The sequence below is a fragment of the Brassica rapa genome, chromosome A01, assembly GCF_000309985.2.
Source record: "Brassica rapa cultivar Chiifu-401-42 chromosome A01, CAAS_Brap_v3.01, whole genome shotgun sequence".
In the NCBI taxonomy this organism is placed as follows: domain Eukaryota; kingdom Viridiplantae; phylum Streptophyta; class Magnoliopsida; order Brassicales; family Brassicaceae; genus Brassica; species Brassica rapa.
Genome location: NC_024795.2, coordinates 16,962,529 through 17,106,707, shown reverse-complemented (window position 1 = coordinate 17,106,707; position 144,179 = coordinate 16,962,529). Strand labels below are relative to the sequence as shown.

General features: G+C 40.5%; 2 protein-coding genes and 4 long non-coding RNA genes across 7 annotated transcripts in view; 4 read left to right on the top strand and 2 right to left on the bottom strand.

The window, feature by feature from the left end:
* The window catches only part of LOC103844269, a 13,608-nt gene extending 2,603 nt beyond the window's left edge, over positions 1-11,005 (top strand). The window contains exons 2-4 of one of the 2 annotated variants that reach the window (XR_004451011.1): positions 2,646-4,169; positions 4,249-9,667; positions 9,825-11,005. This is a non-coding gene — a long non-coding RNA (uncharacterized LOC103844269). Of the gene's footprint in view, positions 1-2,645; positions 9,668-9,824 lie in introns of both variants that reach the window. The other variant, XR_001958524.2, reaches the window with a different exon arrangement.
* A 2,411-nt stretch (positions 11,006-13,416) lies between these two features.
* LOC103844957 lies at positions 13,417-14,336 on the top strand. Its single transcript, XM_009121790.1, has 2 exons — positions 13,417-13,584; positions 13,695-14,336. Exons 1-2 carry the CDS (start codon positions 13,417-13,419, stop codon positions 14,334-14,336), a joined length of 810 nt encoding a protein of 269 aa, XP_009120038.1.
* Positions 14,337-45,850: 31,514 nt separating this feature from the next.
* On the top strand, positions 45,851-47,635 carry LOC103844285 (non-specific lipid transfer protein GPI-anchored 2). The gene is made up of 3 exons (XM_009121085.3): positions 45,851-46,265; positions 47,089-47,163; positions 47,346-47,635. The coding sequence occupies exons 1-3, from the start codon at positions 45,902-45,904 to the stop codon at positions 47,477-47,479; spliced, it is 573 nt and encodes a 190-aa protein (XP_009119333.1). The 5' UTR covers positions 45,851-45,901; the 3' UTR covers positions 47,480-47,635.
* Positions 47,445-77,822, bottom strand: LOC117133422. The gene is made up of 2 exons (XR_004457210.1): positions 72,367-77,822; positions 47,445-68,808 (listed from the first exon to the last, which is right to left on the bottom strand). It is a non-coding gene; the product is annotated as an uncharacterized LOC117133422 (long non-coding RNA).
* Positions 77,823-80,263: 2,441 nt separating this feature from the next.
* LOC117133407 lies at positions 80,264-95,205 on the top strand. Its single transcript, XR_004457186.1, has 2 exons — positions 80,264-91,838; positions 91,954-95,205. It is a non-coding gene; the product is annotated as an uncharacterized LOC117133407 (long non-coding RNA).
* Positions 95,206-138,835: 43,630 nt separating this feature from the next.
* LOC117133409 overlaps positions 138,836-144,179 on the bottom strand; it is a 10,178-nt gene continuing 4,834 nt past the window's right edge. The window contains exons 1-3 of the long non-coding RNA XR_004457189.1: positions 142,814-144,179; positions 142,044-142,046; positions 138,836-141,223 (exon numbers count right to left, since the gene is read on the bottom strand). The exon at positions 142,814-144,179 is cut by the window's right edge and continues 4,834 nt beyond it. This is a non-coding gene — a long non-coding RNA (uncharacterized LOC117133409). The remainder of the gene's footprint in view (positions 141,224-142,043; positions 142,047-142,813) is intronic.

Genomic DNA, 144,179 nt, shown 5'->3' with positions numbered 1-144,179 from the left:
ATTCTACCAGAATCCACCACCATAGACTCACGAAAGCAAGATTGAAGCAATGTTTGGCAGAATTCTCGAAGGACAACAACAAATCACTGTGGATTTCAATGGGAAGATAGATTCAGCCTACAACAGTCTGAACACAAGGATTCAGACCTTAGGGACTCAGGTGAGGAAGCTGGAAATGCAAGCGGTTCAGACTAGAGACACTGTAAAGAGGCAAGAAGCCTTGGCTAGAGAGGTAGGAGTTGAGAAAGCAAAACACCACGTATCACTCTGGAGAAGAGGCAAGAAGCCTTGGCAAGTTGTGAAGCATGAGAAGCTTGGAGAAGGACAGTTCAAAGATGAAAGCTCCATGAGTTTCGTCGGATCACATTGGTGTCGACTGATGTCAATGAATACACATCGATCGACAGACCATGACGAAGATCGATCCACGGATCACTCTGGACATCGATCGACGTCATCTGCTAAATCGACTGCGGAGTGTAGTGCAGTTCAAATCATGACTCATGATGAATCCGAAGAAAAACATCCTCACCCACCCTCCCCTTTCTACATCAAAATCAATAGACCCCATGAGCCAGCCGTCGACCGACAGAGAGAGACCGATATCGATCGACCCCTCCCCTCACCTTCCATCGATCGACGGGCATCTCTCACCTACCGAGTGCGGTTACCATATATTGATAGTAACCAAACCACCACCTAAACCTTTAGAAAACCCACCAGAACCTACAACCAACCCTTCAAACACTACACCAGAGCCTATGCAAGTTGATGAGGCAACTGAAGGAAGAAGGTTAAGGAAAAGGAATGAGAAAATTCCTAAGAACCTTAAGAGGGAAGCTAATGAGAAGGAGATGGATGGTTTCACTAAGAGAGTCCTCAGAATCCCAGTGGAGAAACCTTTTGAGGAAGTATATTTCACACACCGGTTGTGGATGTTCTTCAGAGAGACTAAGGATAGTGAGGAGGACATTAGGAGAATGTTTCATCATGTCAGGGAAATGATGAAACTAAGGATCACATTAAAGAAGAAGAATGATCCTGCAAAGTTTGCAATACCATGTGTGGTGAAGGGTATTGAATTTTCCCATGCACTTTGTGACACAAGAGCATCAGTCAGCATACTACCTAAGGTTATGGTAGACCAGCTGGGTCTGAAAATAGAGCCCTCATCAGAATCTTTCACCTTCGTGGTCCTTTCAAAAAGAAGCTCAGGAGGCATCATAACAGACCTTGAGGTACAGATTGGTAATGCTCTTGTCCCAGTAGATTTTCATGTCCTGGACATCAAGCTTAACTGGAACTCTTCACTTCTGCTTGTAAGAGCTTTCCTAGCTACAGTAGGAGCTGTATGTGACATGAACACCAACATATTGTGTCTGACATTGATAGATCCAGACGTCCACTATGACCCAGTTCGAGATGTGAGACAACAGGTCAACCTCGTGGAGCTTGGACACAATATTGGCTACATTGCAGCATGCAATTGTGGAGCAGAGTACAAAACAGAGTACTCAGAATCGATCGATACTCACACTGCATCATCGATCGATTCCAATAAGTCACCGACGACTGATGAACGGTATCCCACGTCGCTCGACAGGAAGCAACCGGTAGACCATTTCACATTACCAGATTAGTGTTATCCAGAGTTTGCCTTTCAACAACCCAACAAGAGAGGACAAGATGACTATTCCATAGGCAGTTGGGCAGAAAGTGGATTCCATGAAAGTTTTGCAGTAGAGATTGTAATTCTTTCATCCAATGAGGATCCTATTGAGGAGTATGATGAGGATTATTGGAAGGAAAGAGCTAGAGAGATTGCTATGTAGGATGACAGATATTCATACCATTCCTTCAATAACACGTCTCCACCATCGATCGACAGAGTCTACTCAGCATCGGTCGATACCCACCCTCATCCAGCAAAACAATCTTATTCATCGATCGATACTATACCTGGTACATCGATTGATATTAAAGCCGCCGCCTTTGAAAAGGAAAAAGGGAATATTCCAATTCCAATTAGGTTTACCAATACCTATATAAGGAGTTTTGCCCCCCCCCCCCCCCCCATATTACTTCCCACGATACCGAAGCAAAAAAGATGAACGCTCCCACAAACCTATAAGAACGAACATCCAGGAGGAGCATTCAATCCAGAAACCCTAATTCAACAAACAAAAGTTTACCCTCGATCGATACTCCAGTATCAATATCGATCGATTCTCATTCTAAAGATGAATATGAGTACTGATTACGATTTTCTAACTCCTGATGAATTTGGCATTTTCAGGGACTCGGATGGCCAAGCAAGAGCTATGGATGGAAGAATTCTACAAGTATCCAGAGAGGACATAGCAGATATCCTTCAGTTGGCCAATGGACTAGACAACTTGTTTATGCAGCAACACAGCATTCCAGACAACATTCCAGCTGTTCCAGACGAATTTCCAAGGGCCAACACAACAGAAATTGGTTCACACCAATCATGCAGACCAGTTGGCCAAGCATCAATCGATATGGTTGCTCCTACATCGCTCGACAGGGTAACACCAACGTCGCTCGATATGGCACCTTCACCATCGATCGACAGACGTTACGAATGTAGACATCGCGCTTATGACATCTATGGAGCCAGAAAGTTCAGATGGGAACAGAAGGACGAATATGGTGTGTACAGAGATGAGTCTGGATATGCAAGGAGCATAACTGGTGAGATGATCCATGTTACCAATGACAACATCAGAAAAATTCTGGAGAGAGCATCCTTATTTGAAGATAGTCACATATGTCTTCCAGAACATGCCACTTCTCTCCCAACTAAAAGACTGGCACCAGCGATCTACACCAAAGATGAGATTAATGAGATGGTGATTGGTATTTGTGGAGCTCAGGAAAAGCTAGGAGATGAACTCAAGACATCGGTAGATGACACCTATCGGCCTTTGGACAGAGATAACAATAAGCTTTTCAGAAGTATGGCAGATATGAGGACAGAGATTGAGAATATGCAACACAGACTTGAGAAAGAAGCTACGACATCACCATTGATCGACGCCAACAAAGCAACATCGACCGACGTCAAGCCACAGACATCCCAAATCCCTGCAGAGCCGGAACGTTTGGCATAGAAGAAGGATGAATGGGAGATCGCATATATCAACACGAGGATTAACGACGTATACAACCCTCTCAACAACAATGTGGACTGGTTAAGTACGAGAATTGATCTGCTACAACAAGATTTGGACATCATTCGCAAGAAGGATCCACAACTAGCCACATCGATCAATATCTGCACCGTCACATCGATCGACAGCAAGTTCGCAGCCATGGAAGATAGGTTAAAATCCTATGAGGATATGCACGACCGTTTCACCTCACCTATCATGCGATACTTGGACACCTTGTCTACACATATGATGAATGTCCAGAGGGACATTGGTAAGCTTAATGATCAACATGATTTTCAGGAAGAATGTTCGACATCGATCGATAGGTTCCGCAGGACATCGCTCGACGGCAAGAAACCTACAGAACATCTTCACTACACAACAGCATAAGTTGATCAGATCACATCAAAGCTTTACACAACTATAGACACCATGGAGAAACTATTTGAGAAGCGGTGTGATGACATCTACTTTCCATTCGATATCAGACTCAGTGGACTGGATAGCCAAGCAGAATGGTTCCAGAAGGAAGTCAAATCCATTCTGAGGCAACTCGCATCTGAACACCAGATATCAGCATCGACAGAGCACGCTCCAAATCGATCGACAGTACTACACCAGCAACGATCGATAGACAACTGGTCGCATCGATCGATAACACGTCTACACTAAACGACGAGCAGCTGATACAAAACAAAATGGATTCAATGCATGAGGAACTGAACGAGCTATCAGCATACGCCTACGGCAAGATAGGATGGCATCAGTTCAGCATTGAGGACATCCTAGAAAGGCTACAAAACATCTCAAATGCAATACAGAAGATAAATGAGAGATGGACCAGAAATGATGAGGCCACAAGAAGTTTCATTGCAGCTTGGTCCAGAATGTGCAGAGATGAGGTGGATGCTTGCTTCCCAACAAGTAGCTGTCTTTCCACCAACTAGTCACATAATTCCACAGTCAAGCTAAATGACTATAACAAAGCGCTGAGTGTGAGGCAACCCATTATTTGGTAATTTTAATTGGTTTTCTTAGTTACTAGTATTTATTTTCGTTTTCATTCTTTCAGATTTATCGCAAGACCCAACTAGGATGATTACCAACGTATCGACCGTGGAAGAGACGGCGACATCGATCGACCTACAATCACATACGACGATCTATGCAAACCGATGCGCATCGATCGATTCCCACTCCGGTCATGTCTATTTTCCTAACTTGTTACATTGAGTACTTATGATTTATTTTCCACCATAACTCCGACTGTGTTACACTGGGACAATGTAATTTAAGTCTGGGGGGGGGGGAGGTTTACTGATATAATTTATTCTGATTCTTATAAAAGTATTTTAATAAAATTATGCTTAGCTATGTTAAAGGGACTATGATCTTATTATTGATTTATACTTGAATGTCTAACCACTCTTTAGCACCATTCTAGATTTACTGATTGCAGATAGTACTAAAGATGCTAAAGTAGATCAACCTATCAACTATACACACTTGCCTTGATTGTTTGAAGAAACCAAAGCTGACCTCCAACACTAAACCTGACATAATCGCTTGTCTTGGGGCTTGGTATACATGGGATCGATTCTTCAGACAAGTCTGGAAGGTAACGCCTTGTGTAGATTCATTTATCACATTTTCTCTCTCTATTTCGACCCTAGAGTAGTTAGTATTATCTAAAAAAAATCCAAAATTTATTACTTTATTAGGACTTAGGATCTAGTTAGGAGGAGTCTGAACAGGACTTGGTGGCTAAAACCATTAAGGCTTGATTCATAAAGTTTCTAACAAAAAGAATTCAAAGGGGACTTGGAGGCGGCAATCTTCAAGGCTCGCTTCACAACAAATTCTTGGATATAGGTGAAAAAGAAGTGAACAAGGCTTGGTGGCAACCACCATTAAGTCTTGATTCATGGAAGCCTGTTCAATCTTGGTCACTGATCCTGCAATGGAAGCATACTTTGACTCAAGAGAGAAATTAGAGAGAGAGAAATTAGGAACTAACTTTTACCTGCAGTTCCAGATACTTGTCTGAAAATCCTTGCATCTTGGGAGGAGATATCACTGAAATTACCCTAAGGAGTGGTGGCTTAAAAATTCTCTGAAAAGAACTCTCTTGCCTCCTAACACTTAGGCAAGTATATAACTATTACGTTAAAAACTCGTCAGGGGTAATCTTGTAATTAGAGTAAGCCTTGGGTTTAAAGTCTGCTGGAACCAAGTCGCGCGTTCCCCGTCTCGACATCGATCGATGGTAAAGGGTGTACATCGATCGATTTCTTCTTCTTCGTATTGACCTCTAATGGTCAGCTCGGATGAAATCTCTTTTAAGCTCCTAAATACTCCATAATCATCACTTTACTCCAAGATACTTCTGAACCTGAAAACATACCCAATAGGATAGAATATATAGTATATAGATAGTAAAACACTTATATACCATGGATGAAAATAGGTCAAATCCATGGTATATCAACTCTCCAGACTTACCCTTTTGCTTGTCCTCAAGCAAAACAAATAGGCAGTCTCTCTGAAAGAGGTTTGAAAACAGCAGGGACTTAAAGATTTAAAACATAGAAGTTATCACCTCTACAATTTCGCAAACCACATCTAAAAAGTCCTAATCATAAAAGCACATTCTGCAATATCCTAGCTTAGCAACCAATTTCAACTAGTCTACAACTCAGCAAATCCTGTCTGACATTCCCCTCTTCCAACCTCATTTCTTTAGCATACATATAAAAGTGCATGCTTTACCTTTGGAGTATCGATCACTCGACCACGCCTATAGAGTATCCATGTCAATGTTTTATCTCAACCTCGACTACTATGACATATATCTGGTCATATGAAGGACTGATGGCGTTATAAGTTTCCATACCTTATTTGAAGATGTCCTCAATTTGCATCAAGATCCATCGTACTTCAAATAACTCAGGATATTCTAATTTCATCTTCTCCTCTGTTTCCTAGGTTCTTTCCATAGACCCGTTGCATTCCCAACGTATCAAGACCATCTTGATTACTTTCTTACGGGTTTGCGTTTCCATCATATCCAAGTTTTGGACAGGTGGAGCCTCTAAGGTAAGGTGTAGGTTCAAATCATGAGGTATTGTGGTAACGGTTACATCATGCTCTGCCAAACACTTTTTAACTTGGGACACATTTAATACATTTTGAAATGCTTTCATGGTTACCAGAATGTCAAGCTTGTATGTACCTCAGATCTAACTTACCCCTCTTAGAAATTCTCGCCCAACCCCAAAAAGTTATTGTTGTTAGGTAGACCCTATCTCTCACCTCGAACTCAAGTTCTTTTTGACGTTGGCCCGCATACCTCTTCTCCATATCATGGGCTTCCCTAATTCACTCGACACTCTTTACAGATGAACCTAGTTTCTATTGGAGGTCAAACTTCAATTATGGGGGTGTACGCGTTAACCACGGCTGACTCATATAGACCATGGTATGCTGATATCGCAAATTAACTCGCTGCTGAAGTAGAGCACGATGACTTCAAAAGATTCATCAAAAAAAATCATACGAGAAATACGAAGATATTATTGGGATGAACCGTACTTGAAAAATCACTGCTCATATGGAATATACAGGCGCAACATCGCTGAATTAAAGGTTCCTGGTGTTTTGTTTCACTATCATAGTTCTGACTATGCTGGAAATTCGCCACATTCAAGAAAATGTCTAAAGTTCTACAAGCAGCTTTCTTGTGGCCTACAATGTTTCAGGATGCTCAATAAATCTCAGTATAATGCTTGCCAGAGGAAAGGAAAAATCAGCAAGAGACATGATATGCAGAATAATTACATACTCAAAGTGGAAGCTTTCAACTGCGGGATATTTATTTCATGGGCCCTTTCCCCTCTTTTTATGGGAACAAGTACATCCTTGTTGCTGGCAATTACGTATCCAAGTGGGTAGAAGCAATAGTAAGTAAGAGAAAAAATGTCATTGTTGTTTTAAAGCTGTTCAAAACCATCATCTTCCCAAATTTGGAATACCTAGAATTGTCATAAGTGATGGAGGAACTCACGTCATCAACAAAGTTGTGGGAACCAAAATTCGCACAGTTGATTTCCGTTTAAATAAGGAAAGTTAGGAAAGCCCTAATTTCTCAGAGATCCCGGATATCTGCTAAACCACATGCCCAACAATCAGTACACGTAAGTAAAGACGTAAACGAAATAATAAATCGTATAAAAGAGCAAAAGGAGTTTTATTCCGAATTCGCGTATGAGCGTTACAACAAGGTAGAAGCCTCGACTATGAGAGCTGTTGGCGAGATTCCAAGTTCTAACAACCTAATTGAGTCGCAGCTCAAAATAACGAAAACGGAAAATTGCCTAAATTGCTCTAAGTGCTAAGTATGCTCTGAAAAAGTTTTTCCTTGTGGCTCTCGCCTAGGACTCCTTATATACTCCTTTCAAGGTTGGTTTGTGCTTCCCTCTTTTACCCTTAAGCCGTCATAACCCGAAAATTGAGATATTCCATTTTTCTCGATCTTCATGATTATCCGCGGCAACTTAACATTTATCTGCGGAAATTTGAAATTTATCCTTTCTTGCGGACAAAGTATACACCGCCATAGTATCTATGGGCTTTTCCTTAAAAAATCGTAAGTGAGTTTCTAATCGTCTTTTAGACCCCCTTGGGCCATCTTTCGACTCAGAACGTTTATTACGATTTTTATCAATAATAACAAACTTTCCGCAATTTTTATCGTTAAGTTTAAGTGATAACTCCAATCGATTGGTGTGGGAAATGATATGGCTGCGGTACTCAAGAACTAGCATTGCAGAACTGACGAGAATGCAACGTTTTGGGTCGTACCCGTTGATCGATGTCTGAAACAGTTCGGTCGCTACATAGTGACCGGGTCCGGGATGGATCGGTTCCTACGTAGCGACCGAACGAATGGCTTGGTCGGTCACAATGTAGCAACCGATCCGCAACAAGTCGGTCGCTACGTAACGGCCGACCGAGCCTCTTGTTCGGTCGCTACGTAGCGACCGACCAAGCCATTCGTTCGCTCGCTACGTAGCGACCGACCAAGCCATTCATTCGGTCGCTACGTAGTGACCGATCCATCACGGAACCGGTCGCTACGTAGGGACCAACCGAGTGGCTGGGTCGGTCGCTACATAGCGACTGACTCGTGCGCGGGTCTGTCGCTACGTAGCGACCGGCTTGTTCGCGGGTCGGTCATTACGTGGCGACCTTGTTTGCGTCCTTTTCCGATGTTTCATGAACATGTTCTTTAGTTTCGATGAATGAACCAAGATTAATGCAATGTTTCACCGCCAGACTTTTCGTAAAAGTAATCTTTTCGAAGAATACTTTCGTAAAAAAACATTCATGTTAATGGATATTTGGATGTTAACTTCGTCGTGTCTGTTTTTGACCCCAACATAAGTGGTTGAGAAACTGTTAAGAATGTATGGAGTTCACAATCGAGTGGCCACTCTTTATCACCTTAAAACCATTGGACAAGGAGAAGTGTCCAACTGTCATATCAATGAGATCTTAAAGACTGAAGGGAGAACTAGGGAAAACTGGTCTATGAAGTTGGATGATGCTCTTTGGGTCTACGATACTGCTTCAAAAATCACTAGGGACTACACCATTTAATCATTTTTACGGGTAAGCATGTCACCTCCTAGTGGAGTTAGAACACAAGGTAACATGGGCTATGAAAATGATTTTTTTTTTATACATCAAGCCTGCTGCGGAAAAGAGATTGACATAGCTGAATGAATTAGATGAGATAAGGCATCATGCCTATGAAAACACAAAATTGTACAAGCAAAGAACTAAGGCCTATCATGACAAGAATATCATCTCGAGGCACTTCAAACCCAATGATCAAGTACTTCTGTATAACTCCTATTTAAAATTATTTTTTGGAAATTTGTGTTCTCGTTGGTCATGTCCCTTTACCATCAAGGAAGTCAGACCATACAGAGCCATTGTTCTATTTAACTCCAGAGACGAGGATTTCACTATAAAATGGACAAAGGATAAAAGCACTACTGGGAGATTCAAGACAGCAACATTGTGCCTCTCGAAACAACTACACATGGTTGATCATGCATGTCCGTCAAGAAAATGACATTAAACAAGCGCTTGATGGGAGAAAATCTACTTGTAAGTATGTACACTATTAAGTTTTTAATCTTGTTCTATTTGATTTTCTAACTATTTGTTCGAATTTGAGAAATAATTTTATAAAATCGAATAGCGTTGATCGATGCTACTCTAGTGTCATTCAATGTTGGTATCGCAAGACACGGACTCTTTAAAAAGCCTAGTCCTTTAATTATTTTCTAAAAACTCCTCTTCCTAAAAACTTAAAAGGGCGATTTCTCCCTCAATCTCAAGTCGATTTTGATGATTTCAAACCACAACCCCCTCAATTTTCAGTCATCTACTTGTTTAGTTCACTCATTCATCAGATCTACAAGGTATGTTCTCAAAATCTCATGATTTTTGAAGGATTTAACTTGGTTAGAAAATCTTAGGGGAAGCTTTGATCGAATTGCTTTGCACGATTTAGGGTGTTGAAATAGTTAAGATGGTAGCATTGTTCGACGCCATTGATAATCAAAATCGTTTGAGCAGGATGAGTTTTGATCTTGCGACTGATGAATCGAGAAAACTGTGCGGCATCGAGAGATACCCTGGTGACATCATTTGACGCTCCTTATTCCAAGACGAAAGTTACTGACTTTTTGTGAGAGCTCATATGAACATGGGTGAGACGTCTAGATCAGCAGCACTGACACCACCTGTCACCACCTGTAGTCTTTTCCAAGGGGTGGGACGCTGTGGCATTGATCAAAAGGCTTGGACTGAGAACCATGGCGACTAAATTCTATGATATATACCCTGATCTGGTGAGACAGTTCATGGCTTCTGTGTGGGTTTACTATAAGAATCTGAACTGTAAGAGAGTGTACGAGTGTTCCATCACTTTTTGCATCCAGGATATATGGTACACGTTGTCTATCCCCGACTTGTGTGACATCTAACGTTTTCCAGACCGTCATGCTGTTGGCATCACCATACTGGACTCATTCCATTGTCACTATAAACTCTGGAGTTTAACTGGGATAGGAGACTATACGCCCAGCGGGACTAATTTGACAAACATTCACCATCTCACCTTGCGTTTCTTCGTGAAAGTGATCAACAACACCATTTGCTGCAAGATGGAGCACAACAAGGTGAGAGTTCACAAATTGTTTATGTTGTATCTTGCCATCAATCCTCTCATTCAGAATCAAATATAACAACCGTAGTTTTTTTACATGATAAACTTGGAAGCCCTTTTTGCTGAGTACTTGGTTTCATTAAAGACAAAGCCTTTTACCGGAGCAGGTGCAAGGAAGATGTTTGTTGGGAGTCTTCTTACTCCCATCTTCACGCACCTTGGAATTTCAACAGTAGGATACACTGTTAACTACAAAGAGGGAGCGCTAGATGATATTGGGGATGATGCCAGCCACACACCAGAGAATGCTCCTAGAGAATTTGCATGAGCCAGCCACGCACCGGAGCACGCTCCCCATCACCAGCTGCTGAAGAATCCGGGGATGATGCAGAGGAGTCATATGAGCAGGATTAAGAGGAGTAGTCCAATTTTTTTTCTTTCCTTATGTACTTTTTATGTTTTTATCAAATCAGTTGAACTTCATCTATTTTTACTTCTACTCTTTAGGATGATTAAAATTTGGTATTATCTATGATTATGTTGCTATTTATTTAAGTTATAGTGATTTTCAAAGAAGTTCTTTGAAATATTCATGTTTGAAAACATTGGGAAAAGAGAAAACGTTCTAACTTAAGAGCATCGATCGATGCCATGTTAGCGTCATTCGACGTTGGTTGGTGATATACCTTGGATTTGACCCATTTTTATTCATGGAATATAAATATTTTACTATATATATATCTATGTTTTCTACTCTTCTAGGTATATTTTCAGGTTCAGGTGCATTTCGGAGTAAAGCTATGACTTTGGAGCATTTTCGAGCTTAAAGGACATTTCACCCGAGCTGACCACTTAGAGGTCGACGAGAGGAAGAATAATCGATCGATGCGCATCAGTGCTGACGATCGATATCAGGAAATGCCTCGACAGATGAAGAGTAATATCGATCGATGTACACAAGTACCATCGATCGATGTCGAGACACCCGACGCGACATTTTGGATTCAGAAGACTTAAAAACCAAGGCCAAGCAAAATTACCAAAATGCCCTGACGAGTTTTTAACCTAGTAGAATATATACTGCCTAAGTGTTTTGACGGCAAAAAACACGGAGCTTTTTCTAGATCTAGTTTTGTTACAAGTTTCATTTGGGAGAGAAGATCACTTGTGATTGGAACTCCTTGTTTCTATTTCTTTTCATCTATTCTATGAGTTTCTATTTCTCTATTGATATGAATTGCTTTGCTATGTCTGAGTAGTTCAACTGTTAGATCCAGGGTTCAGATAGGTTTGTGGGATTAGCCTTAAACTATAGATCTGCCTTGTTGTGATATTCATGATAGATTTATATTCATTGCTTGTTTTAGCCTTGCTAACTAGAACTTGATCATAGGATTGCATATTCAAGCACCCTTGTTATCCCATCCTGACATCTATCTATCATATTAGGATTGCTAGAGAGGGCTAACCGCCAATTTAGAATCTTAGTAGGGCATTTCATACTCGCGCATAGGTCTGGCTAGAACCCGTCGATCGATGTCCTCAACTGACAATCGATCGACGTTGGCAAAGGTGTATCGGTCGACGTCTTAATAGACTATCGATCGACACTCTCTCGTGTCTGCATACTAATCGGTGAGACACGAGATCTAGTCTGTTAACCAGTGGTACATGCGACAGCTGATCACTGAGTTAAGCGAATGAGCTCTAATATATCATGCATGCAACAGTTAGGCGTCTATAGGTATTATAATCTCCAACACCTAAATAGTGGCCCTGCATCTAATATCATTTCCAACCAAATTACATTTATTATTTACTCGCTTGTTTCTATTGATATTTCATTTAAACATTTACAACCTTTAAAATTAATAAACACTAGATTTAATTGTTCCCTAGCTCCTTGTGGATTTGATCCCTAAGTACTACATCTGAACCTCTTTTGATGAGAGTAACACTTCTTAGGGTAATTTGAGTGGTATCAGTCAGAAATATGAGGTACAAGTTTTTTTTTCACTTTCCGGCCATCTCCGATTTATTTCCATCACCAATCTTTGACTGTATAACACCAGCGACGTGTTGTTTATGTCTAGGGGAGGCAGTTACTGACATTTTGTTTTGCTTTTAGTGTCACTGAGTCGTTTTATTGAGTTAAAACCTAGCCAGTTGGGGATGAGGAACGTTTTCCGGGAACAATACCACCTAACCACTCTCTAGCACCATTATGAGTTGCTGATTTGCAGGTGATATTGAATGGAACGTCAAAGGGATCAACATGCCTCTAACATCCACACTTGCTAAGAATGTCTGAAGAAGCCGAAGCTGACCTCAAACATCCAAGAAGGACCAGAAGCCAATCTGCGCGGGAAAGCTCTCCGTTCTATAAACTAATGATGGAAGAGGAGGAAATCCTCTATTGGAACGAACAAGAAGACCTGGCTGAAAAGCAAACCGAGATCACTCGCAGTAAACGCCGACAAGCTCGGAAATATGCTGACGAGACGTTGGATATCCATGATCTTCGTGACTACATCACCAAAACTGCGGCAGAAGTAAGAGCTGTGAAATCTCAGATCAATCACGCTACCAGTGCTGCCCCCGAGATCGACAGACTGCTGGAGGGTCTCGGAAGACGCCCTTCACCGCTCGCATCTCCGATATGAGGGTATCTGATCCGCGAAAATCAAAGTACCAAAGTATGATGGTACGACTGATCCAAAAGCACACGTTCAGGCTTTCCACATCATGACGGGAAGGGCCAGACTGAAGGACGGTGAAAAAGACGCCGGCTATTGCCGTCTTTTTGTCGAGAATCTGGAGGACCGGCGCTCGAATGGTTCGCACGCCTTAAGCAAAACTCTATCGGGAGTGTTCCACAGCTTGCATCAGAATTTCTCAAGCAATACTCTATGTTCATAGATAGAGAAACTTCTGATGTGGAGTCTATCCCAGAGGGAACACGAACCCCTCCGCGAGTTCATCAGCCGTTTTAAGCTGGTGATGTCCAGGGTCAGCGGAATAAGCGACAAAGTGGCCATTGACGCGCTCAGAAAGACGCTCTTGTACAAGTTGAAATTCAGAAAGTTGATAACCCTCGACAAACTGTGGACAATCCAGGATGCCCTCCATAAGGCGACGAACTACATCATAATCAAAGAGGAAACGAAAGTCTTATCACTAAAACATAAGTTGACGAGACTGTCCTCGAAAGATGTAGACCCAAAAACAAAGAAGAAAAACTCTCGTAATGACAAGTTACGTCCATCACGAGGGGGAAGGGGGTGGACAATTATGCGATCAGTTCGGACCAAGGCCAAACCACGGGTAATACATGGACTTCCAATCAAGAATATGACAAAAACACTTTCTGCGAGTTCCACCAATCCCGGAGACACGCCACGACTAACTGCGAAGTCTTGGGAGTGAGGCTGGCCGCGAAACTACTAGCTGGAGAGCTCTCAAAAATAACCAGCGTGAAAGATCTCATCCTCGAGACTGATCGCCCCCTGAAGACTTACAGAAATCCGCCTGCGGAGAAGTCCCCTCAAAGAAACAAATCGGGGGATAAACTTGGAAGAAGGCCGGACGACAAAGGAAACGACAACAATCATCGCAGAGTAAACATAATTATCGGAGGATCGCAGTACTGCAACGATATGATTTCGGCCATCAAGGCATACCAACGGAAGGCCGAATCAAGTGCAAACTGGCGTACGTGGTCCCCTCCCCGAGATGGTCAAAGCAGCTCAATAACCTTTAAGAAGGACAAAGCCAGCGAGATCGATCAACCTCATTGGGATCCACTCGTCATAGATCTGGTCATTCGAGATCTGGAAGTCGGGAGAGTCCTCATTGACACGGGAAGCACAGTCAATTTTATCTTCCGCGACACTCTCAATCGGATGAACATCGAACTCTGAGAAGTAACCCCAACGGGATAGTTCACTTCCTCGTCGTCACCAGCGAACTCGGTCCTTTAGGGTATCGGGAGAAACCGAGACGGAATCCCAGAATCCCTGGATCCTCCCGTCGATCGGGGGAATGAGTGTCTCAGCATGGGCATGGTTGTTCATGCCATCTTTCATGAACCTCATCTCCTTCTCGAAAACGTAGTCTTCCGCCTGTGTCTTCCAAAGACTCCCGACTGAACCGCGGCACTCATGGTAATCACCCACCAAAATATAAGCATCCTTGAGGTTCCCATACTCAACATGGAACTGAGAAGCACGACTCTTCATCACCTCGACGATTTCCCTCTTGCCATTCCGTCCCGCCTTACGAACGGCCCTCGCGTGATCACGAGCAAGTTTCGCGTCTCACTCCAACATCTCGCCTTGCATACGAGCAAGATCCCTCTCTGCCTGCAAAACAAATTAACACGTTTTCGGCGGGAAAAGGAATATATAAAATAATCGGCAAAAATTCTTGAAAACCAACCCCGTTGATGATACGAGATCCTTCCGCAACAACTTTCGACCTTCCCGATTTGTCCACAGGCGGGGGAGGATTGAAACCCAAGGGTAGACCGGCAAAAAAATCATCAAAGTACGGGATAGTGATCTCGCTCGTGCCGCTTCCATCGTCGTAAGAAAGGTCCGGGTCCCATCCTGGGAGCATAGAATCATCCACTGAAAACTCTATGTCACCAAGGTCGATATCTTTCTCCTTCGAAGAGTTCAACCCCGTCTTAACCGTGGGAGCAGCGTTGGGACCTTGGGCATCCGGCTCGGATTCACTTCCTGTTTCCACGCCCGAAGCAAGACCGGGATGCGCAAGCCTCAATGCCTTTCGAACTCTCTTCAGCGTAAAGGAAGTTAAGAAAAACGGACCGTTCCTGAGAAGATCCCTCACTGCGATCATATCTTCAGGAAACGGAGCAAGCGGATTGATGAAGGGACGATCGTTTGGCAGCCTCCGGAGCAATGGGATGCAACTCTCTTCGACAGACGCAGCGTCTATACGAACGAAGAAGAAAAATCTCTTCCACGAGTTGAAGTTGGAAAGAAACCCCTTGACCACATACATGAAGTTCTGAGGGACCAGTCGATACTTTTCCGTATTCCGAACGATCTGCAACCTGAAAAGTGCTTCAAAGTGGTCGACGGTAAGGGAGAGACCGTGCTCGTAGCTCAAGATAAAAACCCCAACGAGGTGCTGGATACTACGGGGTTCAGTTGACTTATCGACACCTCAAAACGATCCAACATGCGGACGATGATATCGGGAATCGGGAAACACAAGCGGCAGCGCACTAGGAATGCTTCGTAACAAGTAAAGTAACCCTCTGGGGGACTACTAGCGCATTCTACTTCACGATGAACCCGGAATTCCATCGTATCCAGAATTTGGTAGAACAACCGCACGGTCCAAAGAAATTCGCTAGTGCTCCTACTCGGTGCACCTTCTTCGACCAAACGATGGTTCATAACCGGGAACGACTTTTCGTTGGGAGGTGTGATCAAACCATACCTCGCAACCCACCATGCCTCGTTCTCGGCCGGATCTACTGAATGAGGCACGAATTTGATCTTCGGCACAAGGAGCTCTTCGCGAACGTTTGCGGACGAGGGTCCTTTCTTCGAAATCTTTTTCTTACTCAACATTTCGTATTTTTAAATTGAAACAAGAAGAAAAGGATGGAGAGAAAAGATAAATTCTTTCAGGAAAACTCCTTATAAGAATAAGCAAGTGAAAAGATTATGAAGAAGTTACCTCCCTTCTTATAGGCATGAGAAACTAATATTTACCTGCGGACTTTCGGGCATGAACTTCACCCAAATATGCCAATCTCGTCAGAACTCACCATACCGCACGCTAGAATCGTATCGGGAATCCACGATTCTAACGGGCTGGGGGCTAACTGTTAGGGTCGAAAACGGTTACGACGAAGTGAATATCCAAACCTCCGCAAAATAGAAGTATGAGTGTCTTTCCGCGACAAATTGTGCTTGGTGAAAAGAATGTCACGACATGTGATCTCGAGATAAAACCTTGTTCAAATCCCGGTTGGGTCAAACACAAGCTGTCCCAAGGTAACGGAAACGTATCTAAACCAGCCATGGATAAGTTCGAATGTGATGATCGGAACACGGACAAGCCAAGCTCAGTCACTACACAACTACCACACATGCACACTGCCCGGTCTTACGTAGCGACCGAGCGTATGTCCTGCTTGGTCGCTATGTAGCGACCGAGCGCGCATCCCGCTCGGTCTCTACATAGCGACCGAGCTTTTCCGAAATGTCGATACAATGCGAATCCATGCATTCTCGTCTACCCTTTAATGCTATCACCCGAAGAACGTAGCAAACCCATTTCATGTTTCTCGTCATTTGAAGTCATCAATCGAACTTTACGATAAAATCCGCTAAAAGTTTGTTTTTATCAAAGAAGTCATAATAAACGTTTCGAGTTAAAAGACGGCCCAAGTAGACCTGAGACATGACTCGAAGCCCACTTACGATTTCTTAACCAAAAGCCCGTAAACCGTAGGACGGTTTATGCTTGGTTCGCAAGGAAAGATAAATGTCAAGTTTCCGAGGATAAATACAAAGTTTTGGAAGATAATTACGAAGATCGGAAAAAATAGAATATCTCCATTTTTAGACTATGATGTTGGATCGACGAAGTTAACGTCCAAATCTCCGCAATATATAAGTATGACTCTCCGCAACATAGCTTTTCGAGATAAAGTTTCATCTCGAACTTCATTTAGATCAAACATAAGCCAATGGAAACATACCCAAACCAATTACAGATAAGTTTGAGTATGACAATCGGAACACGGACAAACCAAGCTCGTTCATTGCACAACTACCGCACATGCACGCTGTCCGGTCGCTACGTAGCGACCAAGCTCTTCCGAAATGTCGATACGACACCAGTCCATGCATTCTCGTCTATCCTTCGATGCTATCTCCCGAAGACCGTAGCTAACTCAGCTCATATTTTCCGCCATTTTAAATCATCGATCAACCTTTACGGTTAAAACCGTGGAAAGTTCGTTCTTTATCGAAAGAAGTCGTAGTAAACGCTTCGAGTTGGAAGACGGCCTAAAGGGACCTAAAACACGAATCGAGGCCCATCCTACGATTTCTTAACCAAAAGCCCGTAAACCGTAGCACGGTTTACGCTAGGCACGCAAGGAAGGATAAATGTCAAGTTTCCGCGGATAAATACAAAATTTTGAGGATAAATACGAAGATCGGAAAAAAATGGAATATCTCTATTTTATGCTATGACGGCTTAAGGGCAGAAAAGTAAAAGCGTAAACCGACCTTGGAGCGAGTATATATGGAATATCTCTATTCGGAATAAGATTGCTTGACGTGTGGTATTAGCTACGTAGCGACCGAGCTATGTAATCGATTTGTTGCGTTTCCTTTTTCCGCGATTAACCTAGGGGTTTTTCAGCGGTTTTTTGGGAGAAAAAATTTTACTTTTCCGAAATGTTTTCGGAAATTGTGTTTTGGTAAAACCCTTATGCATTGAGATTTATGTTGTTCGGTAATGTCCAGAAAGAGAAATCGCGAGCTCGTTTCATTGCACTTCCTGTTGGCGAAAAATTGCGGCTAGGTTTTTTCGATTTTCTTTTAGGCACTGTGGCGTTTGCGTAAGCGTTGGCCATAGGTGCTGGGGTTGTCTTTCGTATCTCCAGACATTGTTTTGATCAAGCGTTTTGCGGCCATGAGTTAGAGTAATCCGTACCCCCCCCCTCCTTCTAGCGCCAAACTGTGGGAACCGAAATTTGCACTGTCGATTTCCGTTTAAATAAGGAAACTAGGAAAACCCTAATTTCCCAGAGGTCCCGGATCTCTGCGAGAGCCAGCGACAAGTGATCGAATATATGTGGAAATCATGAAAAGATAACAAACGAGTTTAGAGAAAACAGTAGATCTTATTTCGAGTCCGCGTAAGAGCGTTGCGATCATTACAAGGGATCATAAAAGCTTTGGCTGCAAAGGCTGTCAGCGAGTTACTTAGTTCTAGCAGCCTAAAAGCTCAAACCTAGTTGAGTCGCAGCTCGATAACAAAAGACGAAAAAGATATATAAAAGGTTTTTGATTGATTTCGGACTGAACCTTGTTAAAGGCTGCCTACGTACCCCTTTCGAGGATCAAGCCGAACGTAGTTCAATTGATAGAGCTGGACAAGAGATCGAACTGCATGGGCGAGTTCGTCTAGTAATTGAGTGCCAGTTATAGAAACCGAACTTGTCGAGAATAAAGCCTAAAGTTTCTAAGTGTAGAGAATTCCGAGTCTAAAAAACTCTCTCCCCATGCTCCTCGCCTAGGACTCCTTATATACTAGCTCCAAGGTCGGTTTACGCTTTTACTCTTCTGCCCTTAAGCCGTCATAGCGTAAAAATGGAGATATTCCATTTTTCCCGATTTTCACAATTATCTTCAAAACTTCCGTATTTATCCGCGGAAACTTGACATTTATCCTTCCTTGTGGACCAAGCGTAAACCGGGCTGTGGTTTACGGGCCTTTGGTTAAGAAATCGCAGGATGGGCCTCGAGTCGTGTTTTAGGTCCCTTTGGGGCGTCTTCCGACTCGAAGAATTTACTACGATTTCTTTTGACAAAGAAAGAACTTTCCGCGGTTTCTAATCCGTGAAGTTTGATCGATGATTTAGAATAGCGGAAAACATAGACTGAGCTCGCTACGGTCTTTGGGAGATAGCATTTGAAGGTTTGACGAGAATGCATGGACTGGTGTCATACCGATGTTCGGAAGAGCTCGGTCGCTACGCAGCGACCGAACTTTGGCTCCAGCCCGATAGCTACGTAGCAACCGAGCGAGACGGACGCTCGGTCGCTACGTAGCGACCGAGCTAGGCTCAGGCTCGGTCGCTACGTAGCGACCGAGCGAGACGGACGCTCGGTTTCTAAGTAGCGACCGAGCTTGGCTCGGGCTCAGTCGCTACGTAGCGACCGAGCTTGGCTCAGGCTCGGTCGCTACGTAGCGACCGAGCGAGACGGACGCTCGGTTTCTAAGTAGCGACCGAGCTTGGCTCGGGCTCAGTCGCTACGTAGCGAACGAGCGAGACGTAGCGACCGAGCGAGACGGATGCTCGGTCGCTACGTAGCGACCGAGCTTGGATCGGGCTCGGTCGCTACGTAGTGACCGAGCTTGGCTCGAGCTCGATCGCTATGTAGCGACCGAGCTGTGTGCATGCATGGTCGCCGCGTATCGATCGAGTTTGGCTTGTCCGCGGTCTGATTTCCATACTCGAGCTTGTCCGCGGCCTATTTGGATACATGTCCGTTGCCTTTGGACAATCGGTATTTAGTGGTTCGATTGAGATTTGGACGAGATTTTTACGGCAAGGCTCTTCGTAAAGATATCTTTACGAAGATAACTTTTCGTAAAAATGTTTATGCTGATTTTTACGGACTTTCAGACATTGATTCCGTCGTGACCGATTTTGACCCCAACATCACTGCGATCCGCTCGTCATAGATCTCGTCATACGAGACCTGGAAGTCGGAAGGGCACTCATTGACACGGGAAGCACGGTCAATGTAATCTTCCGCGACACTCTCAATCGAATGAGCATCAAACTCGGGGAAGTAATTCTGACCCCAAAACCACTCACCGGGGGGGGGGGGGGGGGGGTGGGGGAGTGGGTGTGTATACTCGTATACTCCCACATAGGAAAAAATGCACCGTTGTAACCGAGTTTAAAAACTTTTACTATAATTGCTCCTTTTTATTAAAACGCTTACGCTTCAGTTAACGCAAAAAGTTTCAGGACACGCCTAGAAACGTTAAGACTCTTATCAGCGGCCTCATCTGGCCCAAAATCACAAAACGATCATCCTTCAACACTTAAGATACACGTATAGTCCTCGAAACGACTGCGAGACGTCGCAAAGTCTTAATTTGAGATAATACGAACAAATTGTCCGAACACGACCACCAAAACCTTACACCCCGTTCGTCGATTGGCCCCGACGAACACGCCAGCCGTCTTAAACAAATGCAACTCGATCACTCTTTTAATCTTCAAACGTCTAACGCAAGGACGAAAGCGCGCTACAACAAAAATCCGAAATTTTGGTTTAGCACTTCCAGTTGGCTTAAAAATTGTCTCTGAGAAGATGCTCGATTCGTACCATACAAGTTGTATAAGCCGAGAACCTATCGCGGACTTTAAATTGGTACGAATCAGGAAGAAATCGCAACAGAAAAAAAGATAGCCGGCTAGTCACCGCACAAACCATAAACCGAAAGTAAACCTAGGTCTTTCCCTAAACCGATCGCATTGGTCTCAAACATCTCAAGACATGATATCTAAATGATATGAGATCTTAAATCATGTCTCTCCGTTCACATCTCAACGTTCCCGAAAATCGTAAGAATCAGTAATTTTCTACGAAAAGTCACGAACGAACCGACAAATTGAACGTCTCATCATAATTAAATATGAGACGACAACTCATATTCACTTCGAACCTACTCAGGAAAATTCGAAATAAAACATCCATCATATATATAAAACCGTGCAATGCGGCAGGGATTCAAAGCCACCAACGGACAGTCCCGTTAAACAATAAAACGGCCAAAACAGGCCCATACAATCTCTCGAAATAAAGGCCACATTCGGCCACAAACATAGAATGTTGGGGTCAAAATCGGTCACGACGGAATCAATGTCTGAAAGTCCGTAAAAATCGGCATGAAAGTTTTTACGAAAAGTAATCTTCGTAAAGAAATCTTTACGAAGAATCGCGCGGTAAAATCGTTTTCAAATCTCGATTGAATCAAATACCGGTTGACCCAAGGGAACAGACACGTATCTAAAACCAGCCACGGACGAGCTCGAGTATGGCAAAGGGACCACAGACAAGCCAAGCACGATCGCTACGCAGCGACCAAGCATGCACAATGCTCAGTCCCTACGTAGCGACCGAGCTCGAGCCAAGCTTGGTCGCTACGTATCGACCGAACGAGCGACCGAGCGTCCGTCCCGCTCGGTCGCTAGTGACCGAGCTCTTCCAAAACGTCGATACAACACCAGTCCATGCATTCTCGTCTATCCTTCGATACTATCTCCCGAAGACCGTAGCAAACTCAGTTCATGTTTTCCGCCATTCGAAGTCATCAATCAAACTTTACGATAAAAACCACGGAAAGTTCGTTTTTATCGAAGAAGTCGTAATAAACGCTTCAAGTCGAAAGACGGCCCAAAGGGACCTAAGACATGACTCAAGCCCACCTTACGATTTCTTAACCAGCAGCTCGTAAACCGTAGGACAGTTTACGCTTGGTTCGCAAGTAAAGATAAATGTCAAGTTTTCACGGATAAATACGAAATTTTGTAGATAATTACGAAGATCGGGAAAAATGGAATATCTCCATTTTTAGGCTATGACGGCTTAAGGGCAGAAGGGGGAAAGCGTAAACCGACCTAGGAGCAAGTATATAAGGAGTCCTAGGCGAGAGGCATGGGGAGAACTCTTTTAGACTCGAAATTCTCTGCACTTAGAAAATTTAGGCTTTATTCTCGACAAGTTCGGTTTCTATGACTGGCACTCAATTACTAGACGAACTCGCCCAGGCAGTTCGATCTCTGGTCCAGCTCTATCAATTGAACTACGTTTGGCTTGATCCTCGAAAGGGGTACGTAGGCAGCCTTTAACAAGGTTCAGTCCGAAATCAGTCAAAAACCTTTTCTGTATCTTTTTCGTCTTTTGTTATCGAGCTGCGACTCAACTAGGTTTGATCTTTTAGGCCGCTAGAACTAAGTAACTCTTTGACAGCCTTTACGGCCAAAGCTTTTATTATCTCTTGTAATGATCGCAACGCTCTTACGCGGACTCGAAATAAGATCTACTGTTTTCTCTAAACTCGTTTGTTATCTTTTCATGATTTCTGCATATATTTGGTCACTTGTCGTTGGGTCTCGCAGAGATCCGGGACCTCTGGGAAATTAGGGCTTTCCTAGTTTCCTAATTTAAACGGAAATCGACAGTGCGAATTTCGGTTCCCACATAGAACAGATAAACAAACACCTCCCTCTCAATGATCACTCCACCTCTCAAGGTCCAAAGTAAAAGTCCCCAGACAACGAAGCGCCGAATGCATCCGCAGGACGGTCCACTTCCTCACCACCGTCGGGAAACCCGGTCACAACCTCCTCAGTATCAGGGGAAACCGGGATGGAATCCCAGCACCCTTGGATCCTCCCGTCGATCGAGGGAATGAGCGCCTCAGCGTGAGCATGTTCGTTCATGCCACTCTCCATCAAACTCATTTCCTTCTCGAAGACGTAGTCGTCGGCTCGCGTCCTCCAAAGACTTCCGACTAAACCACGGCACTCACGGAAATCGCCCACCGTGGTAAATGCGTCCTTGAGGTTCCCATACTCGAGTTTGAACTGAGAGGCACGCGTCTTCATCACCTCGACGATATCCCTCTTGCCCTTCCTTTCCGCCTTGCGGATAGCCCTTGCATGTTCACGAGCAAGTTGAACATCTCGCTCCAACATATCGCCTTGCACGCGAGCGAGATCTCGTTCTGCTTTCTCCGCCTTAAAGCGATAGACCATGGCTTCCCTGTGGCTCACCTCAATGGCCGAGCCAAGCAAGTTGAGGCCCTGCAAAACCGGTTAACACGTTACAAGTGGAAAAAGAAACGCCTAGGCAATCGCCAAAATTTTCGAAAAAAAATATAACCCCGTTGATAATCCGAGACCCTTCCGCGATGACTTTCGGCCTCCCTGATTTATTTGCAGGCGGAGGAGCATCGAAGCCGGAGGGAAGACCAGCGAATAAATCATCAAAGTCCGTAATAGGAACCTCGCTAGTACCGCTTCCGTTGCAGTAAGCAAGGTCTGGATCCCATCCCGGAAGCATAGAATCGTCCGTCGAATACTCTATGTCACCAAGATCGATATCCTTCCCCTTCGAAGTGTTCCACCCCGTCGCAGCAGTGGGGGCAGCGTCAGGACTCTGATCATCGGGCTCAGAGTCGTTCCCCGTTTCTGCAGGACCGGGACACACAAACCTCAACGCCTTTCGAACTCGCTTTGGCGTAAAGGAAGTCTAGAAAAACGGACCATTCTTAAGAAGATCCCTCATTTCAATGATATCCTCGGGGAACGGAGCAAGCGGGTTGATGAAGGGACGATCATTCGGCAACCTCCGGAACAGTGGGATACACCTCGAAACGGTCCAACACTCGGACGACGATTTCGGGAATTGGGAACCACAAGCTACAACGCACTACGAACGCTTCGTAGCAAGTAAAATAACCCTCCGGGGGGCTATTAGCGCGCACCCCTCGACGAGGAACCCGGAATTCCACCGTGCTTGGAATGTGGTAGAACGACCGCATGATCTCGAGGAACTCGTCGGTACTCGTGCTTGGAGCCCCTTCCTCGACTACACGATGGGTCAGGACCGGGAACGACTTCTCTTTGGGAGGAGTGATCGAACCGTAATGCGCAACCCACAATGCTTCATTCTCGGCGGGATCTACCGAGTGAGGCACAAACTCTATCTTCGGAACAAGGAGCTCTTCATGAGCACTTGTGGACGAAGACCCTTTCCTCAAAATCATTTTCTTACTCGACAGTTTATACTCCTCTTTTGGGAAACTAGAAGAAAAGGATAGAGAGAAAGAAAGAAATTTTTCTTAAGGGAAATCTTTGAGAAAACAAGCAAGTGAAAAAATTATGAAGAAATTACCTCCCTTATTATAGGTATGAGGAATTACTATTTACTTGCAGATTTTCGGACAAAAACTTCTCCTAAATACACCAATCTTGTCCGAACTTCCCATACCGCGCACTAGACTCTCGCTGGAAATCCACAATTCTAACGGGCTGGGGGGCTAACTGTTGGGGTCGAAAACGGTCACGACGAAGTTAACGTCCAAATCTCCGCCATATATAAGTATGACTCTCTGCAAAATAGCTTTTCAAGATAAAGTTTCATCTCGAACTTCATTTAGATCAAACATAAGCCATCAGAAACATACCCAAACCAATTACGGATAAGTTCGAGTATGACAATCGGAACACGGACAAACCAAGCTTGGTCATTGCGCAACTACCGCACATGCACGCTATCCGGTCGCTATGTACCGACCGAGCTCGAGCCAAAGCCGATGCTATCTCCCGAAGACCGTAGCAAACTCAGTTCATTTTTTCCGTCTATCTAAATCATCTATCAAACTTTGCGGTTAAAACCGCGGAAAGTTCATTCTTTATCGAAAGAAGTCGCAGCAAATGCTTCGAGTCGGAAGACGGCCCAAAGGGACCTAAAACACGACTCGAGGCCCATCCTACGATTTCTTAACCAAAAGCCCATAAACCGTAGCACGCTTTTTGCTTGGCGCGCAAGGAAAGATAAATGTCAAGTTCCCGCGGATAAATATGAAACTTTGAGGATAAATACGAATATCGAAAAAAATAGAATATCTCCATTTTATGCTATGACAGCTTAAAGGCAGAAGAGTAAAAGCGTAAACCGACCTTGGAGCGAGTATATAAGGAGTCCTAGGCGAGAGGCATAGGGGAAAACATTTCAGAGCAAACTTAGCACTTAGAGCAATTTAGGCATATTTCTGTTTTTGTTATTCGAGCTGCGACTCAATTAGGTTATTGCCGTCTTAGGGTTTTAGAACTAGGAATCTTGCCGACAGCTTTCGTAGCCCAGGCACTTACCTTGTTGTAATGCTCAAACGCGAATTCGGAATAAGATCTACTTTGCTCTCTTTTTTATTTCTTATACTTTATTGTTGTTATTCTCGTGTTCTGATTGCTTGACGTGTGGTATTAGCAGATATTCGGGACCTCTGGGAAATTAGAGTTTTTCTAGTTTCCTTATTTTAATGGAAATCGACAGTGCGAATTTCGGTTCCCACGTATGACGGCTTAAGGGCAGAAGGGAAAAAGCGTAAACCGACCTTGGAGGGAGTATATAAGGAGTCCTAGGCGAGAGGCAAGAGAGGAAAACTTTTCACAGCAAACTTAGCACTTAGAGCAGTTTAGGCAATTTTCCGTTTTTTTTATTCGAGCTGCGACTCAATAAGGTTGTTGCCGTCTTAGGGTTTAAGAACTAGGAATCTCACCGACAGCTCTCGTAGCCCAGGCTCTTACCTTGTTGTAACGCTCAAACGCGAATTCGGAATAAGATCTACTTTGCTCTCCTTTCGATTTATTATCTTTTCTCGTCTTTATTTCGTGTTCTGACTGCTTGGCGTGTGGCATTAGCAGATATTCGGGATCTCTGGGAAATTAGGATTCTCCTACTTTCCTAATTTAAACGGAAATCGACAGTGCGAATTTCGGTTCCCACATCGACCAACAGTGATGAAAAATTGCAATGCAACTCGATTCTCAAGAATTTCACTTTTTCCCATAAGTTTTTTATTTGCAAAGAAGCCCCTACACTTGTTTAGCCTATATATTAGTTTATTCTCCAGTCACTATTTAGGCTACACTTCATTTTGGAACATTTAGATTAGGATTGGAGAGAGAGATATGAACTCCTTCAAAGAGAAGATTTTGAATTCCCTTTTTTACTCTATTCCATTCATGCAGTTTAGTCAAATATCTATGATGTTCTATGTATGAGTAGTTCACTTCTTAGATTTTGGGTTCTTCAAGGGTCACTAAATGGACTGTTAAACTGATAGAATTACTAAGGAAAATAATAAGTTCTTCATATGGTTAATCTTAATTCCAAGTTTAGAATTGATCCTCTTAATCATTCTCCTACATAAACTCCTCATCACTAGAGTCTTCATCTACGATATCATTCTCCTCCAAGTCCAAGAGACAATCCTCCTCCTATTTCAAGAGACCCTAAGTTCTCGTCCAGTCTTCTTCATCATCGAAGAATGTCTTTCCTAATGTTTTCCCCGAATCATGTCCTTCACTCGCTTTTGGATGTTTCTGCATCGTGAGGCATGTATTGCATTTGAGCTCCTCTCCTTCCTCTTTAAAGGTTTGTTCATACTAACTCTTCTATGTGCCCTCAATTAGAGCAGTAATTGTAGGTTGAGTTAGGATTGCATTTTACCAATCATGGGCTTGAGATTCTCAAAATTTCAGATTTTCTTTGCTTTACTTTCGGTCTCTGAAACCTCCTCCCGATCTAGTAATTTTTCTTTCATCTTTTGGTATGTTGATGATTTTTTTCTCTAGATTCAGGAAAAAATCTCTTTTATAGCGATGCTCAACTGAGATTGTACTCTGCTTCGGTGTCTAAAGATTAAGATCAGGAACATTTGTGTGAGTGTCAAAAGACTGGAGAAAGATTACAGCTCTCCCTCAATCCAGTGGATTGCCAGTACCAATCTCCTCTCGTGCAGAAGCCTCACCCCCAAGCTTTGCCTAATCTCTCATTTTTCTCAGTGCAAAGGAGTCTTCATACTGTCGTTTGCGGTACACTTCCTTAGAACTCATCCTTGTTTGGAGAACAGAAGTGAAGTCGTTTGAAAAAGTAGATTTTGTTTTCACGTATTTTAGCTGCATCGAGTTTTATTTGTTATCCACATTGACTTTCCTTCTTGAGTTGTCAACAATTCGTGGATATTCTTCCCGTTTGACAAACCGTCTGTTTAGTTATCTCTGTCAAGCCTCTTTGCTTGTATTTGTTCACAGATAGTTGAGGGCATGCATCTTTCTCATGAGAGATATGAAAGCATGTACGACTATAGCTATGGAGGTTAATGTATACCAATGAGACATGAACAATTTCTCCAGTAGATAGTTGCGTACACAAAGAAATTTTCAGAGGAAAGTCACCGTTTCACTCAACTTGGAATTTTGCCTTCTTTTCCTCAACGTCCTTGACGGCTCCCATTCTTTTCCTAGGATTTTGAAGATATGTTCTAACCAGAATTGCGTCAAATTCATGTGGTCTGAACCAACAAACTCATGGTGTTTGGGAAAGAGGCACCCACATGAGAATTCCATCTTTCAAGACAAAATACCATTTGATAAAGTGGCAAGGCCTCTTGCTGAGGACCATAACAAGATCTTCTTCTTAGTCAAAATCAAAATGGAATCTGTTATTTTTGAGGTATGTGCCTGTAACCCTTCCTTTAATGTCTCATATATTTGCTTCTTCTTTTTTTACCACGAAATGTTATTTTATTACTCAAACTTGAGGTGGTCTGGGTAACAAGACCAGAATAGAACAACCAATAAAATATAGATCTCTATAGAAAGACCTCGCAGTCCTAGCTTAAGACTCCAAAATATGTTTTGCGCTCATGGAATATGAATGATCTTGAAGTCCGGAAAGCATATTTGCATAGTCTCTTTCCTCTCCAGTTCTCCTGCAAAGCTTGGCCAAGCATGGGGCTCCTTAATCATGGGGATCAGATCTTTGCAATCCGTCCTAAAGCATTGACATGTTGAATGCTGGAGCATACTCTCCATCGCCCAACGTCGTGCTTCCACTTCTGAATGCAAGGGAGACTCTCGCCGTGGGTAAATTTTTGTCCCCATAAGTTGAACCTTTCCCAAGCTGTCCAGCCAAACCCATCCACACCCACTGAATTGTGATGTAGATGTCCAAGACCCATCTATCATGCATATATTATCCAAGCTTAAGACTTGGGGTTCCTCAATATTGTGATCTTGTGGAATACGTGGCACCATCTCATTTGCGTTGAACTAGGCTTGACACTCACTCTCCGCATAATGAACTAGCTCCACTGGATCTCTCTTTATCCCCCTAAAGAGCTTGTCATTTCGGGCCTTCCAAATATACCAGATTATCCAGGGATAAGGATCCCTGTCTAATTCTGGCTCGACAATGCTATTCTTTCTCCAGAATAGATAATCCATATTAGCATAAACACTCGGCACCAGAAAGATATCAGGACTTGTGGGTGTTGCTGATAGGGACCAAGCTTGTAGAGCTGGCGCGCCTTCGAAGATGGCATGAGTAACCGACTCGTCTGGTTCTCCACATCGTGGGCAATAGTTATCGCATCTCATATTGCGCTCGTATCAAATTCCTCGTTACTCCCACATGACATGTTATCAATTTCCATATAAGATGACATATTTTCTGAGGCGCTTTTATCGTCCATGTGAAGGCTTGAAGCTTAGTTATACTGGGTCCAGAACCTCTTTATCTTCTTCAGCCTTCAATAAGTTCCGAGCTACCCAATAACCACATTTAACCGTATACTGGCCATTTTAGTGTAGTTCCAACAGAATGTGTCACGACGATGACCGGAGATTATGGCCAAACTTCTTATGAAAGGTTTATCAGCAGAGGAAACATAATAATCCAGTAGTCGAACATCCCATTCCTTCGATTCCTGATCAATCAAGTCGCTGACTATCATGTTCGGGTGCCAAATTGGGGCTGAAGGGCGAGCCGGTCTAGCTGGTGTTGTAGGGATCCAAGGATCCTCCCACACTTTGACCTCATATCATGAATGTATCTTTTGCCAGATTCCCAATAGCAGTTAGCTTTCGAGCAGTTGAAATATTGGTCCACACGTAGGATGAACTGCTTACAGAGATTATTCGTAAAGGCGAACTCATTCTGTAGTATATTCCCCTCAAAACACAAGCCAGTAACGAATCTGGGTATTGAATTAACCTCCATAGTTGTTTTGCTAGTAAAGCCGGGTTTAATTCATGGATCATATGGAAACCAATACTGACATCCTCCCTTCATAAACAGATCTTCTCCCATTTGGCCCAATGAATTCCTCTCTTTGGGGGATTTGAGCTCCACCAGAATTGTGCAATGGTACTCACGAGGTTCTCACATATATCCAGCAAGAGCAATAATCTAGACTTAACATATGTCGAGAGAGCTTGCAAGATAGATTTAATCAAAACTTCATTTCCTCCTTTTGAAAGCCATTTACTTGTCCATCCATTCCCTCTATGCATCAATTTGTACTTAAGAAATGCGAAAAGATTACATTTTGATCCGCTAATATCTTCAGGAATTCCTAAGTATGTCCCCATTCCCCCTTCATTTTGGATTCCAAGTATATCTTTAATCTGTTGTCTAGCATTTGCGTTGATCTTCTTACCAAAGAGTAGAGAGGATTTCTCAAAATTAATACATTGGCATGATGCTTGTCCATATTTCTTGACTACTTTCATCATTTCTTCACATTCACAGAGCTCCGCCTTACAGAAGAAAATGCTATCATCAGCAAAGAGAAGGTGAGATACCAAGGGACACGCGTGTGTAACACGTATCCCCGTTATCTTTCCTTGGCTCTCTACATGATTAAGAAGGCTAACAAGCGCCTTCGTGCATAAAATAAAAATTAAAGGAGACAAAGGATCTCCTTGACGTAAACCTCTCTCCGGATCAATATTCCCTCTTGGCTGACCATTCATAAGAACTTTGTATTTAACCGAGGTGTTGCAACACATTATCCAGGTAATCCAATTTTTTGAGAAACCCATCTTTCGCATCACTGCTTCAATGAACTACCACTCCATCATATCATATGCTTTACTCATATATGTCTTAATGGCCATCTGTTTATTTCGCCCACTAGGTTTCGTTCTCAGTGCATAGAACATTTCCTGAGCAATAATAATATTATCTGTAATCTGTCTTCCAGCAACAAAGGCTGACAAAGTTTCTAAAATTGTATCTGGTAGAACTTTCTTCAATATCTGGCATAAGACATCTTGTAGCTGACATTACACAGACTAATGGGACGGAACTGAGACATCTCAGTTGGCTTAGTTATTTTTGGGATCAGACAACTATTAGTATCATTCAGTCCACTTGCCATCGATCCTTTGAAAAGGAATTGATTAACCATATGGGTTATAAATCGTCCTTTACAATATCGCAGAATTTCTGATAGAAGAGAGTTGTCATCCCATCTGGCCTTGGAGCCTTTTCTGGATGCATACAAAGAGAGCCAGTATCACCTCCCACTCAATGAATAGGGCTGTAAGATCATCATTTATCGTCTAAGTGATTGTTGTTGAAACCTCGGATAACACTTCCTCTATCTCTTATGGGTTAGATGACTCAAAAATCTGCCTAAAGTAACTAGTAACAATGGCTACCAGTCCTTCCTCATCCTCAACAACATTCCCGTTTCCGTCTAGGAGATGTGTGATTATATTCCTCACACTCCGTTGCTTAGTCAAAGCGTGAAATTTTTTTGTATTTCTGTCGCCTTCTCTTAACCAAAATACTCGACATTTTTGTTTCCAGAACTCCTCCTCTGCCTTAATAGCATCAGAGAGTTCCTTTAGAGCATATGCTATCTCATCAGTGGTAGTATCATCATTAGTATACAGATCGTCAACCTTCTCTTTAAGCTCCTCCACCAGTTTCTCAGAATTGAAATTATGTTGTCATCTCCACTGGCTCAAGGCTTTGCGACAACTCGAAATATGCACCATAATATTTGCTTTAGGAGGGAGATCCGAAAACTTCCATCCCTCGAGGATAACTTGCCTAAATTCCTCATTATCTAGGCAACCTTTTATCAAATTTGAATGTCTTAGATTTCTTCGTTGGTTTTTTTATAATATCTGTTAAGACCGGACGATGATCTCATGTATTTTACAGCAGTGTGAGGAAACTTCTCATGCCAATCTTAATTTCTAACAGCCCTGTCTTGTTTGCAACGAACTGTTGATCTTCTTGTTCGTTTTCCTACCCATGACAGCATATTTCGGGTAAAAGGAAACTCCAGCATGCAACAGTCACTTAACATCTATTTAAAAGGCAAGAAAGAGCTATAAGAGCGTCGCCTGCCTCTTTCTTTTTCATTGTGCCTTGTTATCTCACTAATATCACCGATCATAAACTCAAAAACAATGTTTAGTAACACAGATTAGAGCAAGTCTTTTATTTTCTTTTAAGAAAAAGAATTGCCCGAAAGCAGAGCTATATCAAAGGCTAATAACTCACAAGCTCAATAGCAAAGTAGGTTCTTAATGTTAAGACCAAAGATATGTAGCAAAGACAAAACATATCAAGACTAAAGTTGTGACACCCCGATTTACATAATAAAATATTACGATAAATAAATAGCTCTGATACCAAAATTGTGACACCCCGATTTACATAATAAAATATTACGAAAAATAAATAGCTCTGATACCAAAATTGTGACACCCTGATTTACATAATAAAATTTTACGATAAATAAATAGCTCTGATACCAAAATTGTGACACCCCGATTTACATAATAAAATATTACGATAATTAAATAGCTCTGATACCAAAACTTGTGACACCCGTCACTTTCGAAATAATAAAAATATAATTCGATAAATAATAGTCTATGAAATCTCCATTTATAAATATAAAAGTCAATACGATACCATAAGGCCTAAAGGCCCAACATCGATAACGTCTGAAATATAAAATACGACATAAACCAAAAGTCTGAAATAGGAAATAACAAAAGCGATAAAAGTCCAAAGGTCTAAAAGCCTGATAACGATAAAAGCGATAGAAGCCCAAAAGCCCAATAGCAACGGTCCGATAATCACTCCTGCTCGTTGGTCTCTCCTGAAAGGGGGAAAGAAGGAGGGGTGAGCAATAGGGGAATTGCCCAGCGAGGTATGGGATGCTAAACCGCAAACCACAGACTGAGTTCATAGCACTACTAAAATGTAGGCCTAGCTCTAGCATGAAACAAACACGGTGCCTATTACACCACACAGAACAATCAATATTCGGCTAGAGGACTAGCCGTTACAACTCATGCGATTATAGTACATAGCTACACTCTGCACCGTGCATCTCCTCATAAGGATATATACATATACTCGAAGCGTCGCTAGTACAGTCTGTCTCTGTACCCCCGCCCATCGTAGCGTCGAATGCAAACGTCTCCGCACCACGCCCCACACAGTAGCGTCGAAGCTCAAACGTCTCTGAACTCACGCCCATACCACACTGTAGCGTCGAAGCTCAGACATCTCTGAACTCACGCCCTTATCACATAATCCCTACTCATAACTATGTATATACATATATATAGCAGTTCTTAGCATCAATCATTTCACACAATCGTTGAATCCTCTTTTATCCTAATTCCGGTTAACAATCAATATCAATAATGAACAAGCAAGACTCTCAAACAGACTCGATTCACAGAGACGGATCATGTTTCGAAACTAAACTTTCCATAATGGTAGTACTAAACTAGCTCGGGATTTAACGGAATAGCCCTCACCTTATCAACAAGAAGAAGTGGTATCTATGAACTCCAGATGCTCAAATAGACTCCAAATCTGAAATCAGGGCGAGAAATCGAGTCAGAACGCCTTTTCAACGGTTTAAAACGGGTCTGGTCAAGGTTTATGGAAAAGTCAACTCGTTGGTCAAAGGTCAATCCGGTCAACCGTTGACCAGAAATCAATTTGTCCTAACCGACCGGTTTACCCTAACCGAACCAAAATCAATTTAAACCGGTCAAACCAATCGGTTGACCGAGTCACCGAGTTGACTCATCAGGTCGACTCGGCCGGGTTGGCGAGTCATCAGCGAGTCACCGGCGACGGTCACCGACGGCGACTGCGATGGCTTACCGGCGGTGACGGTGGACGACGGTGACAACAGAAGGCGGAGCACGGCGGCAGCGACGGCGTCCCGGTGGTGGCGAGGCGGTGGTCCAGCGGCAGGCGACGGCGGCGAAAGCGGCGGAGACGATTTCCGGCGGCGGCGCGTGTAACTCACGCGCGCGCAGAGGCGAAACTTTCAGAGGCTCTAGGGGCTTCGTCCAGACTCCGATTGCGGCGTGGTCGGTGGCTACGGCTTTGTCTCGACGAGAGAAACACGATGCTGGGTATGCATGCGCGAGATTCGCGACGGTTAGGAAGATATGGCCGATTTACTGAACGGACGAAAACAAAGCTTAAGAGGCGGCGGTTCCGGCGATTCTCAGCTGTGGTTGATGGTGATGACGAGCTTGACGATGTCCTGGCGTGTGGTGGCTCCGGCGAGGACTCCTGGTGGCAGCATGCAGTGGTTCCTATCTTTCTTTCTCTCACTCTCTTTATTTTTCACTTCTTCTTCTCTCTAAATTCTCATTTTATTATTTTTTTGGTGCAGGAGGAGAAACCAATGTAGAGGTGGATATTTATAGGTTAATAATTGTCCTCAGATAAATGTAAATGACTTAGCCGGCTAACAAATTCACAAACCAAACTTAGGGTCGTTACAACTCTCCCCTACTTACAAGGAATTCGTCCCCGAATTCAAGTGACAACTTAACTGCCTAAAACCAACCGAAAAGTCTCCAATAGTCAATCGTCATCTGGAGCACGGATTCCCAGGTCTCCTCTTAAATCTTATTTCTCCCGACGATCCTTGACCAATATGGTCACTAGCAACATGGTCACCACTCCCTAGACTGATTTCACTTGCTGGCCAATAATGAGATATGATTCCATATATCTCGGTTTAAGTTTCTTTAGATTCCGAGTCTTTAATTCTTCTTGAAACATCCTCCTTCAGATTTATTAGGTTGCCAACTTCAAAATCCAAATCTTACGGCGGTTATCCACGTAACTCTTCTGACGGTCATGGGCTTTCTAACGCAAGCTTCGAGCATTTCCATTTGCTCTATCATCTCTTGAATCAATGTTGGTTCTATCTCACGTCTCTCCCCCACTTTGGTCCAACAAAGTGGTGTACGACTAGACCCATCATAAAAAAACTTCGACGGTGTCATCATTATACTCAAATGATAACAGGTACATTGCGATGAATCTTGATCGCTCTCAAACTCTCCATAACAACAAGCTCTCCATAACAACGATCTTAATCTGCTTATCGTTCGGTTAGAAGATCCTCAAAAAAAAAAAAAACTAAAACTTAACCAAACGCGGACTCACAAAACTATGAAAAGCTCTTGAGTCAAATAAGGTGTGAGGTAACTCACACCAACCACAACCAATCATACACGAGATTCACTAATCTCGAACTATACAAGATAACCACAAAACCACAAATACTCAACACAAGCAAGTATGATAAGAATACATACCCGCTATCGGCTCAGCTCCATGGGGATCTCCAACCGCAAACGCACGTGGAGCGATGGCTAGACGCTTCAGTGGTGGTGGAAGCACTGCATTACCCCTCCTCGGACAGTTGAAAATGTGAACAGGTTGGTTACAACCAAAACAGTTTCTAACATCCACTACTGGTGATGCTGCCGCTGCTCGTGGCGCAACCTGGGCATCAAATAGCCTACTCCGACAAACCCTACTCTTATGTCCCATCTTTCCACAATAAAAGCACTGTATGCTCGGTTTGTCCCATGTCCTCTGCTGTGCCTCTGAAGTACCTCCAACCTTAGGCTGAACTGCCTTGGAGTACTTCTTCTCCTCTGCCAAACCTGCCTACTGCTCGGCAGCCTTCTCCACCAAGTCTCCCAATCTGTGATAAGTGACGACACGACACCTGTTGCGAATCTCTACTCGCATCCCATTCAAAATTTTCCTCATCAGGTCTTCCTCTAAAATGCCCTCTCCAGCAAACCTGCAAAGTTGGTTAAAGACAACCTCATACTCCCTGATAGACATCTCACCTGGCTTACATGCTAAAACTCGCATTTCTTCATATCCATAGCTTCCTTCGAAAAGTATTTCGTATCGAACTCTCGGATGAAGTCTGCGAAGGTAAGCCTCTCTGGCCCAAAGTGACTCAATTGTATTCCCTCCCACCATATAAGAGCATCTCCACGAAGGTACTGCATAGTCAATCTGAGCGACAACTCTGGTGGACACTCAATAATCTCCAGCTTCCGCTGCAAGGCTAACTTCCAATCATGTGCAGCTACAGCATCCACTGTCCCACTAAAATGCTCTATATCCATGTTCCTCATCTGACATGTCAGCCTGTAGAACCTCTCATTATAAACTGGGTAAACATGAGGTCGCCGTGGTGGTGGTGGTAGATCCTGAACACCATGAGCAAACTGCTGAGCTGGACCCTGCTGCAGTGGAACCTGTGGAAGGGGAACCTGCTGAACGGGATCCTGATAATCATGCTGAGCGGGAATCTGCTGATCCTGTTGGACCTGAGCCGGTGGAGCTTGCTGAACCCGAATCTGCGGACCCTGCTGCACCTGAACCTGAGGAGCCTGCTGAACTGCAGCCATCTGACGAGAAACCTCCTGAGCAGCTACTCGGGCAGCCTCCTGAGCAGACTGCCTGGCTGCCTCCTGGGCAATCTGCTGAACTACCTCCTGAGCGGCCTGCCTAGCGGCATCCTGAACCATCTGTCTCATGGCCTCCTGATCAATCGGTGGAGTCGCCTGCTGCGGAACTGCGAGATGAACATGCTCATCCTCAGCCTCTCTAGCAACTCTGGCGGTCTGTGTACGAACAACTCTCTTCCTGGGCGGCATCTGAAAGGGAAGCGAAAAAGTTAACTTCCTCCGAACTCTGGATACCAACATTTAAGATGGAGTGATACCGAACGAAAAGGTGCTATTTATTTTCATTTTTAAAATTTCCAAATCTCCGAAATGTTTTTGAAATCGTCTAAAACCGTCAAAACCGAGTAAAACCGAATAAAACCAGGTCTCCAAAATCGCCATCCCGGGTCGGAGCCGGGATGAAACCCCGCTCTGATACCAAAATTGTGACACCCCGATTTACATAATAAAATATTACGATAAATAAATAGCTCTGATACCAAAATTGTGAAACCCCGATTTACATAATAAAATATTACGATAAATAAATAGCTCTGATACCAAAATTGTGACACCCCGATTTACATAACAAAATATTACGATAAATAAATAGCTCTGATACCAAAATTGTAACACCCCGATTTACATAATAAAATATTACGATAATTAAATAGCTCTGATACCAAAACTTGTGACACCCGTCACTTTCGAAATAATAAAAATATAATTCGATAAATAATAGTTTATGAAATCTCCATTTATAAATATAAAAGTCAATACGATACCATAAGGCCTAAAGACCCAACATCGATAACATCTGAAATATAAAATACGACATAAACCAAAAGTCTGAAATAGGAAATAACAAAAGCGATAAAAGTCCAAAGGCCTAAAAGCCCGATAACGATAAAAGCGATAGAAGCCCAAAAGCCCAATAGCACCGGTCCGATAATCACTCCTGCTCGTCGGTCTCTCCTGAAAGGGGGAAAGAAGGAGGGGTGAGCAACAGGGGAGTTGCCCAGCGAGGTATGGGATGCTAAACGGAAAACCACAGATTGAGTTCATAGACTACTAAAATGTAGGCCTAGCTCTAGCATGAAACAAACACGGTGCCTATTACACCACACAGAACAATCAATATTCGGCTAGAGGACTAGCCGTTACAACTCATGCGCTTATAGTACATATCTATACTCTGCACCGCGCATCTCCTCATAAGGATATATACATATACTCGAAGCGTCGCTAGTACAGTCTGTCTCTGTACCCCCGCCCATCGTAGTGTCGAATGCAAACGTCTCCGCACCACGCCCCACACAGTAGCGTCGAAGCTCAAACGTCTCTGAACTCACGCCCATACAAACAAGACTCTCAAACAGACTCGATTCACGGAGACGGATCATGTTTCGAAACTAAACTTTCCATAATGGTAGTACTAAACTAGCTCGGGATTTAAAGGAGTAGCCCTCACCTTAGCAACAAGAAGAAGTGGTATCTATGAACTCCAGATGCTCAAATAGACTCCAAATCTGAAATCAGGGCGAGAAATTGATTCAGAACGCCTTTTGAACGGTTTAAAACGGGTCTGGTCAAGGTTTATGGAAAAGTCAAATCATTGGTCAAAGGTCAATCCGGTCAACCCTTGACCAGAAATCAATTTGTCCTAACCGACCGGTTTACCTTAACCGAACCAAAATCAATTTAAACCGATCAAACCAATCGGTTGACCGAGTCACCGAGTTGACTCACCAGGTCGACTCAGCCAGGTTGGCGAGTCATCGGCGAGTCACCGGCGACGGTCACCGACGGCGACGGCGATGGCTTACAGGTGGTGACGGCGGACGACGGCGACTACAGAAGGCGGAGCACGGCGTCCTGGTGGTGGCGAGGCGCTGGTCCGGCGGCGGGCGACGGCGGCGAAAGCGGCGGAGACGATTTTCGGCGACGGCGCGTGTAACTCACGCGCGCAGAGGTGAAACTTTCGGAGGCTCTAGCGGCTTCGTCTGGACTCCGATTGCGGCGTGGTCGGTGTCTACTGCTTCGTCTCGACGAAAGAAACATGATGGTGGGTCTGCATGCGCGAGATCCGCGACGGTTAGGAAGATATGGCCGATTTACTGAACGGACGAAAACAAAGCTTAAGAGGCGGCGGTTTCCGGCAATTCTCAACTGCGGTTGATGGTGATGACGAGTTTGACGATGTCCTGGCGTGTGGTGGCTCCGGCGAGGACTCCTGGTGGCAGCATGCAGTGGTTCCTATCTTTCTTTCTCTCAACCTCTTTATTTTTCACTTCTTCTTCTCTTTAACTTCTCATTTTATTATTTTTTTGGTGTAGGAGGAGAAACTAATGTAGAGGTGGATATTTATAAGCAAATAATTGTCCTCAGATAAATGTAAATGACTTAGCCGGCTAACAAATTCGCAAACCAAACTTAGAGTCGTTACAAAAGTATCCTGACACAAGAAAGTCTATGGAAACGTTGAATATGCTAAGAGACGCCTTGAGGAGGTGGAGAAACAGCAACTACGATGATGAGTGTTTGAGAAGCAACGTGTAACGACCCGGTTTTGTTAACCGGAATTGGTTTGTGTTTCTCATTAATTTAATTGGTAAACCAATCTGGTTTTATTCAATTAAATATAAATCCAACGAAGCAAATTGGTTTCTTAGATTTTATTAATCGTGGCCTTATATATAGAGTTATTCTTGGGTTCACTCCTACGATGAACCTCTAGGTTCACCGACCAATAGGATTTCATTATTTTAAATTCGATATCTTTTAAAAAATGAAACAAAATATTATCAAGTTATATTATGTTTTTAAAATAAAAAGGTAAAAAAAATAGTAGTTACAAAAGAAAATGAATATTTTTTAAAAATATTGTTAACGTCGTCAGCAAAACACTAAACCCTAAATCCTTATCTCTAAACCCTAAATCCAAAACCCTAAACTCTTGGATAAACCATAAACCTTTGGATAAATCAGAATCAAAAACACTAAACACTAAAATCCTAAACTCTTGAGTGTTTTAGTATTTAGTGTTTTTGATTTTGAGTTTATGATTTATCTAAGGGTTTAGGGTTTCGGATTTAGGGTTTAGGGATTGGGATTTAGGGCTTAGTTTTTTTTTCACGACGTTAAACATATTTTCTTTGTAATTACTACTATTTTTATTTTTATTTTTTATCTTTTTATATATAACTTGACAATATTTTGTTTTCTTTTATAAAATATATCAAATTTGAAATAACATAATTTTATTGGTTGGTGAACCTAGAGATTCATCCTAGGGGTGAACCCAAGAATAAGTCTTATATAAATACACAAAAGTGTTTATATCTTCTTCTATCTCAAAACCCTCGCGGCCTCTTCAAATTGTTTCTGTCGTTCTCTCTCTCGCTTGCACTCCTGATTTCCTCCATATACACCATTGTTCATCTCTTCTCTCCTTCTCCATTATCATTCATGTACGTGTGTTGAAATCAGAAGAGTCAAGTCATCATCTCAAAACCATCACCGAGGGATCACCATTGCTAGCCACCACCGAAGCTGTTATGCATCACCGGAGGACAGCTTTTCCATCATGCCTTGTTCGGTGCCATCCCGTCCATGGCGTTGATGCTTTGTATATGGTTCGTAGGTGGAGAACGTGAGCCGTTAGGGAAAGGAGTCGTACGAGCCGGAGCCACCGTCTAAACACCACCACCAACCGTGTGCTGTGATCCACCGGAGACAGAGTTGGGATGTCGAAGCTCATGATCCACCGTTGCGGTTCCAAGCCGAGAAGGTTATTGTGACACCCCGATTTACATAGCTCTGATACCAAAAATGTGACACCCAGTTTTCTCGAAATAATATAAACGCGAAAATAAAATAATAATAATATAATACAACCAAAATAATAATAATAATTTCCATATCCTCCTATACATTAAAATAGAAGTCACTTTAGTGATTTCTGCTGATATGACATTAATATAGAGCTTCTCAGAAATTTTTTTATAATTCTATTGGTCGATTTTTCTGAATTTTATTTTTCATTTATTTTAATCAATAGCTTATGTAGACAAGCCCAAAATTATTGTCGAATTCGTTAAGCCCATATATAGCTAGAGAATAATAATTATCGATTTAGTTTAGCCTTGGGTACCCGTTCGGGTTCGGATCAGATATTTTAGATTTTTGGGTATTTCGGTATAGAGGTGTAAAACCCGTTCGGGTATTTCTGTACTTCGGGTCGGACTCGGGTATTTTTAGTTTGGATTCGGTTATTTCGGATCGGGTTCGGATATTTAGATTTTGAAAAAAAAAATTAAAATTTTCATTTCTCAAGTTTCTTATATTTAAAAATATAACTTTCAGTTAACTAATTTTTTATTTTTAATAGATTGAATGGTTAATAGATTTGGACATAACATTTTAAAACTAAAAAGACATTAATTTAGTTATTTTTTTTTTTAATTTTGGATGTAACTTTTTGTTAATTTTTGAAATAAAAAACTTGACATGCATTTTAAGTGAGTAGCAAATCATTTTTTTTTCCGTAATTGTATGTATATCATATGAACTTAAAGTATGTGTAGTATCAATATAAATATTTTATATAAAATGAGAGATGTAAACTAGAAATATAAGGTTAATTATACTTATGTTCGGTTATCTTCGGATATCCATTCGGATTCGGGTATTATCCGTTCGGGTTTGGGTATCCAATCTCTCCTTATTCAATACCCGTTCGGGTATTTTGCTACTTCGATTCAGATTTCAGTTCGGGTTTTTCGGATCAAGTTCGGGTGCCACTTTGGATATCGGGTAAAGTGCACACCCCTACTAATTAGGTTGTTTGTTTTTAATAACTTACCTTTCTAATATGAATTACTTGCGCAAGTTGAAATCATTAAATATGCAAATAACTTGTTGACAAAATTTGTTTTTAATAACTTACCTTTCTAATATGGATTACTTGCGCAAGTTGAAATTATTAAATATGCAAATCACTTATTCACACTATGGATTACTTGCGCAAGTTGAAATCATTAAATTTTATCGATTTAGTTTACCCTTGGGCAAGATTTAGAATTAAGACAAATATTAAAAACTTTCCTTATTATTCAAACGGTAAACTTGCGCATGTTGATATCATATTTATTATATTGCTTACAAAATATTTTAATGTTTCTAATTAGGTTGTTTGTTTTTAATAACTTATCTTTTTAATATGGATTACTTGCGCAAGTTAAAATCATATCATATGCAAATTATTTTTTGACAATACACATTTAATATCTTTCTTTAAACGATTTCATTATTTATTGTGCGTCATTAATATGAGAAATAAATTGATTGTATATATATAGAAGACACCCAAAGTCTTAAAATACAAACATTATCTTTTCATTCTTTAAAGTATTATTCACAAATCTCTTCTCTCATACTATTAAGGTATTACGACGATCCTGCTTGTGTGCTAAGAAAAATGTGTTTAGACGCAAAGGCTCCTCATCTTTAGAACCCTGAACTCAACTCTTTATGTCTTGTCTCCAAAAAGCATGTTTGGTCTATTTTTTCCATGTGTTGAATACTGGTAACGACAATATGGTCTTTTTTTTTTATATGTAGACCAGGTCGTGAGAGTGATAGTGATCCAGAAAACCTTGAACATGCTGAGAAGCTTCGCCAAGTTAAAGCAGTTTTTGAAGAGGTTTTTAGTACTTTCTCTTTTTTTTTTTAATATAGTCCGGGGAAAGTATTAGAATTGTATTGTTTAGTAATACTATCTTATATTATTTTTTTGTTGAATATACTATTTTATAAGTAAGCTAGCATTATGCATTTTTTATTTAATTCATGAGTTCATTTTCTCACAGCAGAGAATCTTTTGGAATGGCGCAGAGAGGAAATTTCTCAGGGATATACAGGAAAGTTCAACTGAAGCCGCTGAAGTGGGATGGTGAAGGCGAAGAAGAAAGACCCGTAGAAGCCCTTATGATTCTTAAATACGGCGGTGTTCTAGCTCACGCTGGTAGAAAACATGTGTTTACATACTCTACCATTTAATTTGTCATTGTTATATATATGTTTTCCAAATATAGAAGAATTGTTTAACTTATTGATGTTTGCTTCATCTACATGCTGGCAGAAGAACTTGGTAGATATAATTTTTTGTAGGTTACTAATTGAATTTGCTTTCTTTATCGAGAAATGTACTTCATAATTTATATTATTTATGGATAATATTTCAATTTTTATTATATTTTCTCTTAATATGTCTACATAAATGTTTGTTTATTATTTAAGAAAAAATAATATTATTCACCTAAAATAAAGAATTACGACACATATACAATACAATTCTAATTAATGATAATATAAAATCTGTTATTTCTAAAACTATACACTATTTATTCCATTTTTTGAATGAAAGTATCTTCGTAAACACACAAAATATTTTGTAACGTTGCAATTATACATACACACAATATCTGTCTCTTCATACTGACGTTACTGTGTTCCCTCTCGTGAGGTGCGGATCGAGAGGGAACACATGGTGCGGGCCGGTCATGTTTTTGTGCCCGCACAGGGTGCGGGTCGGTCAACTAGTAATAATATAAAAGTCAATACGATACCACAAGGCCTAAAAGCCCAATAACAATAATTTCTGAAATATAAAGTACCCAAAGTCCAAAATACGAGATAACATAAACGATAGGAGCCCAAAGGCCCAAAAGCGATAAAACGATAAAAGTGATAGAAGTCCAAAGCTCGATAGTAGTAAAAGCCCAAAAGCACTGGTCCGGTATAATCACTCCTGCTCATCGGTCTCACCTGAAAGGGGAAAGAAGGAGGGGTGAGCGACAAGGGAATCGCCCAGTGAGGTATGGGGATGCTAAACCGCAAACCACTGACTGAGTTCATAGCACTACTAAAATGTAGGCCTAGCTCTAGCATGAAACAAACACAGCGTCTATTACACCATACAAAACAATCAACATATGTCTTGTGGACTAGACATGCTACAACCAATGTGATGATAGCATACCGCATTTCCTTATAAGGATATAAATATATATGACTCTACAAGCGTCGTAACTACAATAGTCTACTCTGTACCCCCGCAATCTCCACAAACAAGCGGTCTAGTACAAACGTCTCTGTACCCCGCCTAACACACGGCCTAGTACATATATCTCCGTACCCCGCGAACTCTCAAACAAAACGGCCTAGTACAAACGTCTTTGTACCCCGCTAAACACACGGCCTAGTATAGATATCTCCGTACCCCGCGATCTCAAACACACGGCCTAGTACAGATATCTCCGTACCCCGCGATCTCTCAAACATGCGGCCTAGTGCAATCACCTCTGCACCCCGCAAGCTCAACACATGGACTAGCATATATACATGTATATATATATATATATTTAACAGCTCTTAACATCAATCATTTCAATCAACCGTTGAATCCTCTATTATCCTATTTCCGGTTTAACAATCAATATCAATAATGAACAAGCAAGACTCTCAAACAGACTCGATTCGCAGAGATGGATCATGTTTTGAAACTAAACTTTCCATAATGGTAGTACTAAACTAGCTCGGGATTTAAACGGAGAAGCCTTCACCTTAGCAACAAGAAGACGTTGTATCTATGAACTCCAGATGCTCAAATCGACTCCAAATCTGAAATCAGGGCAAAAAATCGAGTCAGAACGCCTTTCGAACGGTTTAAAACGGGTATGGTCATGGTTTATGGAAAAGTCAACTCGCTGGTCAAAGGTCAATCCGGTCAACCTTTGACCAGAAATCAATTTGACTTAACCGACCGGTTTACCCTAACCGAACCGAAATCAATTTAAACCGGTCAAACCAACCGGTTGACCGAGTCACCGAGTTGACTCACCGGGTCAACTCAGCCGGGTTGGCGAGTCACCGGTGCCGGTCATCGGCGGCGACGGCGGATGGCGGTGGCTTACCGGGAAAGTCACCGATAACGGCGGAGGTGCGGCGGCGATACAGCGGCAGCTTCCCGGCGACAGGCTGACGGCGGCAGCTTCCCGGCGGCGGGCTGACGGCGGCCGAACACGACTGTTCCGGCGAATGGTGGCCGGAGACGGTGGCGCGTCTGTTTCATGTGCGTGCGAAGGGTGATCTTCTGGAGGCGCGTGAGGGTTTGTCCGGACTCCGATTGCAGCGCGGTTAGTGTCTATGGCTTCGTCTCGACGAGAGGAACATGATAGTGGTCTTGCATGCACAAAATTCGGAATGGTTAGGAAGTTATGGTTGATTTACTAAAACACCCGAAACTGAACTAAATGCATGGCGGTTTTGCGGTGGTTACCTAGGCTTACGATCGGTGGTGATGAGCTCAGCTTGGTCACGGCGTGCGGAGCCTCCGACGAACTCTGATGATGGCTCAGCCTCTGCAAATGTTCCCCTTTCTCATAACTCTTTCTCTCTAACTTATGATTTTCTTGGATGGTTTGGTAGAGAAAACAAAGTGAAAAGGAGTTTTTATAGCCATTACCTTGGGCTAATCTGATTGAGCTTGGGTCTCTGCAGGTTTGAATATGTAGACTTGGGTTTGGGTCAGAATTTGAGTCATTACAGTTATTGCATCTTGTACTTGTTTCTTTTGCTGCAAGCAACGTCTTTTATTAGTGAAACCCAAAGCTAATATTTTTGTATTTAATTATTCTTGTCATGGTCTTGTCCTTATGCAATCGTGCTTTGGATTGTATTAATTCTTCAATGAAGTTTGCGAACCCATCGCTTGAAAAATTCAAGGTGAAACCATAGTTTTTTTGGGGATCAAGTCATCTGATCCATTTCGAGTTCTTAATATTGGCAAAGGTGAGGGCTATTCCGTTAAATTCTGAGCTAGTTTAATACTACTATTATGGAAAGTCTAGTTCGAAACATGATCTGTCTCTGTGAATCGAGTCACTTTGAGAGTCTTGTTTGTTTATTATTATTTTTGATTGTTAAACTGGAAATAGGATAATAGAGGATTCAACGGTTGTGTGAAATGATTGATGTTAAAGACTGTTATATATATTTATATATATATAGATATATAGTAGGAACTATGTGATGAGTGCGGGGACTCAGAGAGATTTGGGCTAGCGACGCATATGAGTACGAGGACCAGAGAAATCTGAGCTAGCGACGTATATAGTACGGGGGCCAGATAAATCTGAGCTAGCGACGTATAGAGTGCGGGGGCACAGAGACATCTGAGCTAGCGACGCATATGAGTACGGGGGCCCAGCGACGTCTGAGCTAGCGACGTATAAGTTGTGTGGTACGGGGTGCAGAGGCCTTTGCATATCGACGCATATTGGTGGAGTGCGGGGGTCTAGAGATGTCTGGACTAGCGACACATATTATATAATCGTATATCCGTATGAGATGAATGCGGGGTGTGTGGACTAGCTATGTACCATCAGCGCATTGTTTGTTTTGTGTGATGCGCTAGGCATCTTGTTTGTTCATGCTAGAGCTATGCCTACATAATCGTAGTGCTATGTACTGAGTCAGTGGTTTGCGGTTTAGCATCCCATATCTCATTGGGTGACTCCTCTGTTGCTCATCTCTCTTTCTTCCCATTGCAGGTGATTTGCCGAGTAATTGGATATCTGGACGGTTTGGTGTCTTGGGGATCATCGTATTTTTATTTCGGCTTTCATTTGATTTATTGGACGTATTTTTATAAATCAATTTAAAGATGTATTTCCTTCAGATTTAATTTTATTAAATGTGTTTGAAATTTTATTCGGTTTTGAATAACTCTGTTTGATTCGGTACTTTGTGGTAAGTAGCACGTCGGTCTCGAGAGAGGAGGAGACGGTGTTACACAACGGGATTTGAATGCCTGTACCGTCAAGGAGAGGAAGCACCGGCTGATTACTACGCCAATGGACGTAACGATCAGATGAAGATCGAAATTTCAATGAAAAATCTGATCTGTAAGGCTACCTCCATGATCGCCTTCGGGAGGCCTAGCCGCAATACGTGCTAACTAAACAATACGTCTCATATATTTGGTCTAGGGAGTTATGAACAGAAATCCATATATTTTATCGGTAGGGAAATTTATTTGTTTGACTGTTTACTTCCCAACCATACATTGAATGGATAAATTAAAAACTCACAGTTTTTGGAGTATCCGAGAAGTTGCCCATAATAAAAGCAATTTTAACAAATTTAGAATTATAAAAAGAGGGTAGGTGGTAGTTATAAACACGCATTAATGGCACCTAACTAAAAACCTACTATAACATAGCATTGCTCAGCTTACAAGGTTTGATACACAAATCCTCTCTAACACAAACGCGAAGAACAATGACTAACGTTGCAGTAATAGCCGCTATTCTGATTACAGTATTGTTATCCGCTAGCGTGTCAGAACAAATGGCTCCATCTCCTTCCTCAGGACCTTCGGGTGCACCAGACTGCATGACGAATCTGTTGAACATGACCGACTGTCTTTCGTACGTTCAGGTTGGAAACGGTGGTGGTGCGGCCAATCCAGACAAAGCTTGCTGTCCGGAGCTTGCTGGCCTAGTCGATAGTTCGCCACAATGCCTCTGTTACCTGCTCGGCGGAGATATGGCGGCTCAGTATGGAATCAAGATTGATAAAGCAAAGGCTCTCAAGCTTCCCGGAGTTTGTGGCGTCGTTACTCCGGATCCCTCACTTTGTTCACGTAATCTTCAACTTTCACTCTGAATTTAAAAAAAAAAAAAATCCTCTTGCATGCAAAAAAACTTAACCATTTTATTTTCTGATTTTTTTTTTAATTAAGAAGCAAATATGAGTAAATATATAAGTCTAAATTGAAGGAAATTTTTAAGAAAAGTTTATAATTTTTTTAAATAAAAATTTTATAAGTTGAAATGTTTGGATCTATACATTTTATGTTTATGTTATAACTAGGCCGGACATTTTATCCAGATCTGAAAACTTGAATCAAAAGCGATCCGAAAATACATGTTTTGGTTTGGTTCTAAATCTAAAGTACTGGTTGGGTATATAATTTTGGACCCATAGGTCTTGGTTCGGGTTTCATGTATTATTTTGGGTCTTCAGTTTGAGTCTAACGGGTCTTTTGTATCTTAGATATCCGAACCGACAAAAACTCAAAATATACCACAAAATTTTAGATATTTAAATTATAGACATAAACTAATCCGGACCAAACAAAAAATGATCTCAACTGAAAATTTATAAATATCTAATTGGGGCCAAATGCCTAATGCCTAATATCCGAATGACCCAGACAATATGATAATCGACCCCAACCTTATACAAAGACCCTACTAGAACTCCAAAAAGGCATTATGTTAATTGATTAGTGCTTTTGATAGCCAAATTTACAGAAAACAAAATAATGTGGCATGTGTAAACTATATATAGAAAGAGATCTGAGAAACGATAATTTTTTGTATGACTCATTCATTCATACCAAGACATTGGAGTTTACAACGAATGAAATACCAACGCAATCGCCTTTGTTTTTGCGACAATAGTGTTTGGAATTGCAGTTGGAGCACCGGAAGCTATGGGCAAAGAGGAAGCGTCCCCAGCCTTCGCTCCAAGTTCAGGTAAATGTTCTACTTCATAGTTTCAGTTTAATGTATGAACATTTTGTTATTAGATTCTACTGGGTTTCAGTTAGTACGGTTACAGAACAATAAACCCAGTTAATACCAAATCACGTTAAATTCATATAGCAATTCTTGGGAAAACAATAAACGTCAAAATACTAATGAGTTAATTTCGATAGGTGCGGAATCACCAGAAGGATTAGGGTCGGGTCCATCAGCTAGCAGGACGAGCGATGCGCCAAACACACCTTATTCTCTTTTTCTCAGTGTCATAATTATTCCATTAGCCTTTGCATTTCATCTATATTCCTGATTTATTTTTCTTATTAGCGACACCATTATTCGTATTGTATTTTCTTATAAAAGGAGTAGTCTTGCTTTTGCAAGTTATTTTTCTGAATTTATTACTTTGTGTTTATGGATTATATATCTTCATTCATCTTACTAAATAAATGTCGTTGTCTTAAAATTAATCGAACCTCTGTTATAATAAAAAAAAAAACAAGGTTTTCTCCTAGGTTTTAAAAACACGTATTTTTATTCAAAATTTAATGGGATTTTTACAAAAATGACTCAAAACAAAAAAATCAAATGTAAAGCTAAACCATGATTTTTTGAAACTTTCATTTGTCCTATTCACCTTATAAATTCGAATTACGAAAATGCCATTATTTTTTTTCTATTTTTTCGAAAATGCTAGTTTTACTCAATCATCCTCGTCTTCCTTTTTTATTTACAATATTGCTATTGTAATCAATACATAAACCACTATGAACAACCAATTTCAAACTCTAAATGCACCTAAAATCAACATCTACATATTCATACTCTTATTTTTTACACACAAAAATCATTTCCTTTTCACTTCCTTTCTTATTTCATCCCAAAATTCAAAGTTTTTCTTTAAAATTTATAAGCTTATTCGAGTTACTTAAGTTAATGATTCTTGGTCAAGAGCGAGTGAATAACTTTCATTAAAAAGTGATGTGTCTTTGGAAAAGCTAAACATGAATCTCATTGGATCTAACAACGATCTTTTAATATTTTCAGATCAGTTCACCAAAGAAGACTTCCGTATAAGTCTTCTTGTCAGAGAAGACTTATAAGGAAGTCTTATGGTCAATGCATAGGTTAGTTTTGCAATTGACTTTTGGTGTGTCTTTTAGAGACGACTTCTCTGGAAGTCTTTGAACTTTTTTTAACAAAAAAATGAGAAGACTTACCGGGAACTCTTCTTGGATAAACATGTTAATTTTGCAATTGACCAATTGTGACATGACATTCTCTAAAATTTCCCTACATAAGACTTCCAGAAAAATCGTCTCAACTGTCAGTAGAAGTCTTATCACTATCGTTAGAAGTGGTCTTAGGTTACTTATGCAATTGATAAATAAAATTTAAATATTTAATTTTTATTAGAAAACTTATATGTAAGTCTTCTACTGGGAAGACTTCTTGGAAGTCGTCCCGATTTTTATTCTGATAATTGAGATGACCTTCCCTGAAAATCTTCTATAGAGAAATCATCTAGAGAAACTAAAATTTCTGACACAATTCAGTCAGTTGCAAAATTAATCTGATTATCCGAGTAGACTTCACTATAAGTCTTCTCTGGTATTTTCAAGTTTTTTTTTTTGAAAACAAAAGTAAACCAATATTTGCAAAGAAAGATTTCGAGAGAATTCTGATCTAGAGTAAACTTTTTTGGAAGTCATTCATTGTAAATTTTCAATTGCAAAATGACCTTAATGGAAGACTTTCTAGAAGTCTTCTATGTCAATGTTTAATATTTCTCTAAAAGTATAAAGATTTTTTAACATTTTCTTTTTAATTCATGTATATTAGTCATTATTGGGGCTACTGAATAAAATTGATAATTTAATTGGTGATAGTCATGAGGTACCAACATTCATGTTTATTAACGTTTCCAGCTAATCCAGGAAGTCTTATGGGAGAAGACTTTCTTGAAAGTCTTCTTCGTTACTTTTTGTAAACTTGTATTCTTAAGAGTGTTAAATAATTTTAAGATATTTTTTTTTTAACTTTCAAAAGTGTTAAATAATTTCAAAAATATCAAGTCATATGGTTTAATGTGACGCTTAATTTTAATTTCTTGTTTTAATTTTCTGCTTAAAATTTAAGTATTCTGAGAAGACTTCTAGTTAATGTGTTATATGTTCTTCTCTTATGTAATGTTTGATCTTTTGTGAATTTAACTATGTTTTTAGTAGTTTTCTCCTTTAGTTTTAGTAAATTTGACTAAATTTTGTGTTATTGTGTTTTGCTATCAAAGTTGTACAGTAAAAACTCTAGATTATTAATATTGAGAATATGGTATTTTCTTAATTTATGGAGTTATTAACTTACAAAAGCTTTTATTTTTTATAATTTTTATATTTTTATTTATAAAATAAGAAAATATTTGATTCTAGGTATAAACATTAATTAAATTTTAGAAACTTGGCTTTTATCTTGTTTTATTATATTATTTGGTGTATATTTTTATGTTTCATAGAATTTAAATGTGGTTTTCTTTATATTTTACTAAAATATTATCAAAATATATTGAAATTTTATGAAATTTTATGAAAATATATGTATTTTAATTGTAAATATAAAAACCAACAATATAATTTTTAGTTTGTATTTATATAAAATATATAGATAGACATATTAGTAATTTATGATTTTAGTGGGACCAAATATTTATATAGGACTTTCCACAAATTAGTATCTTATTATTTTTATCGATTTTTTTTCATATTCTGAATCGGCCAAACTTGGGATCAAGAAATTTTATTAATTTACAGTGTTTATTAATTTACCGAGTATTAACTCATAGAGTTTCTACTGTATATAACTTTAATAATCTCAAGTAGTTTTAGCAAGATAATATTGTAGATATTAACATATTTACCTAATTCTTTTCATTGACATCTCTTCAAATTTACAAAAGAATCCATAACAAAAAGATTACACATACAAACCATAAACAAAACTATGAAACTTGGAGTTAGAGATCATTCCTCCACATAGATAAGCTTGTACTACATTTTACATACACATCATAAACAATGATAGTCCTCATGTTCAGGTTGCAGATTTTTGAAGACTTCGTGGACGACTTCCAGGAAGACTTCACATGCAGGAAGTCTTCGAGGAAGTCTTCCAGGAAAACTTCGCATGCATGAAGTCTTCAAAAACCTGAAACCTGAAACTTTCATCAGCTTCAACACACTCAGATATGTTTACCAGAGGATCGGACAGCTCCTCCGAACATAATTTGGAAAAAAGTAAGAGCTTGAAGCAACAAGAGGTTACCAAATGAAGAAAACATTAGACATGAAAACTTACCAAAATACTCAGATCTGTTGATATACTCAAATTACCGTAAAGCAATTTTACTCTCTAAAAAAAGAGGTTAAGTTGTAGTACTTAGGGATCAAATCCACAAGGAGAAAGGGCACACAATAGATTTAAAGCTGTTAAAAATTAAGCAAGGCAATAGATTTTAAAGCAGTACATAAATCAGAACAAAGTAGATTGATTGGTCTGTTGGTTTGAAAAAATACGAGAAAATAGCTAGATCTAGGATTTAACAATCAGGATTAAAGAGATATAGAATGCATAAGATATGTATGTGATATTCTAGAAATCGAATTCTGATGTATAGATATCCTGCTTTCGCATGTGAGTCTAAATATGTTATCTAAGTCCAATGTTCCAGTTGTCGCATGTATCAAGCAACCTAGCTCAAAAATTCAATTCAAGTGAAGAACCCACCGTCATAGTTGTCTACAATCCAAAGATCAGGGTTTTAGCTAACTACTATACAGTACCGGCCCTGACATAAAGCTGGGGATTGTCAAAGTTTGCTTATAGTTAGTGGTTAAGTATCATTTTATGGGGTCATTGGTGCTGGGTTCAATCAACTAGGAGCACCAAATAAATTTTTGCTTTAGGCATTAAAATGAACTGGGTTGGGCCTGCTACTATAGAACACAAGCATTACTAGCAATTCAATATATTGATATCTTTATCACCTTAGCAACTATTAATTCAATATATTGATATCTTTATCACCTTAGCAGTTCTATAGTTTTAGCTAATCCTTCATAACCCTAATTAACTCTAAATCTAACAAAGAAAACAACTCGGATATAGCAAAGCAGAACGTAGCAATAGTATGAACAAAATACATAGAATAAGCTTAATAGATCAATGAGTTCCTAGACAAGCTTTGAAGGAGTTTTCGATCTTCTCTCCAAATCCACTGAATAAAACTGTTTGCAGCGAATAGTAGAAAATAAGAAAGTGTGTGTTGCCTAATACAATGGCAAAGCACATAAATATTTGGTAAAAGTTGGTCAAGGGCAGTCTTGTAACTATGTGAAACTTCGGGCTTAAGTCGACCTTGAACAGGTTGACCCATCTACGCGCGTCGCTGTTGATCGGCGACAAGAGATGTTTGTCGATCGACACTCGATCTGCATGTCGACTCTGGCTGGTTTTTGAACAACTACGAGTTTCTTTTATCTTAAGCTCCAAAATGCTCCATAATCTCCACATTGCTCCAAAACATACCTAGCTAGACCTGTAAAGACTCTAAAAGACTTCAAAACAATAAATAGACTCTAAAGCAACTACATACCATGGCTAAAAACTGGTATAATACATGGTATATCAACTCCCCCTGACTTACCCTTTACTTGTTCTTAGGGAAAACAAAGAGTAATCACTTGAAAAGGGTTTGAAAAGAGTAGGAACTCACATTATTTAAAATCACTACTCTCACTTCTGAAAATATGAATAGGTGTTAATGATTCAATACTAACCTCAGAGATGTTTCAATGTACTACACTCTAGTTTAGTCACCATATCATACATCACAAAAATCTACTGATAGCGCCTGACATACCCCTCTACTAACCTTATTTCTGCATAAATATAAATGTGTATCCTACATCTTGGGAGTATTGATCAAGGGACACATGAAGTAAAATCAAGAAAGTATCATGGCCAAAATGTAACTCTTTCCTTTATCTTCTCTCTTCTTTGAATCTGATTTTTTTGTTTGCCAAAGTGTAGGCAAATAGTGGGGTTATCAGTAATGTATCTACCCCTCGCTTCCAACGATGTGTGATCATTCATTTGAATTAGAATAGTGGGGTCATAGGTAATGTACCTACTCTTCCGCATCTGTAGAAATCATCTCAAGCTTTCTATAATATGGATGTAGAAGAGAGGTGAAAGGGGAACCGTAGAAACTTAGTCTAATACCTTCCGGACTTGCAGGAGGATTCTGAGCCAATGTATAACAAGCTCCAAAACAAGCAATTTGGATTAATTAAGGTTGGAAGTCAGCTTTAGTTTCTCCAGAGATTCTCAGCAGGTGTGGGTGTTAGTGGTAGATGATACACTGTTGTGTTTCCATCTAATGCATCATGCAATAAATAAATCTAGATGGTGCTAGAAAGTGGCTAGAGTAGCAACTAAATTCTAATAAGATCATTATTCCTTTCTTGACTCAATAGAAACTTAGTAGAACTTAATAGAAATACGACTTAAAATAAGGCACAATATCAATAAAACCTCCCCAATACTTAAACAACACTGTCCACAGTGTTATTTAGTCGAAGATTGGTGGAAAAATAATCAAAAGTACACAGTGTAACAAGGAAAACGATATACCTGCTCGATTTATAATAGTGTCGATCGACACAGTGAAGTGGTGATCGATCGCTGCTGGTGATGTACTATCGATCGATACCGGCCAGTCCTTGTGCGAACCAAAATTCACTTTCCTTGAGGACTCAGATTCTCTCATGTGGGAACCGAAATTTGCACTGTCGATTTCCGTTTAAATAAAAAAAGTAGGAGAACCCTAATTTCCCAGAGGTCCCAGATATCTGCTAAAACAACACGCCAAGCAATCAAAACACGAAATAAAGACAAGAAAAGATAATAAATCGAAAAGAGAGCAAAGTACGTCTTATTCCGAATTCGCGTTTGAGCAATACAACAAGGTAAAAGCCTGGGCTACGAGAGCTGTCGGCGAGATTCCTAGTTTTAAAACCCTAAAGCTGCTAAACCTAATTGAGTTGCAGCTCGAATAACAATAACGGAAAATTACCTAAACTGCTTTAAGTGCTAAGTATGCTGTGAAAAAGTTCTCTCCTGTGCCTCTCCCCTAGAACTTCTTATATACTCCTCCAAAGTCGGTTTTAGCTTTTCCCCTTCAGCCCTTAACAAGTCATAGCTCAAAAATGGAGATATTCCGATTTTCCCGATCTTCGTGATTATCTTCGGAAACTTCACATTTGTCTGCGGAAACTTGACATTTATCTTGCGTTACGAACCAATCATAACCCGTCATAAGGCTTATTGGTTTTTGGTTAAGGAATCGTAAGTGGGCTTCGAGTTGTGTTTTAGGTCTCTTTGGGCCGCCTTTGACTCGAAACGTTTATTACTGTTTCTTCGATAAAAACAAACTTCCCGTGGTTTTTATCGTAAAGTTTGACTGATGACTTTGAGTGATGAGAAACAAAGAATGGTTTAGCCATGGCTTACGGAAGATAGCATTAAAGAGTAGACGATAAAAGCTTGCTGGAGCTCGGTCGCTACATAGCGACCGAGTCGTGTACGTGTGCGTGCTCGGTCGCTACGTAACGACCTAGCCGTGTACGTGCTTGGTGGCTACGTAGCGACCGAGCTTGGCTGGAGCTTGGTCGCTACGTAGCGACCGAGCCGTGTGCGTGCCCGGTCTCTACGTAGCGACCGAGCTTGGCTAGAGCTCGGTCGCTACGTAGCGACCAAGCTGTGTATGTGCTCGGTCGCACCGTAGCGACCGAGCTGTGTACGTGCTCGGTCGTAACGTAGTGACCGAGCTGTGTACATGCTCAGTCGCTACGTAGCAACCGAGCTTGGCTTGTGCGTGGTCCGATGGTAATACTTGAGCTTGTCCGTGGCCGATTTGGATATGTGTCTGTTGCCTTCGGAAAATTTGTATTTAGTGGTTCGATTGAGATTGAAACAATATTTTACCGCAAGGCTCTTTGTAATGATTCTTTTTACGAAGAGTAACTTTCGTAAAAAAATTTCATGCTGATTTTTACGGTGATTTGGATGTTAACTTCGTCATGACCATTTTTGACCCCAACAGTTACCCCCCAGCCCGATAGAATCGTGGATCATTGATTAGATTCTAGCATGCGGTTAGGCAAGTTAGGCATGTTGGACGAAGTTCGTATCCAAAGATTCGTAGACAAACATTGACAAAGAAAAACTTATGCATATACAGAAAAGTTTTTTTTATTGGGGCTGCGCCTTATGAAGGCTGCCTACGTACCCTTGTCGAAGGGATCAAGCCTTTCGTAGTTCGTTTTGGAGTTAAAATGCTTACGACTGTTTTCCAATGAGACATTTACAGTTTAGCTATGTGTCATGTAGAGATTATCAGGCATGTTGCTGTTGATGGCATTTTATATCGGACCTTTGCCGGGCTTGAAACTACCCTTGTTGGCTGTTTGCGTTGGCCAAGTGTGGCCGTATTTTTGTTTTCGGGACTGAAAGTTTGTGGCTTCGAATCCCAGCCGCTTTGCCACTTTTTTAATAAATTGTGTTTCGCGTTTTAAAAACATGTTTGTATTCGTTCGATTGTAGAGGGAAGAGTATGAGTTGTCATCTCATATCTAACTATTTGTAGATCGTTATATTCATTGTTCGTTTTAGATGTACGAAATTTTTTGTTTTCGGAACTTCATGAACATTGGAATACAAGCGAAGAGACATATTTTGGGATCTCGTATCTTTTGATATCATGCCTAGAGATATTAGAGACCAGTGTGCTGGGTTTAGGGCAAGACCTAGGCTTACTTCTGGTTTTAGGGGGGGTGCGATGACTAATTCGGCTTACATATCCCGTTATAGTTTCAACCTGATTCCATACCGATTTAAAGTCCGTGATAGGTTCTCGGCTTATACGACTTGTATGGTTGTAACCGAGCATCTCTCCAAGGACAATTTCTAAGTCTCCTGGAAGTACTGACCAAAATTTTTGATTTCTTTCATAGCGCTATTACCCTTGTGTCGGGTGTATGAGAGCTATCTCTACGAGATGGCTAAGTCTGTTTAGGACTGTTAAGAGTTTGTTGTGATCAGCAACAAACTTATTGATAGATATTACCGTTTTTGAATCTTCGCGAAGGATACGTGTTTTAAGAGGGTGTTAGTGCCTATGATTGTTTGGTCCTCCAAGATGTTGTTTTTATCAAGGAAGGAATTTTTGTCGAAAAATGTTTCTTCAAGCGTCTGCGACGTCTCGCAATGCTGAAGATTGGTTTCTCTTTCGTATGCTGCGTTTCGTGCTCAAAATGTTCGTGGGCTTGAAGATGTTATGCAGTATTGCAAGGGTTTAGTCTTAACCATGCGTTTGAGAAACATTTTGGTTTGTCTACGGATGTTCGCAGCCAAAATTGTAGTTCCTGTTTGGATTTGATTTGCGATCAAGGAGTTAGGACCAAGGGGTCGCGTAAATTTGTCCCCGGAAAGAGGCATCCTCCTATACTGTGTTTTGTGAGGTGTTGGCCTTCCGAGATTTCTTTCGTGTATATTTGAGGATGTTTCGTATAGCTATAGGAGCTTTGTTACGAGTTTTCCTTACATGCTGCATTTTACGAGTAAAACACAACAAGCTTAAAGTGAATCGTAGTATATGGAACTTGGTCGATTTTTGACAAGTTCAACCTTTTTCTTTAACTGTTTGGTTGTGAGGACTGAGTTTTGTGATGACGAATTTACCGTATGATTCCCGTTTCTGGGTCATACGATAATTGTTTGTGTAATCGTTACAAGGCGTTTCAAGACAAATTGCGGATTACCGTTTAGCCGTCAAGTTATTTGAGCGGTGGTCGTTCATTGTTTTGGCTTTGCATGAAGGCTGTGCTCAGATTTAAAGCCGAGGACGTTGTTGGTAAAGGATTAAACCATGACACTTTTGTGGTAGCACCAAAGCCGTGTTAGTTTACGATTTTTCCTTAAAGGGATGCCAAATTTTGGTTCAGGCTATACGGAAAGGTGTAGTTAGCCGAGGGCCAAAGGGCGTTTGTTGAGAATGATATGCCAAGTAGGCCGGAGCTTTTATGTTTTAAGATGGTCCATGGGTGTAGAAAACGATATTTTCTTTAGGCTTAAGTTATACGACGAAAATTTCGTATAATGTTTTCTTTAGTCGTATGAAAATTGTTTCCTTTTTATCCGAGGGAGACGAAGGCTAAAAGTCTCGACCCAGAACCCGTGCAGAGTCAGTTTCGAGGTTATTTCCTGCTTGGATATATCCGAGGGAAGTGAAACGTAGAAGTCAGCGCTCTACGATGATAGTAGATCGGATATGTCAAAGTAGCGATGTTTCCGGAGACTTTATGGGACATGTTTCTGCTTTGATTTCGATCTTTGGTGAGATTTCCTTGGAATCACTCCAGGTTCAGCGGAAACTGAAAGCAATGCTGGTGGTTGAAGATTTTCTCGTATAATTTTTGACTTTTATACGAAACTCATTTTATTTAAGTCGAAAGGGTCTTCCAGAGTTTGGCTAATCGTCGAGTTTTAGTTTAATATTGGTACAAGTTTTCTAAACGCATGATCGCAATAAGAGGTGCTGTATAGTCCTCGAGATTTTGCTTGTGATGTTTTAGATATGTTGTTGGCGTTTATACAAATCTTTGCCTATTGGGACAATTTTATTGAGGCATCCGATTGCCTAAGTGTTTTCTGCCTACCGCTGCGAGAATTTACTTTGTCAAAAGTATTTTTTTTATGCCGAGGCAAAATGTTTTTTTTGAAGTAATGGAGTATGCGAGTATAGTATACGTACCAACTCCCTCCTTTTTTTTGAGGAATAGAATGACCGACAGTCTGGGTCGGTTTAAAGACGACGCTAGGATTCCGACTTGGTGGTTTTCAGGTTGAAAACTTGGAATATGTCGTTTTTAAGAAAGTTGCTAGGAACGAATCGATTTTAAGATGATGTGCGTCTCCCTAGTTTTTTTTGTTTTTTTTTGGGAAGCGAGCTAAGTATGCGTGGCAATCGTTTCTCGTTTTTGCGAGAGTTTAGATTGGTTAGCAAGATCTGCCAGAGCAATTGAAGAGCAATAGGAAAAATTGTCTATGACTTAGTTCACTAGACTATCCACCTAAGTTTTAAGTTTCCTAAAATTCTATGGCAGTCTCAAAAGAGTTTTATTGCTTAGTACCTTCCTACGAAAATTCCAAGTTTGATCTTGAAACAAGTCGGACATACCTTAGTGTTCTCGGAGATGCAGTTTTGTCTCTTCTCAGTTTTGGTTGCTTATTTCCCCTTCGTCTTCTCGTGTATGTTCGCCATTTTTGATATTGGTGTTTATCCTTTAAAACTTGACATTTATCTTTCTGAACTTGAATGTTATCTTCTCCTTAGATATGACGTCAATTTTTATAAAAAGGTTCAGCGTAATCGTATAGTTAAGGCGGTTAAGGTGTTAAGTTTACTGTTGCCGTTTTATATGATTAATTTGAATCCATGCGAGAAAACAAGTCTTTGCGGTTTTTTATCGTGAAGTTTCAATGGTAACTCCTATCGAGATGACACAAGAGACGTTTCGATCGAGATTCAAAGGAGAACGCAAAGATGGAGGTAAGGGCGAGTAGGAAGAAGCCAAGGAGTTTTAGACGAGTCTTACTTGTTTTCGTCGTAAAATCTCAACGTAAACTCTGATTGAGACAAAACAAAAGCGTTTCAATCGGGATTCAAAAGAGAACGGAAAGGAGGATCTTTTTGAGGCCTCACAGGTTGCTATGTAGCGAGTAAGAGCAAGCCAAGAAGTTTAGACGAGTTTAACTTGTTTTCGTCGTAAAATTTAAACGGAAATTCCAATTGAGACGAAACGAAAAGCGTTTCAATGAGAATTCAAAAGAGAACGCAAAGGAGGACCTTTTTGAGGCCTGACAGGTCGCTACTAGAGAGTTGGAGGTCTGACAGGTCGCTATGTAGCGAGTAGGAGCAAGCCAAGAAGTTTAGACGAGTCTAACTTGTTTTCATCGTAAAATCTCAACAGAAATTCTAATTTAGACGAAACGAAAAACGTTTCGATCAGGATTCAAAAGAGAATGCAAAGGAAGACCTTTTTGAGGCCAGACAGGTCGCTATGTAGCGACCAGGTTTGGGCACTGGCTGGTCTAACTCGAGTTTTGATGATATGTTGATGCGGTCATTTCGTAAATGCTGCGAAAGCCTCATCATTAAATATTGACTCTTTTCACTTTGCAAATGATGTTCCGTAAAACATTTTCGAGTTTAATTTTACGAAAGCTGTGTAAAAAATATTGACTCTTTTCACTTTGCGAATGATGTTTCGTAAAATGTTATCGAGTTCAGATTGACGAAAGCAATCTCGTAAAATGTTGTCAAGCTTAATTTTAAGAAAGTTATTCCGCAAAACTATTATGAGTTTAATTTTACGAAAGCTGTTTCGTAAACATGTTTTCGAGTTCGGATTGACGAAAGCTGTCTCGTAAAAAGTTGTCAAGCTTAATTTTAAGAAAGTTATTCTGCAAAACTAATATGAGTTTAAATTTACGAAAGCTGTTTCGTAAACATGTTTTCGAGTTCGGCTATGGGAGAGCCCTTTTTCGGAAAAGTAATGTTTTGCGGCTCTTCTGCAACTTTAGTTTCTGGGTTCAAGTTTCATAAATTTTGGCTTTGACGAGCTTAATTTATTGCGACTCAACTTAATCAGAAATTTTCTCGTTTTCTGCAGGATTGATCGGAGGAAGTTCTGAGTAATTTTGCCGTAATAAGCTCGAATTCGACGATTTATGTTACCATAGAAACGATTCTTAAGTATTTTATGAAACCTTAGGTTTCAGAAAATGTTTTAGCAGTGAGGAAAACGATCTCCCGTTTTGCTTTGTTTCGTCTCCGTCAACCGTTTTTAGGTTTCGAATGATTTTTAAGAAATCAACTTTGTTTCTCTGAAAGTTATTTGGAAGAAGTACAGCCGTGGGGGTTTCGTAATCGATTTGCTGCGCTTCCTTTTTCCGCGATTAACCTAGGGGTTTTCTGCAGTTTTTGGGAGAACCAGTTTTACTTTTCCGAAAAGTTTTCAAAAAACGTGTTTTGGTAAAACCCTTATGCATTGAGACTTCTTTAACTCGGTAATGAGCCAAACTTACGGGGTTTGATAAACTTTATCGTTTCCCTTTATGTTTAGACAGAGAAATCGCGAGCTCGTTTCGTAGCACTTCCTGTGGCGAAAAATCGCGATTTTTTTCAGGCACTGTGGCATTTGCGTAATTGTTGGCCACAGGCGCAGTGGGGTTGTCTTACCAGCGTTGTTGCGAACTGCGATTTTGTCTTTTGTATTTCCAGACATTGTTTTGATCAAGTGTTTTGTGGCTGAGAGTTAGATTGATCCGTACCCCCCTCCTTCTAGCGCCAAACTGTGGGAAACACACGCCAAGCAATCAGAACACAAAATAAAGACTAGAAATGATAATAAATCGAAAAGAGAGCAAAGTACGTTTTATTCTGAATTCGCGTTTTAGCGTTACAACAAGGTAAAAACCTGGGCAACGAGAGTTGTTGGCGAGATTCGTAGTTCTAAAACCCTAAAGCTGCTAAATCTAATTGAGTCGCAGCTCGAATAACAAAAACGGAAAATTGCATAAACTGCTCTAAGTGCTAAGTTTGCTGTGAAAAAGTTCTCTCTTGTGCCTCTCGCCTAGGACTCCTTATATACTCCTCCAAAGTTGGTTTTAGCTTTTCCCCTTCTGCCCTTAAGAAGTCATAGCTCAAAAATGGAGATATTCCAATTTACCCGGTCTTCGTGATTATCTTCGGAAACTTCACATTTGTCCGCGGAAATTTGACATTTGTCTTGTCTTACGAACCAAGCATAAACCGTCATAAGGCTTATTGGTTTTTGGTTAAGGAATCGTAAGTGGGCTTCGAGTTATGTTTTAGGTCTATTTGGGCCATCTTTGAATTGAAACGTTTATTACTGTTTCTTTGATATAAACAAACTTCCCGCGGTTTTTATCGTAAAGTTTGACTGATGACTTCGAGTGATGAGAAACAAATAATGGTTTAGCCATGGCTTACGGGAGCTAGCATTAAAGAGTAGACAATAAAAGCTTGGTCGGAGCTCGGTCGCTGTGTACGTGCTCGGTCGCTAAGTAGCGATCGAGCTTGGCTGGAGGTCGGTCGCTACGTAGCGACCGAGCTTGGCTTGTGCGCGGTCCGAATGCCATACTTGAGCTTATCCGTGGCCGATTTGGATTTTTGTTCGTTGCCTTCTGACAATCGCTGTTTAGTGGTTCGATTGAGATTGAAACAAGATTTTACCACAAGGCTCTTTCGTAAAAAATGTTCATGCTGATTTTTACGGAGATTTGGATGTTAACTTCGTCGTGACTGTTTTTGACCCCAACATCTACGAGAGCCAACGAAAAGTGACAAATAAATGTAGAAAATATGAAAAGACATCAAATTGAATTTATAGAAAAAGTAGATCTTATTTCAAATTCGCGTAAGAGCATTGCGATCATCACAAAAGATTATAAAATCTTTGGCCGTAAGAGCTGTTAGCGAGTTACCTAGTTCTAGCCACATAAAACCTTAAACCTATTTCAGTTGCAACTCGATAACGAAAGACGAAAAAAGATACGAAAAAGGTTTTGATTGATTTCAGACTGAACCTTATGAAAGGCTGCTTACATACCTCTTTCGAGGATCAAGCCAAACGTATTTCAATTGAAAGAGTGAACTAGGAGATCGAAGTTCTTGTGCGAGTTCGTCTAGTAATCGAGTGCCAATCATAGAAAAATAACATGTCGAGAATAATATATGGAGTTTCTAAGTGCAAAGAGTGCTAAAAAAAAAAAATTTCCATGCGCTTCTTTCCTTGGCTACCCTTAGATATGCCTCCATGGTCCGCCGTCTTTCCTTTTCTGCCCTTGATTCAAGTTTATCTCCTCGCTAAAATATTCCATTTTCTCAATCTTCATGATTATCCCTTGAAACTTGTCATTTATCTTCGAACTTGACATTTATCTTCTTTCGTAAATATTCAATAAACCGTCATGGTGATTTTGGGCCGATTCTTGTAAAAAATCGTAAGTGGATTTTTGCCGCGTTTTAGACCCTTTGGGCCATTTTTTGAGTAAAACGTTTTTTATGATTTCTTTCGGAGAAATTGCCTTCTTTACGATGTTGGTTTTACAAAATACCAGAAACCAGTCGTATAGTTGAGAAAACTATGGTGTTAAGGTAACCGGTATCGTTTTATTCAATTGATTCAAATTCATACGAGAAAAGAAGTCTTTGTCATTTTTAACGTAAAATTTTAACGGTAACTTCGATCGAGACGAAACAAGAGACAATTTGATCGAGACCCGAAAGAGAGAGTTCCACAGACGAGAGTGCATGGTGTGGGAATGATCCAAGTTGCCTGATGGAAAATTGGACGAGATTGATCCAACTCGCCATTGGGCGAGTTGGATGTGGTGGGTCCAACTCGCCCAATGGCGTGTTGGATTGCTTGATCCAACTCGCCATTGGGAAAGTTGGATGTGGTGTGTCCAACTCGCCCAGTGGCGAGTTAGATTGGTCGATTTAACTCGCCATTGGGCGAGTTCGATGTGGTTCATCCATCTTGCCCAATGGCTATTTGAATTGGTGGATCTAACTCGCCATTGTGATATCACTAAAATTACTCTAAGGAGTGATTTACTCTCTCAAATAAGAGGTTCAATTGTAGTACTTAGGGATCGAATTCACAGAGAGCTAAGACACACAATAGATCTATCTAGTTATGTAGTTAAGCTTGGTTGAATGGTTTTAAAGCAGTAAATAGTAGGTGTGAACAAGTAATTTTTGATTGATTGGTTGATTGGGTTTTAAGATAGATATAAGAAACGTTAAACTTTGGGTTTCTATTCAGACAATCAGGATTATAGAGATATAGACTACTAAGCATATGTGGATATTTTAGAACTCAAACATATACGGGATGTCGATCAATGCACCTTTCAGCCTGTCGATCGATACAACTAATGAGTTGTCGATCAACGTTCCTTCCAGGGAGTGTTACGAATGGGTTTGAACGCATTCACTAGGTTAACTAAATCAGCTTCCGCTTGTTTCTAGCTATCCTAGCACAACCTAAACTATTTCAGACAAAGAACCAAACTTCCGAATGCGCCCTAATGTCTATAGGAAAAGTCCTAGTTAGCTATTTTAGAACATAGGCATTAAGAACAGTTTAGTTGATTAATATCATAACACTTACCAATTCTATATTTTGGGCTAATCCCTCATGAATATCTGAACCCTGAATCTAACATGGTGATCTACTCAGACATGGCTAAGCAATTCATAACAATAGAATAAGTAAATTGCATAAATAAAGAAACTTGAGTTCCAATTACAAAGTTCTGGAGGAGTTCTTGGATTTTCTCTCCGAACCTAAGACTCTAAATGTTTTGATGTATGAAAAGTAGAAAGTATGAAAGCGTGTGTTGCCTAGAACAATGGCCGAACACAAAATATTAGGTTAAAACTCTGATATCACTCAAATTACCCTAAGGAGTGAATTACTCTAAGAGGTTCAGATGTAGTACTTAGGGATCGAATCCACAAAAACTCTAGGATTACACAATAGATTTATAGTCTTTGAACTAAGACTATATTAAAAGGTTTATAGGTTTTAAAGCAGTAAATGAATTGGTGAGCAAGGTTATTGCTCGATTGGTTTGTTTTGAGGTTGTTAACAGTTGGGAGAATAGCTAGATTCATGTATATTCTCAGGTGTGATAAGTAAATAACTTAATTTGGATTTTTAGGGGTTTATTGATATTAATTTTTCTTGAATTCAATCTCAGATATAATCAATTTGATCATCTAATTTGGATCTCGGATTTCAACTATCGTGTGTTAACCGCGAGAAAGTGTCGATCGATGATTCATTAAGAATATCGATCGATACACCTTTCAAAATAACGATTGAAAGAACTATCGCCGCATCGATCGATGCTTTTTCCAGAGAGCTTTACGAACATGTTTGATTTTATATTTTCTAACTTACTAGATCAACTCTCGTTTGTATCTAGTCAGTTAGATCATACTAGTTTATTTCCAAGTATTGAGTCAAGCAATGGCTTGATCTCAACTAATCCTAAGATCTAAGTTTAAACGGTGATTAATCCTAAACTTAGATTTAAGAACAACTAGATAAATAACTATTATTTTAAACACCCTAACAACAGTTTAAGTCAGTAATAAATTTATCAACCTATTGAGAAATCTAAATCTAACAGTAAGACTACTCAAACATATTCATAAGAAACATGGTTATGATGGTCTGAATAATACTTTATAAATGAATAGCAGGAGAAACAATAAATAGAGTAATGAAAGCAAAGAAGTTCAAGAGCTTCTCTCTCTCAAGGTGTACAAATCTCTCTCCAAATGTAATTTTTCTCTCTTTGGAATAGTTTGAAGCATAGCCGTTAACAATGACTTAGAAAACAGTAAAATAGGGTTTCAGGTCGTCTAGGGGTATATTGGTTATATGTGGTAACTTCTGGGCCTAAATTGGTCATAGAACAAGCTTGACCTCTTTTCTGGGATCACTGTCGATCGACATTATGGATGCACCGTCGATCGACATTCATTCATCTCCTCGACAGCTACCTCTCGCGAGGCAGACTTACCACTCTTCAGTAAAACATGCATAACTTCTGCTACATGATGCTGATTGACCTCACAAAAGATGGGCTCCATCTAACACTGGGAAGGTCTTCATCCATAGCTAAACATCTGACATGTCTGTGCAGTTCTACCCTCAAAAGGCTTCAAAATCACCATATTTTCCAGAACGTACCTGAACCTGTAAACACTCTAAATAGACTCTATATAGTAGTAAATATATCTTAAAACACCTATATACCATGGCTAATAATGGGTAAAATCCATGGTATATCAAACTCGTCAGGGGTAATCTGGTAATTCTTGTGGGACTTGGGATTTAAGTCAGCTGGAACCCAATCTGGATTCTACGTGCTTGGCCGTCGATCGACACCACAGGGTCTGTGTCGAGTAATTGTTGCCTTCGCCCATCGATCGATAGTCGTGGTCGATGGTCAACTTCGGGCCTTTGTCATTTTCTCTCCAAAATGCACCAAAATCACCACTTTTCTCCAAATCACTCGAAAACTTGAAATCATACTAAAAAGACTCCAAAACAACTATAAGGTATTTAAAAACACCTATATACCATGGCTAAAAATGGGTAAAATCGATGGTATATCAACATCTCCAGACTTACTCTTTTGCTTGTCCTCAAGCAAAAACAATGAGCAGTCTCTCTGAAAGGTGTTTTTGAAACAACAGGGACTCACATAGATTAAGAAATTACTATCATCACCTCAACAGTATTGCAACCACATCAAATAAATCTTAACTTAGAAGTACTTCTAATGCAATATCCTAGCTGAGCAACCAATTCCATTCATCCAACAACTTAACTAATCATGTTTGACTAACATCTCTACTGACCTCATTTAGTGCATGTAAATAAAAAGGTGTGGGCTTTACCTTGGGAGTATCGATCACTGAATACATGGAATCAACTCAAGCAAGTATCTGGATTTGCAGGTAACCTTTTCTGATTTCCCTTCTCTCTTCTCTCTTCTCTTAATCCGATTTTTTTTTTTGCAAAGTTGTAGGCGAGTAGTGGAGTCATCGATAATGTATCTACCCTTCGCTTCCAAACAATGTGTGATCATTTCTTTGAATTAGAATAGTGGGGTCATAGGTAATGTACCTACCCCTCAATATCTCAGGAAATCATCTCAATCTTTTATAAATATATATGGATACCAAAGAGAGGTGGAAAGAAAAATAGTGACACTAAGTCTAATACCTTCAAGGCTTGCATGAGGATTCTGATCTAATGTATACCAAGCCCCAAGACCAGCAAGTTAAGCTCAATTAGGTTGGAGGTCAGCTTTGGTTCTTCCAAACATTCTCAGCAAGTGTGAATAACTAGCAGGCTGATCCTCCTTAGCATCTATTGTACATTATGCAGTCAATAAATCTAAGAATGGTGCTAAAAAAGTGGTTAGATGAGTGAGAAAAATTATAGAAGTTCATTTGTCCCTTTCTTGATTGAATTAAACTTTATAAAAAACATTTTAAAAACTCATATATAAATAATATTAGTAAACCTCCCCCCAGACTTAAATTACACTATCCCCAATGTATATCTAGTCGAAGTTTGGTGAGATTATAAATCATAAGTATTGAATGTAACAAGGTGTAGGCTTTACCTTGGGAATATCGATCACTGAACACATGGAATCAACTCAAGCAAGTATCTGGATTTGTAGGTAACCTTTTCTGATTTCCTTTCTTTCTTCTCTCTTCTCTGAATCCAATTTTTTTTTTTCCAAAGTTGTAGGCGAATAGTGGGGTCATCGATACATTACCCCTCGTTTCCAAACAATGTGTGATCATTTCTTTGAATTAGAATAATGGGATCATAGGTAATGTACCTACCCCTCTGCGTCTCAGAAAATCACCTCAATCTCTTATAAATATATATGGATGCCAAAGAGAGGTGGAAGGAAAATTAGTGACATTAAGTCTAATACCTTCCAGGTTTGCAGGAGGATTCCGATCCAATGTATACTAAGCCCCAAGACAAGCAAGTTAAGCTCAATTAGGTTGGAGGTCAGCTTTGGTTCTTCCAAACATTCTCAGCAAGTGTGAATAACTGGCATGCTGATCCACTTTAGCATCTATAGTACATTCCGCAGTCAATAAATCTAAGAATGGTGCTAAAGAGTGGTTAGATGAGTGAAAAAAATTGTAGAAGTTCATTGTCTCTTTCTTGACTCAGTAAAAATATAAAAAACATTTTAAAAGCACATATATAAATAATATTAGTAGATCTCCACCCCCCCCCCCCCCAGACTTAAATTATACTATCCCCTTTGTATATCTAGTCGAAGTTTGGTGAGAATATAAATCATAAGAATTGAATGTAACAAGGAGAACGATATACCTGATGTCGTTCTCGATCGACACGAGAGTGTGTCTATCGATCGGTGTTGGTGTTGTACTGTCGATTGATGTCGACCTTGTCTCATCGGTCGATGACAAGTTACCTCTCCTTGGTTCTCTTTTTGGTTTTTCTGGTTTTCTATATACGTATATGTTTTTTAGACCTGCAATAAATAATATATAAATAATAAAACTAAAAGAAATTTCCTAAGAGTGGGTTGTCTCCCACTCAGCGCTTTGTTATAGTAGCTTGACTTTGGAGGTCGTTTTAGCTACTAATGACCGAACAAGTCATTCAACTCGCCCGTTCGGCGTGTTGGACCGGACAAGTCATCCAACCCTCCGAACGGGCGAGTTGGAACAAACAAGCAGTCCAACTCGCTCGTTTGGCGAGTTGGATCAACTAATCTATCTTCATCTCGTCCTCGTAGCTCCCTCCTTCGAGATCGGAACGGAACAAACTTGCTCTTGTTTCATCTCGGTCGTAGTCACCATTGGAACTTTGCGATTTAAAAACTGCAAGAACTCGTTATCTGGTATGATATCTGAATTGATCGTATAAAATGGCAATGTTTAACTAAACACCTTGTACAGCCTCCACTATACGAGAAATTTGAACTTTCTTCGGAATCGACGTTGTTTCAGAAGCATTCTTTCGATAAATCGTTAAATTGCTTAAGTCGGAAAACAGCCCGAACGGGTCCAGAACGCGGCTAAAATCCCACTCACGATTTTCTACAAAATCAAGCCCAATCGTTATGACGGTTTATCTTTTATCCTGCAGGAGAAGAAAATTGTCAAGTTCGAAGGATAAATGTGAAGTTTCTAAAGATAAACACGAAGATCGAAGAAAAATGGAATATTTCTGCGAAGCGATAAACTTGACCGAAGGTAGACAGGGAAAGAGCAAACTGCCTCTAGGAGGAGTATATATGGACATCGAGGTTGAAGAGGCAAATGGACAATTATTTTCTCTTAGAACTCTCTGCACTTAGAAACTTCAGGCATTATTCTCGACATGTTCAGTTTTTATGACTGGCCATCGATTACTAGACAAACTCACAAGGCGGTTCGATCTCTTATTCTACTCTTTCAATCGAACTACGTTCGGCTGGATCCTCGAAAGGGGTATGTAGGCAGTCTTTCATATGGTTCAGTCAGAAATCAATCAAAACCTTTTTCGTCTTTTGTTATCGAGCTGCGACTAACCTAGGTTTAAGGGTTTAGGTTGCTAGAACTAGGTAATTCTCTGAAAGCTCTTGCGGCCGAAGCTTTTATAATCTCTTGTAATGATCGCAACGCTCTCATGCGGATTAAAAATAAGATCTACCTTTTTTTATAAATTCATTTTGTTATCTTTTCATATTTTACGCATTTATTTGGTCACTTGTCGTTGGCTCTCGCACAGAATCTGGGACCTCAGGGAAAGATAGGGTCTCTTGACTTTCCTGCGAGTACGGAAATTGACTGTGTGAATTTCGGTTCCCACAGTTTGGCGCTAGAAGGAGGGGGCGGCAACGGATTACCCTTACTCATGGCCACAAAACGCTTGATCGAAACTATGTCTGGAAATATGAAAGAAAAATTCGCAGCACTGACAGCTCCTACGGCCAACGCTAACGCAAACACCATAGTGCTCAACACAATCAAAAACCTAGTAGCGACTTTTCGCCACGAGAAGTGCACCAAAACGAGTTCGCGATTTCCCTGTCTAAACAGAAAGGGCAACAATAAATTTTATCAAACCCCGTAAGATTCGGCTCATTACCGAGCTAAAGAAGTCTCAACCCATAAGGGTTTCACCAAAAGATGTTTTACGAAAACCTGTCAGAAAAATAAATCTTTCTCTCTCCAAAACCACGGGAAACCCCTAGGTTAATCGCGGGAAAAGGAAGCACAAGAAATCGGGTACATAACTCACTGGTGTACTTCTTCCAAATATCGTTCGGAAAAACCCTAGATTACTCGCGGAAAAAGGAAACACAACAAATCGGGTACACAATTCACCGATGTACTTCTGATCTCACTTAAATTACTCTAATGAGTGAATTACTCTCTCAAATAAGAGGTTCAGATGTAGTACTTAGGGATCTTATCCACATAGACTCTAAGATTACACTGTAGATTTATTGTCTTCGAAATAAAGCTAGATTAATAAGTTTTAAGAAGTAAATGAAGTGGTGAACAAGGTAGTTGTTCGATTGGTTTGATTTGAGGTCGTTAACAGTTGGGGAAATAGCTAGATTCAGGTATTATCTCAAGTATGATAAGTAAGCAACTTATTTTGGTTATTAGGGGTTTATTGGTATTAATTCTTCTCGAACTTAAACTTGGGTAAAATCTATTGGATTATCTATATCTAGATCTCAGATTTCAACTTCCGTATATAAATCACGAGAAAGTGTCGATCGATGATTCTTAAAGAAATATCGATCGATACACCTTTCAAAATAGCGATCGCCAAAACGATTGTCACGTCGATCGATGCTTCTTCTAGAAAGCTTTACGAGCGGGTTTGATTAGTGTTCTCTAATCAATTAATCCTAGGATCTTAGTTAAAGGTTGATCAATCCTAAACTTAGCATTAAGAGCAACTAAATGAAGAACTATATTTTAAACACCCTAGCAACAGTTCATGTTAGCAATACATAAACCTATCTTATGAGAAACATAAATCTAACAGTAAGACTAGTCAGACATATTCATAAGAGACATACTTTGAATAATATTTAAATAAATGAATAACAAGAGAAACAATAAATAGAGTAAAGAAACCAAGGGAAATTTTCTCTGTTATAATGTTTAGATCTCTCTTTCCTATCCTAAGCTCTCTCTCCCAGTTATAGTTGATTTTCTTCTCTCCGAACTAGGTTTAAAAGGTCTCTAGGCAAGTCTGCCTCTAGAATGGTACAAAACCCTAATAATATAGCGTAACAGGCGGCCAAGGATTTAAAATATAATTATTGAAGTTTTTTGTAAAATTTAAAATCTTCTAAATTGTCATTAACTCATGGTCGGCTTTGCTGTCGGTCGATGGTAAGAAACTTCTGTCGATGATTATTCTTGGTAATTGCTGGTCGATATTTTGACTCAATAATCGAATCTTTCTCTGTTTCCAGCAAAGCTCTCAAAAGTATCCAAATTGCCCCAAATACATCATTTTCCTATGAACTCCCCCAGACTCACCCTTTTGTTTGTCCTCAAGCAAAACAAGAGCAATCTCTCTGAGAGAGGTTTGGAAACAAGGGACTCACCTAATTTTTAAACTTAGAATCATCACTTTTGTAATGTTGCTAACCGCCTCAATGAAATCCTAACTTTAGAAGCATATTATATAATATCCTAGTATGGGGACATTCAAGTTCATAGCTCCTGAATCTTCCCCAGGCGTTTTTAAATAATTCACGTGGATCTTGGCGGAATGTAAAGATTTGTCTCCTTACTTCCCAATAGCGATCATCATCGAAAAATTTCTTAAGGTAGGCGTTTCTAATCTCTTCCCAACAAGTAAGGGATCCTGTTGCTAAAAAGTTTAGCCATCTGAGAGCTTCTCCCTCTAGGGAAAATGAGAATAGTTTGCAACGATTGTATTCATCTGGGATGTGATCTTGCGGGTACTCAGAGAGAGATCCACGGAATGGGTTTCGATGAACCATACAGTAGTAATCTGCGTTGAACTTAGATGTCTTGGTATCGTCTCCTGGTATTTTAATAGCGTACCTATTGGAATAGGTTCTACCAGGGTGTTGGTAGTCTTGCAAAGACAATCTTATCTCTTCACCTTTTATCAAGGTGGGATTTATCTCAACAGGGATTTCAGTCCGCTGTTTAGTTTGGCTAGTCTCATTTCTCAATTGACCTATTGGTTCAGTTTGGACTACTTCCTCATTAATAAGCTCGGTAAGAGAAGACTTACCTGCTTCCGGCTGGGCGGTGTCGATCGATGTTGGGAGCTCCGTGTCAGTCGATTCTTCAGTCTCCATGTCGCTCGATAACATTACATCTTCGTCGATCGATGTTCGGCCGAGTTCTATGTTCTCCATTCTTAGTGTCTGTGTAGACAGGGAAAGAAAGAAAATTCTAAATCAAATCTAATGGTAATAAGAATAGTCCCCGGCAACGGCGCCAAATTTGATACCACTCAAATTACCCTAAGGAGTGAATTACTCTCTCAAATAAGAGGTTCAGATGCTGTACTTAGGGATCGAATCCACAAGGACTCTAGGATTACTCAACAGATCTTAGGGATTAGAAATAAAGATAAACTAAGAGGTTTATTTGTTTATAAGCAGTAAATGATGAGTCGAACAAGACAATCGTTTGGCGGTTTAAGTTGAATTTGTTTTAAGGATGGGAACACAGCTAGACTTAGGCAAATTCTCAGGTATGAAAAGCATGTAACTTAGTTTAGACTAAAGGGTTTGACGGTTTTTGAACTCAAACAATGGTAAAACCATATAGGTTTTCATTACTAGATCTCGGATCTCAACTGTCGTCTTTTGATCTCGAGAAAGAGTCGATCGATGTGACTTGATGCACATTGTTCGATACACCTTTCAGACAATCGATCGACATAACTATAGTCGCGTCGATCGACAGTTCTTCTAGCAAGTTTTGCGAGCGGGTTTGAAGCTGATATCACTCAGATTACCCTAAGGAGTGATTTATACTCTCTCAAATAAGAGGTCGAGTTGTAGATCTAATAGTTTAGGAATAAGCTTGGCTAATAGTTTATAAAGCAGTAAATATAGATAGCAAAGCAGTAAACAGTAAACAAGTTGAACAAGACTAATGTTCAGCTTGGCAGGGAGTTGTTTGATGGAAGGATGGTTGCTAGATCTAGGGTTTCATTCAGGTTATTAGAACTCTAAACTATAGATGCTAAGGATTGATTCTAGAACTCGATATCTAATTCAAAAGACAACCAGCTCTCGCTGTGAGTCTAATCTACTGACTAAGTTCAGTGTTTCAGCTCTCGCATGTTAACACAGATCGAGCATCGATCGATGTTATTGTATAAGCGTCGATCGATGCTACGGATTGAGTGTCGATCGATGCTATGGTATAAGCGTCGATCGACACTGCCTTAGGCAAGCGTTATCGATCTGATCGATTATGTTCAACTAGATTCCTAGACCAACTCTCGTATGCGCCTAGGTATCTAATCCAGGAGGATTTAGGGTTCCGTTAATTAATTGCACTCTCGTGCCTCTCAATTATCGTATGATTCTAGGTTCAAGCAATTAGTCACACTCTCGTGGTTTTCCAACTACTCTAGATCCTAGTATTACAAGCTATCCTGATGTAGAGATCTTTAGATATCCTAACACTAATATAATTCAGAAATTCATTGACAACCCTAGAAATTCCAAAACCTAGCAGGTGGATCTACTAATGCATGATGTTTGTCACATAAATCATAGATGAATAGATGAATAACATAAAATATAAATAAAACCAAAACAATGGAGTTCTAAGAGGACTCTGAAGGAGTTCCTCCCTTCTCCTCTCACTAAGAATAATGAATCAAATAAAGCTTAGATAGCGTGTAGCCGTCAACAATGGCTTAGAAATAATATAAATAGGGTTTCTGGTTGTCCAAGGGTATTCTGGTAATTTAGGGTTGCTTCTGCGCTTCAGTCGGTCATAAAATATGCTCGGCCCGCATTCTGGCATCCATATGGATCGATGTGAAGAGTTCTGCATCGATCGACATACGTTCCTCTTCTCGACAGCTTTCTCTCGCGAGGCAGACTGACCACTCATCAGTAAAACAGACATAACCTCTGCTATAGGATGCTGATTGACCTCAAATAGGTGGTATTGAAAATCTAACTCAAATCTCTATCTTGTGTCAAAATATGGGCTCAATCTAACGGTCGGAAGGTCTCCATCCATAGTTATACATCTGATACGTCTGTGCAGTTCTGCACCTCAAAAGACTCCAAAATCACCATATTTCTCCAGAACGTACCTGAACCTGTAAATACTCTAAATAGACTCTATATAATAGTAAATATATATTAAAACACTTGTAGACCATGGCTGAAAATGGGTAAAATCAATGATTTATCAGAAATTTTTTTTCTAACCTTCTAGACCAACTCTCGTTGTTATCTAGTCAGTTAGATGACACTGGCTATTTCAGGTATTGAGGGTAACAGTTGGTTATATCAATTAATCTTAAGATCTAATAAGAGGGTGATCAATCCTAATTTTAGCTTTAAGCTTAACAAGCATGAAACAACAATCAAAACACCTTTTTAACAGTCTTATTAGCAACACATACTTTTAACCTTTACGAGAAACCTAAATCTAACAATTGGGTTTACTCAGACATATTCATGAGAGACAAAGTCATGATGGTTTGAATAAAACTCAAATGAAATATTGAACACAGAAAGTAAGAGTAATAGAAATAAAGGAGTTCAAGATCTTCTTTGTTATACAGTCTCAGATCTATCTCTCCAATCCTAAGTTCTTCTAATGGTAGCCAAAGTGCTTCTTCCCAAATATAGGTCTTTAGGCCAGTCTACCTCTAACATGATACACAATCCTTGTACATATAGCCTCCCATGACGCTGAAGGGCTGTCGATCGATTTTAATAGGCTCCGGTCGATCGATATTGCTCTTCAAGCGTCGATCGATTCTCTACGCGTAAAAGTACTCCAAAGTGTCCCAAAAGCATCATTTCCTTCTATCAAGTAACTGAACCTGTAATTACTTTGAAAAGACTCTAAAACATGAAAAATATATTTTAAAACACTTAAATACCATGACTAAAAATGGGTGAAATCCATGGTATATCATCATTGATTCTTCACTTCACAGATGGCGTCAGGAAGTACAGAGTGCGCAGCAGATGCTTCTCACAGCCATTCTCAAAGGTTCGTGCACTCCTTATTGTTGAGATGATAGACAAAGGAGAAGAGTCTATGGAGGAGGCTTTCACACAAGAATGAAAAAGCTTCAGAAAGCAGACATTCATACTTGTTTTGGAGCATGTTCTCATTCTCATCCGAACTAAATCAGATCTCCAAAGTCAAGTTAAATGACTATAACAAAGCGCTGAGTAGGAGGCAACTCACTATTAGGTAATTTCATCGAGTTTAGTTTAGATTATTACTGATTTTTGTTTGATATTTATTGCAAGTCAAAAAAAAAATGAACAGTGACGACACTAGAGCAGAGGTACTGTTCATCAAAAACAAAAAAAAAAGATCTAAGGTCCACGAGTTCTGCACCAGCATCGATCGACAGCTGGCCAGCGTATTGATCAACAGAGAATCACATGTATCGTTCGCCACTAAACTGTGTTGATCGATACTCACATCAATGGCAAGTATACTCGCGAAATCTTGTTAACTTTAGTATTTATGGTTTATTTCCCCACCAATCTTAGACTATATATCGCTAGTGACAGTGTTGTTTAAGTTTGGGGGAGGTTCTACTAATATTGTGTTTTAGTTAGGTATTTAGAAAAAAAAAGAGATCCGAATAGACTATTATAAAATCAAACAATGAGAGCATGTCGATATCGATCGACAGTACATCACCTGCAGCGACCGATGGTAACTCCTTCCCATCGATCAACACTAAACCCGGTCATGTATATCGTTCTAACTTGTTAAATTGTGTACTTATAGTTCTCATCATAACCCTGACTGGCTGGATATAGACTAGGAAAGTGTAATTTAAGTCTGGGGGGGATGTGTACTGGTATCTAGTTTATTGTGAGTTTTATCAAATATTTTCAAAAACAAAAAAAAATATTTTTATCGAGTCAAGAAGGGGATTATGATCAAATAGAATTGGATTGCTACTCTAATCACTTTCTAGCACCATCTAGATTTACTAATTGCAGGATGTATTAGATAGAAACACCGCAGTGTATCACGTAATTCTAACATCAACACCTGCTGAGAATGTCTGGAGAAACCAAAGCTGACTTCCAACCTTAATCTACTCTACTTGCTTGTTTTGGGGCTTGGTATACATTGGATAGGAGTCCTCCTGCAAGTCTGGAAGGTAAAAATCTGTGTGCTTTTGGTTCCCTTCTCTCTCTGTCTTCGGCATCTTAAGATACAAAAGATTGAAATGATTTCCTGGAAGAAACAGAGGGGTATGAGTGTCTTCTGTGACCCCATTATTCTAAGTCTGAAAGGAATGATAACACATTGTGGAAACGAGGGGTAAGAGTGTCTCCTGTGACCCCGGTATTCGCTGCACTTTGTCAAATAGATCTACAAAAGTAGACAACAAATAAGATGAATAAGATGTACTGCATTAGCATCAAGATTCAGAGAACAGAGAAAAAGAGGGAAGAAAGGAATCAGAGAAGACTATATGTGTGTTCAGAAACTTGCTTGAGTAAGATTCCATGTCCCTTGATCGATACTCTCTACACATCTATATTTATGCAGAAATGAGGTCAACAGAGGGGTACGTCAGGCGCTATCAGTAGTGTTGTGTGATTGTATGGTATGGTGACTAAGCTAGTGTGTAGTATATTTAAAGCATCCAAGGTGAGTAATGATTCACTTCCACCTATCATTTTGCAGAAGTGAGAGTAGTGATTTTAAGTTATGTGAGTCCCTGCTGTTTTCAAACCTCTTTCATAAGACTGCCCTGTGTGTTTTGCTTGAGGACAAGCAAAAGGTAAGTCTGGGGGAGGTTATAGGCCATGGATTTTATCCAGTTTTAACCATGGTTTATAAGTGCTTTAATATATATTTACAACTATATAGAGTCTATTTAGAGTATTTACAGGTTCAGGGACGATGTGGAGGAATGTGGTGGTATTGGTGTCTTTTGGAGCCTTTTGAGTGCAGAGCGGCACAGATGCGTCAGATTTTTAGCTATGAATGGATACCTTCCCACTCTTAGATTGAGCCCATCTTATGACACAAGATAGATCCTTTAGTTAGATTTCCAATTCCACCAGTCTGAGGTCAATCAGCATCATGTAGCAGAAGTTATGCCCGTTTTACTGAAGAGTGATCAGTCTGCCTCGCAAGAGGAATCTTTCGAGGAGATGAAGGACTGTCGATCGATGGTGCACCCTTTCCATCGATCGACGGTGATGCCAGAATATGGGCCAAACATATTTTATGACCAAGTTAAGCCCATAAGCTACATCAAGTAACCAGAATACCCATGGACGACCAGAAACCCTATTTATGTATTTCAAAGCCATTGTTGACAGACATGCTTTTTTATTATTGTTCTAGGTTATGAGAGAAAGGGGGATCTCCTTCAGAGTCCTCCTTAAAATCCTTTGGTTTTTATATCTATTCTATTGCAGTTTTATATCTATTCATCTATGATTTCTATGACAAACTTCATGCCTGAATAGATCCATCTGTTAGGTTTAGGGTTCAAATAGGTTATGAGGGATTAGCCCGAAATATAGAATTTCTAGGTTGTGATATTCATCAATAGGATGTTCTAACTACTCGTGTTCTAGAGTCGTGAATTAGAACCCTTATCTTAGAATCATTAGGCACAAGTGATAGCTTGGTCTTTTCTCTAAATAGATCCTCATTGAACTAGGATTGTTAGAAACAAGTGATAACTGATCTAGGAACCCTAGTGAATACTTCATCAACCCGCGCACAAAGCTTGCTAGAAGCGTGTCAGTCGATATTCCAATAAAATAACTGATCGACGTTGTGAAAGGTGTATCGATCGATATTCCTCTAGAATCATCGATCGACACTTTCTAATTGATCTACAAACGATTATTGAGATCATTAGATCTAGTTAATAGACAAATCTAGAAAGCGAATGCTGATCGATTTGTTCTTATAAGTATTGCGCTATTTAATATCTTGCATACAACAATTAGTCTCTATATCATTATAATCATGATTACCTGAATAGAAACCCTAAATGTAGCAACCATCCTTCCATCAAACAACTCAATCAATCAACTGAGCAACTACCTTGCTCACCACTGCTTTTTACATTTAAACTATTAGTCTAGCTTAATCATATAACTATTAGATATTTTGTGTGCCTTAGGTCTTTGTGAATTCGATCCCTAAGTGCTACAACTCGACCTCTTATTTGAGAGAGTATAAATCACTCCTTAGGATAATTTGAGTGATATCATCAATCCTAAAAATTCTAAAACTAGAAATGGGTTTCCTCCCATTCAGCTCTTATTTTAACTTTTGAGCTTGACTAAAGATCCGATATGTCTAATGATCAGGAAGGCCTAAACGTAAAGGCCTAAATGTAAAGGCATGCTACTTGGCGGTTTAGCCCAATAATGTTTCACTCATTGTCCATTCACGGTAAATTCTTCTCCTTTATTATTTATAAGTGTAATGGTCCATAAGGTTTGACATCCACAACAGTGAAAGGACCTGACCAACGACATCTGGGAAACAGCGTAAGCCGAGAGTTATATAACTGCAATTGATCATTTGGTTCGAAGTGTCTGGAGATGATCCTTTAATCATGATATGCTTTAGTCTTCTCTTTATATATCTTCGAGCTCTCATAGGCTAAGTGTATGATTTCATCCAGCTCGTTAAGGTACATGAGTCTCCTTTCGGCAGCTGGTTTAATGTCAATTTAATAATTTTATAGCCCATGCTACCTTGGGTTCTAGCTCAACTGGTAAGTGACAAGATTTTACATAGAGTAGGTGAAATGGGGTTGTTCCTAGTGAAGTTTTGATTGCAGTCCGGTAAGCCCAAAGTGCATTGTCCAGTTTTCTAGACCAATCTTTCCTAGAGGTTCCTACAGTCTTTTCTAAGATTTCTTTGATCTGTCGATTTGAGACTTCTACTTGTCCACTTATTTGTGGATGGTAAAGTGTAGCAACTCTATCGTGCACTCCGTTCTTCTGCAGTAATCTGTCAAAAACTTTGTTGATAAAATGGGAATCACTGTCACTTATGACTAATCGAGGAACTCCAAATCTCGGAAAATAATGCTCTTGAAAAGCATGCTAACTACAGATGCATCATTTGTTGGGAAAGCTACTGCTTCGACCCATTTGGATACATAATCAACAGCAACTAGGATGTACTTGTTCCCGTACGAGGAAGGGAAAGGACCCTTGAAGTCTATCCCCCAGCAATCAAAGACTCCTACATCTAAAATAGATTTATGTTCCATTTCATGTGTTTTGCTGATTTTTCCTCTTCGTTGGCATCTGTCTGTCGTATTGTGCTACGAATGCATGAGCATCACGAAACATGGTTGGCCACCAGAATCATGCTTGAAGAATTTTTGATACCGTTTTAAAGGTTGCAAAATGTCCAGCGTAGTCGGATCCATGGCATTGGAATAAAATATCCAGAATTTCTGTTTCGGCAACACAACGTCTGTGACACCCCCGATCATAGATGACCGGAAATGACACGGTCGATGTTCCTCGATGGTCGATCTGAGGTTCTCAGAATACTTCCGATCGCCTTAGACCAACAATCAAAGAACACCAACGCTCCTATCGGATACCACTCTAGGCTTTTCAACCCGAGAAAGCAATACCTGATAGTTAGTTCGTCCGGACAAGGACTAATATCATATGGAACCCGTACTTTAAAAAAAAATATTATTTATATATCATTCAAAATCATCTTACAAAATTTGTTATAAATTAACCTCGAGGTTTTCGGTCTACAAATCTTATTCATAAGATATATCAAAATGACTTTGCAAGGATAATAAAACTACCGCTGGCTAATGCCGTTCCTTCCCGTCCTAGAGTAAAGGTCTCCCACCTACTGGTTACCTGCATATCAAATGAGTCATGAGTAACTAGTTTACTCAGTGAGTCTAATCCCACACCCAAACACATATCAATAGTATCCCGAGCAAGCGACACCATTTGAATGCAGTTGAATTATATTCCATAATTAATATAATTATAAGGCCTCTCAATCCATCCATGTGAATCTATCTTAAACATCACCTCCACGATACCCTGCCAATCACTCATACTCTTAATATATATATATATGCTAAACCCGGAAAACCACCAAGGCTAACCGAGCTTAACGGGGAATAAATATAACCATCATCTCCATCAGATATTCCAAGATAGAACATCCAACGCTGCATGCAGTTACACGGCTTCCAGGGTGCGACCCCATCATCGTGTCTTCATGACATTGATCCATATCGCAGGACCAATTCACGGCAATGCGGGACTTTTGGGAGAGTGAGTATACAATAAGACTTCACATGATTCACACTTATTAATAGAATACTTATAGATTAGTACTTGAGAACAAGTACTAAGGCTCGGGATAACCTCAAAGAATTATTCTTATTAATTCTTAAGTATTTAAACTAGATAAATACTTCATATATAAATATAGATCAAGGGATAATACTTAATCAATCAACCATAATTACTCCTTAATTAATCCATGATTAATCTTTAATTAATCAATGATTATCCCTTAATTAATTCATGATTAATTCTTAATTAATCAACCATATTCAATATGCAATCATGCATACTCATTCATAATTCATTCATCATCTATCTAGACTCACCTTTAAATCCATGAGATTGGTTAAGGAAGACTAGACTCGAGCTCAAGCTAATCACACTTCACTTTTGGATCACTCTCGGTTCAGAACCATCACAAGGATCCGGCTGATCCGAATACTCTCCTTGGCCATCTGAATTAAAAACATAACAGTTGGAACATAAGGTTCAGTAGTCTGGTTCAAGAAGAAACTCAACTCAGTTCATAACATTTCAGTTCAGTTCTCTCATATCAGTTCGGTTCAAGACAGATTGATACCACGTTCAGCTCGGTTCAAGCTTTAACAATTTAACTCGGTTCATATCAGCTTAGTTCATGCTCAGCTAACTCCGGTTCTAATCAGTTCCCAACAGCTTAACTCGGTTATACTCAGACGACATCAGTTCAAGACAATTTCAGACCATACACAGCTCGGCTCAGATCAGATCAGAACATACTCAGCTCAATTTGGTTCTAAACAAGATCAAATCAGTTCGTTTTAATTCCCATAATTCTTATCAGTTCGTCTACTGGTTCTATGAGACTGATTAAATCATAAACCAACCAAGACTGAAGAGAACAAGACCTTAGCCAACTGATCCTGACAGGTTAACCAACATACAGCAATTGGTTCTCATCAAAACATGGCTGAATCAAGAAGCTGAAGCTTACCGGTTTTACTCAACTAATTAAACTTGACTGGTTGTCTCTCTTCAAGCTAACCACGAATTAACCTGATCAACACCACAAGAATCCATGGTTGGATTTATTCAGAATTTATCTCCAGTGTAGGCAAACCAACAAAACTTCTCACAGAAACTGATCCACAACCATCTTACCGATCAAAATCAAAGGCTGAAGAACATGGGTGATTCTCAACTTCAGGACACCAAATCTTCAGCTCTTACACACTCTCACTGATTAAAGTCACAGGATGGTGAGAAAGAGTTGTCCATGCTCACTCCTTTTCTCTGAATATTTTTCTGAATTTTTCATGAATCATTTCTCACAGATTTTTCTCTCTTCTTTCTCTCTTTCTCTCTGAATTTTCTCTGGTTTTTCTTGCAGGTTATGAACGTCCAGAGGAGAGAAGAAGGTGTTTTAAAGCATAAGGAGTTACTTCAGATGAGGGTTTGCTCTCACAAAAGACAAAGCTGAGGTTAGACAGCTGGTGACATGCTTCAGCACACCAAGCAGCGCAAGCAGCTGAACTTTTCCTTCCCATGAAGAAAGCTACAAGCAGCTGAACAAGTAGCTTGTGACCAGCATGTGACTTCTAATGAGAAAGCAGGCAAGCAAGTAGGTGCAGGTCATGTGACCTAATTACTGAGGAAGCAAGTAGGCTAGAAGGTGCAAAGCACGTGACTGTTCAGAAATAATTTTCAGAGTTTTGTCGATATTTATTTTTTTCGGACTGTTTCGACTAAATATTTTTCGTCATTCGAATCTCGTCCTGCTCTGAATAAACTCGCCCAGCATGAATAAAAATCGACAATAATAATTAACACTTGACCAGAACCATCAAGAGATGGTTTTTCGACCAAAAGACAGCCCCGTCGAGATTAATTCACCGTGTCGATTTTTATTTAAATTCTGATCGATCAATCTTCAAACTGATCTTAAAGAATTTTCTTCACCAAAATTATATCTGCTCGTGAGGGTTATTACAACGTCTATATATCCCGTCAGAGCAATGTTTGTAGAGGTATGGTTCATCCCAGTGATATCTCCTAACTTCTCTCAATTTTTTTTTCTTGTATAACCCTTTAACTCTTCAGATTCTACGTCAGCAGCTACATAGTTTACTATATCAGCATACCAAAGTCTATCGCTTAAACTTCTTTCGACTGCATGCACCCCCCGACTTAAACTTCTATCTCCGAGAAAATCGTCTTCATGATGCAAGGTGTTGCAGGCTACACTGACTTTTATATCAGTAGTGATGGTTATAGGGAAAGTGCCTTGGTCTTGATCATCAGAAGTGTCAATCTACATAGCATCGCTGGTGTCGATCGATGAGTCCTCAGATGTAAGACATACGTTACCAACGAATGATGAATCTGTTTGGTAAACATTCTCTGTCGGTAAGAAATCGTCGATAGGGACATCATCCTCTACTCGAATTTGGGAAAGGTGATCTGCGACTTCGTTCTCTACTCCTCGTTTGTCCTTAATCTCTATGTAAAATTCCTGGAGTAGTAGGATCCACCGCATGAGTCTTGGTTTCGCGTCTTTCTTCTGCATCAAATACTATATTGCAGCATGGTCGGTGTGAACAATGACTCGAGGACCGACTAGGTATTGGTGGAATGTTTAAAATGCATAAACTACATCAAGTAGTTATTTTTCTGTTGTTGCATAATCCTTTGTGCCTCACCGAGAGTTCGACTGACATAGTAAACATCATGTAACTTTTTGTCTGTCTTTTGGCGTAGAACTACTCCTACAGCGAAATCGCTCGCATCACACATAATTCCGAAAGGAAGATTCCAGTCAGGTGCTTGCACGACGGGGGCAGTTATTAAGGCTTTCTTTTTTTCTTGAAAAGCTTTTGCGCATTTTGGTGTGAAGTCAAATTTGACTTCTTTGCATAGGAGGGCTATGAGTGGTCTGGCAATTTTGCTGAAATCCTGTATAAACCTCCTATAAAATCCGACATGCCCGAGAAAACTTCTCACATCTTTTACGTTTGTGGGTACAGGTAAACCGGTCATTACGTCAATTTTGGCTCGATCCACTTCTATACCGGCAGCAGATACTTATGTCCAAGGACGATTCCATCGTTAAGCATGAAATGGCATTTCTCCCAATTTAGAACAAGGTTCTTTTCTTCATATCTTGCCAAAACTTTACACAGGGTATCAAGGCAGTTTTTGAAACTAGATCCATAGACTGAGAAATCGTCCATAAAAACTTTCATGAAAAGTGGCAGGGGCATTACAAAGATCGAATGGCATTCTACGGTACGCAATGTTCCATAAGGGCATGTAAAGGTGGTCTTTTCGTGATCGTCAAGATGTATAGGGATTTCGAAAAATCTGGAATATCCATCGAGAAAACAGTAATATTGGTGATTTATCAATCTTTCCAACATTTGATCAATGAAGGGTAAAGAAAAGTGATCTTTTCTGGTGGCAGCGTTATGCTTCCTATAATTGATACACATTTGATGTCCAGTGCAATTCGCATAGGAATGATTTCGTCTTTATCATTCTTCACCATTGTAATACCTTGATAGCACTCCAATTACCCTAAGGAGTGATTTATACTCTCTCAAATAAGAGGTCGAGTTGTTGTACTTAGGGATCGAATTCACAGGGAGCTAGGGGACCTAAAAAATCTAATATGATTTGTTAAGCAGGATGTTTTAATGATTTAAATGTAAATTTCAGTTTTTTATCAAGCAAATGTTTGCTCAATTGATTGGTTGAAGATTTGGTGCTTAAAAAGAAATAGCTAGACTTAGGGTTTTTATTCAGGAAACTTGGGATTATAATCCTACAAATGCCTAATGAGTTGCATGCATGATAATGTAAAGCTCAACTACTTAGTCAACAAGTCTATCAGCTTTCGCATGTTTGGACTTGTCTATTAACTAGATCTAATGATCTCAACTATCGTTTGCCGATCAATTAGAAAGTGTCGATCGATGATCCTACAGGGATATAGATCGATTCACCTTTCGCTCCGTCGATCGATTATTCAATAATGATATCGACCGACGCGCTTCTAGTTAAGCTTTATGCGCGGGTTGAATGGTAACTTACTAAGCTCACTAGATCCGCTCTCGCCTTACTCATAGCAAGAAACTTAGCTCAGTTAGAATGTTTTCAGGTTGAGAATGAAGCTCTCGCTTTTATCTAACATTCCGAGGGCAAGTTCTAGGTAGTTAATCTAGAAACATGCATTAATGAACAATCCTAATGACAATTACCACAACTCAGTAATATATAGTTGGGGCTAATACCTCCTAACCTATTTAAACCATAAATCTAACAATGGAACTAATCAGACATGGCTAAGCAATTCATAACAACAATTAGGTTAGGAAACTTCATTAGAATAGTAAATAGATATTAATGGAGTTTGATTTACCATGGATTTGAACCATTTTCATCCATGGTATATATGTGTTTTACTATATACATATATATATATATATATATATTATATTCTATCCTATTTGGTATGTTTTCAGGTTAGGGAGTATCTCGGAGTAAAGTGATTATTATGAAGCATTTAGGAGCTTAAAAGATATTTCATCCGAGCTGACCATTAGAGGTCGATACGAAGAAGAAGCAATCGTTCGATGCACATCCAGTGTCGTCGATCGATACAGAAGAGAAGCCTTGACGATTGACTATTATGATCGATCGATGTACATCCTATACCATCGATCGATGTCGAGACGCGAGATGCGCGACTTGGTTCCAGACGACTTTAAAGCCAAGATTTCACCAAATTACAAGATTACCCCTAACGAGTTTTTAACCTAATAGTTATATACTTTCCTAAGTGTTAGGAGGCAAGGAGAGCTTTTAGCCACCACTGTATTCTTAATTTCAGCAAAAGAGAGAGAGAGTTTTAGGAGAGAAAATCATAGAGAGATTTATGATTGGAACTCCATTGATTCATCTATTCTATTCTATGCAGTTTTTATTGTGTCATGAATTGCTTAGCTATGTATGAGTAGTTTACTTGTTAGATTCAGGGTTCAAATAAGTTAGAGAGATTAGCCCCAACTATAGATTTGCTGAGTTCTGATATTCATTGATTGATTGTTCTTAATGCTTGTTTTAGCCTTGCTAACTAGAACATGTACCTAGGAATTTGCATGTGTCAAGCATCCTTGATCATCCTGTCCTGAATCTAATCTGTCATGCTAGGACTGCTAGAGAGAGCTAACCGCTGATCTAGGAGACTAGTGAGCATTATCAACCCGCACCTAGGGCTTAGCTAGAATCTATCGATCGCTATTGTCTTCTGACAATTGATCGATTTTGTGAAAGGTGTATCGATCGATATCCATATAGGATCACCGATCGACAGTTTCTTGTGATCAAAAGACGACAGTTGAGATCCAAGATCTAGTTAGTTAACCAGTGAAAGATTGCCATCGCTGATCACTGTGATTAAGTAGTTGAGCTTTAATATATCATGCATGCAACTGTTAAGCATCTATAGGATTATAATCTCTAACACCTGAATAGAAACCATGCATCTAATATCTTCCAATAAAGTTACACCCCCAATTATCTTGTTAGTCGAGCAATAAACTTGCTCAATTAGGATAGCTATTTACTTCTAAGCCATAAAACAACAAACACCTAGAATTAATAACCTGACAAGATTTAATAGGTTCTCTAGCTCCTTGTGGATTCAATCCCTAAGTATTGCAACTGGACCTCTTATTTGAGAGAGTAATTCACTTCTTAGGGTAATTTTAGTGGTATCAAATTTGGCGCCGTTGCCAGGGAGCTTTGATCGCCATTACATTTAGTGTTATTGATTCTTATTTTTTTTCTCTACCCCCATTCTGACACAAAATTTTTTCTTTTCTTTTCAGGTGCATGCGCAGCAGTACCAGAAGCAACAAGGACAAACACCTGCTATTCTCAGAAGATCCTACTCACTTGGAGCGCACGATCCGCAAAGACCAACGTTCCACATCGATTGACGCAACAGCTTTCACGTAGACTGATTTTTGCATCCAACCGTCGACCGACACCCGACCTTCATCGTCGACCGATCTACTTCAGTCGACATCGATCGATACTACACCACGTACATCGATCGATCATTAGTCGCGAAACATGGTTGCGATTGTTATTCTCAGACAGGACGAGAATGGAAACCTGTATGACCAGGATGGTCATCTGCGTAATGCAACAGGTCAGAAACTAGACGCTCAGGGGAATGTAATCTCTGATACTGATGCTACAGGAGCTGCTAAAGATGTAGAAGAGGCTGCTCGACCAAGGGCACTGGCTGACTACAATAGTCCAGATGAGTACTACGCCAACAGATCAGCTATTCGACTCCCAGAGATTCAGAAGCAGAATTTTGAGCTGAAGCCTCAGTACTACACACTCGTGTCGCAGATACCCTACTCTGGGTTACCGCACGAGCATCCTATGGACCATATAGAGAGGTTCGATGATCTTATCGCTATTATTCATATGGATGGATTCCCTGAGGACAACCTATTGTGCAAGCTCTTCAAGTATTCTCTGACTGGAGAAGCGATGTACTGGCTTAAGCAGCTACCCACATGATCTCTAACATCCTGGGCCGACATCAAGAATGCTTTCTTGCGAAACTTCTTCTATAAGGCATGCCCTGAAGACTTGAGGAGCAAAATTGCTACATTCGCGCAAGAGACTGGAGAGTCTTTCAAAGATGCGTGGATCAGATTCAAGTTCTTCCAGCGAGACTGTCCACACCACAAATTCAACGAAGTGCAACTGCTGAGCACTTTCTTCAGAGGTATCGCCTTAAGGTATCAGATGGCTCTTGATATAGCTAGCGAGGGAAAATTCAACACCAGAAATCCGGTGGAAGCTGTGAGACTGATAGAAAATCTAGCAAACAGCAGCAGCACCAAGAACACTGACTTTGAGAGGAAGAAGTGTGTTGCATCCCTAGGGAAGGAGCAGATGGACAAATAGTGGTTTCCATGAAAGTTTTGCAGTAGAGACTGTAATTCATTCATCCAATGAGAATCCTACTGAGGAGTATGATGAGGATTACTGGAAGGAAAGAGCTATAGAGATTGCTATGCAAGATGACAGATATTCAAGCCATTCCTTCAAAAACACGTTTCCACCATCGACTGACAGAGTCTACTCAGCATCGGTCGATACCCATCTCATCCAGCAAAATGATCCTATGCATCGATCGATACCACACCTGGTACATCGATCGATATTAAAGTCGCCGCCTTAAAAAAGGAGAAAGGGAATATTTCAATCCCAAGTAGGTTTACCAACACCTATATAAGGGGTTTTACACCCTAGATAACTTATCATGACACTGAAGCAGAAGAGATGAATGCTCTCACTAACCAATCAGAAGGAACATCCAGGAGGAGCATTTGATCCAAAAACCCTGATTCAGCAGACAAACGTCTACCTTCGATCGATACTACAATATCAACATCGATCGATTCTCATTCTAAACATAAACTTTCTTTATTTACTAAGAAGAATATGAGTATTGATTACGATTTTTTAACTCCTGATGAATTTGGTATTTTCAGGGATTCAGATGGCCATGCAAGAGCTATGGATGAAAGGATTCTACAAGTATCCAGAGAGGACATAGTAGAGATTCTTCAGTTGGCCAATGAACCAGACAACTTGTTTATGCAGCAACGCAGCATTCCAGTCAACATTTCAGCTGTTCCAGACGAATATCCAAGGGCTGACACAACAGATATTGGTTCACACCAATCATGCCGACCAGTTGGCCAAGCATCGATCGACAAGGTTGCTCCTACATCATTCTACAAGGTAACACCAATGTCGCTCGACAAGGCATCTTCACCATCGATCGACAGACATTACGAATTTGGACATCGCGCTTATGACATCTATGGAGCCAGAAAGTTCATATGGGAACAGAAGGACGAATATGGTGTCTATAGAGATGAGTCTGGATATGAAAGGAGCGTAGCTGGTGAGATGATCCCTGTTACCAAGGACAACATCAGAAAAATTCTGGAGAGAGCATCACTACTTGAAGAGAGTCACATATGTCTTCCAGAACATGCCACTTCTTTCACACCTACAAAACTGGCACTAGAGATCTACACCAAGGATGAGATCAAAGAGATGGTGACTGGTATTTGTGGAGCTCAGGAAAAGCTAGGAGATGAACTCAAGACATTGGTAGATGACATTTATCAGCCTTTGGACATAGGTTACAATGAGCTTTTCAGAAGTATGGCAGAGATGAGGACAGAGATTGAGAGTATGCAGCACAACCTTGAGAAAGAAGCTACGACATAACCATCGATCGACGCCAACAAAGGTACATCGATCGGCGTCAAGCCACAAACATCCCAGATCCCTGCAGAACCGGAAAGTTTGGCAAAGAAGAAGGATGAATGGGAGATCGCATACATCAATACGAGGATTAACGACATATACAACCCTCTCAACAACAACGTGGACTGGTTAAGCACTAGAATTGATCTGCTACAGCAAGATTTAAACACCATTCGCAAGAAAGATCCACAACCAGCCACATCGATCGATATCTGCACCATCACATCGATCAACAACAAGTTCGCAGCCATGGCAGATAGGTTACAAACCCACGAGGATATGCACGACCGTTTCACCTCACCTATCATGCGATACTTGGACACCTTGTCTACACAGATGATGAATATCCAGAGGGACATTGGTAAGCTTAATGATCAACATGATTTGTAGGAAGAAGGTTAAACATCGATCGATAGGTTCCGCAGGGCATCGCTCGACGGCAAGAAACCTACATAACATCTTGCATACACAACATCTGAAGTTCATCAGATCACATCAAAGCTTTACACAGCTATAGACACCATGGAGGAATGACTTGAGAAGCAGTGTGATGACACATCTACTTTCCATTCGATGTCAGACTCGGTGGAATGGATAGCCAAGCAGGGTGGTTACAGAAGGAAGTCAAAGCCATTCAGAGGTAACACGCGTCTCAACACCAGATATCAGCATCGATCAACATAAAACACTCCAAATCTATCGACAGTAAAGCACCAGCATCGACCGATAAACACTTGGTTGCATCAATCGATACCACGTCTACACCAGACGACAAGCAGCTGATACAAAACAAAATGGAGTCAATGCATGAGGAACTGAACGAGCTATCAGAATACGCCTATGACAAGATAGGATGGACCCAATTCAGCATTGAAAACATCCTAGAAAGGCTACAGAACATCTCAACTGCAATAGAGAAAATGGAAGAGAGATGGACCAGAAACGTTGAGGCCACAAGAAGTTTCATTGCAGCCTTGTCCAGAATGTGCAGAGATGAGGTGGATGGTTGTTTCCCAACAAGTAGCTGTCTTTCCACCAACTAGCCACACACCTCCACAGTCAATCTAAATGACTATAACAAAGCGCTGAGTGGGAGGCAACCCACTATTAGTTAATTTTAATTTGTTTTCTTTCTTACTAGTATTTACTTTCGTTTTCATTCTTTCAGATTCATTGCAAGACCCAAGTAGGATGATTACCAACATATCGACCGTGGACGAGACGTCGACTTCGATCGACTTACAATCACATACGACGATCGATGCATACCGATGCACATCGATCGATTCCTACTCCAGTCAGGTTTATCTTCCTAACTTGTTACATTGAATACTTATGATTTATTTCCATCATAACTCCGACTGTGTTACCATCGGACAGTGTAATTTAAGTCTAGGAGAGGTTTACGGATATTACTTATTCTAATTCTTATAAAAGGATTTTAATAAAGTTATGCTTAGGTATGTGAAAGGGACTATGATCTTATTATTGATTTATACTTGAATGTCTAACCACTCTTTAGCACCAATAGATTTACTGATTGCAGATAGTACTAAAGATGCTTAAGTGGATCAACATGTCAACTATACACACTTGCCTTGATTGTTTGAAGGAACCAAAGCTGACCTTCAACACTAAACCTGACATAATCCCTTGTTTTGGGGGTTGGTATACATGCTATCGGATTCTTCAGACAAGTCTTGAAGGTAACGCCTTGTGTAGACACATTTATCACATTTCCTCTCTCTATTTCGGCCGTAGAGTAGTTAGTGATATTCTCAATAAAAAAATATCTGAAATTTATTACTTAATTAAAACATAGGATCTAGTTCGGAGGAGTCTGAACATGACTTTGTGGCTAAAACCATTAAGGCTTGATTCATAAAGATTCCAATAAAAGAATTCGAACGGGACTTGGAGGCGGCAATCTTCAAGGCTCGCTCCACAAAGAATTCTTGGATATAGGTCAAACAGAAGTGAATAGGGCTTGGTGGCAACCACCATTAAGTTTTGATTCATGGAAGCATGTCCAATCTTGGTCACTGATCCTGCAATGGAAGCAGACTTTGACTCAAGAGAGAAATTAGAGAGAGAGAAATTAGGAACTAACTTTTACCTGCATTTCCAGATGCTAGTCTGAAAATCCTTGCATCATGTGATCGACATTCCCAAGGTAAAGCATGGACTTTTATATTTATGCTAAGAAATGAGGTTAGTAGAGGGGAATGTAAGATATGATTTGATGAGTTGTAGGCTAGTTAAATTTGGTTGTTAAGCTAGGATATTGCATAATGTGCTTTTGTGATTAGGACCTTTTAGATGTGTTTTGCGAAATTGTAGAGGTGATGATTTCTATGTGTTAAATCTGTGAGTCCCTGCTGTTTTCAAACCTGTTTCAGAGAGACTGCATGTTTGTTTTCCATGACGACAAGCAAAAGGGTAAGTGTGGGGGAGTTGATATACCATGGATTTCACCCATTTTCATCTATGGTATATAAGTGTGTTACTATCTACATATTATATATTCTATCGTATTAGGTATGTTTTCAGGTTCAGAAGTATCTTGGACTAAAGTGATGATTATGGAGCATTTTGGAGCTTAAAAGAGATTTCATCCGAGCTGACCATTAGAGGTCGATACGAAGAAGAAGCAATCGATTGATGTGCATCCTGTACGATCGATCAATGTCGATACGCGAGATGCGCGACTTGGTTCCAGCCGACTTTAAACCCAAGGCTTCACAAAATTACAAGATTACCCCTGACGAATTTTTATCCTAATAGTTATATACTTGCCTAAGTGTTAGGAGGCAAAAAAGAGGAGAGCTTTAGCCACAATTGTCTTCTTACTTTCAGCAAGAGAGAGAGAGAGAGAGAGAGAGTTTTTAAGGAGAGAAAATCATAGAGAGATTTGTGATTGGAACTCCATTGATTCATCTATTCTATTCTATGCAGTTTTTATCTATATTTTGTGTCATGAATTGCTTAGCTATGTCTGAGTAGTTTACTTGCTTGATTCAGGGTTCAAATAGGTTATAGGGATTAGTCCCAACTATAGATTTGCTGAGTTGTGATATTCATTGATTGATTGTTCTTAATGCTTGTTTTAGCCTTGCTAACTAGAACATGAACCTAGGAATTTGCATGTGTCAAGCATCCTTGATCATCATGTCCTATCTAATTTCTCATCCTAGGACTGCTAGAGAGAGCTAACCGCTGATATAGGAGACTAGTGAGCATTATCAACCCGCGGCTAGGACTTAGCTAGAAGCTATCGATCGATATTGTCTTCTGACAATCGATCGATATTGCAAAAGGTGTATCGATCGATATCAATATAAGATCATCGATCGACATTTTCTTGTGATCTAAAGACGACAGTTGAGATCCAATATCTAGTTAGTTAACCAGTGAAACATTGCCATTGCTGATAACTGTTATTAAGGAGTTGAGCTCTAATATATCATGCATGCAACTGTTAGGCATCTATGGGATTATAATCGCTAACACCTGTATAGAAACCCTGCATCTAATATCTTCCAATAAATTTACACCCCCAATCATCTTGTTAGTCGAGCAATAGACTTTCTTAATGAGGATTGCTATTTACTTTTAAACCATAAAACAAAAAAAAAACCCTAGAATTAATAACCTTACTAGATTTAATAGGTTCCTTAGCTATTTGTGGATTTGATGCCTAAGTACTGCAACTGAACCTCTTATTTGAGAGAGTAATTCTCTCCTTAGGGTAATTTGAGCGGTATCATTCCGCAGGGAATCGCTCGACGGAAAGAAACCTACAGAACATCTTCCCTACACAGCAGCAGAAGTTGATCAAATCACATCAAAGCTTTACACCGCTATAGACACCATGGAGGAACGACTTGAGAAGCAGTGTGATGACATCTACTTTCCATTCGACGTCAGACTCGGGGGACTGGATAGCCAAGCTGAGTGGTTACAGAAGGAAGTCAAAACCATTCAGAGGAAACTCGCATCTCAACACCAGATATCAACATCGATCGACAGTAAGGCACCAGCATCGACCGATAAACACTTGGTAGCATCGATGGATACCACGTCTACACGAGAGGACGAGCAGCTGATACAAAACAAAATAGAGTCAATGCATGAGGACCTGAACGAGCTATCAGCATACGCCTACGAAAAGATAGGATGGCATCAGTTTAGCATTGAAAACATCCTAGAAAGGCTACATAACATCTCAAATGCAATACAGAAGATGGATGAGAGATGGACCAGAAATGTTGAGGCGACAAGAAGTTTCATTGTAGCCTTGTCCAGAATGTGCAGAGATGAGGTGGATGCTTGTTTCCCATCAAGTAGTTGTCTTTCCACCAACTAGCCACACACCTCCACAGTCAAACTAAATGACTATAACAAAGCGCTGAGTGGGAGGCAACCCACTATTAGGTAATTTTAATTGGTTTTCTTAGTTACTAGTATTTACTTTCGTTTTCATTCTTTCAGATTTATTGCAAAACCCAAGTAGGATGATTACCAATATATCCACCGTAGATGAGACGTCGACATCGATAGACCTAGAATCACATACGACGATCGATGCATACCGATGCACATCGATCGATTCCTACTCCAGTCAGGTTTATCTTCCTACTTTTTACATTGAGTACTTATGATTTATTTCCACCATAACTCTGACTGTGTTACAATCGGATAGTGTAATTTCAGTCTGGGAGATGTTTACTGATATTACTTATTCTGATTCTTATAAAAGGATTTTAATAAAGTTATGCTTAGCTATGTGAAAGGGACTATGATCTTATTATTGATTTATACTTGAATGTCTAACCACTCTTTAGCACCATTCTAGATTTACTGATTGCAGATAGTACTAAAGATGCTTAAGTGGATCAACATGTCAACTATACACACTTGCCTTGATTATCTGAAGGAACCAAAGCTGACCTTCAACACTAAACCTGACATAATCGCTTGTTTTGGGGCTTGGTATACATGGGATCGGATTCTTCAGACAAGTCTGGAAGGTAACGCCTTGTGTAGATTCATTTATCACATTTCCTCTCTCTATTTCGACCCTAGAGTAGTTAGTGATATTATATTAAAAAAATATCGGAAATTTATTACTTAATTAAGACTTAGGATCTAGTTCGGAAGAGTCTGAACCGGACTTGGTGGCTAAAACCATTAAGGCATCATTCATAAATATTCCAATAAAAGAATTCGAACGAGACTTGGAGGCGGCAATCTTCATGGCTCGCTTCACAAAGAATTCTTCGATATAGGTCAAACAGAAGTGAGTAGGGCTTGGTGGCAACCACCATTAAGTCTTGATTTATGGAACCCTGTCCAATCTTGGTCACTGATCCTGCAATGGAAGCAGACTTTGACTCAAGAGAGAAATTAGAGAGAGAAAAATTAGGAACTAACTTTTACCTGCAGTTCCAGATACTTGTCTGAAAATCCTTGCATCATGTGATCGACACTCCCAAGGTAAAGCATGCACTTTTATATTTATGCTAAGAAATGAGGTTAGTAGAGGGAAATGTCAGACATGATTTGCTGAGTTGTAGACTAGTTGAATTTGGTTGTTAAGTTAGGATATTGCATAATATGCTTTTGTGATTAGGACTCTTTAGATGTGGTTTGCGACATTGTAGAGGTGATGATTTTTATGTGTTAAATCTGTGAGTACCTGCTGTTTTCATACCGGTTTTAGAGAGATTGCATGTTTGTTTTGCTTGACGACAAGCAAAAGGGTAAGTGTGGGGGAGTTGATATACCATGGATTTGACCCATTTTCATCCATGGTATATAAGTGTTTTACTATCTATATATTATATATTCTATCCTATTAGGTATGTTTTCAGGTTCAGAAGTATCTTGGAGTAAAGTGATGATTATGGGACATTTAGTAGCTTAAAAGAGTTTTCATCCGAGCTGACCATTAGAGGTCGATACGAAGAAGAAGCAATCGATCGATGTGCATCCTGTACCATCGATCGATGTCGATACGCGAGATGCGCGACTTGGTTCCAGCCGACTTTAAACCCAAGGCTTCAAAAAATTACAAGATTACCCTTGACGAGTTTTTAACCCAATAGTTATATACTTGCCTAAGTGTTTGGAGGCAAAAAAGAGGAGAGCTTTAGCCACCATTGTATTCTTACTTTCAGCAAGAGATAGAGAGAGTTTTATAGGAGAGAAAATCATAGAGAGATTTGTGATTGGAACTCCATTGATTCATCAATTCTATTCTATACAGTTTTTATCTATATTTTGTGTCATGAATTTCTTAGCTATGTCTGAGTAGTTTACTTGTTTGATTCAGGGTTCAAATAGGTTTGCTGAGTTGTGATATTCATTGATTGATTGTTCTTAATGCTTGTTTTAGCCTTGCTAACTAGAACAAGAACCTAGGAATTTGCATGTGTCAAGCATCCTTGATCATCATGTCCTGAATCTAATTTCTCATGCTAGGACTGCTAGAGAGAGCTAACCGCTGATCTAGGAGACTAGTGAGCATTATCAACCCGCGCCTAGGACTTAGCTAGAAGCTATCGATCGATATTGTCTTCTGACAATCGATCGATATTGGAAAAGGTGTATCGATCGATATCTGTATAAGATCATCGATCTACATTTTCTTGTGATCTAAAGACGACAGTTGAGATCCAAGATCTAGTTAGTTAACCAGTGAAACATTATCATTGCTGATAACTGTGATTAAGGAGTTGAGCTCTAATATATCATGCATGCAACTGTTAGGCATCTATGGGATTATAATCTCTAACACGTTTATAGAAACCCTGCATCTAATATCTTCCAATGAAGTTACACCCCCAATCATCTTGTTAGTCGAGCAATAGACTTGCTTAATGAGGATTGCTATTTACTTTTAAACTATAAAGCAACAAAAACCTAGAATTAATAACCTTACTAGATTTAATAGGTTCCTTAGCTATTTGTGGATTTGATCCCTAAGTACTGCAACTGAACCTCTTATTTGAGAGAGTAATTCTCTCCTTAGGGTAATTTGAGTGGTATCATTCCGCAGGGCATCGCTCGACGGCAAGAAACCTACAGAACATCTTCCCTACACAGCAGCAGAAGTTGATCAAATCACATCAAAGCTTTACACAGCTATAGACACAATGGAGGAACGACTTGAGAAGCGGAGTGATGACATCTACTTTCTATTCGACGTCAGACTCGGTGGACTGGATAGCCAAGCTGACTGGTTACAGAAGGAAGTCAAAGCCATTCAGAGGCAACTCGCATCTCAACACCAGATATCAACATCGATCAACAGTAAGGCACCAGCATCTACTGATAAACACTTAGTTGCATCGATGGATACCACGTCTACACGAGACGACGAGCAGCTGATACAAAACAAAATAGAGTCAATGCATTAGGAACTGAACGAGCTATCAGCATACGCCTACGAAAAGATAGGATTGCATCAGTTTAGCATTGAAAACATCCTATAAAGGCTACATAACATCTCAAATGCAATACAGAAGATGGATGAGAGATGGACCAGAAATAATGAGGCCACAAGAAGTTTCATTGCAGCCTTGTCCAGAATGTGCAGAGATGAGGTGGATGCTTGTTTCCCATCAAGTTGTTGTCTTTCCACCAACTAGCCACACACCTCCACAGTCAAGCTAAATGACTATAACAAAGCGCTGAGTGGGAGGCAACCCACTATTAGGTAATTTTAATTGGTTTTCTTAGTTACTTGTATTTACTTTCGTTTTCATTCTTTCAGATTTATTGCAAGACCCAAGTAGGATGATTACCAACATATCGACCGTGGACGAGACATCAACATCGACATCGATCGACCTACAATCACATACGACGATCGATGCATACCGATGCACATCGATTGATTCCTACGCCAGTCAGGTTTATCTTCCTAACTTGTTACATTGAGTACTTATGATTTATTTCCACCATAACTCCGACTGTGTTACAATCAAACAGTATAATTTAAGTCTGGGAGAGGTTTACTGATATTAATTATTCTGATTCTTATAAAAGGATTTTAATAAAGTTATGCTTAGCTATGTGAAAGGGACTATGATCTTATTATTGATTTATACTTGAATGTCTAACCACTCTTTAGCACCATTCTAGATTTACTGATTGCAGATAGTACTAAAGGTGCTTAAGTGGATCAACATGTCAACTATACACACTTGCCTTGATTGTTTGAAGGAACCAAAGCTGACGTTCAACACTAAACCTGACATAATCGCTTGTTTTGGGGCTTGGTATACATGGGATCGGATTCTTCACACAAGTCTGGAAGGTAACGCCTTGTGTAGATTCATTTATCACATTTCCTCTCTCTATTTCGACCCTAGAATAGTTAGTGATATTATCAAAAAAAAAATATCGAAAATTTATTACTTAATTAAGACTTAGGATCTAGTTCGGAGGAGTCTGAACAGGACTTGGTGGCTAAAACCATTAAGGCTTAATTCATAAAGATTCCAATAAAAGAATTCGAACGAGACTTGGAGGCGGCAATCTTCAAGGCTCGGTTCATAAAGAATTCTTCGATATAGGTCAAACAGAAGTGAACAGGGCTTGGTGGCAACTAGAGTTGTCAGACGGGTTGACCCGCGTCCACCTGGACAAACCCGTGGGGGTTCCGTCAGCGCATCAGACCGTGCGGGTTGGCCCGCGGCGGGTTGCGGCCAGAGAAGTCTTGTCCAAGCCCGCCCCACCTAGTTTACTTTGTTTGCGGGTTGACCCGCGGGTTACCTGCAAAGAGGAGAGAGACACATGCTCAACAGCTAAAGACTCGTTTAGAATTGTGATAAGCCCTGTTCGTTTCCTGAACGCTGCGGCAGCAGCAGCGACAAGAAAATAACACGGAGGACAGAGAATTAATAGAAAGATATCACAGTGGTGAAAACAGAGGAGGAGCAAAAGATGCCGCTGGTGGCTTAAATTAATTACGGAGCATGCCGCCGTTTTATTCAGCGATCCACAATTTCCCATAGTTTCTCTTATTTCCACCATTAACGTGATCGCCGCAACTTACGGAGGCAAAAAAAATTTAACATTCCTTTGATAATTATGATCGCTGCCGCTGCCGCAGCGTTCACGGGACGAACATGGCTATAATGTCTCAACTCTCAAGACTCGTTTAGAGGCAACAAGACGTCTACTAATGATGTCTCAAAATACAATCTTTAATGTTTACAAGCAACACATTCTTGGACAAAACGTTTACTAATAATAATAATAATGTCTCAAACACACATTTAACACAAGCAACAAAGTATATGTTTTGTCAATCGGTAAGAAGCGCACATGTTTATTTAACTCATAAGAAAGAAGTGCAAGTGTTTATTCTCCTTGTGGCTTCTGTTAAGAAAGAAGAAAAAACAGAACTGAAACCGAGTGATAGTTACCTTTCGACGGCTCTGGCGAGAATGTATTAAGTTTATGAAGCAAGCATACAAAAACAGACACAAATTTTGTAAGAGATTTAGAGACAAAGTATCAATTTCAACAATAGTTATCAAAAACGAGTATTAGCACTAGACATGTCACAAAATCAAACACACGTAATTAGAGTTTTCTCCAAGAATACACAAAGACTTTCATTCACCTGTTATTTCATTCCAACCCTCGTACAGATTCTTAAACTCCAAATATTTTTCTTTGAATCTCTTAAAAAAACGCAAGCGTTAATGACGAGACAATTAACAGAACCGCATCAGAATTCTCCATTGGCCACTGTTAGAGTTCAAGAAGCGAGGAAGAAGATGAAGTCATAACAAACTTTCTATTTTGGATAAAATGATAAAAGTCGTTACAATGAGGTTTATATAGTGAGCTTATGTACTGGTTAACATCGAATACTAAACCAGACTAAACCAATCACTAAACCAACAATTTGATTAACGATTCTATACTCTAATATTCCCCTTCAAGATGGCAAATATATGGACTTTAAAGCCATCTTGCCCACCAAGGAATAGAACTGAGGAGAAAACAGAGCTTTGGTGAAGATATCCGCAATATGATTAACGGTTCTCACATGTAGAAGCTTGATGAATCCTTTAACCACACGTTCTCTGACTTGATGACAATCTAGCTCAATGTGTTTGGTGCGTTCATGAAAAACCGGGTTACTAGCAATATGGATAGCAGCCGTTGAATCACAATAAAACGCAACCGGACCACGCTGAGGAGAATCAAGCTCAGTCAAGACATTACGCAACCAGATAACTTCGCGCGAACCATAATCCATGGCTCTGTATTCTGATTCCGCAGACGAATGAGAAACAGTTTGCTGCTTCTTTGATTTCCAAGAGATCATAGCATTACCAAGAAACATACAATAACCAGAAGTGGATCTTCTTGAATCAAGACAAGAAGCCCAATCAGCATCGGTGAATGCCTTGAGTACCATGTCTGATTCAATGGAGTAGAAGAGTCCAAGACCAACGGTTCCCTTTAAGTAATGCAGAACTTTGAGAGCAGCTTGATAGTGTGACTGCTTAGGAGCTGATGTAAACTGACAAAGCTTGTTCACAGCGAAGGTAATATCCGGCCGTGTGATAGTCAGATACATTAGTCGACCAACAAGTCTCCTGTAAGCTGCTGGATCATCCATAAGAGGTTCCTTGGAATGCATACAGAGCTTAGCAGCAGGATCCATCGGTATAAGGGAAGGTTTACATGCCAAAAGACCTGTATCTTCCAAGAGATTCAGAGTATATTTCCTTTGACACATAGAAATACCTCTACTAGATCGTGCAATCTCCAGACCAAGGAAATACTTGAGCTGACCAAGATCACGAAGTTTGAAAGCGTCACTGAGCGCTCCTTTCAGTTGAGTAACATCATTATCATCATTACTCGCAATAATTATGTCATCAACGTAAACCAAAACAGCAGTGTAGACCCCTTCTTTGCGGCGAATGAAAAGAGTATGATCAGAATTTGATTTCTGAAAGCCAAGTTGAAGAAGTGTCCCACTAAATTTCAAGAACCATTGTCTAGACGCTTGCTTCAGTCCATAGAGTGATTTCTGAAGTTTACAAACCGCATTTGGTGGTAAAATTTCCCCCTCCTTTGGTGTATATCCTGGAGGTAAGGTCATATAGATCTCCTCATCCAAATCACCGTTTAAGAAGGCGTTAGAGATGTCTAACTGAGTAAGACTCCACTGTTTTGCTGCAGCCACTGCTAGGAGAGTCTTAACAGTTGTCATCTTGGCCACTGGTGAGAAGGTTTCTTCAAAGTCAATACCTTCTTCTTGTGTATAACCTTTTGCCACCAAGCGAGCTTTATATCTTTCAATAGTACCATCCGGATTGATCTTTATCTTATAGACCCATTTACATCCGATGGCATGTTTTCCTGATGGTAAGGAACATACAATCCATGTACCAGTACTTTCCAGAGCAATAAGTTCTTCATTCATTGCCTGTAGCCATTCATCAAATCTTTTGGCTTGAGTGAAACTAGTTGGCTCAGGAATCAAAGCTATAGCGCAAATGTAAGCTTTGTAATCTTCTGATAGACTATCATAAGACATGTAAGCCGAGAGAGGATAAGGGGTTTTAGTATCACTCTCTGCAACATTACAATAATAGTCCTGAAGATGAGCAGGAAGTTTAGAAACTCTTTTACCTTGAGCTCTGTTTTCACAAGTAACGTGATCATCAGTTACAGATGGTACCTTCTCAGGTGAAGAAGTAGATGCTTCAGTCACAGGTAGACCATCATCATGAGGTGATGAATCAGCAGTACTCGTAGAAGCGTTTTGTGTAAAAGAGAACATGTATTCATAAGAAGCTGGAGTATCCTTGGCATGAGGGAATATATCTTCATGAAATGTCACATTTCGAGAAATATGAATTTGATGAGAATCCAAATCCAGAAGTTTTTAACCCTTGTAGCCTGCAGGATAACCAAGAAAAAGACATGGCTTTGAGCGAGGCTGAAACTTGTTCCGACTCTTTGATGAAGTAGAACAATAAGCCAGACATCCAAATACTTTCCGTCCATCATAATCAACCTTCTTAGAAGTAAGAAGCTCATAAGGGCACTTGTCTTTAAGAAGTGGTGAACGTAGTCTATTGATAATGAACACGGCAGTAAGCACATAGTCCCCCCAAAACTCCATGTCTACCTGAGACTGAAACATCAAAGCACGCGCAACATTCATAATGTGTTGATGTTTCCTCTCCACCACAGAGTTTTGCTCTGGTGTCTCAGGACATGAATGATAAGAAACAATGTCTTTCTTCTTATAGAACTCCACAAATCTTAATTCTGGAGCATTATCTGACCTTACTGCTTTCACCACTGCCTTGTACTGAGTCTAAACCATCTGAATAAACTCCGGAACCACTGTCAAAACCTCACCTTTTGTTCTGAGAAGATAAACCCATGTCACTCTCGTGTGATCATCAACAATTGTGAGGAAGTAACGATATCCTTCGACAGTTGAAACAGAGAAAGGCCCCCATGTATAAATGTGTAGTAGATCAAACGCATTGTTACTGAGATGGTTTTTAGGCTGATAAGGAAGACGTTTCTGTTTAGCAAGTGGACAAATAGGACAGTGAAATTCTTCTTTATTTCTTTGTTTCAGACCAAGAACATCAATGATAGAGTTTGTTTTTAACATAGATGGATGGCCTAAACGATTGTGCCACAAATGAGCATCAATAACAACATTAGCACATAAAGCAAATGGTTGTTATAGAGTAGCTATTCCCTCCATATCCACTGTGTCCATCACGTACAAGTTTGAGATTTGCTCACCCTTCCCAATCATCAATCCCTTGATATGATCCTGTATCAGACAAGAATCAGGATCAAAGCTAACTCTGTATCCCAAATCTTTTGTGAGCTGGCTTACACTCAACAGATTAAGTCTAAAGTCGGGAAGATACAGAACATTCTGTAATAGCATAGAGTCAGTAAGACGGATTGTCCCAATGCCTGCAATCTTAACTCCTAAACCGGTTGGTAAGGTCACAGATGTATCAATATTATCAGTGAGACTAACAAAGAGCTCTTTGTCATGAGCAACATGATGTGTAGCCCCACTGTCGATAATCCATGATCCAGAGTTCAGAGCGTTTCTTCTTGCTCTCAACATACCCACAAAACACAATGTAGAGGAGGAAAAAGCCATACCAGGCAAAGCTGTGATCGTTCCTCCTGAAGTTGTAGCAATGCAGTTAACTTGAGCCGGCTGAGTCTTCAATTGAGAGTTGAAGTAGGCAATGACTCCTTCTATCTGGTGTTTGGTGAGATTATTAACAACATTAGACACAGAGTCAACAAATCCCACTTGAGCAACCATTGGTTTCACATAACCATTAGGTTTGTTGTTGGAGATATTCTTGTCTGCCTGTTGTTTCACTTTGTGTTTAAAACCAGTAGGGTAACCATGGATTTTGTAGCAAGTATCCACAGTATGACCATTGTAGCCACAGTGTGCACAAACTGGCCTGTTATTTTTCGCAGGGACTACAGACTGAGCAGCATTAATTATTGGTGGAGCAGGAGCTGATACCTGAAACGCAGTAGCATTCTGAAGAGGACTAATGTTCCGCTGATTAAAGTCCTGATCAAGAAGATTATAGATCTCTGAAAGCTCCGGAATGTTCTTCTTCATAATGATCTGACTGCGGATCACAGAATAAGACTCATTCAATCCAGCCAAGAACTTAATGATCTTAGCATGCTCTGCCTTAGCGTCCGTAGCTTTGCAACAATCACAGTTTCTACAAGTAGTTACACAATTAGCCCCATCAAGCTCATCCCAAAGAGTCTTCAGACTCGTGTAGTATGTAGCAAGATCCATTGAGCCTTGCTGTAAAGACCATATTTGTTGAGAGAGTTGATATGATCTCGGAAGGTTTGTGATATGGAAACGAGTTGTCAGATCTTTCCATATCTCCTCAGCATCGTTGAAACGAAGAATGCTCTTGTAGATCTGCTTAGAAACTGTATTAAGAATCCAAGACTTGACCATAGAATTACATCGTGACCAGATACGGTATTGAGGATGCGCTTCAGGTGGTCTCACAATGGATCCATCAATGAATGACATTTTATTCTTAGCATCTAAAGCAATTTTCATAGCAATACTCCAGTTATCAAAGTTTGATCCATCTAACTCCTCAGAAATGATAGAAAGACCTGGATTATCGCTATTGGTAAGGTAATACGGTAAGTGAATGCTGTCGGGTGAATCGCTGCGACGATCGGAGGTTCAGGAGACGACCGAGCTGACGATTTCGGAATAGAAGCTCGACGAGTCGCCGATGAAGCCTGTCTAGCTCCGTGACGAGTAGATCTTCGCGCGATCACCATTGTCGAAGCTTAACGTCGTGATTTGGCTCGAAACTCGGCGGAATAACCTGGCTCTAATACCATGTTAGAGTTCAAGAATCGCACATGTTTATTTAACGCATATGTTTATTTAACTCATAAGAAAGAAGTGCAAGTGTTTATTCTCCTTGTGGCTTCTGTTAAGAAAGAAGAAAAAACAGAACTGAAACCGAGTGATAGTTACCTTTCGACGGCTCTGGCGAGAATGTATTAAGTTTATGAAGCAAGCATACAAAAACAGACACAAATTTTGTAAGAGATTTAGAGACAAAGTATCAATTTCAACAATAGTTATCAAAAACGAGTATTAGCACTAGACATGTCACAAAATCAAACACACGTAATTAGAGTTTTCTCCAAGAATACACAAAGACTTTCATTCACCTGTTATTTCATTCCAACCCTCGTACAGATTCTTAAACTCCAAATATTTTTCTTTGAATCTCTTAAAAAAACGCAAGCGTTAATGACGAGACAATTAACAGAACCGCATCAGAATTCTCCATTGGCCACTGTTAGAGTTCAAGAAGCGAGGAAGAAGATGAAGTCATAACAAACTTTCTATTTTGGATAAAATGATAAAAGTCGTTACAATGAGGTTTATATAGTGAGCTTATGTACTGGTTAACATCGAATACTAAACCAGACTAAACCAATCACTAAACCAACAATTTGATTAACGATTCTATACTCTAATAGCCACTTTTTGCATATTTCTCTCTCCATTGAAGAACATAAATCGTCTTCATCCCTTTTCTCTACTCAAGAATGCACATGCAAGAGCTCACATCAAAAAAATAATGGAATTGGAAGGTGATTTCAGACAGGAATCGATGAGAAACACTGAATGAAAGTCGATTGAAGAGAAGGGATGGTTCACTTTGCGCGGACAACCCGCAAACCCGCAGACCCAGTACGGGTTCAATTTGCTCACCCGCAAACCGCATGGGTTGGACCCGCTAAACCCGCAATTTGATGGACATTATTTCGGTGTCCAGACCCGCGCCGTGATGGGCCTATATGGGCTGGACCCGCGGGCCACTGGTTAGCTTGACATCTCTAGTGGCAACCACCATATAAGTCTTGATTTATGGAACCCTGTCCAATCTTGGTCCCTGATCCTGCAATGGAAGTAGACTTTGACTCAAGAGAAAAATTAGAGAGAGAGAAATTAGGAACTAACTTTTACCTGCAGTTCCAGATATTTGTCTGAAAATCCTTGCATCATGTGATCGACACTCCCAAGGTAAAGCATGCATTTTTATATTTATGCTATAAATGAGGTTAGTTGAGGGGAATATCAGACAGGATTTGCTGAGTTGTAGACTAGTTGAATTTGGTTGTTAAGCTAGGATATTGCATAATGTGCTTTTGTGATTAGGACTTTTTATATGTGGTTTGCGACATTGTAGAGGTGATGATTTCTATGTGTTAAATCTGTGAGTACCTGCTGTTTTCATACCGGTTTTAGAGAGATTCAATGTTTGTTTTGCTTGACGACAAGCAAAAGGGTAAGTGTGGGGGAGTTGATATACCATGAATTTGACCCATTTTCATCCATGGTATATAAGTGTTTTACCATCTATATATTATATATTCTATCCTATTATGTATGTTTTCAGGTTCAGAAGTATCTTGGAGTAAAGTGATGATTATAGGGCATTTAGGAGCTTAAAAGAGATTTCATCCGAGCTGACCATTAGAGGTCGATACAAAGAAGAAGCAATCGATCGATGTGCATCAAGTACCATCGATCGATGTCGATACGCGAGATGCGTGACTTGGTTCCAACCGACTTTAAACCCAAGGCTTCACCAAATTACAAGATTACCCCTGACGAGTTTTTAACCTAATAGTTATATACTTGCCTAAGTGTTTGGAGGCAAAAAAGAGGAGAGCTTTAGCCACCATTGTATTCTTACTTTCAGCAAGAGACAGAGAGAGTTTTTTAGGAGAGAAAATCATAGAGAGATTTGTGATTGGAACTCCATTGATTCATCTATTCTATTCTATACAGTTTTTATCTATATTTTGTGTCATGAATTGCTTAGCTATGTCTGAGTAGTTTACTTGTTTGATTCAGGGTTCAAATAGGTTAGAGGGATTAGCCCCAACTATAGATTTGCTGAGTTGTGATATTCATTGATTGATTGTTCTTAATGCTTGTTTTAGCCTTGCTAACTAGAACATGAACCTAGGAATTTGCATGTGTCAAGCATCCTTGATCATCATGTCCTGAATCTAATTTCTCATGCTAGGACTGCTAGAGAGAGCTAACCACTGATCTAGGAGACTAGTGAGCATTATCAACCTGCGCCAAAGACTTAGCTAGAAGCTATCGATCAATATTGTCTTCTGACAATCGATCGATATTCCGAAAGGTGTATCGATCGATATCCATATAAGATCATCAATCGACATTTTCTTGTGATCAAAAGACGACAGTTGAGATCCAAGATCTAGTTAGTTAAGCAGTGAAACATTGCCATTGCTGATCAATGTGATTAAGGTGTTGAGCACTAATATATCATGCATGCAACTGTTAGGCATCTATAGGATTATAATCTCTAACACCTGAATAGAAACTCTGCATCTAATATCTTTCAATAAAGTTACACCCCTAATAATCTTGTTAGTCGAGCAATAGACTTGCTCAATGAGGATTGCTATTTACTTTTAAACAATAAAACAACAAACACCTAGAATTAATAACCTTACTTGATTTAATAGGTTCCCTAGCTCTTTGTGGATTCAAACCCTAAGTACTGCAACTGAACCTCTTATTTGAGAGAGTAATTCACTCCTTAGGGTAATTTTAGTGGTATCATTCCGCAGGGCATCGCTCGAGGGCAAGAAACCTACAGAATATATTCCCTACACAGCAGCAGAAGTTGATCAGATCACATCAAAGCTTTACACAGCTATAGACACCATGGATGAACAACTTGAGAAGCGGTGTGATGACATCTACTTTCTATTCGACGTCAGACTCGGTGGACTAGTTAGCCAAGCAGAATGGTTACAGAAGGAAGTAAAAGCCAATTAGAGGTAACTCACATCTCAACACCAGATATCAGCATCGATCAACAGAAAACGCTCCAAATCGATCGACAGTAAGGCACCAGCATCGACCGATAAACACTTGGTCGCGTCGATCGATACCACGTCTACACCAGACGACGAGCAGCTGATACAAAACAAAATGGACTCAATGCATGAGGACCTGGACGAGCTATCAGCATACGCCTACGAAAAAGATAGGATGGCATCAGTTTAGCATTGAAAACATCCTAGAAAGGCTAAAGAACATCTCAAATGCAATACAGAAGATGGATGAGAGATTGACCAGAAATGATGAGGCCACAAGAAGTTTCATTGCAGCCTTGTCTAGAATGTGCAGAGATGAGGTGGATGCTTGTTTCCCAACAAGTAGTTGTCTTTCCACCAACTAGCCACACACCTCCACAGTCAAGCTAAATGACTATAACAAAGCCCTGAGTGGGAGGCAACCCACTATTAGGTCTTTTTAATTGGTCTTCTTAGTTATTAGTATTTACTTTCGTTTTCATTCTTTCAGATTTATTGCAAGACCCAAGTAGGATGATTACCAACATATCGACCATGGACGAGACGTCGACATCGATCGGCCTACAATCACATACGACGATTGATGCATACCGATGCACATCGATCGATTCCTACTCTGGTCAGGTTTAACTTCCTAACTTGTTACATTGAGTACTTATGATTTATTTCCACCATAACTCCGTCTGTGGTACACTAGGACAATGTAATTTAAGTCAGGGGGAGGTTTACTAATATTATTTATTCTAATTCTTATAAAAGGATTTTAATAAAGTTATGCTTAGCTATGTGAAAGGGATTATGATCTTTTTATTGATTTATACTTGAATGTTTAACCACTCTTTAGCACCATTCTAGATTTACTGATTGCAGATAGTACTAAAGATGCTAATGTGGATCAACCTGTCAACTATACACACTTGCCTTGACTTTGAAGGAACCAAAGCTGACCTCCAACACTAAACTTGACATAATCGCTTGTTTTGGGGCTTGGTATACATGGGATCGGATTCTTCAGACAAGTCTGGATGGTAACGTCTTGTGTAGATTCATTTATCACATTTCCTCTCTCTATTTTGACCCTAGAGTAGTTAGTGATATTATCAAAAAACAAAATATCTGAAATTTATTACTTAATTAAGACTTAGGATCTAGTTAGGAGGAGTCTGAATAAGACTTGGTGGCTAAAACCATTAAGGCTTGATTCATAAAGATTCCAATAAAAGAATTCGAACGGGACTTGGAGGCGGCAATCTTCAAGGCTCGTTTCACAAAGAATTCTTGGATATAGGTCAAACAGAAGTGAACAGGGCTTGGTGGCAACCACCATTAAGTCTTGATTCATGGAAGCCTGTCCAATCTTGGTCACTGATCCTGCAATGAAAGCAGACTTTGACTCAAGAGAGAAATTAGGGAGAGAGAAAATAGGAACTAACTTTTTCCTGCAGTTCCAGATACTTGTCTGAAAATCCTTGCATCCTGTGATCGATACTCCCAAGGTAAAGCATGCACTTTTATATTTATGCTAAAAAATTAGGTTAGTAGAGGGGAATGTCAGACAGGATTTGCTGAGTTGTAGACTAACTGAATTTGGTTGCTAAGCTAGGATATTGCATAATATGCTTTTGTAATTAGGACTTTTTAGATGTGGTTTGCGAAATTGTAGAGGTGATGATTTCTATGTTTTAAATTTGTGGACTTTTTAGATGTGGTTTGTTTTGCTTGAGGACAAGCAAAAGGGTAAGTCTGGGGGAGTTGATATGCCATGGATTTGACCCATTTTCATCCATGGTATATAAGTGTTTTACTATCTATATATTATATATTCTATCATATTAGGTATGTTTTCAGGTTCAGGAGTATCTTGGAGTAAAGTGATGGTTATGGAGCATTTAGGAGCTTTAAAGAGATTTCATCCGAGCTAAACATTAGAGGTCGATACTAAGAAGAAGCAATCGTTCGATGCACATCCAGTGCCGTCGATCAATACAGAAAAGAAGCCTCGACGATTGAAGATTATGATCGATTGATGTACATCATGTACCATCGATCAATGTCGAGACGCGAGATGCGCGACTTGGTTCCAGCCGACTTTAAACCCAAGGCTTCACCAAATTACAAGATTACCCCGACGAATTTTTAACCTAATAGTTATATACTTGCCTAATTGTTAGGAGGCAAGGAGAGCTTTCAGCCACCATTGTATTCTTACTTTCAGCAAGAGAGGGAGAGAGTTTTAGGAGAGAAAATCATAGAGAGATTTGTGATTGGAACTCCATTGATTCATCTATTCTATTCTATGCAGTTTTTATCTATATTTTGTGTCATGAATTGCTTAGCTATGTTTAAGTAGTTTACTTGTTAGAATCAGGGTTCAAATAGGTTAGAGGGATTAGCCCCATCTATAGATTTGCTGAGTTGTGATATTCATTGACTGATTGTTCTTAATGCTTGTTTTAACCTTGCTAACTAAAACATGAACCTAGGAATTTGCATGTCTCAAACATCCTTGATCATCCTGTCTTGAATCTAATCTGTCATGCTAGGACTGCTAGAGATAGCTAATTGCTGATCTAGGAGACTAGTGAGCATTATCAACCCGTTCCTAGGGCTTAGCTAGAAGCTATCGATCAATATTGTCTTCTGACAGTCGATCGATATTGTGAAAGGTGTATCGATCGATATCCATATAGGATCATCGATCGACACTTTCTTGTGATCAAAAGACGATAGTTGAGATCCAAGATCTAGTTAGTTAACCAGTAAAAGAATGCCATCGCTGATCACTGTGATTAAGGAGTTGAGCTCTAATATATCATGCATGCAACTGTTAAGCATCTATAGGATTATAATCTCTAATACTTGAATATAAAACCTGCATCTAATATCTTCCAATAAAGTTACACGCCCAATCATCTTGTTAGTCGAGCTATAGACCTGCTCAATTAGGATTGCTATTTACTTTTAAACCATAAAACAACAAACACCTAGAATTAATAACCTGACTAGATTTAATAGGTTCCCTAGCTCCTTGTGGATTCGATCCCTAAGTACTGCAACTGAACCTCTTATTTGAGAGAGTAATTCACTACTTAGGGTAATTTGAATGATATCAGAGTTCCAATCACAAATTATAACTTTGGATCTTCTCTCCAATATATCAAAATCCTAGAAAACTTTGCTGTGAAAACAATAAAACGAAAACACAGAAACATACACTCTGCCTCTAACATGGTGGGAAAGTTTATATAATTAGGTTTAAACTCGTCAAGGATAATCCTGTAATTTGGTGAAGACTTGGGCTTCAAGTCGGCTGTGACCAAACAGGCTTTCTGCGCGCTTCGCTGGTGATCGATGTCAACATATGAACATCGATAGATTGTGTTACAAAAAAAAAAAAACATCGATAGATTATTCTTCTTCAATATCGACCGATGGTCGAGCTCGATGGCCATCTCGGGTGCTTGCTCCAAATATCTCCAAAATCACTCATGATCCTATAAATAATCTAAATAGACTCTATAATATAATAATTAGTAGTTAAAACACTTATAAACCATAGATAAAAGTGGGTCAAATCCATGGTCTATCAACTCCCCCAGACTTACCATTTTGCTTGTCCTCAAGCAATACAAACATGTAGTCTCTCTGAAAGAAGTTTGAAAACAGCAGGGACTCACATGATTTAAAACTTAGAATCATCACCTCTACAATATTGCAATCCACATCTAAAAAGTCCTAATCACAAAAGCACATTATACCATATCCTAGCTCAGCAACCAAATTCATCTAACCAACAACATAGCAAATCTTGTCTGACATTCCCCTCTACCAACTTTATTTTTTAGCATAAATAAAAGTGTAGGCTTTACCTTAGGGGTATCGATCACAGGATGCAAGGACTTTCAAACAAGTATCTGGACCTGCAGGTAAACATTTAGTTCCTTTCCTCTCTCTCTACTAGTTTTCTCTCTTAGTCAAAGTATGCTTATATTTGCACGATCATTGACTAAAATTGGACAGGCTTCCATGAATCAAGCCTTAATGGTTGTTGCCACCAAGTCATGTTCACTTTTTTTTTTACCTATATCATAGGATTATTTGTGAAGCAAGCTTTAATGGTTGTAGCCACCAAGTCCTGTTCTAATCCTTTACCCATAAAATTCTTATGAAGCAAGCCTTAATGGTTGTAGCCACCAAGTCCTGTTCGAATTCCTTCCTAATAAATCTCTAATTGATATATATTATAATAATTTTTTTTGTCTATCTATCTATCTATCTATCTATCTATCTATCTATCTATCTATCTATCTGTCTATCTGTCTATCTATCTGTCTATCTATCTGTCTATCTATCTGTCTATCTATCTGTCTGTCTATGTCTGTCTATGTCTGTCTATGTCTGTCTATCTATCTGTCTATCTATCTGTCTATCTATCTGTGTCTCTATCTGTCTCTATCTATCTATCTATCTATCTATCTATCTATCTATCTATCTATCTATCTATCTATCTATCTATCTATCTATCTATCTATCTATCTATCTATCTATCTATCTATCTATCTATCTATCTATCTATCTATCTATCTATCTATCTATCTATCTATCTATCTATCTATCTATCTATCTATCTATCTATCTATCTATCTATCTATCTATCTATCTATCTATCTATCTATCTATCTATCTATCTATCTATCTATCTATCTATCTATCTATCTATCTATCTATCTATCTATCTATCTATCTATCTATCTATCTATCTATCTATCTATCTATCTATCTATCTATCTATCTATCTATCTATCTATCTATCTATCTATCTATCTATCTATCTATCTATCTATCTATCTATCTATCTATCTATCTATCTATCTATCTATCTATCTATCTATCTATCTATCTATCTATCTATCTATCTATCTATCTATCTATCTATCTATCTATCTATCTATCTATCTATCTATCTATCTATCTATCTATCTATCTATCTATCTATCTATCTATCTATCTATCTATCTATCTATCTATCTATCTATAATTCGAAAATAGAGAGAGAAAGGGTGATAAATCTATCTACACAAGGCTTTAGCTTCCAAACTTGTTTGAAGAATCCGATCCCATGTATACCAAGCCGCAAGACAAGCAGTTGTGTCAAGTTTAGTTTTGGAGGTCAGCTTTGGTCCATTCAAACAATCTCAGCAAGTGTGAATAGTTGACAGGTTGATCCACTTTAGTATCTTTAGTACTATCTGCCATCAGTAAGTATAGAATGGTGCTAAAGAGTGGTTAGATAAAAAGGAAAAATCTAAAAGTTCATTATCCCCTTCTTGACTCAATAAAAACTTTTTTTTTGAAAAACGTTTTAATAAGACTCATATCGACCGATTCTTCATGTGGTGTGTTGGTCGATTTCTGTTGGCCTATGTCGATCGATGTTGCGGTGTGAATTTTAATCGACGCTGAGTACTATGTCTCGTACTCGGCTCCACAGTGGCAAGCTCCAATAATTCCTGGATCATTTATTCTTGGGGAGGTCGTCTGTGGCTTCTTGACTGGGATAGGGTCATAGTAGGTATTAGGATCGAGGAGTGTTAGACACAACTGGTTGGATTGCAGGTTGCACACTGTTTCTACTGTTGACAAGAAGGCTCTCCCAAGCAATAGAGAAGAGTTCCAGTTCAGCTTGATGTCCAAGACATGGAAGTCTGTTGGAACTAGGACATTACCAATCTGCACCTCTACGTCTTTGACAATTCCTCCTAAGTTTCTCTGGGAACAATCCACAAAAGTGAATAATTCTTGTGAAGGCTCCACTTTCAGACCCAGATGGTCTGCCATAACCTTAGGTAGGATGCTAACTGATGCTCCTGTGTCGCACAAGGCATGTGGGAATTCAATACCCTTCACCGTGCATGGTATTGCAAATTGCCCAGGATGACTCTTCTTCTTCAGTGTAACCCTCTTCCTCATCTTTTCTCTAGCTTCACAAAACATTCTCTTGATGTCTTCTTCTTTATCCCTTGTCTCTCTGAAGAACAGCCACAATCTGTGAGTATAATAAGCTTCCTGTAATGGCTTATATAGAGGAATCCTGAAGACTCTTTTTCGGAAACTTTCCTTTTCCTTACCATTGGCCCCCCTCTTCAGATGCTTCTCCACGTTTTCCTTTCTTTTCCTTAGGGTTCTTCCCATAGGAACCCTATCGACTTCCATCGAATTTACTCCATCATCTGAAGGTATCTTGACGGTCTCTGGTGGGTTTTCTGAAGGTTAGGTTTGGGCCTGAGTGCATTAAGATGTGCAACATCTATCTTTGGAATCAGCACTCACTACGTAATAGGTGCTTGTCGAACGATGGACGCTGGAGGTTGTCGATAGATGTCGACATCTGTTTGTCGATCGATGGGGTAGTAGCATGTCGAGCGATTCTTACTTTATCAGGGTTAGGCGGATGTGGGTGTTTTGCTGCGAACTCCTCGTGAGTCAGAATCCTCACGGTATTGCAAGATGCGTCTGACTCCGTAGGAGTCATCGATCGATGCTCTGGAGATCCTGTTGATCGATTTGGACTGGGGACCGTCGATCGATGTTCATGGTCTGGCGTCGATCGACACTAGTGCGATCCGCCGAAGCTCATCAGACTTTCTACTTCAAAATCTCCTTCTTGCAGCTTTTCTTCCTTCACCACTTGCCAAAAATCATTCCCAATGATGGCATTCACGTGGTGTTTCATCACATCATCTCCTACCCCTCTTGTCAAGGCTTCCTATCTCTTAACAGCTTCTCCTTTCTGAACAACCTGCATCTCCAGCTTCTTCACATGAGTGCTCAAAGTTTCAAACTTTGTGTTCAGGTTGGTGTAGATATAATCAATCTTCCCATTGAAGTCGCTGCTGTGCCTCAAGAACCCTATCAAGCATCTCTTCAATCTTGCTCTCTTGAGTAGGCGGCGGTGGCTTCTGGTAGTAGGAATTTCCATAACTCATGTTGTTGCTGTAGTTGTTGTTGTAGGGTTTCTGCTACTGCGAACTCTGGTTGAAATTACCCCTATTTCTATAGGAATTTTTGTTTCCACCCTGGTTTCCAGAACCTTGAAATCCTGTTCCACCAATGAAGTTCACCTGTTCCTCTTCCTCTGCTCTACCCTCTGTGTCTACAGCCTCTGCATCTTCAACCAAGCAGAGGTTCATATACTTTTTTTTTAATATAGATCTTTCTTTTTTTTTTTTAATATGCGGGTAATGAGGGGCCCGGGTTCAAGATACATAGATAAGAAATTTAGATGAAGAATATGGAAGATGAGATGAAATAGATTGAAAAACAGTTACCGAGAGAGTGGTTCTGGTACCACTTGATAGAACCAAAATATGGATCACTCTTTCGGTATGGTTGATATGAACTCAGATCCGAAGGATTGAGAACTGATGGATCGAGGGGTGACACTAAGGGTTGCGGAATAGCCCAAAGATACTACCAGAGATTCGAAGGTTGCCGGATGTGACGCACCGGTCCAACACAACTAAGTGGTTCGCTTGGAGATGACCTCACCAAGAGAAGTATGAATGTTCTAAGCAAAGAACAATGAGAGAAGACTCAAAAATAAGCAAAGGAAAATCGATGTTAATTTTATTAAGGGGATCATCACATACTTATAAGGTTTGTGAGTCAAAGAAACATAAAGACATTTGTGGGAAAAGACAACATAGAAAATAAAAATGAATGAAAACAAGACATAGAATTTCGAAATTTGACTAAGACTGGTCAAGGTGCGGATTCTTATGTTAACTGGTCCAGATTCATAAAGATGTCCAGGTTCATTATGTGGTGATCATGTCGTTCGCGGTAAGGAGCAGGACGGACGTAAGGCTGGCCGCATGGTTGATCGTCGATGATCCATGAACGGATGAAGAGATGCTCGACCCAAATCTTCAGAGAGCTTAAGTATCCTTCCTTTGGAGTAGTTGGAAGCATCGATCATTATGAAATCATCAAAATGGTTGGAAAGGTCATGATCAGCCTTATCCAGGCGTGCGGAACGTCCCAAACGGGCAAGGAAAGACAGGCTAAGTCCGGAATCTGATTCTTCTCGATGATCATGGGTTCTGGCTTGACTGTTGGCTCTAGAATGGCGAATCGGTCGGGGAAGGACGCCTGTGGTTCGGCTGATTCGGTCATCAGGTCGTGGATCCATCCTTAGGTCACGTCCGGGTGCACACGGGTCGATTCGGCACACGGCTCTGTCCGTTGATCTGGTACGGCTGAATGGCTGAACCTCAGTTGGACTGATCTGATCGTCCTGGTCACCATTCTGAGTCTGCTCCACGTCCTGGTCCAGGTCCTGGGCTCTATCAATGAGGGTCCTGCGGGGACCAGATTTTGCGAGCATGTGTAGCTTTGAAGGTTCTTACGGGAGACCATGCGAAGCGGTCGACGTAAGCTCTTTGGGATCTTTTTGGATATAGGGTCCGGACCCTGCGGAAGGTTCCTGGATTGCCCCTACTGTTGACCCCTGATTCCCGATTCCGTGGGATCTGAGGTCTCCTCTGTAATTGCTATAAGGCTTGGTCTTCCCCTTTAAGGTGGTCTGGTAGCAGGACCTAGAATTCTCCTGGTCTCCACGGATTGCTCTGATGCCCTAGGGTGTAGGGAACTTCACTATTAGATGGAGGGTTGAGGGGACTGCTTTCATGTCGTGAATCCAGGGTCGTCCTAAGATCATGTTGTATGCCGATTGGCAGTCCACGACCAGGAATTTGGTAGATAGGTTGATCCTTTCAGCATATACTGGTAGAACAACCTCCCCAGCGGTTTGCTTGACCTCGCCGCTGAACCCGATGAGTGGATTTACTTTGCGCGTCAGGGTATTCTCCTCTAACCCTAGGTCTTGGTACGCCGTCAGAAAGATGATATTGCTGGAGGACCCGTTGTCTACTAGTATTCTTTTCACCAAACAGTTCGCTATGGTGAGAGAGACAACTAGAGCGTCATGGTGGGGAGATAATATCCTCTCTTGCTCCTTGGCTGTGAAGCTTATTTCATCGGTACCTAGAAGTAGGCGTTTAGGTTGAGCAGTTTCCAGCCGTGTTTAGCATTACGGGTGCTCTTCTTCGCAGCTGCATGACTCACGCCACTTACTTCAGAGCCTCTTGAGATGACATGAATCACCCAATCCTGGCGAGGTGGTAAGCTTGGTGCGGCTCCTTTGGATTTCCCTGATGCTTCTTTGCTAAGATGAGCATTGGCTTTCTCTGAAAGGAATTCTCAGAGATGCCCCTTTTGGAGCAGTTCGTTGACCTCGATCTCAAGGCGACGCAGTCTTCAGTTTTGTGGCCGTGATAGCGATGGAAGTCGCACCAGAGTCTCGGGTTCCGGAATGAGTCAGGTGCTTTCATCTTTGGGGGCCACTTGACCTGTTGGCCCATCAGCCTCAAGCGTGTTGACCAGCTCTGGTGTGTATTGAGAGATGGGATATATCGGGCCAGGTAGACACAAACATCCCCTCTTCTTTTTCTAATAGCTGGTATTGGAACCTGCCCCGGCTCCTACTTCCGGAGTCCTTAGATCCCTTTTGGGAGGATCTTTCTTGTCGGTCTCCCCGGTCTGATCGGGTGGACCTCTGATCCTGTTTGGGTTGAGCCGTGGCGCGGCTAGCAACGTCCTCTTCCCACTTCACCTGTGCCCACGCTCGGGATAGCACATCCTCCATGGTTTTGCAAGGGTACATGGTCAGCTCTTTGTAGAGCCCTCCGTCTAGAAGTAGGCCTCTCTTGAAGGCAGAGATTGCGGTAGGGATGCTGCATTCAGGGATCGCTACCTTCTCTTGATTGAAACGGGCTATGTAGTCTGATATCACTCAAATTACCCTAAAGAGTGTTACTCTCATCAAAAGAGGTCAAGTTATAGTACTTAAGGATCGAATCCACAAGGAGCTAGGGAACCGATTAGATCTAATAGTTATATGATTAAGCTAGGCTAATAGGTTTAAAAGCAGTAAATAAAACAAGTAATAAATAAAGCAATAAAGGTAATTGTTCAGCTTGGCAAGGGTTGTTCGATGGAAGGATGGTTGCTGGATCTAGGGTTTATATTCAGGTGTTGTTGATTATAATTCCTATAGGTGCCTATTTGTTGCATGCATGATATGTTAGAGCTCAACCGCTTAACTCAGTGATCAGCTGTCGCATGTTTCACTGGTTAACAAGCTAGATCTCGTGTCTCAACGGTTAGTATGTTGACAACGAAAGAGTGTCGATCGATGGTCCTATTGGGACGTCGACCGATACACCTTTGTCTACGTCGACCGATAGTCAGTTGAGGACATTGATCGACGGGTTCTAGCCAGGCCTATGCGCGAGTATGATATGCCCTATTAAGATACTAAATTGGCGGTTAGCCCTTTCTAGCAGTCTTAATATAATAGATAGATGTCTGGATGAGATAACAAGGGTGCTTGAGTATGCAATCCTATGATCAAGTTCTAGCTAATTACGCTAAAACAAGCAATGAATACAAATCTATCATGAATATCACAACAAGGCAGATCTATAGTTTGGGGCTAATCCCACAAACCTATATGAACCCTAAAACTAACAGGTGGATCTATTCAGACATGAAAACAAAAATCATAGATGAATAGATATAAAAACTGAAATGAAATAGATCAATAAAACCAATGGAGTTCCAGGAGGACTCTAATAGGAGTTCCTCCCTTCTCTCCTCTAAGAGAAATAATGAAACATATAGCGTAAAGAAGTGGTAGCCGTCAACAATGGCTTAGAAATGACATAAATAGGGTTTCTGGTCGTCCAAGGGCATTTTGGTAAATTGTGGCTTTTGGGCTTCACGCAGTCATAAAATATACAAGGCCCACGATCTGGGATTTCCATCGATCGACGTGTAGAGTGTTGCATCGATCGACGTGGCTTCCTCTTCTCAGCAGCTTTCTCTCGCGAGGCAGACTGACCACTCTTTAGTAAAACGGGCATACAGGATGCTGATTGACCTGAGACCGGTGGCATTGGAAAGCTAACTCAAAGCTATATCTTGTGTCAAAATATGGGCTCAATCTAACGGTCGGAAGGTCTACATCCATAGCTAAACATCTGACGCGTCTGTGCAACTCTACACCTCCAAAGACTCCAAAAGACTCCAAAATCACCATATTTGTCCTAAACGTCCTGAACCTGTAAATACTCTAAATTGACTCCAAAACATAATAATTGTATCTTAAAACACTTTAAAATACTTATAGACCATGATTAAAAATGGGTAAAATATATGGTCTATCAACTCCCCCAGACTTATCCTTTTGCTTGTCCTCAAGCAAAACAGACGGGCAGTCTCTCTGAAAGAGGTTTTGAAAATAGCAGGGACTCACATGATTTAAAACTTAGAATCATCACCTTTACAATATTGCAATCCACATCTAAGAAGTCCTAATCACAGAAGAACATTATACAGTATCCTAGCTTAGCAACCAAATTCACCTAGCCAACATCTTAGCAAATCATGTCTGACATTCCCCTCTACCAACCTCTCATTTCTTAACATAAATAAATGTGTATGCTTTACCTTGGGAGTATCGATCACAAGACACATGGAGTCTTACCCCAACAGGCATCTGAGTAAACATGTAGTCTTGTTCTGGTTTCTTTTACTCTATATCTCCCTTCTCTGAATCTTTTTTATCTCAATTCCAATGAACAAAGATGCTGATCGAGTCCATCTTATTCACCTTCTTTTCAATTTTTTTATTATTATTTTTTCTTTTCTTGACAAAATGTAGGTGAATAGTGGGGTCATTGGTAATGTACCTACCCCTCGCTTCCAACAATGTGTGATCATTCTATTAGAGTAGAATAATGGGGTCATCGGTAATGTACCTACCCCTCTAAACCGTAAGAAATCATCTCAATCTTTTATTTTATTTTATTAGGATGCCAAAGGGAGGAGATAAGGAAACCAAAATCACTCAGACTTTTACCTTTCAGACCTGAAGGAGGAATCCGATCTAGTATATACCAAGCCCCAAGACAAGCAGTTAAGTCAAACTAGGTTGGATGTCAGCTTCGGTTCCTTCAAACAATCTCAGCAAGTGCAAACATAGTTGACAGGTTGATCCACTTTAGTATCTTTAGTACTATCTGCAATCAGTAAGTCTAGAATGATGCTACAGAGTGTTAGATAACAAGCATGAATCTAATAATTTCATTATCCCCCTCTTGACTCAATAAAAACAGATTTTGGAAAAAATTTAAATAAGACTCATAAAGGTAGATAAACGTTAGTAATCCCCCCAGACTTAAATTACACTGTCCCCAGTGTAACACAGTCGGTGGTAAGGTGAAAATCATAAAGCAGAAGTACAAAATTTAACAAGTAAGAACGATAACCTGCTCAGTATCGATCGATACAATGAAGTGACAATCGATCGTTGTTGATGAAGCGTTGTCGATCGATATCGAGATGGTCTCATCGGTCGATGATCTGCGCAATCGTCTACATGGATCTGTGTTTTTTTTTTTCATAACTAAAACACAATATCAGTAGAACCTTCCCCAGACTTAGATAACACTGTGACCAGTGTATATCCAGTCGGAGTTATGGTGTAAATAAATCATAAGTACTCAATTTAACAAGTTAGAATGATATACCTGACCGGAATGGATGTCGAACGATGTAAACGTGTTATCATCAGTCGTGGAAGATGTAGCAATGTCGATCGATATCGACTTGTTCTCGTCGGTCGATATCATGGCAATCGTTTACTTGGGTCCCTTCTAAACATCTAACTTAAACCTAATATTAAGATAACCTCCCCCAGACTTAAATAACATTGTGACCAATGTTATTCAGCCTAAGATCGGTGGGAGAATAAATCATAAGGACAATATTTAACAAGGAAGAACAATATACCTAACTTTGATGTGAATATTGACCAACACAGTTAAGTGGCGATCGATACCCTTGATACTATGTCGATCGATGTTAGCTAGCCATCGTCGATTTCTATGGAAACTCGTCTTCCTCGGATCTTTTCCTTGTACCTAACATAAATAAAATACTAAAAGTCTAAAAGTTAGTAATATATAACTAATAAAACCAATTAACTAATTTTTTTTTACCTGAAATCATTAGAAAACAATAAAAATCAGTAATAAATGAAAATTAAACTATATTTAAAACAAACCGAACAGTGGGTTGCTTCCCACTCAGCGCTTATTTTTAGTCATTAGCTTGACTTTTGGAGATCTGATTCAGTCCGGATGAGAATGAGAACTTGCTCCAAATCAAGTCTCAATGTCTACTCTTTGAAGTTTTATCATTCTTGTGTGAAAGCCTCCTCCATAGACCTTAATCCTTTGTCTATCATTTCAGCAATAAGGAGTGCTTTAAGTTTTGCATATGGATGTGAGAAGCCCTTGCTGTGCACTCTGGGTTTTCTGACACTATCTGAGAAGTAAGGAGTCAATGGTAATTGAGAACCTCCTTTGGTTTGTTTCCGCTTCTTCCAATTTCTCCCCTTCTTTCCCACAGACTTGTGTAATCTCACTCGGGACTTCCTGGCATCATCTGAGAAGTGAGGAATCAATGATATCTGAGAACCTTCATTGATTCTCTTTTTCTTCTTCCAGTTCCTCCACTTCTTTCCCCCAGACTTGTCTGAATGCGTGGTGGTATCTACAAAAAAAAATATTTCCACACAATTCATACTCATTCTGCTCTGATTCGCGTATGGTGTCGATCGATGGTATCTGATCGGTATCGATCGATGATGAAGTGTTAGTGTCGATCAATTCCGATTTACTGATGTCGCTCGATGGTGCTCCTGTTGGGCCTTCATCTACTTCATCTCTAAATCGCAGCCCTCTCTGATAAGCTTCTACATGATGTTGATCATTCAATACCTCAATGTAAGAACTCAGATACACACCTTTATCTGGTGGGATAGGAGATTCAACTTCAAACACTGCACATGGAACCATAATCTTCACAGGATCATGTATCCTCTTCACTCTTTTGCAAATCCCAACAGCTTCTTCTGCGCATATAGGTGGTCTTAGATGTTCGGGGACATCAATGTGTAATGTCTTAGACATGTGCATTATCTCCTCAATCGGTCCTGGTTCAATCATGTATCCTGATAGTTCATCCAAACATGGGTGTCGATCGATACAATTGGGCGGGCGTCGAGCGATACAGTCGGGTGTATGTTGATCGATGTTAGACGGCGACTGTAGATCGATGTCGTAGGGTGGGTGTCGATCGATCTCATCAGGTTTATGTCGGTCGATGTCGTCAGCCTTTAAGGAATTTTCCAGACCTTTTCCCGAAGTGTGCTGATCATCAAACTTCTGCCTCGGGTTCTGGTCTAAATCCCCAAGCCATTCCTCCAGCTCCAAGAAGTCTTCCATAGTTACTTCTTCACTCGAATCCAAATCTCCAAGCTGTTGTCCATCCTCTAACTCCAAGAATTCTTCTAGTTCCCAGAAATCTTCCATGGTGATTTCTTTTTCTACTTTTTGGTCAGGATAACAACTTGATACATTGATGCTCTTCAGTGTCGAGTCTGCAATGTCCTGAGGACAACTAGATTTTTCAGGGATTTCGAGTGGTATCGATCGACAACAAGAGTTTGTGTCAATTGATGTTTGAAGGTTGGGTCAATCGATGTTACGGTTGGGATGTCGATCGATGTTGAGGTCGGAGTGTCGATCGGTTCTGAGCTCATGTCACTAATATCGACTTCTTCTATTCTGCTCAGCTCTCCAAACACATGTTGTTCATCATCTTCCACCATATATTCCATCATAGATCTCATCTCAATCTCTAGACTTGCTGCAGCATCATAGAGAAACTTATTGACGAAAGCGTTTGCAATGTCATTCCAAGCATTGAGAGATCCTGGTGGTAGCTTCTTCAACCAATGAGCTGCATCTCCAGCAAGAGAGTATGGGAATAATTTGCATAAATAGTAGTCTTCAGAGACTCCATTACATTTATTGGTCGAGGCTAGATCTACAAATGTCTCCAGGTGGCTAGTGGGATCTTCATGAGGAAAACCTTGGAAATAATGCTGACCCACAAGAGAGATATATGCAGGGTGCAGCTCAAGGACAGTATTCTGAAGTGCTGAACGACGCGATGCAGACCTTTTAGCATAGGCGTCATCAGGACTGTTATAGTCACTAATTACCTTCGGTCGTCCAGTCCTAACATACACAGTGGTAGCATCAGGGATTGTAGAAGGTATCGATCGATGACAAATATTTGAATCGATCGTTTCTGAAGTGCGGATATCGATCGATTCTGAGTAACTACTGTCGATCGATGCTGAAATCGGATCTTTTGTATCAGCTTCTTCTACTTTGCTCTGCTCTCCTGATACATGATATTCATCATCCTCAACTGTATCATGGTTGACCAGTTTTTCTCTGTTCAGTTCGTCATTCTGCTCACTCTCATCTGCATGGTGAACATGAATGTCTGGCTGCTTGACATGAGTGGTCGGGATTTCAAAATCTCCATTCTCCTCGTTGTAGATGAAGTCAAGAATCTGACTCATACTAATCATTATTCCTTTCTCCCGATCTTTAATCATGTAATCAAGCCTTTTACTTCGAGTTTCTACAGCCTCGCTGAAAAATTTACCTAGGAAGGCGCCTTTGATTTCTTTCCAGCAGGTTAGAGATCTTAGTTGCAGCTTACTAAACCAGCTAAAAGCATCTCTAGATAAACAATATGGGGAAGATCTTGCAGATAATGTGGTCTGCAGATATTTCATCGTGCTTGTTTGCAGAGGCTAACTCCTCAAGTCTCGTAATAAAATCTTTGGGATACTCATGAGGAAGACCTTTAAATGGATCCTCACTTCCCCAATCATACCATTACTTGTCAGATTAAAGGTATTCGCCTCAGCTACAACAATTACTTCAGGGATTACACTACCCTCTGCATTAATCAATTGTCATGTGGGGCTGCAAGGGCGACCTTCTTCGTCTCGCCAAATACCTTTCTTGTCGATCTTAAGTATGAGCACTTCGACCTTCTCTGTCTCTCCGTAAGTGGTGTTCGTCATTGGAGGAACATAGTGCCGCGATGAATAGTGTTTCGATGAATAGTGTCACGATGAACAGTATCGTGATGAACAGTGTTCGGGTGAACAGTGTCGACTGACACGGGATGAACAGTGCCAAACGACAGGATATGAATAGTGTCAACCGACACGGGATGAACAGTGTCGATAGACGGGATATGAATAATGTCGACCGACACGGGATGAACAATGTCGATCGACGGGATATGAACAGTGTCGATCGATGGATGATGAATAGTGTCGACCGACACGGGATGAACAGTGTCGATCGATGGGATATGAAGAGTCTCGACCGAAACGGGATGAACAGTGCCGATCAACGGGATATGAATAGTGTCGACCGACACGGGATGAACAATGTCGATCGACGGAAATTGAATAGTGTCGAACGACGGTAGGTGAATAGTGTCGTGATGAATAGTATCGCGATGAACAGTACTAGGATGAATAGTATTATGATAAACAGTACCTCGATGAAAAGTACCTTGATGAATAGTATTACAGGGAACAGTGTTGTTTGACGATTTGTTGGCTCTGTCGATCACCGTTGCTTGTCGGTTTTTGATCGACGTCAGATGAATGGTGTCGATCGATTGATGGTGTATGCTGTCGATCGATGCTGCTTGGAGGGTGTCGATCGATATTCCCTCGTAGATTTACGGATCGTGCATAAACCAGCAGGCGCCTTTTTTGAAGGACCTAGAAATCCTCTCTTCATTCTTTTCTGGTACTAAGAGTTATGTACCTGAAATAGAAGAAAAAATTTTATGAGTTTTTCGAACAGTAACAAAACCTAGACTAAATCTAACTAAACAAGATCTAATGGCGATCAAAGCTCCCCCGGCAACGGCGCCAAATTTGATGTCACTCTAATTACCCTAAAGAGTGTTACTCTCATCAAAAGAGATCGAGTTATAGTACTTAGGGATCGAATCCACAAGGAGCTAGGGAACCGATTAGATCTAATAGTTATATGATTAAGCTAGGCTAATAGGTTTAAAAGTAGTAAATAAAGCAAGTAATAAATAAAGCAATAAACAAGATGAACAAGGTAATTGTTCAGCTTGGCAAGGGTTGTTCGATGGAAGGATGGTTGCTAGATCTAGGGTTTCTATTCAGGTGTTGGAGATTATAATTCCTATAGGTACCTATTTGTTGCATGCATGATATCTTAGAGCTCAACCGCTTAACTCAGTGATCAGCTGTCGCATGTTTCACTGGTTAACAAGCTAGATCTCGTGTCTCAACGGTTAGTATGTTGACAACGAAAGAGTGTAGATCGATGGTCCTATTGGGACGTCGACCGATACACCTTTGCCTACGTCGACCGATAGTCTGTTGAGGACATCGATCGACAGGTTCTAGCCAGGCCTATGCGCGAGTATGATATGCCCTATTAAGATACTAAATTGGCGGTTAGCCCTCTCTAGCAGTCCTAATATTATAGATAGATGTCAGGATGGGATAACAAGGGTGCTTGAGTATACAATCCTATGATAAAGTTCTAGTTAATTACTGTAAAACAAGCAATGAATACAAATCAATCATGAATATCACAACAAGGCAGATCTATAGTTTGGGGCTAATCCCACAAACCTATCTGAACCCTAAACCTAACAGGTGGATCTATTCAGACATGAGAAATCATAGATGAATATATATAAAAAGTGAAATGATATAGATCAATAAAACCAATAGAGTTCCAGGAGGACTCTGATAGGAGTTCCTTCCTTCTCTCCTCTAAGAGAAACAATGAAACAGAAAGCATAAAGAAGTGATAGCCGTCAACAATGGCTTAGAAATGACATAAATAGGGTTTCTGGCCGTCCAATGGCATTTTGGTAAATTGTGGCTTCTGGGCTTAACGCAGTCATAAAATTTACAAGGCCCACGATCTGGGATCTCCATTGATCGACGTGCAGAGTGTTGCATCGATCGACGTGGCTTCCTCTTCTCGGCAGCTTCGTCTCGCGAGGCCGACTGACCACTCTTCAGTACAAAGGGCATAACGTCTCCTACAGGATGCTGATTGACCTGAGACCGGTGGCATTGGAAAGCTAACTCAAAGCTCTATCGTGTGTTAAAATATGGGCATAACGTACAAAGGGCATAACGTCTCAATCTAATGGTCGGAAGGTCTCCATCCATAGCTAAACATCTGACGCGTCTGTGCAACTCTGCACCTCCAAAGGCTCCAAAAGACTCTAAAATCACCATATTTCTTCTAAACGTTTCTGAACCTGTAAATACTCTAAATAGACTCCAAAATATAATAATTGTATCTTATAACACTTTAAAACACTTATAGACCATGATTAAAAATGGGTAAAATATATGGTCTATCATAGTCCGCAGGGGTTCTACTCGATGCTGGAGGATCTCGTACAGACCGTCTGAAGTCTTCTCCAGGCTCCTGCTACTCGCGAATTGTTCTACGAAATTGTCGCTCAGGCCGGAAAAGGAAGAGATGGACCGGGTAGGGAGATTGATATACCATTGCAAGGCGGGCTGGATTCGAGGATCCGCTGGAAGTCGATCGCCAGGTTTTATGGAGTAGCCGTATTGGTAGATCGTTTTATGTCGATTTGTTCTTCGTGTGGTGTTGATTCTAACCTTTTCTTTAAAAATTTTGCAGTGGGTCACCCCAACACCTTTGGTCCTTGGGACGCTTTCCGGAGGGCCTTACCGAAGATCATCGCGCTCCGTCCTCAAGAGTTGAAGGACTTTGACCGCAAAAGAATCCATCGTCAACGAAGACGCGCTGCTAACGGTTTGTCTCCTTTATCTATTTTTTGTTGTTTTTCCTCTCCTCCCGACCGATCGATTGACTGTCATTATCTCTTCATGTTTTCCATCTCTTCTTCCCCCTTTATTTTTTGGCAGTTGATTGGGCAGCAAACGTTCCTTGCGAGGAACCGAAGGGAAAGAAAATACTAAAACTTCCGATCATGGGGACGCCTTTTAAAGTGTATCCAGACTACAGCAAAATCTTGGCTGCTCAACTGAGGGATGCAAACTTCGGCCCTTCGGCGAACACGGATGGGACGGGTAGCGCGGTTGCGGACACATCAATCGATCGGGTACCGGCGCCGGTGAGCATTACGGTAGATTCCGGTGTTGAGGGGCCCGTTGACGTTCGTCTGCCGAAGAAAAAGAGAAAGAGGACTAAGTCTTCTAAAGAAGTGAGGGCTGATCCTCCTTTGGATGGAGATGAAAGAGACGCTGCTCAAACGCAACTCGAACCAAGCGGTGGTGACGAGATGGAGGAAGGCAATGAAGTCGCTCCCATAGAGGATTCTACGGGCCCACCCGGAGATGAGTCTACGGGGGGGAGGGGGGGGGAGACCCGGGAGCCTGGTGAGGTGACTCGTCCGATCGACGGTGGGACGCAAACAACGCTATCTGTTTCTGAACTTGCGTTTCCAGACAAGTTTGCTGAATCACTTCGTGCGGATGCCGAGGTAGGCGTTCGGCTAAGGGATTGTGTTTGATTTCTCACTTATATTGTTGCCTTGGCTGATGATCTTCTTGGTATCGATTGATCCTTTTTTTTTTGGTTTTCTCTTGGTCTAGGCTGCTGCCCAGAAGAATCCTCTCGTGATGGAGTACGAAAACGCTTTGCAGAAGATGGCGTTGGACCTTCAGGAAGCTGAAGAGATGATCAAGATCAAAGAGGTTGGGCTTGAAGCGGCCAAAAAGGAGAAACACGATAGGGATAAGGAGTTGGCCGCCGAGGGAGGCCGCTATTCCCGCGAGCGTCGGCAAGCAATCCAGGCGGCCGCGGATCTCGAGGAGGAGTTAGAGACCGCCTGAAGCAAGATTTCTCGGCTTGAGGCGGAGAAGGTCGAGGAGCTTGAGAGGACGAAGAGAGCGATGGATCGTATGAGACAATCTCGCAATCGCGAGCTTTTATCCGAGAGAAGTTGCGTGGTTGCTGTACGAAGGGTTTGAGACTGAATATTTCGTGTTTTTTTCTATGTATTATTAATCATCAAAAGGGGTTCCTTATATAAGGATTACAAGATAGAGATAAATGGAAAGAGTACATATCCTTATCCAAGATGAAATAGGAAAACTACTAATACATGGGAAAAAGGAAACTATCTAAATCCTAAGTTGGCCAAGGCTTTGGCCGACTCTCTCTCCTCCTTGCTGTCGGTTCTCTCTCTCCTTAAGTCGGTTAGGATGTGGCCGACTCTCTCTCTCTTGGACGCGGCCGTGGCTGGGCCTGGTCGTGGCCTGATGGGCCTTCTCTTCTTGTCTTGGTTAATGGTAATCCACATTGTTCATAACCCTCCCCCTTGGATGCCATAACCATACAGGATTTGTAGTACGCTTAATGCTGCCTCATTAAAACCTTATCAGGAAAACCCAGTGGGACAAAACCATGATGAAGGAAAAAGAGTACAACACGCACTACTCCTCCTGATGTGAACCTCAGTGTAGATTCACCATTCTACGCATCTTGGTGCGTGATCTATCCTGTAGGTATAGAATGGGAGTAATCGGTCAGTTTCATTACTGAACCGTAATCAAGACCACTTCGACCTCTTAGGTCGTTTCTCATGTCCTTTGACATCGAGTGTCCCGGTAAAGCATATGTGCTAAGCAATGTGAACCACATTGTCATCAGGGATCACTTGTTGGGTCTTTGCAAAACGTGTTTGCATCTGTCCATGGTCTAGACGTGACTGTCTACTTATCAAACTCTTTATTTTAGTCGGACAGACTAAGTACTTATGGACAATGTACTAAACATGGTTATCATTTCGACCATGTTCCAATCTGGCTGATTCATGTCCTGGTCATAGACCTCATCTATACATTGTCTTACTTATTTATCTCATGAGTGTTCAAGATCAATGACCTTTGCTGTGAGATTTTCAATCTCTTATTTTGCCTTTGCAGCCGAACACTCTCATGGATGTGGACATTGATTCCTTTGCCTTAGGTAATGCCATATGATGGCGTCTCATGACCTCAGTTGCTATGGATCATATCACACGCTGAGTATATATTATTAGGTCATGGATCTTGACTTCACGGGCTTACAACACTTTTGGTATCCGACCGGGAAGGGTAGATCAAATATCTCCTATTAACCTTACGACAAAGGTTATACAGCCGCAGTAAACTATTCTGCTATGCCGGATCCTTAAGGGATCTGGTGTCGGATTATGACCTGTTGGTTGATATTTTGATCTGATGTCATAAGATTAATAAGTGGACAAGTATGGACGTGGTCTATGGACTGGACATTGATCGGCCAGATTGAAACATGGTCAAATGGTAAACATAAATTGCCAAAGTAAGGAGTTTGAAAGTAGACAAACACGTCTAGACCATGGACAGATGCAAACACATTTTGTAAAGACCAACAAGTGATCCCTGATGACAATGTGGTTCACATTGCTTAGCACACATGCTTTACCGAGACACTAGATGTCAAAGGACATGAGAGACGACCATGAAAGGTCGAAGTGGTCTCAATTACGGTTCAGTAAAGAAACTGGCCGATTACTCCCTTCCTACACAGACAGGATAGATCACGCATCAACATGCGTAGTATGTAGAGCCTACACTGAGGTTCACATCAAGGGGAGTAGTGCGTGTTGTACTCTTTTTCCTTCATCATGGTTTTGTCCCACTGGGTTTTCCTGATAAGGTTTTAATGAGACAACATTAAGCGTACTACAAATCCTGTATGGTTATGGCATCCAAGGGGGAGTGTTATGAATAATGTGGATTGCCATTAACCAAGACAAGAAGAGAAGGCCCATCAGGCCACGACCAGGCCCAGCCACGGCCGCGTCCAAGAGAGAGAGAGTCGGCCACATCCTAACCGACTTAAGGAGAGAGAGAACCGACAGCAAGGAGGAGAGAGAGTCGGCCAAAGCCTTGGCCAACTTAGGATATAGATAGTTTCCTTTTCCCATGTATTAGTAGTATTCCTATTTCATCTTGGATAAGGATATGTACTCTTTCCATTTATCTCTATCTTGTAATCCTTATATAAGGAACCCCTTTTGATGATTAATAATAAACAGAACAATTACACATGAATTCTCTATTGTTCACAACACGTCTCCATTTCATGTGTTTTACTGATTTTTCCTCTCCGTTGACATCTGTCGCATTGTGCTATGAATGCATGAGTAAACGTTTTCCGTTAGTAAGAAGTCATTTATAGGAATGTCATCTTCTATTCGTATCCGGGAAAGATGATCTGTAACTCCATTTTCTACTCCTCTTTTATCTTTAATCTCGATGTCGAATTCTTGAAGTAGAAAGATCCATCGCAGGAGTCGTGGTTTCGCATCTTTCTTTTGCATTAAATATTTAATTGCAGCGTGATCAGTATGAACGATGACTCGCGAACCAACCAGGTATTGGCAGAAGTTTTCAAATGCATAAACTATGGCAAGCTATTCTTTTTCTGTTGTTGCGTAATTCCTTTGTGCCTCGTCGAGTGTTCGTCTGGCATAGTATACTGCATGTAGCCTTTTGTCTTTCCTTTGGCCTAGAACTGCTCATACAGCGAAATCGCTCGCATCGCACATGATTTCGAAAGGGAGATTCCAGCCAGGTGCTTGTACAATGGGGGAAGTTATCAAGGCTTTCTTTATTTCCTCAAAAGACTTTACGCATTCTGGTGAGAAGTTGAATTTAGCTTCTTTACAGAGGAGGGAGGTGAGAGGTCTAGCGATTTTTCTAAAATCTTGTATGAACCTCCTATAAAATCCGGCATGCCCGAGAAAATTTCTCACGTCTTTTATGTTCGTGGGTGCAGGCAGGTAGGTTTACCTCAATCTTCGCCCGATGTACTTCTACACCAGCAGCAGACACTTTATGTCCTAGGACGATTCCATCGTTAACCATAAAGTGGCATTTTTCCTAATTCAGAACTAAGTTGTTTTCTTCACATCTTGCCAAGACTTACATAGGTTATCGAGACCTTTTTGAAACTGGATCCATACTCAGAGAAATCGTCCATAAAAACTTCCATGGAATCTTCTATCATATCTGTGAAGATTGACATCATGCAACATTAGAAAGTGGCGGGAGCATTACAAAGACCGAAAGGCATTCTGCGGTATGGGGATTTGGAAAAATCCGGAGTAACCGTCAAGAAAACAGTAATATTGGGGATTTGCCAATCTTTCCAACATTTGATCAATGAAGGGTAAAGGAAAGTGATCTTTCCTTGTGGCAGCATTCAACTTCCTATAGTCGATGCACATCCGATGCCTGGTGACAGTTCGCGTACGGATGAGTTTGTTTTTATCATTCTTCACCACAGTGATTCCGCCCTTTTTTGGTACGAGATGCACGGGGCTATCCCAGTTGCTATCTGAAATCGGGTAAATGACTTCGGCATCTAGAAGTTTGATTATTTCCTTTTTAACAACTTCTTTCAAGTTAGGGTTTAGTCGCCTTTGGTGTTCCACTGACGATTTTGAATCGTCTTCTAGGTGAATCCGATGCATGCACATATCTGGAGAGGTACCAGGAATATCTTCGAGAGAGTATCTGGGGGCTTTCCTATATTTGCGCAGCTTGTTTAATAGCAACGCAAGTTCTTCATTTGTCAGGTTACGTGGTAGGAATTTTTATAGAGAAAAGCAAATTTGAGTCCAGCGGGTAGTTGCTTTAACTCAATCTTTGGTGCTTTTTCGGGATCCCATTCCTCCAGGGAGGATGGTTGTCGATTGACATCCTTCGTTAAATATCGATCGAAGTTGATTTTCGAAGCGTCATCCTCTATGTTATCAACGTTTTCTATTTCCATACTTGCGTCCATTAATCGTGTCTATTCCCCAGCTCTGTTGTCGACACTAAATGTTTCTTCTTCACTAGACGTGAGTACTTTTTCCAGGGGATCATCTGAGCATAGGTCTATGAAAGATTCTTCAGCTAACTCAGAGATATCATCCATGTTGGGGTCAAAACGGGTCATGATGGAATCAATGTCTGAAAGTCTGTAAAAATCAGCATGAACGTTTTTACGAAAAGTAATCTTCGTAAAGAAATCTTTATGAAGAGCCTTGCGGTAAAATATTGTTCAAATCTCAATCGAACCACTAAATATCGATTGTCCGAAGGAAACAGAAACATATCCAAATCGGCCACGGACAAGCCAAGCCCGGTCGCTACGTAGCGACTGAGCTCCAGCCAAACTCGGGGCGCTACGTAGCGACCGAGTTCAAGCCAAGCTCGGTTGCTAAATAGCGATCGAGCACGCACACGTCTTGGTCACTACGTAGCGACCGAGCACAAGCCAAGCTCGGTGGGCTCTGTAGCGACCAAGCACAAACACGACTCGGTCGCTACGTAACGACCGAGTGTTGGAGTCAAAATCGGTCACGACGGAATCAATGTCTGAAAGTCCGTAAAAATCAGCATTAATTTTTTTACGAAAAGTAATCTTTGTAAAGAAATATTTACGAAGAGCCTTGCGGTAAAATCTTATTCGAATCTCAGTCGAACCAAATACAAATTGTGCCAAGTCAACGGACACGTATCCGACTGGCCATGGACGAGCTCGAGCATGATAATCGGACCGTGAACAAGCCAAACTCGATCAATACGCGGAGACCAAGCATGCACACGGCACGGTCGCTACGTAGCGACCAAGTTCAGAACCAAGCTTGGTCACTACATAGTGACCGAGCACATGCACATTTTGATCGTTACGAAGAGATCGAGCTTTCCCAAAATGTCAATACGACGCGAATCCATGCATTATCGTCTACTCTTTAATGCTATCTCCCAAAGACCGTAGCTGAACCATTTCATATTTCTCGTTATTCGAAGTCATCAATCAAACTTTACGATAAAATCCGCAGAAAGTTCATTTTTATTGAAGAAATTGTAATAAACGTTTCGAGTCAAAAGACGGTCCAAAGAGACCTAAGACGTGAGTCGAAGCCCACTTATGATTTCTTAAGAAAATCCCATGAGCCGTATGACAGTTTATGGTTGCTTCGCAAGGAAAGATAAATATCAAGTTTCCGCGGATAAATATGAAATTTTCGAAGATAATCACTAAGATCAGGAAAAACGGACCATTTCCATTTTTGAGCTATAACAGCTTTAGGGCAGAAGGAGAAAAGCATAAACTGACCTAGGAGCGAGTATATAATGAGTTCTAGGCGAGAGGCAGAGAAGAGAGCTTTTACACAGCAACCTTAGCACTTAGAGTGATTTTAGGAAATTTTCCGTTTTTGTTATTCGAGCTGCGACTCAATTAGGTTTTTGCCGTCTTAGGATTTTAGAACTAGGAATCTCGCCGACAGCTCTATAATATACCTTGGATTTGACCCGTTTTCATTCATGGTATATAGGTGTTTTACTATATATATATCTATGTTTTCTACTCTTCTAGGTATGTTTTCAGGTTCAGGTGCATTTCGGAGTAAAACTATGACTTTGGAGCATTTTGGAGCTTAAAGGAAATTTCACCCGAGCTGACCACGTAGAGGCCGACGAGAGGAAGAACAATCGATCGATGCGCATCAGTGCTGACGATCGATACCAGGAGATGCCTCGACAGATGAAGATTAATATCAATCGATGTACACAAGTACCATCGATCGATGTCGAGACATCAGACACGCGACATTTTGGATTCAGCAGACTTAAAACCCAAGGCCAAGCCAAATTACGAAAATGCCCTGACGAGTTTTTAACCTAGTAGATTATATACTGCCTAAGTGTTTTGACGGCAGAGAGACCTTTGTTGTTACAGGTTTTACTTAGAGAGAAGAGAGAGTTTTTGGAGAGAATATCAGTTGTGATTGGAACTCCTTGTTATCATTTCTTTTCATATATACTATGAGTTTCTATTTCTTTATTGTTATGAATTGCTTTGCTATGTCTAAGTAGTTCAATTATTAGATCCAGGGTTCAGATAGGTTTGTGGGATTAGCCCCAAACTATAGATCTGCCTTGTTGTGATATTCATGATAGATTTGTATTCATTGCTTGTTTTAGCCTTGCTAACTAGAACTTGATCATAGGATTGCCTATTCAAGCACCCTTGTTATCCCATCCTGACCTTGCTAGAGAGGGCTAACCGCCAATTTAGTATCTTAGTAGGACATATCATACTCGCGCATAGGCCTGGCTAGAACCCGTCGATCAATGTTCTCAACTGACTATCGATCGACGTTGGCAAAGGTGTATCAGTCGACGTCCCAATAGGACCATCGATCGACACTCTTTCGTTGTCGACATACTAACCGTTGAGACACGAGATCTAGCCTGTTAACCAGTGAAACATGCGACAGCTAATCACTGAGTTAAGCGGTTGAGCTCTAATATATCATGCATGCAACAAATAGGCATCTATAGGTATTATAATCTCCAACACCTGAATTGTGGCCCTGCATCTAATATCATTTCCAGCCAAGTTACATTTACTAGTTACTTTGCTTGTTACTATTGCTATTTCATTTAAACATTTACAACTCTTAGAGTTAATAAACACTAGATTTAATTGTTCCCTAACTCCTTGTGGATTCGATCCCTACTACATTTGAACCTCTTTTGATGAGAGTAACACTCCTTAGTGTAATTTGAGTGGTATCAAATTTGGCGCCGTTGCCGGGGAGCTTTGATCGCCATTAGATTTAGTTTTATTGATTCTTATTCTTTTCTCTACCCCCTTTCTAATAATCTTTTTCTTGTCTTTTCAGGTGCATGCCCAGCGGTACCAGAAGCAACAAGGAGAAAGACTTGCTTTTCTCACACGATCCTGCTCATTTGGAACGCACCATCTGTAGAGGTCAACGTTCAACATCGCTCGACCCAACAACATCGTCGTCGATCGATATGCACAATCAACCGTCGACCGACACCAGACCTTCATCGTCGATCGATCCCAATCGTTCGACAATGATCGATACTACACCGCGTACGTCGATCGATACCGTGTCATCAAAAATGGTAAACATTATTATTCTAAAACATGACGAGAAGGGAAACCTGTATGACCAGGACGGTCATCTGCGTAATGCAACATGTTAGAAAATAGACGCTCAGGAGACTGTAATCCCTGATGGTAATGCTACAGGAGCTGCTCAACCTGTAGATGAGGACGCTCGATCGAAACCACTGGCCGACTACAATCACCCAGATGAGTACTATTCCAACAGATCAGCTATTCGACTTCCGGAGATCGAGAAGCAGAATTTCGAGCTGAAGCCTCAATACTACACTCTCGTGTCGCAGATACCCTACTCTGGGTTACCGCACGAGCATCCTATGGACCATCTGGAACGGTTCGAGGATCTAATCACTGCTATTCGGATGGAAGGAGTCCCCGAAGACTACCTGCTGTGCAAGCTCTTCAGATACACGTTGAATGGAGAAGCGATGCACTGGCTTAGGCAGCAACCCACAGGATCTTTAACATCCTGGGCCGACATCAAGAATGCTTTCTTACGAAACTTCTTTGATGAAGCGCGCACAGAAGAACTTTTGAACAAAATTTCCACATTCTCGCAGGAGGCTGGAAAGTCCTTCAAAGATGCGTGGAATAGATTTAGGTTCTTCCAGCGAGACTATCCACACCACGGATTTAACGAAGTGCAGCTGTTAAGCACTTTCTTCCGAAGTCTCGCCTTACAGTATCAAATGGCTCTTGATACTGCGAGTGAAGGAAACTTCACTACTCGGAATCCGTTGGAAGCTGTGAGACTTATCGAAATCCTTGCTAACCGCAGCAGCACCAAAAACACTGACTCTGAACGGAAGAAGTCTGTAGCCTCTATCGGGAAGGACCAGATGGACGAAGTAAGAGCTATGTTAGATGTGGTGCACGAGCTTCTTAGGAAGCAAGTCTGTTCAGCTGAAGGAGAAGTTGCAGATACGGAAGGAGAAGAAAATGTGAACTACATCGGAGGTACCGGATTCCAGAAATTTGGAAACCATGGCGGAAACATAAACTTCTTTGGAAATGGTCAAAGAAGTAACCAAAGTTCACAATTTCAAAAACCCTTCAACAACAACAAAAGCTACTCGAACTCCTACTACCAGAATAATCCACCACACCAGACTCTGGATCGAAGGGATGCTTGATCGAGTACTGTTGGGACAACAACAAATCACCGTGGATTTTAATGGTAAAATAGACTTTGCCTATAACAATCTGAACACCAAAATCGAGACCTTAGGGACTCAGGTGAGAAAACTTGAAACGCAAGTAATTCAGACGGGTGAGACTATAAAAAGGCAAGAAGCTTTCGCTAGAGAGGCAGGAGCCGACAAAGAGAAACACCACGTAAATGCCATCATAGATGATGATTTCTGGCAAGTGGTGAGAAATGAAAAGCTTGAGGAAGGAGATTTCGAAATCGAAAGCTCCATGAGTCTAGGCGGATCCCAATGGTGTCGACCGATGTCGATGAACTCGCATCGATCGACAGACCATGATCAAGATCGATGGACGGATTACTCTAGTCATCGATCAACGTCGTCTGCCAAATCGACTGAATGCAATGCGGTTCGAATTCTAACTCATGAAGAATTCGCAGCTAAGCATCCTCACCCACCCTCCCCTTTCTATGAAAAAATTGATCGATCGGTTAACCCAACCATCGATCGACAGAGTGAGTCCGACGTCGATCGTCACAACACACCTCCCATCGATCGACAGGCACCTCTGATATACCGAGTGCGGTTACCTTCAATCGATAATGATTACATCAATACATTAGGAGGATGTTTCATCAAGTCAGAGGAAAGATGAAACACAGGATCACATTGACGAAGAAGAGTGTTCCTGGGAATTTCGCAATACCATGCGTAGTCAAGGGTGTTGAATTTCCCCATTCAATGTGTGACACAGGAGCATCAGTTAGTATCCTCCTTAGGATCATGGCAGACCAGCTTGGTTTGACCATCGAACCCTCAACAGAATCCTTGACCTTCGTGGATCTTTCAGAGAAACGATTAGGAGGCATCATAAGAGATCTGGAGGTACTGATTGGTAATGCCCTTGTCCCTGTAGATTTTCATGTCTTAGACATCGAGCTTAACTAGAACTCTTCACTTCTGCTTGAAAGATCCTTCCTAGCTACAGTAGGAGCTGTATGTGACATGAACAAAAAAAAATTGTGTCTAACGCTCATAGACCCAAACATCCACTACGATCTCATCCGACCTAAGAGAACGGTAATTAATTCTGTGGATTATGGGAAAGAACTTGGCTTCATTGGCGCATGCTATTGTGGAGCAGAGTATGAATCGGAGTACGAAACAGAGTACTCGGAATCGATCGACACCCCAACCTTTCCATCGATCGATTCCAATGTGTCAACGGTGACCGATGACCGCAACAACACGTCACTCGACGTAATGCACCCAGTTGACCATTTCGCTTCACCTAATCATTGTTACCAACATTTTGCCTTCCAACCTCCAACCAGGAGAGGACATGATGATTATTCCATAGGCAGTTGGGCAGACAGTGGTTTCCATGAAAGTTTTGCAGTTGACACTGTAATTACTTCACCTAATGAGGAACATACCGAGGAATACGATGAGGATTACTGAAAAGAACGTGCAATAGAAATGTCTTTGCAGGATGAAAGACTTGAAATACACAAGTTCACCAACACGGTTCCAACATCGTTCGACGCTGTGCACTCCGCATCAGTCGATACCCACCCTCTTCCAGCAAAACAACCGCTCACATCGATCGACACCCACAAAGGAACATCGATCGATATTCGCGCCGCAGCGAAAAATCAGGAGCAGGAGAATATTTCCTCCCTAACTAGGTTTACAAATACCTATATAAATAGTTTTGCACCTCTGAAACCTCCTACACACATCAGAGCAAATACACAAGCAAATAAGATGAACACTCTTCCTTCTACATCAACAGAAAAATCCATGAAGAGCAATCATCTCAAGAACACAAGTTCTGCAGAAATTACTCTGCCATCGATCGATGTAACTGTATCTACATCGATCGATGCTACACTAAACCCTAATCTCTCTATTTCTAAAATAAATAATTATGCAAACATTGATTACGATTTTCTAACACCTGATGAATTTGTTGTTTTCAGGGACCCAGATGGCAACACACGTGCAATGGATGGAAGGATTTTACAAGTGTTCAGAGAGGACATAGCAGACATCCTTCAAGTAGCCAATGGACCTGACAACCTGTTCTCACAGCAACGTGGCACTCCAGACGTCATTCTAACATATCCTAACAACCACACAGGAGTCACCACAACAGAGTCCAACCCAGATCTATCACGCCAACCAAAAGGGTAAGCATCGATCGACGGTATAACGGAGACATCGATTGACAGGGTAACACCAACGTCGATCGATATGGATGAACCGACGTCGATCGATAGACGGCATGAATGTGGGAGCCGCGCTTTCGACATGTATGGAGCCAGAAAGTTCACTTGGGAACAAAGGGACGAATATGGAGTCTACAGAGATGAGCGTGGACACGCACGAAGCGCAGCTGGTGAGATGATACCTTTCACAAAGGACAACATCAGGAAAATACTGGAAAGAACATCTCTTTTTTAGGAGAGCCACATCTGTCTTCCAGAATATGCCACTTCCTTCACACTCACAATACTTGCACCAGAACTCTACACAAAAGAAGAAATCGACGAGATGGTGTTTGGTATTTGTGGAGCTCAGGAGAAACTGGGAGAGGAGCTCAAAACACTGGTAGATGAAACACACCAGCCTTTGGATAGAGGCTACAATGAGCTTTTCAGATGTATGTCAGAAATGAGGACAGAAATTGAAAGTTTACGTCAGCAACTTGAGAAGGAAGCTATGACCTCAGCATCGATCGACGCACCACGTGCAACATCGATCGACCTCATTCTTCCTACAGCTAAGATCCCTGCAGTACCGCAATGTTCAACACAACAAAGGGATGAATGGGAAGTCTCATACATCGACACGAGGATAAACGACGTTTACTGCCCTCTCAATAACAACGTGGACTGGCTAAGCACTAAAATCAAGCTACTACAGCAAGATCTGGACACCATTCGCAAGAAGGACCAACATCCAGCCACATCGATCGACATGTGCACCTTCACATCGCTTGACGCCAAAGTCTCAGCAATGAATGAGAGGCTGAGGACTTACGAGGTTATGCATGACCGTTTTATATCACCAGTCATGATAGATTTAAACAAATTGTCTAGTCTATTACTTGATGCCTAAAAGGATATTGAGAACATTACTAATCAAAGTTTTTTGCAAGTAAAATCAGCATCGATTGACAGGCTACGAGGACCCTGGATCGATGGCAAGAAACCTGTGGAGTTACTTCCTCACACAGCAGCAGAAGTTGACAAGATCACATCCAAGATCTACACTGCTCTAGCCACCATGGAGGAACGACTTGACAAACACTGCGATGACATCTACTTTCCATTCGAGAACAAAATCAGTGGACTAGATAACCACGCAGAATGGCTACAGAAAGAAGTCAAATCCATTCAGAGGCAACTCGCAGCTCAACACCAGATATCAGCATCGATCGACAGGACAAAAGCGAAATCGATCGACGGCAACTCGCCGAGATTGACCAACAAACACATAATTGCATCGATCGACGTCGAGTCTACAACAATCGGCGAGCAGCTGATACACAAGACAGTAGAGTCAATGCAAAAGGAACTGACAGATCTTTCAGCATACGCCTATGACAACATAGGCTGGCACCAGGTCAGCATTGACAACGTTCAAGAAAGGCTACAGAACATCTCCAATGTACTTGAGAAGATGGATAACAAATGGACAAGAAATGATGAGGCCACAAGAAGTTTCATTGCATCTTGGTCCAGAATGCGCAGAGATGACGTGGATGCTTGCTTTACAACAAGCAGCTGCTTCTCCACCCAATAGCCAATCACTACCACAGTCAAGCTAAATGACTATAACCAAGCGCTGAGTGGGAGGCAACCCACTATTAGGTATTTTACTTCGGTTGTATTAGTCAGCATTTGATTTCTTTTGTTTTATCTCTTTCAGATTTAGGAGAACCAAGTAGGAGGACTTGAATATCGACCGACGACGAGACGTCGACATCGTTCGACATAGGCAACCACACGACGATCGATGTAACACTTATCCATCGATCGATATCTAATCCGGTCAGATGTATCTTCCTTACTTGTTACATTTCGTACATCATACACTTTTCATCATAACTCCGGCTGAGTTACACTGGGACAGTGTAATTTAAGTCTGGGGAGAGATTTACTGATATAATTTATTTTATTCTTACGTAAAAAGGAATTTCAAATAAATTATGCTTAGCTATCGAAAATAGGGACTATAATGTTATATTGATTTAAACATGAACATCTAACCAATCTTTAGCACCATTTTAGATTTACTGATTGCAGATAGCACTAAAGATGCTAAAGCGGATCAACCTATCAACTACACACTTGCCTTGAACCGTATGAAGTAACCAAAGCTGATTTCCAACACTAAACCTGACATAACCGCTTGTCTTGGGGCTTGGTATACATGGGATCGGATTCTTCAGATAGGTCTGGAAGGTAAAGCCTGGTTTAGATTATTTATCACATTTTCTCTCTCTAGATTTCGACCCTAGATTAGTTATAGAGTGTATATATAAAAAATAATAATAATAATAATTAAAAAAAAGTAAGATCTATTGTTTAATTAGGACGAGTCTGAACAAGACTTGGTGGCTAAAACCATCAAGGCTTGATTCATAAAGACTCAAATAAATGAGTTCGAAACGGGACTTGGAAGCGGCAATCTTCAAGGCTCGCTTTCGCAAAGAACTCTTGGATATAGGTCAAAAAGAAGTGAACAGAACTTGGTGGCAACCACCATTAAGTTTTGATTCATGGAAGCCTGTCCAATCTTGGTTACTGATCATGCAATGGAAGCAGACTTTGACTCAAGAGAGAAATTTAGAGAGAGAGAAACTAGGAACTAACTTTTACCTGCAGCTCCAGATACCTGTCTGAAATCCTTGCATCCTGTGATCGATACTCCTAAGGTAAAGCATTCACTTTATATTTATGCTAAGAAATGAAATCAGTAGAGGGAATGTCAGACGTGAATTGATGAGTTGTGTTATGTTAGAAATGGTTGATAAGCTAAGATATTGCATAGTGTGTTTTTGTGATTATGACTTTTTAAATGTGGTTGCAAAATTGTTGAGGAAAGATTTCTATGTTTTTAAAATCTTAAGTTCCCAAATATTTTCAAACCTCTTTCAGAGAGCTGCCTGTATATGTTTTGCTTGAGGACAAGCAAAAGGGTAAGTCTGGGGGAGTTGATATACCTTGGATTTGACCCATTTTTATCCATGGTATATTATTGTTTTACTATATATATGTCTATGTTTTCTACTCTTCTAGGTATGTTTTCAGGTTCAGGTGCATTTCCGAGTAAAGCTATGACTTTGGAGCATTTTAGAGCATAAGGACATTTCACCCGAGCTGACCACTTAGAGGTCGACGAGAGGAAGAATAATCGATCGATGCGCATCAGTGCTGGCGATTGATATCAGGAAATACCTCGACAGATGAAGATTAATATCGATCGATGTACAGAAGTACCATCGATCGATGTCGAGACACCAGACGCGACATTTTGGATTCAGCAGACTTAAAGACCAAGGCCAAGCTAAATTACCAAAATGCCCTGACGAGTTTTTACACTAGTAGAATATATACTGCAAGTGTTTTTGACGGCAGGAGAGCTCTTTCTTTTCTAGACCTAGTTTTGTTACAAGTTTCACTTTGGGAGAGAAGATCACTTGTGATTGGAACTCCTTGTTTCTATTTTCTTTTCATCTATTCTATGAGTTCTTATTTCTCTATTGATATGAATTGTTTTGCTATGTCTGAGTAGTTCAACTGTTAGATCCAGGGTTCAGATAGGTTTGTGGGATTAGCCCCAAACTATAGATCTGCCTTGTTGTGATATTCATGATAGGTTTGTATTCATTGCTTGTTTTAGCCTTGCTAACTAGAACTTGATCATAGGATTGCATATTCAAGCACCCTTGTTATCCCATCCTGACATCTATCTATCATATTAGGATTGCTAGAGAGGGCTAACCGCCAATTTAGAATCTTAGTAGAGCATTTTCATACTCGTGCATAGGCATGGCTAGAACCCGTCGATCGATGTCCTCAACTGACAATCGATCGATGTTGGCAAAGGTGTATCGGTCGACGTCTTAATAGACTATTGATCGACACTCTTTTGTGTCTGCATCTAACCGGTGAGACACAAGATCTAGTTTGTTAACCAGTGGTACATGCGACAGCTGATCACTGAGTTAAGCGAATGAGCTCTAATATATCATGCATGCAACAGTTAGGCATCTATAGGAATTATAATCTCCAACACCTGAATAGTGGCCATGCATCTAATATCATTTCCAACCTAAGTTACATTTATCATTTACTCGCTAGTTACCATTGCTATTTCATTTAAAACATTAAAACCTTTAGAATTAATAAACACTAGATTTAATTGTTCCCTAGCTCCTTGTGGATTCGATCCCTAAGTACTACATCTGAACCTCTTTTGATGAGAGTAACACTCCTTAGGGTAATTTGAGTGGTATCATATCTTCTCTACACAACAGTAGAAATTGATCAGATCACATCAAAGCTTTACACAGCTATAGACACCATGGAGGAACGAGTTGAGAAGCGGTGTGATGACATCAACTTTCCATTCGACGTCAGACTCAGTGGACTGGATAGCCAAGCAGAGTGGTTACAGAAGAAAGTCAAAGCCATTCAGCAGTAACTCGCATCTCAACACCAGATATCAGCTTCGATCGACAGAGCACGCTCCAAATCGATCGATAATACTGCACCAGCAACGATCGATAGACACTTGGTTGCATCGATCGATACCACTTCTACACCAGACGACAAGCAGCTGATATAAAACAAAATGGAGTCAATGCATGAGGAACTGAACGAGCTATCAGCATACGCCTACAACAAGATATGATGGCATCAGTTCAGCATTGAAGATATCCTAGAAGGGCTACAGAACATCTCAAATGCAATACAGAAGATGGATGAGAGATGGACCAGAAATGATGAGGCCACTAGAAGTTTCATTGCACCTTGGTCCAGAATGTGCAGAGATGAGGTGGATGCTTGTTTCCCAACAAGTAGCTGTCTTTCCACCAACTAGCCACACACATCCACAGTCAAGCTAAATGACTATAACAAAGCGCTGAGTGGGAGGCAACCAACTATTAGGTAATTTTAATTGGTTTTCTTAGTTACTACTATTTACTATCGTTTTCATTCTTTCAGATTTATTGCTAGACCCAAGTAGGATGTTTACCAACATATCGACCGTGGACGAGACGTCGACATCGATTGACCTACAATCACATACGATGATCGATGCATACCGAAGCACATCGATTCCCACTCCGGTCAGGTTTATCTTCCTAACTTGTTACATTGAGAACTTATGATTTATTTCCACCATAACTCCGACTTTGTTATACTAGGACAGTGTAATATAAGTCTGGGGTGAGGTTTACTGATATAATTTATTATGATTCTAATAAAAGTATTTTAATAAAATTATGCTTAGCTATGTTAAAGGGACTATGATCTTATTATTGTTTTACACTTGAATGTCTAACCATTCTTTAGCATCATTCTAGATTTACTGATTGCAAATAGTACTAAAGATTCTAAAGTGGATCAACCTGTCAACTATACACACTTGCCTTGATTGTTTGAATGAACCAAAGCTGACCTCCAACACTAAACCTGACATAATCGCTTGTCTTGGGGATTGGTATACATGGGATCGGATTCTTCAGACAAGTCTGGAAGGTAACGCCTTGTGTAGATTCATTTATCACATTTCCTCTCTCTATTTCGACTCTAGAGAAGTTAGTTTAAAAAAAATAAAAATAAAAATAAAATAAAAAAATAAAATTCAAAATTCATTACTTAATTAGGACTTAGGATCTAGTTAGGAGGAGTCTGAACAAGACTTGGTGGCTAAAACCAATAAGGCTTGATTCATAAAAATTCCAATAAAAGGATTCGAACGGGACTTGGAGGCGACAATCTTCAAGGCTCGCTTCACAAACAGTTCTTGAATATAGGTCAAAAGAAGTGAATAGGGCTTGGTGGCAACCACCATTAAGTCTTTGATTCACGGAAGCTTGTCCAATCTTATTCACTGATCCTGCAAAGGAAGCAGACTTTGACTCAAGAGAGAAATTATGAACTAATTTTTACCTGCAGTCCTAGATACTTGTCTGAAAATCCTTGCATCATGTGATCGACACTCCTAAGGTAAAGCATGCACTTTTATATTTATGCTAAGAAATGAGGTTGGTAGAGCAGAATGTCAGACATGATTTGCTGAGTTGTAGACTAGTTGAAATTGGTTGCTAAGCTAGGATATTGCATAATGTGCTTTTGTGATTAGGGTTTTTTTTAGATGTGGTATGCGAAATTGTAGAGGTGATGATTTCTTTGTTTTAAATCTGTAAGTCCCTGCTGTTTTCAAACCTCTTTCAGAGAGACTGCCTGTTTGTTTTGCTTGAGAACAAGCAAAAGGGTAAGTCTGGGGGAGTTGATATACCATGGATTTGACTAATTTTCATTAATGGAATAAAAATGTTTTAGTATATATATATTATATATTCTATCCTATTCGGTATGTTTTCAGGTTCAGAAGTATCTTGGAATAAAGTGATGATTATGTAGCATTTAGGAGCTTAAAAGAGATTTCATCCGAGCTGACCATTAGAGGTCGATACGAAGAAGTAATTGATCGATGTACATCCTGTATCATCGATCGATGTCGAGACGCGGAACACGCGACCTGGTTCCAGCCGACTTTAAACCCAAGGCTTCACCAAATTACAAGATTACCCTTGGCGAGTTTTTAAAAACTATTAGGTTAAACCCAAGGCTTCACCGACTAGGAACCAATTCGTGCTTCCGCGTCTCGACATCGATCGATGGTATAGGATGTACATCGATCGATCATAATCTTCAATTGTCGAGGCTTCTCTTCTGTATTGATCGGCGTCACTGGATGTGCATCGATCGATTGTTTCTTCTTCTTATCGACCTCTTATGGTCAACTCGGATGAAATCTTTTTTAAACTCCTAAATGCTCCATAATCATCACTTTACTCCAAGATACTTCTGAACCTGAAAACATACCTAATATGATAGAATATATAGTAAATATATAGTAAAATACTTATATACCATGGGTAAAAATGGGTCAAATCCATGGTATATCAACTCCCCCAGACTTACCCTTTTGCTTGTCCTCAAGCAAAACAAACAGACAGTGTCTCTGAAAGAGGTTTGAAAACAACAGGAACTTATAGATATTAAAAATAGAAATCATCACCTCTACAATTTCGCAAACCACATCTAAAAAGTCCTAATCACAAAAGCACATTATGCAATATCCTAGGTTAGCAACCAAATTCAACAATTTAGCAAATCATGTCTCACATTTGTTGGGGTCAAAAACGGTTGCTAGGTAACCGGAGGAGGAGGCATAGACTCATGAGCTTGGTAAACTTCCTCTTCCGGCCCTTAGGCTGAGCAACCGGAACACCACTAGGAGAACGCAGCGCTAGAACAATCTCTTTCCTGACCGGAGGAGGAGGCATAGACTCAGCGGCCCTCTCCTTATCCTCGACGAGAATCAGAGTCGTGGACGATCCGGCAGGTAGAGCCGAAGTGTCTGGAATGCACGAGCCAGCAAGAGTTCCTGCGTCTTGCGGAACCTTGACCTCGGTCCCATGACCCAGAGCAACGGCCAGTGCAGAAGAGGATGGGAACTCAGAACCAGCTCGAACCGGTTCCTTCTCGGCTTTGCGACGAGCTAGTTTCTCTCGGAAAGAGAGATGGTTAGCAACGCAAGCCGGCGCTTCGACGGGAGAAGTTGGAATCGGAGCCGGAGAGGTGGCCTCGCCCATCTCAACGTCAGAGAAGGTTTGAAGGTTTGAAGAAGGGAAGGTATGAAGAAAATGAATGACAAGAGCTCACTACTTATAGAAGTATGGGCTTAGAATTTTTTTTTATTTATTATATTTTTAAACATATACTTTCTCGATGACTTTCTTCCGCGGAGTTTAGAGTATAAACTTCGTCCGATACGCCTAACTTTGCCTAAATCGTCAAACCGCGCGCTAGAATCTCGTCTCTCAATCCACGATTCTAACGACCGAGCGCATGTTCGTCTCGGTCGCTACGTAGCGACCGAGCTCGAGCCAAGCTCGGTCGCTACGTAGCGACCAAGCGCAGCGACCGAGCTCAAGCCAAGCTCGGTCGCTACGTAGCGACTGAGTGCACGTCCCGCTTGGTCGTTACATAGCGACCGAGCTCTTCCAAAAGGTCGATACGACACGAATCCATGCGTTCTCGTTTATCCTTCAATGCTATCTCCCGAAGACCAAAGGGAAGCCGTCTCATGTTTTCCGACCATTCGAAGTCATCAATCAAACTTTACGGTAAAAACCACAGAAAGTTTATTCTTTATCAAAAGAACCGTAATAAACGCTTCGACTCAAAAGATGGCCCAAAGGGACCTAAGACGTGACTCGAGGTCCACCTTACGATTTCTTACGGGGAAAAATGGAATATCTCCATTTTTATGCTATGACGGCTTAAGGGCAGAAGGGGAAAAACGTAAACCAACCTATGAGCGAGTATATAAGGAGTCCTAGGCGAGAGGCAAAGGGAGAGGTTTTTTACACATCAAATTTAGCACTTAGAGCAGTTTAGACAATTTTCCGTTTTTGTTATTCGAGCTGCGACTCAATTAGGTTGTTGCCGTCTTAGGGTTTTAGAACTAGGAATCTCGCCGACAGCTCTCGTGGCCCAGGCTCTTACCTTGTTGTAACGCTCAAACGCGAATTCAGAATAAGATCTACTTTGCTCTCTTCTTACGATTTCTTATACTTTATCGTCTTTATTTCGTGTTCTGATGGCTTGGTGTGTGGCAATAGCAGATATCCGGGACCTCTGGGAAATTAGGGCTTTCCTACTTTCCTAATTTAAACGGAAATCGGCTGTGCGAATTTCGGTTCTCACAACATTCCCCTCTACTAACCTCATTTCTTAGCATAAATATAAAAGTGCATGCTATACCTTTAGAGTATCGATCACAGGATGCAAAGATTTCAGACAAGTATCTGGAACTGAAGGTAAAAGTTAGTTCCTAAGTTTTCTCTCTCTAATTTCTCTCTTGAGTCAAAGTCTTCTTCCATTGCAGGATCAGTGACCAAGATTGGACATGCTTCCATGTCCAATCTTGGTCACTGATCCTGAAAATACCAAATTTATCTGGAGTTAGTGACCAAGATTGAGTCAAAGTCTGCTTCCATTGCAGGATCAGTGACCAAGATTGAGTCAAAGTCTGCTTCCATTGCAGGATCAGTGACCAAGATTGGACATGCTTCCATGTCCAATCTCTCGTGTAGTGTGCGGCCGTCTATGGCTTTTGCGTAGAAATTAGGGTCCCTGAAAATACCAAATTTATCTGGAGTTAGATACTGGTTATCAAATTTATCTTTTTCGCTTACAGTGGTTTTCGGTATTGAATGGTTGTCGATCGATGTAGTATTATTGATGTCGATCGATTGCTGAGGACGTTTATCGATCGATTGCTGGTGACGAGTGTCGATCGATCGGGTTCTTTCCCAAGCGGATTCAGCTTGAATCTGATCTGTATTGTCGCGCTTTTGCATGTTGAGTAGCTCCTCGTATGTAAA

What these genes read in the sequence shown, in the direction of transcription:
- LOC103844285 (XM_009121085.3), top strand. Translation starts at nt 45,902, where the DNA reads ATGACTAACGTTGCAGTAATAGCCGCTATTCTGATTACAGTATTGTTA. An exon ending in GGATCCCTCACTTTGTTCAC is followed by an intron (nt 46,266 to 47,088) that starts GTAATCTTCAAC and finishes TTGCGACAATAG; the next exon opens with TGTTTGGAATTGCAGTTGGA. An exon ending in AGCCTTCGCTCCAAGTTCAG is followed by an intron (nt 47,164 to 47,345) that starts GTAAATGTTCTA and finishes TAATTTCGATAG; the next exon opens with GTGCGGAATCACCAGAAGGA.
- LOC103844957 (XM_009121790.1), top strand. Translation starts at nt 13,417, where the DNA reads ATGTCCAGGGTCAGCGGAATAAGCGACAAAGTGGCCATTGACGCGCTC. An exon ending in TAATCAAAGAGGAAACGAAA is followed by an intron (nt 13,585 to 13,694) that starts GTCTTATCACTA and finishes ACGAGGGGGAAG; the next exon opens with GGGGTGGACAATTATGCGAT.